The 144,179-nt window shown below is 41.0% G+C and overlaps 1 protein-coding gene across 1 annotated transcript; it reads left to right on the top strand.

The window, feature by feature from the left end:
• Positions 1-42,814: 42,814 nt before the first annotated feature.
• On the top strand, positions 42,815-87,054 carry LOC132823427 (F-box/LRR-repeat protein 3-like). The gene is made up of 6 exons (XM_060837255.1): positions 42,815-42,912; positions 54,219-54,284; positions 69,941-70,310; positions 77,983-78,105; positions 78,212-78,383; positions 85,472-87,054. The coding sequence occupies exons 3-6, from the start codon at positions 69,942-69,944 to the stop codon at positions 86,113-86,115; spliced, it is 1,308 nt and encodes a 435-aa protein (XP_060693238.1). The 5' UTR covers positions 42,815-42,912; positions 54,219-54,284; position 69,941; the 3' UTR covers positions 86,116-87,054.
• The last annotated feature ends 57,125 nt before the right edge of the window (positions 87,055-144,179 follow it).

Genomic DNA, 144,179 nt, shown 5'->3' with positions numbered 1-144,179 from the left:
CCTTATCTGCATTCTTTAAAGACCATTTGCTCCATGACTTTGCTGTCAGGTTCACCCTCGTCTCCCTTCACCTTCCCCTGCCACCTCAAGAATTGCAAAACCTGTGCCGCCCACGGCTCCCCCCTCACCTCCATCCAAGGCCCCAAAAGAGCCTTCCACATCCATCATAGATTTACCTTCACTTCCACATATGCCTTTTACTATATCTGCTGTTCCCGATGCGGTCTCCTGTACGTTGGGGAGACAGGATATCTACAGGCAGAACGCTTCACAGAACATTTCTGGGACAAACACACGAAGCAACCACACCACCTCGTGGCTGAACACTCTAACTTCCCCTCCCACTCTGCCAAAGACATGCAGGTCCTTGGCTTCCTCCATTGCCAAACCCTAACTACCTGACGCCAGGACCCTTCAACCTCCCTGGCGGAAAGGTGGATTTCACCAGTTTCCTCATTTTCCGTCCCCCAGATCCAACCTTCTAACTCAGCACCACCTTCATGACCTGTCCTACCTGTCCATCTTCCTTCCCACCTGTCGCTCCACCCTCCTTTCCAACCTATCACCATTACCCCACCTTCATCTACTTCTTGCACTCTCAGATACCTTCCCCCAGTCCCACCTCCTTCCCTTTATCTCTCTTACCCCTCGGCTCACAAACCTCATTCCTGATGAAGGACTCATGCCCAAAATATCGACTCTTCTGCTCCTCAGATGCTGTGCTTTTTCAGCACCACACTCTTGACCTTGATCTCCAGCATCTGTAGTACTCACTTTCTCAAAGTTATAAATCACACAAAACCAGGTTATAGTCCAACAGGTTTATTTGGAAGTACTAGCTTTCAGAGCACTGCTCCTTCATCAGGTAGCTGTGGAGCAGGATCATACGACACGGAATTTATAGCAAAAGATCACAAAAGAACAAACCTAGATTGCAGTTCAGTCTTTCATCTTTTAGAATGGGTTGCAGGTTTCAGTTCATTAATATGTAAATCCCAGAACTTCTTTCAACTCACATTCTTGAGATAACTTAAGCTTTTATCATCTCAGCTCAGCAATGCATTAAAGATATAAGATTTGAGCCTGTCTGTATCCCAATCTTGAGTCAGACTGGTTTTATTTTCAAAGTAGGAATTTATAAAATATTACATGGATTGAGTGCCTGCATATTGTGTGCTTTTTGAGCTAAATAAAATGTATCTGCATTTACAATTCTGCAAATGCAAATTCACCCCATAAAGGTGTGTGTGTGTGTGTGTGTGTGTGTGTGTGTGTGTGTGTGTGTGTCTGAGGGGGCGGCGGGGAGAGAGAGACACACAGAGAGAGAGAGAGAAAGAGAAAGTGTGTGTGTTTGGGACAGAGAGAGCGTGTTTGCTTGTGTGCACTTCTTGGGGGAGGGGGTATGTGTGTGTGTCTGAGAGAGAGAATGTGTGTATGAGAAAGGGTCTGCATGAGTATGTGAGCATGTAATAGTGTGTGCGTGTGAGTGTGTGTTTGTGTGAATGTGTGCTTGTGTGTGAGAGTGTATAGTGTAGTGGGGTCACCTGTAGTGTGAAACGAACCCAACGTCCTGGTTAAGGCTATCTCCATGAGTTCCAAACTTGGCTATCAGCCTCTCCTCAGCCACTCTGAGTTGCCTTGTATCTCAAAGTCACTTGATGGTCACTCGAAGATCTGAGGCCGAAGGTCTCTGACCAGTATCGTATTCCCTGACTGGGAGGGAACATCCCTGTCTAGCGATTGTTGCGCAATGTCCATTCATCCATTGTCATAGCGTCTGCTTGGTCTCACCAACTTTACCTTGCCTCGGGGCATCCTTCCCCGCAAAGTATATGATAGACAATGTTGACTGAGTCACGAGTACCTGCTGCATACATGGTGGGTGGTGTTTCCATGTGTAATGGTGGTATCCATGTTGACACTCTGACATGCCTTGCAGTGATTGACATGACAGGGTTGCACGGTGCTGTGGTCGATGTTGTCCTGAAGGCTGGGCAGTTTTCTGCGAATGGTCTGTTTAAGGTTTGATGGTTGTTTAAAGGCGAGACAAGGAGGCGTAAGGAAGATCTCATCCTCATTGGTAATATGTTCCAGGTTGTGAAAAACATGGCATAGTTTCTCTGTTCCGAGGATGTACTGGACAACAAAGGATACCCTATTGGTTACATCCCATGTCTATCTTCTGACAAGGTCATCATGGTTTCTTGGTGTGGCATGCTGGAGCTGGTGATCAATGAGTTGAGCATCATACCAGTTCAATTGAATAATCGAGTTATCTTGAGAATGTGATTTACATATTAATGAACCAAAACCTGCAACCCATCCTAAAGGATGGAAGACTTAACAGCTACCCAGGTTTTTTCAATATATCATTTCTGTTGCATTGTGATCTTTTGCTGTAAATTCTGTGTCGTATGGTCCAGTTCCACAGCTACCTGATGAAGAAGCAGCGCTCTGAAAGCTAGAGCTTTCAACTAAACCTGTTGGACTATAACCTGGTGTTGTGTGATTTTTAACTTTGAAAAATAATGTCAAGGCCTCTGCTACATCTCTTCAGGGCGTGGTGACTTGTCCAGTTTTAAGCCCACTAAACTCTCTCCCCATCAACTGTAATTTGTTCAAGTGTATCACAATCCTCCATCCTAATTTTGATACCTACAGCTTGCTTCTCTATATAAATACAGATGTAAAATAATCATTTAAAATCTCACCTGCATTTTCTGGCTGCACCCACAGTTTGCCACTTGCCCCTTACAGCCCCCACTCTTTCCCTGGTTATCCTTTTGCCACAAATTTAAATTCAAAATGCATTTGGATTTTCCTTGTTTTTACCTTCCAATATTTCTTTGTGCTCCTTCTTTGCATTCATTTTGTTTTTCAGGTAACCCCCTGCACTTTCTATACTTTTAGTGTTTCTGGTGTTCTGACCCTTTGGCATCTACCATAAGTTTTGCGTATTTTCAAAATCGAATCCTGTGCATTCCTTTATATCCTTGTGTTGTTTGGAATGTTTGGTTCCACTCCTAACCTGCTAAGAACATGTTGGCCCTGTATTCCTAATCATTCCATTTTGAATTACTCTTACTGCTCTGATATATATTTACCTCCATTATATATTAGGAATAAGGTACTGAGTTGGATGATCAGCCGTGTTCATATTGAGTGTTGAAGCCAGCTTGAGGAGTCAACTGACACCAATTCCCTTCAAAAGGAGGAAGGGAGTGGACAGAACTTTAAACCTTACACTGCAAGACAAAACCAGCAAGTAATTCACAATTTTAAAAAAAAATCACAGTTACACTGACACTTACCTTTCCTACAAATTACATCTTTTTGGTCTGCAGGAAATAATAGATGTTCGTCTTTCATATTTCCAGTCCCATCACGTAGCTTCCATCTAGCTGACAGAACACACAAATGCCAAGAGACAAAGACTAAGAGACAGGCTAACCTGAAAATAATGTTTTCTCCATTAAGGGATAATATTGTGTCTCCTGTTCCTATTCTCCAGAATTCTATATTTATTAAACAAATATTTTTAACCAATACATGGCCAATTCATTTAAGAGCACAACTCTTCCTTTTTTGCAGAGCCTTGCTTATGCAAGACTTAAGAAACTGACAATGTTAAAACTGTGCAAGAACTTTGGTAGAATGAAATAGTTTCATCATGCAAGGATGTCATTAGGCCAGTTGTGTCTGTGCTGGCTCTCTGCTGAAGCAATTCACCATGTCTCACTTGCTTCTTTATTCCCCTACTCCTGCAATTGACTGCATTTTTGGAAAACAATCCAATGGCCTTTTAAAGGCACTGTTTTCAACACTTCAGTTGATGTTGATTTTGTATATTATACATATTCCTTGCTTTAAAGCCCAGAATCCTGTACAATTCTTCAACTTGGTTTACCATCTGAAATTAATTGTGCATTTATAAGCTCAGATCATTCTGCCCTATCACCCCCTTAAGAATTATACAATTTATGTTATGTAGTCTATCCATGTTCCCTCTACCACAATAAATAAATTCATACTTTGTTCTATTAAATTTGATCTGACATTTATCAAGCCATTACAACAACCTGGCCATGTCCTTTTAACATTTATTATTATCTGCACAGTTCACAATACTTCAGGGATTTGTGTCTTCTGAAATTGAGTTTGAAATTGTGCTTTGTACACCAAGATCTATATCTTTTATCACGAAGAGCAGGGGATCCTGGCACTGACCACTATAAACCTTGCCCCAATTTGCAAAACAAACATTCGTCACAACACTGTTTCCTGTTAATCAATGGATTTTCCTTTATGATATTAACTGTTTTATTCCATGAGCTCTAACTTTGCTGACAAATCTTGGTGTGGCACCTTGTCAAATGCCTTTTAAAATCCATTGCAATAACGGCATTAAAAACGCCTACCATCACTATTATCTTATCTAAAAACTCAAGCAGTTTAGGCCAACACTATTTACCCTCATTAGTTTTGTGCAGGCTTTTCTTCATTAAATTGCACTTGCCAAGATAACTATTAATTTTACCCTGAATCATCTTTTTTTAAAAAGAAAATCCATGCCTGAGGTTAAACATTGTGGCCTGTAGTTACTTATCTCATCATTATAGACTTTTATAAACAAAGGTGTAATATTTGCATCTCTTCAATCCTCTAGTATCATCATAGAATCTCTGCAGTGTGGAAACAGGCCATTTGGCCCAACAAGCCCATACTTACCCTCCAAAGAGTAACCCTCCCAGACCCATTACTCTACTTTTATCCCTGACTAATACACCTTCCCTACACAACTGGCTATTTAACATGGCCAATTCACCCAGCCTGCACGTTTGTGGATCGTGGGAGGAAACCAGAGCAGCCAGAGGAAACCCAAGCAGATATGAGGAGAATGCACAAGCTCCACACAGACAGTTACCCAAGGCTGGAATTGAACCTGGGCCCCTGGTACAGTGAGGCAACATTCTAGATTAGAGTGGTGCTAGAAAAGCACAGCAGGTCTGGCAACATCCAAGGAGCAGGAAAATTGAAGTTTTGGGCAAAAGTCCTTCATCAGGAATAGAGCCTGATGAAGGGCTTTTGCCCGAAACTTCGATTTTCCTGCTCCTCGGATGTTGCCTGACCTGCTGTGCTTTTCCAATACCACTCTAATCTAGACTCTGGTTTCCAGCATCTGCAGTCCTTGTTTTTACCACAGTGAGGCAACAGTGCTAACCACAGAGCCAACATGCCACCCTGGTTTAATTGAACGTTATGAAGGGTTTGGTTAGCTTGGATGACTGGTCTGCAATACAGACTGATGCCAACAGCATGGGTTCAGTTCCTGCACTGGCTGAGGTTCCCATGAAGGACTCTTTGTCTCAAGCCCTCCCCTTGCCTGAGGCATGGTGAGCACATATCATTTCTCTTCAATGAGAGAGCAGCCCAGTGGTTCTCTGGGACTATGGAAGCTTTACTCAACTATTGAATGAAAATTGTAAAATTGTTGCATTGCTTCCACAGTTTACATCCTCACTCCCTTCAGCATCCTTCAACTGGTCCTGGTCCAGCCTCCTCCTTATTTATTTTAAACCACTTAAGTATCTAAACCTCTCTCTAAGGCAGAAAGTCTCATAACATTTAAGAAGTATTTAGATATAGACTTTCAATGCTAAGCAATACAAGGCTAGGAGCCAAACACTGGATAATGGAAATAGAACAGTTTTGTTCAGTACAGAGCCAATGGGCGAAAGGGATTTTTTTACGAGATTGTGATCTAATGACTCTACGGCCATGCAATCTAGGAAGTCTAGGTAGGTAGTGTAATACCTAGAGTCTATCTCATTCACAAACTGGCTTTCTATTTTGGACTGAAATAAATAAAATGGAGGCTCTGAATACAGTTCTGTAGAAGGGTTCACTGGACTCAAAACATTAACTCCACTTTCTCTCCACAGATGCTGCCAGATCTGCTGAGTATCTTCAATGATTTCTGTTTTTGTTTCCATTTTGGATACAGGTTAGGATGATGGGGAATATAGTCAAACACAAGCTTGTGCCACCACAATGGGCTCAACTGCACAGCTGGGTGGGGTAGGGCAAGCAAGTGTGGAAGAGTAATAGCAAGTTGATAGTTTGGGGAAGAGATAGGCATTTCTTTTGCCACAGATGTGACTCCAGGATGGCTTTTTACCTCCCTTGTGCCAAAATTAAGAATGTTGCAGAACAATTGTGGGATATTGTTTTGGAGGAGGGTGAAGAGCCAGAAGTCATCCACAATTACTTAAGTAGGAAAGAGGATGGCAGGTTTGGAAGTAGAATTAAGGGATCTAAAAAAGAAAAGAAAAAAAAACATTTCCAGTTCTAATTTAGGATTCTTATTTCAGGCTTGTTTCCAATAACACATACTGGTAAGTATAGAAAAAGGAAAAACCAGACTTTGGGACAGTTCTGAGGCATTTAGGACCTGAACACTGAGAACAGGTTACACCTTAGTCGAAGACCAAAAGACCATAAGACGTAGGAGCAGAAATTAGGCCATTCTGCTCATTGAGTCTGCTCTGTCATTCAGTCATGGCTGATAAGTTTCTCATCTCCATTCTCCCAATTTCTCCCTTGGCACTCAAGAACCTATCTATCTCAGACTTAGATAGACTCAATAACCTTGTCTCCACAGCCTTCCGTGGCAATGAAGTCCATTCATTTACTACTCTCTGGCTGATGAAGTTTCTTCTCATCTCCATTCTGAAAGGTCTTCCATTCAACCTAAGGCTATGCCCTCAAGTCTTTATCTCTCCTACAAGTGGAAACATCTTCCAAACATCTACTCTGTCCAGGCCATTCAATATTGTGTGTTTTAATTAGATTCCACCCACCCCCACCAATCCTTCTAAATTCTATTGTCTATAAACCTAGAGTCCTCTAAGGTTGCTCATATATTAAGTTTTTCATTCCTGGGACCATTCTCTTGAATCGCCTCTGAACACGTTCCAGGACCAGTACATCCTTCCTGAGATATGGAGCCCAGAACTGCACACAGTACTCTAAATATGATCTGACCAGAGTCAAAGAACATTACAGTGCAGAAACAGGCCCTTCGGCCCTCCAAGCCTGCGCTAATCCCATTCCTCTATCTAAATCTGCCGTCTATTTTCTAAGGATCTGTACCCCTTTGCTCCCTGCCCATTCATGTACCCATTCATACATCTTAAATGATGCGATCATGCCCGCCTCTACCACCTCTGCTGGCAAATCATTCCAGGTCCTCACCACCCTCTCCATAAAGAACTTTCTACGCACATCTGGCGGCACGGTGGCACAGTGGTTAGCACTGCTGCCTCACAGCGCCAGAGACCTGGGTTCAATTCCCGACTCAGGCGACTGACTGTGTGGAGTTTGCACATTCTCCCCGTGTCTGCGTGGGTTTCCTCCGGGTGCTCCGGTTTCCTCCCACAGTCCAAAGATGTGCAGGTCAGGTGAATTGGCCATGCTAAATTGCCCGTAGTGTTAGGTAAAGGGGTAAATGTAGGGGAATGGATGGTTTGCGCTTCGGATGGTCGGTGTGGACTTGTTGGGCCGAAGAGCCTGTTTCCACACTGTAAGTAATCTAATCTAATCTCACCTAAACTATTCTCCTCTCACTTTGAACTCATTACCCGAGTAATTGAGTCCTCCACTCTGGGGAAAAGGTTTCTTGCTATCCACCCTGTCTATACCGCTCATGATTTTGTAGGCCTCAATCAGGTCCCCCCTCAGCCACCTTCTTTCTGAATGGAAATAATCCTAATCTACTCAACCTCTCCTCAAACTAGTGCCTTCCATACCAGGCAACATCTTGGTGAACCTCCTCTGCACTCTCTCCAAAGCATCCACATCCTTTTGGTAATGTGACGACCAGAACTGTACGCAGTATTCCAACTGTGGCCAAACCAAAGTCTTATATAATTGTATCATGACCTGCCAACTCTTATACTCAATACTCCATCTGATGAAGGAAAGCATGCCATATGCCTTCTTGACCACATTACTGACCTGCATTGCTACCTTCAGGGAATAATGGATCTGAATACTCAAAACTCTCTGTACATCAATTTTCCCCTGGACATTTCTGTTTACTGTATAATTTGCTCTGGAATTATGTCTTCTAAAATGCATCACCTCGCATTTATCCAGATTGAACTCCATCTGCCATTTCTCTGCCCAACTCTCCAATTTATCTATATTCTGCTGTATTGTCTGACAGTCCCCTTTATTATCTGCAACTCCACCAATCTTAGTGTCATCTGCAAACGTGCTAATAAGGCAACCTTCCTCCAAATTATTTATGTATATCACAAACAACAATGGTCCCAGCACTGATCCCTGTGGATACCATTGGTCATAGGTCTCAATTTTGAGAAGCTCCCTTCCACCACTACTCTCTGTGTCTTGTTGCCCAACCAGTTCTCTATCCATCTAGCTAGAACACCTGGACCCCATGCAACTTCACCTTCTTCATCAGCTTGCCATGGGGAACCTTATCAAACACCTTATTAAAGTCCATCTATATAACATCTACATCCCTTCTGTCATCAATCAACTTCATCACCTATGCAAAGAATTCTATTAGGTTTGTAAGATATGACCTTCCCTGCACAAAACCATATTGCCTGTCACTGATAAGCTTATCACTGATTTTCTTCCAAATGGGTAGATATCTATCCCTTCGTATTTTCTCTAGTATCTTCCCTACCACTGACGTCAGGCTCACAGGTCTGTCATTACTGGGATTATCCCTGCTACCCTTCTTAAACAAGGGGACAACTTTAGCAATTTTCCAGGCCTCAGGAACATCCCCTGTTTTCAAAGATGCTGCAAAGATATATGTTAAAGCCCCAGCTATTTCCTTTCTAGCCTCCCCAGTAACCTGGGTTAGATCCCATCTGGACCTAGGGACTTGTCTACCTTAATGCTTTTTAGAATACACAACATTTCCTCCCTCCTTATGCTGAGTTGACCTAGAGTAATCAAATATCTATCCCTAACCTGAACATTCGCCATGTCCCTCTTCTTGGTGACTACTGATGCAATGTACTCATTAAGAATCGCACCCATTTTCTCTGACTCCACGTATATTTTTCCTCCTTTGTCCTTGAGTGGGCCAACGCTTTCTCTAGTTACCCTCTTACTCCTTATATATGAATAAAAGGTTTTGGGGTTTTCTTTAACCATGCTTGTCAAGGATATCTCATGAACCCTTTTAGACCTCTTAATTCCTCATTTCACATTGGTCCTACATTCCTGATATTCTTCCAAAGCTTTTTCTGACTCCAGTCACTAAGACGTTACATACGCATCCTTTTTACTCTTAGCTAGTCTCACTATTTCAACTGTCATCCATGGTTCCCTAATCTTGCCATTTCTATCCCTCATTTTCACAGGAACACATCTGTCCTGAACTCTAATCAACCTCTCTTTAAAAGCCTCCTACATATCGAATGTTGATTTCTCTTCAAACAGCTGCTCCCAATTTACATTCCCCAGCTCCTGCCAAATTTTGGTATAGTTGGCATTCCCCCAATTTAGCACTCTTCCTTTAGGACCACTTTCATCTTTGTCCTGAAACTTATGGAATTGTAATCACTATTCCCAAAGTAATCCCCTACTGAAACTTCAACCTCCTGGCTGGGCTCATTTCCTAACACCAGGTCCAGCACAGATCCCATTCATGAGTTGGACTACTTACATGCTGCTCTAGAAAATCCTCCTGGATGTTTCTTACAAACTCTGCACCATTGAATCCTCTAACACTAAGTGAATCCCAGTCAATGTTAGGAAAATTAAAATCTCCTATCACCACCACCCTGTTGCTCCTACGTCTTTCTATGATCTCTCTACATATTTGTACCTCTATCATCACCTCTACCTACAGGGAGGCCTGTAGTCTTATAGAACCTCAGAAGTACATCTCTGTTTTTATATTCAAGTCCTCTCAAAGTAAATACCATCATTGCATTTGCCTTTCTAACTACTGACTCAACCCGCATCTATTGTCTTGTTGGTTCTGTAAGAATCCTATGATGCCTGCAGAAAAATAGCCAGCTGCAGAAAACCCCTCACCCTCAACAGGAGTACTGAGGTCTCTGAAGTCTCATCAACAAGGCTGCCTCCTACAGCCCCCACCAGCTCACCCCAGTGGCAACTACAGGCATAGAGATGGTGGATTCACAATCCAGTATCTTCATCAGTAATTCCATAACATATAGGTGCAGAGTTAGGTCATTTGGTCCATTGAGTCTGCTCCACCATTCCATCATGGCTGACATGCTCCTCACCCCTATTTTTCTGCCTTCTCCCCATAACCCATCAATCCATTACCAATTAGAAATCTGTCTGCCTCCTCCCTAAATTTGTTCACTGTCCCAGCATTCACTACACTTTGGGATAAAGAATTCCTTAGATTCATAACCCTTTGGGAGATGTAATTTCTCCTCAACTCTGTTTTAAATTTGCTACTCGTTATCCTAGAACTATGACCTCTGATCCTAAAATGCCCCATCCGAGGAAGCATCCACTCAATGTCTATTTTATCCATACTGTTTATCATCTTGAATGTCTCAATTTGATCTCTCCTCATTCTTCTAAATTCCAGAGAGTACAGGCCTAAACTGTTCAATATCTCTTCATATGAAAAGCCCCTCATCTCTCTGGGTTCAATCTAGTGAACCTTCTCTGAGCTGCCTCCAACGTCATTACATCTTTCCTCAAGTAAGGGAACCAAAGCTGCTCACAATACTCCACATGCAGTCTCACCAATGCCTTGTATCGTTGAAACAGTACGTCCTTAACTTTATGTTCTACTCCCTTAATTATGAAAGCAACATTCCATTCACTGTCTTTATTATCTGTTGTACCTGCATGCTAGTGCAGTGAGTCATGAATGAGAACACCCAGATTCCTCAGCACCAGAGCACTCAAAGTCTCTCCCCATTTAGATAATAGACTGAGTTCTCATTTTTTCAACCAAAATGCATGACCTCACACTTAACCATATTAAACTTCATTTGCCCCATTTGGGCCCACTCTCCTAATCTATCTACATCCGTTTGTAAGGGTCTTGTTTCCTCATTACAATTTACCGTCCCACCTATTTTGTGTTGTCTGCAAATTTGGCTATAGAAACTTCTATCCCTTTATCCAAGTCATTACTGTAGATTGTAAATAGCTGGGGTCCAAGAACCGAACCCTGTGGCACCCCACAAGTTACATCTTACCATCTAGGAAAAAAAACATTGATCCTGTCTATCTACCTTCTGTGCATCAGCCAGTCATCTATCCAAGCTAATAAATTACCCCCAATCCCACATGTTCCAACCTTGTGAATTAACCTTTTATTTGGTACCTTATCAAATGTCTACCAAAAGTCCAGAAATATTACATCTACAGGGTCCCCATTATCCACTTTGCTTCTGAGCAGCTCACAGTGACAGCTCTGTATTTGGCAGTGGATGGATGAAGACATGGCACCTGTTCAAGCCCAGGCAAGAGATGACCCTGTAGTGACAGCAATCAGGGACCAAATTGCACAGGGTAAAGCATTGGCAGAAGGCAGGCATTTGAGATGCAATGGCCCTCACTGTCCAGAAGCTGAGCAATATAGTGAGTCCTGTGCTGATCTGTCTTCCTCCATGGACAGTAAGCAGCTGCCATGGATCGCCAGGTCCAGCACCGTCAGGGAGTAGCTGAATACGCACACATACCTGCATCAAAGGCATGAGGGTAGCAACTGGAAACTTTAGCCTCAGACCTGAAGCCCCCTAACCCACTCTCTTGTGAAGAGACAATGCAGTGCCAAGTGCCACAAAGCCAGAGGCGGAACCACATATAAGCACCTCGTCACTTTCCATTTGAGATACTGCAGAGTTGGCTGAGCCCACTACCTCCACTCAGGCTGCACTATACCCTCACCCCACACCCTGACTCTGCAAATGACTAACCCATTTGGCCCACGAGTACCTCCAGAGTCACCATCAAAACGTTGATCGTTCAGGCCTAGGAGGTTCAATTTTACCTGGCAAGAAGACTCTTGGGATTCAGACACAAGCACTTCCTGGATCATCTCACCAACCCTCCAGGGCTAATTGACGCCACATCAAAACAGGCTCCCTTGAAACAGGCAGTGCACTGAGACACAGCGGGAGGGACAGAATAAGTAAAGATATATTGAGAGCACTTTAGTAGCATGTGTGAAGAAGGTCTTTTTGTGAGTATAACTGTGTATATAAAAGTAGATGATTTTAACATTTGTGCATCCATTTCTGAGTCACTCTGTGTAGATACTCAATGCATTTTCACACCAGCTGGCAGACGTTCATGACCACATATGAATGGTTAAAGGTCTGCACTGACAACTACCTGCCAGTGGAGAAACTATCCATATTCATGGTATCAGCTGCTGCTGACACATTTGCCCCCCACCCACCCACCCCGGTTTAACAGCTGTAACACTTGGGTCATCTGTGCACAAAGGTGTAGCTGTCAAAGAGTTGTTCTGATGTGGAGGTGCTGGTGTTGGACTGGGGTGGACAAAGTTAAAAATCACACGATAGGTTTACTTGGAAGTACAAGCTTTCGGAGCATTGCCCCTGCATCAGGTAGCTAATGGAATAGGATCATGGGACACAAAATTTATAGTAAAAGATCATAGTATCATACACTGATGAGATATATTGAACAATCAACAGTGGCTGTGTGAAGGAGATACCACATATAGAGAGGATCAATGATATAGAATGGCCAGATAGTTGTCAGCCTGAATACCTGTAAGCTAGATCTTTTATAGGCCTGTGACCTATGCTGTTCCCCTTTAAAAATCCTACATACGATTATTGCTGCAGCCTCTTCCCTCACAGGTTGAGTCACTCCAAGTGTGCTTGCGGCCATTTTCTTTTATTGTGCACTTTCAATTCCAGCATGATGGAAGGCGACAGTGTTTGTTCCTCTTCCAGTGATTCCCAGCCTCAGTCTGCTAGTTATAGGATTAAGGCAGGAAATTGAAGTTGAGGGTTAATCATGGAATCATGGAGCCATACAGCATTGAAACAGATGCTTCAATCCAATAGTCCAAACTGACTGTATTCAAAAACTAAAGTAGTCCCACCTGTCCCATGTTCCTTCAAACCTTTCTTATTCATGTACTTGTTCAAATGTGTTTCAAACATTGTAACTGCACCTGCACCCATCACTTCCTCTGGCAATACATTCCACACACGGGAGCCTATACTTCCAAATAAATCTGTGGAAAATGTTGCCCCTCATGTCCTTTATAAATCTTTCTTCTGTCACCTTAAAAATATGCCCCTTAGTTTTGAAGTTCCCCACCTTAGGGAAAATACCTTTGTTATTCATCCTATTTTTGCCCTTCATCATTTTATAAACCTCAATCAGATCACCCAAATAAGACATAATCTCATTGACTGCCAGAATGGACTCTGTGGGTTAAATAACATACTTCTGCTCCTACAGCTTATGGTCGTGCAACTGCTACAGAATTATTTCAGAATAGACTTAGATAAAATAAAGTAAACAGAGCTGACTATTTCCTCACCTCAAATAGGTGGGTGTCACACAGTCAATGCTAACGTTAAGTATATTTTATTTTAAAGCAAGAGAAAGCTTTGTGGTTTCATCTACATCTATTCTTATGTCTATGAATGTTTCTTCCCTGTTTAAGACCCTTCTGATATTGATAACAATTAACCCTCAAACAGGGCTGTGTTTGGTGTAAAAAATATTCACGTTCAAATAAAACATTCACCTTAGCAGTAAATGTATATGCATCTGTTAAGTTAATTACTAACAGTAAAAACAAATTAGTTATTTAGTCTGACGAGCAAAAAAAAGACTTTTGACCTGTTCCGTATATTTTTTAAAAAGAAAAAAAAAGGGTACCTCACTTATCAGATAGTTGCGGTTTATTTTGCAGTTTACTTGCACTATCATGGTTTCTGCTGGCGCTGATGACCCAGCATGATTTTGAGTTTCAGCTAAGTATGCAAAACTCAAATGCTCCTGCAGCCATTAGCTCTAGAAACCAAGAAGCAATCTCATATGTTGAGGGAAAATACATATTTCCTGGCTATATGCTATATCATTTAGAGTTCAATTATCTAATTTCTCCAGAAAATGGACATATTTCAGAACTCTCACATGAAACTGGCAATCTACTCGGTGAATTGACAAAAATCAAGTGCCCTCCTCTCACTAAATTGACAGAAATCAAAGTCAACCTACCCCTCTCTAGAGTGAAAAATCATGGGCTTGCTTGTATTTAATTTCTTGCCTAATTCTGTGAATAATAAGTGATATTGCAGAGCAGAACATTTTGAGGCTTTGCTCTCAGTGGTAATATGAACAATGTCCAATGCAATCATAAAATAGATTAAATATAAACAACATTACTTTAACACAGCTTCATCAAGCATTCTAAGACAATACAAGGCACTGATTGTATATTAATTGTGCTCAAATGGTAAGCAGTAATTGGTGTTTCAATTATTGTATCATAGACTGAAACTGTGATAATGGAGTTCGAAGCTGCATAATGGTAAAATATAACTTTTTAAATGTTACAGAAAGGCACAAAGATTAATTCCAGTTTTAATCTTTATCATCATGCTGCAGAGTAAAACTCCCTCTGTGTTGCTTCAATGGTATATCAAGGAGGAGACATCCATTCTATATATCCAGGATGATCCAAGTGGAAAAGAAGTAAGGTTAAACATCCTGTTACCAGCCCTTTGAATGCCCAACTAAAGTGGTGGAGCTCAATTCTCCTACCATGTTATGTTGAGCAATAAGGTGAAAATTAATTCCTTCCCCTATGACAAGTTTGGCTGTGGGGAGGTATTCATTGAGGTATAATTTGATGGGTCGTGAACCTGCTCACCCCTCACCTCCAGTCTGTTTATACCATAACCTATTATCAGCTAATGCCTGTAGAAGTCCAATTAATTCCTTATTGTCATTCTGTTGCTGCTGACAGGTGAATCCATGCAGGGCTGCTTGTGGACCTCTGAGCTTGGGCTGTAGGGGGATGCTTCATTCATTAAAAGGCACTCAGTCTCTGATTGAACCTGGTATTGGGAAGGGGTTTGCCCTGAGAACCACTCACAGCCCTGCCAGGCAACGCCTCTCCAGTCTCTACAACCCCCATCCCATGATCACTATCCCAACATCACTCAACTGTGGCCTGGTCAAGTAACTATTGTTGGTTTCTTGTAGATGTTGTACCAATAGTAGCCCCCACTGCCATAGCATGCCACCATTCAGTGGAATGGTGAGCCTCTCAAAAGAACCCTGGGATCCTTAATCTTGTAGGGATTGTTGATGCTACCCAGTTAAATTCCTGAATGGCACTTAGAATGGTGGAAATTCCCGAAAAGAGGTGACACAGGCCTGTTGCAATCTCTTCAGCCCATCAGTTAGACCCATATGTTGCCATTAAATAGCTTCCAAAGTGTTGTTTCATATTGCAGTGTTTAACAATAATCTTAAAATGCAGAGCAGGTCTGAAACTATCAGAATCATCAGCATCATTTGATAAGGCAATAGAAATTTAGCAAAGTTCTAATGAATTGAATACCCAGTAAAAAGTCAGGTTAACTGTAACAATCAAAATCCAATGTTATTCATTGTTCACATAATGAAGTATCGATACTTGGATGAGTTACCAGAGAATGTAGTCAAATGTTGTCAAATGTAGTATCATATTTCAGCATGATTCTTTCTCCAGATAGCACACCTAAGGGGAAAGAAAATAGCTCCACTAGCATAACAATTCTATGAACTGCAATAGAAATACACATATACTAACAGAACCCACTCTGATGGTGCTGCATAGGTTCACGAGGTCAATTCCTGGAATGGCAGGACTATTTTATGTTGAAAGATTGGAGCGACTGGGCTTGTATACCCTTGAGTTTAGAAGACTGAGAGGGGATCTAATTGAGAAGCGTAAGATTATTAAAGGATTGGACACTCTGGAGGCAGGAAACATGTTTCCGCTGATGGGTGAGTCCCGAACCAGAGGACACAGCTTACAAATAAGGGGTAGGCCATTTAGGACAGAGATGAGGGGAAACTTCTTCACCCAGAGAGTGGTGGGTCTGTGGAATGCTCTGCCCCAGAAGGCAGTGGAGGCCCAGTCTCTGGATTTGTTGAAGAAAGAGTTGGACAGAGCTCTCAAGGATAGTGGAATCAAGGGTTATGGAGATAAGGCAGGAACAGGATACTGATTGAGGATGATCAGCCATGACCATAATGAATGGTGGTGCAGGCTTGAAGCTCAGAATGGCCTTCTCCTACACCTATTGTCTGTTGCCTATTGTCTATTGTTTGCTGTACAGAGCACACCAATAAAAGATGAACTATTCTACTGCAAAGCGTACAATGTATTGTTCTGTTTCTAAGGGAGACGTGAAAAATTAACCTCCCTTCCTGAAGCACCATGGCAGCGTGGTGGCTCAGTGGTTAGCACTGCTACTTCACAGCAGCAGGGACCCCTATTCAATTCTGCCATCAGGTCTGTGTGCAGTTTGTACTTTCTACAGTGTGGGTTTCCTCTGGGTGCTCTGGTTTCCTCCCACAGTCCAAAGATGTGCAGTTTAGATGGATTGGCCACGCTAAATTGCCCACAGTGTCAGGGATGTATAGAGTAGGTGAATTAGCCATGGGGATTCAGGGTTATAGGGTAGGAGATTGGTTAGTATGAGATGCTCTTTGGAGTGTTGGTATGGATTCAACGGGCTGAATGGCCTGCTTACACACTGTAGGGATCCTATGGCTTAAATTACTGCCATATCCTGAATATAGTTACACAATGAATCGCCCTTAGAATGAATATATTTATCTGTGCAGATTAAATTTTCTATGTTTCTTCCTACTTTCAACTATGACATTCTCTCCTCTGTAAAACAGAGTGAAACATCTGTAAATTGTTGAATTTATATTTAGAGTTAAGTGGAATTTACATGTCAAACTAAAATTGATGCATATTTTACTTATTGAAAGCTTTGTCATCAGCTTCCTATAAGAAACAGATAAAATCAGCTTGGGCTGGAAGAGATACTGATTTTATCAAATTTCCAACAGCAAAGTCTCTTAATTCATGTTTCTCACTGACTTATTTTCCGATACTGACTGAAATTGAAATTTATGATATCTTGAACATTGAAAATTATAAACAAAAATACTCAACCTCGGCTCGGTGAAAACACAGCTCGCAAGAAATTCAAACCATAAAAACTAATCAATTGTTAAATGGTTGAAAGATCTTTGATTGGACATGTTAAAAATAGAGGAATACATCAGTCAACAAATTTAAACAGCTTAGTTATTGCTCCTCTACAAAATCTACTAAAGCTCCCTGAAGATAAATTTATCATTCCTAACCATGAATCAGGATACAAACATAAGCCATTCCCAAGATATGTATTCCCACTTTTCTATACTTTATGGTCAACTAGCCAGTGAGTTGAATGATTTTGTTGGTTAATTTTTCAGTTACTTCAGCGATGTTGAAATTGAGATAAATAATTTACTCACCCTCTGAAATATCTGCATATGATTTTGGACTTTAAACAATTTTAAATATAATTTGACTGCAATCCTAGTATGCAACTCCATATCTACATAATATTGTCATTGTTAGGGCCTTTACAATAATGTTAGATTGATGACCTGATACTTGGGGAAATATTTCACGCAAACTAATGTAACATTTCCTGTCAGGTAACTGTGTTCAAAGGCTACAAAACTGATTGCTCCTCTATAATGCAGATTTGTACATTTTCTCTCAACTATATTTGCAACTGCTACTCACGGAAATAGAATTAACTAGAATGGGCAAAACCCATTGTCAACCCTAACTTCAAACATGACAACTCTGCAGGCAGGCTGTGCGTTCTGACCAATGACGTGGGCTGAAATATCTCCCCTCGTTCTATCTCACTTCGTTAGCTATATTTTTGATTTATTTTAGCACTCAATTTTTGCACACTTCAATTCAAAAATGAAGGTGCCAGTTACAAGAGGTTTTTGAAAGAAAGAGGATTTTATTGTTTATTAACTACATAAAAAAATTAAAATACACACACAACTTAAGTGTAAAGTTTAAAGAGTGTGGTTAGAACAAAAAGAAAGAGTAGAAATATGCAATTTTAAAAGAAATCTTGGAAACATCAAAATGCTCGGTTTAAATTGACATCATGGTTGTTTAATTGATGACTTGTATCCTCAGCGATAGTAATATTTTTCAATATTTTTTCAAGTTTTTGATGAATGGATGTTTCTTCAATTTGGATCTCACCCGATGCTGTTTTCCAAGAATGTAAAGAAAAACACGAAGGGAGAAAATAAGAATTCCATTTCTGTTGTTACAGATCTATCATTATTCTTTCTGCCTACAAAGGGTTGCCTGAAATACAAATTTATTTGCAAATTTCCTGTCTAGCATTATTGTTTCTTTCAAGGTAGGTAAGCTGCCAGCGACTCTTTCATCCCAGTGTGTGAAACTTCTAGTAAGGTGTACATCAAACTGAAGGTATAGATCTAAGTGACCAGTTTCAGTCATTTTGATGACATATTAATTTCAGATTAATTTTATCAATGGTTTCATGAACTAGCTCAATCTCTTGTCAAGGGATCATTGTGACCACCTTTAGACATGTTCCCTTTTTAAACCATGAAAGGTCTCCTGGGATTAAATCAGATGATAGAATTCAAAAAATGATGGCCCATTTTTACTGCTTTCATAATGCAGCCTGAACTGGACCCAGATTGAACCAGTCAAGCTTCTCAAATGACGCATGATGCCAGAGATGCTTACTCTGATTCAAAGATGACTATTGTGAGTGAACTTTCTTCTGAAACGTGCTGTTTTCTTTCCTCACCACTGAAATAACTCTATAGAGGCCACATCCCATCACCAAGTCATCCTTTACTTCATTGTACACAGCTCTGACCAGCTAGTTCAGAGTGAGGAGAATCCCCGAGACTCCTGTTATATTAGTCAGCCAGGACTCCCTGATTAGCCCAGGTTAACAGTCCCAAATAGAAAACTCATATTCTATGCAATCAATCTCGCTAACCTTGTTCCAATCACTACAGTTCCCAGCCTTTTTTCTAGCGTGCTGCCTACTTTCTCCAGGCTTTCCTGCTTCTGTGAATTGGCATTTTCTGTAAAAGAAGTAAACTTTGTGAATTTTCCTGTCAGCTTGCTCTGCAAAAGTAGACTCCACTGATGGACATACCTCTTTAACTACTGTGCTAACCACTTGAAATAGATGAAAAAGGTGTCTCGCTCTTCCTCATCAAACCTAGGGATTAAAAAGCCAAATTTAAATACTTCAGTCCTTCTGAGTAGGTATCGTTCCCTCATCAGAGCTGCTTTTGTAAAGACTTGCCTTTCTCACCTCAGACTGTCTCAACATGAACTCCCTTTCTCTTTACCCTTCCTGCCTCTCTTTCTGCTTTCAACATACCCACAATTCTCTCTCTTCTTTCCTTTTTTTCTTTTTCTCACTCCTGGAATATTCTGCTCTGTTTTTTTCAGCAAACGACAAATGCTGGAGATCACAGTGGGCCAAAAAGCATCCCCGGAGAGACAGCAAGCTAACGTTTTGAGTCTAGACTGGAAACATTAGCTTGCTCTCTCTCCATGGATTCTGTCTGACCTGTTGTAATCTCCAGCATTTGTTATTTTCAGTACAGATTCCAGCATCTGCAATATTTTGTTCCTACTCTCTTTGTTTCTATTGATTGTCCAGTTCTAACCTGCCCCATTATGGGTGGCAAACAAAATAAATCAGGTTCTTATCTCACCAAAGAGCTTTTTGAGAAATTTCTTTAGCTGAGTTACTTTCCCAGAAATGCATCAGTGCTGTATAAAGCCTGCTGGAGCCTGCTTTTCCTTTTAAATCGGGATAAGACACATGACTCCTATATTTCTTTGCTACAGCACTTCATACAGTCACCACCAATGTAAAAGTAATCACAAAAGTTGTAGCAAGATATCCTTAAGGTTGTTATTGCATTTAGCACATTGTTTTCTAATGTTGATTTTACTTTTTTAAAAATTCATTCACAGTATGATGGTAACACTGGCTAGGCCAGCATTAATTGTCCATTCTTAATTGCCTAGAGGGCAGTTAAGAGTCAGCCACATTGCTGTGGGTCTGGAGTCAGATGTAGGCCAGAACAGGTAATTACAGCAGTTTCCTTCTGTAAAGAGCATCAGTGAACCAGATGGGTTTTCCCAATGATTGATAATGGATTCATGGTCATCATTAGACTCTTAATTCCAGATTTTTAGTGAATTAAAATCCACCATCTGCCATGGCAGAATTTGAATCCGGGTTCCCGGAACATTCCCTGGTTGTCAGTATTAACAGTTCAGTGATAATGCCACTAGGCTGTTACCTTCCCCTAAGTATAGTTCTCTTTAATATTTTGGAGGTTCAGTTGTGATTTTTGCTGCCACTTTGACTAAGCTCTAGTCAAAGCTCTAGTTGAAGACTAACATCTATGATGCTGGCGACCTCAGGAGAAAGCTCAATTGGATCATCTTCAAAACACCTTCTAGCTGAAGAAGGAAATAAATATTTCAGTCTGGGTCTTTTGCATTTATTTGTTAGGCACGTGTATCATTTAGGACGGCAACATTTGTGAAAACTTCACCTCCTGTTGGCTCTTTAATTGTCAACCACCATTCATGATTGACTGTGACTGGATTACAGTGTTTGGATCCAATTGATTGGTGTGGGATCCCTTTGCCCTGTCTGTAGCATGCTGATTCTGCATTTTGCCATGAAATAGTCCTGTGTTGTAGCTTCACCAGGCTGCCATCTCAGATCAGGGGATGGTACAATGACAAGGTCACTAGATGATTGATCCAGAACCATAGCCGAGGGACAGAGTTTGAATCCCAACATGCAGGTGGTGAAAGTTAAATTTAATGAAGGCCGAGGATAAAAAGAAAATCACCTATTGGAAACTATGTAACAATGTTGAAAAACTTATCTGGTTCACTAATACCTTCACATGTTGAAAATCTGCCACCTTTATATGGTCTCGCCATTATGACATTCCAGACCCACAGAAATGTGATTAACTCCGAAATCACCTCTGGGCAATTGCAAAGGGAAATAATCCTTTCTGTGCCTTGCCACCCTCATTGCTTCCTCCATGAGATATGTTCAACATGGTGAAGTACTCATTCATCAGCCAAGGCAAGGCAGCAAATAATAATTAGCAGGTTTCCTTGTCCATGTTTTAACTAATGCCATAAGACTTCTGGCCTTCCAATGACATTGGACAGATGCAGGGATGGTGATGGGCTGCATTGTCTGGAAGGTATGATTCTGTGTATATGACTATATCAGGTTTGTTGCACTAGTCCATCAACAGCTCTTACAATTTTAGTAAAAAGCCTCCAAAAATTGCTAAGGAGAACTATACACGGTTGACAGCACTGCATTTGCTATTCTTATTTCCACTGCTTGTTATAGTGCTGCATGAGATATTATAACGTATAAGTCATGAAGTTATAATGAAATAATAAAGCTAATAAACTTCACAACGTCTGTCTCACCAAAAAGCTAACTCTCTGTGGCATAGAGAACCAGAAAAAAACATCAACTATTCTTGGCAAACTCTTTCGCCTATAACCTGCCTCTCATTTGCTACTCCTGTTCCTACCTCTTCTCCAATTAGAAAGGTCTCACTCAAGTTTCCACTCACAGCAGTATTTTATCCTTTCACCAGGACGAAGTCTGAAGAGGCACTGAGGGGTACAGCTGGTCCCTACCACTTTTCTCAGATGTACAAACAGTCCACACAAGTGAAAGTGAGCAATCATAACTTCTTAACATGTCAGCTGTGGCTCTGTTGCTAACTTTTTCACTTTGAATCACAAGGTTTTGTGCTCAATGTCTGCTCCAAGGTTTGTGCATTAAACTCATGGGCGATATTCCAGAGCATTATTGAGGCAGTGCTGGTATGTTGGAGCTGATATCTTTCACTTGAGGGTGTGGAAGTGATTTGGGCTAGCTACCCTCAGATCCAGATCAGATGTAGCCATATGGGCTCCTGGATGCTGAGGCAGGCTGCATAACAGATTCATTTCAGCCCCTGGAACTATTTCCCAGCTGTCAAATTGAGTACTGAGTCCTCTAGTACTCACTCCAAAACCCTATCTCCTCCTCATGAATATACATGCCAGCACATGTCCAAACATACCAACACATCTCTCCATAATGGCCCCTCATATCTTCCAGGCCTTCAAATGACGCATCCATCTAATGGCTTTTTATACCCACCAAGTTGTTGCTTTTAGGGGTTCATGATCACAGTTAAGCAGTTGAAGATTTACTGCAATTTTCTGACAGTTTATTGAGTTTGTTAAAAAGCAGTAGTTTAGGTATGATACACTGGTCAGTTACATAAAGAAATGATACAACAGACAATTAGGGATAATTCACTGATATCCAAGGACAATTATATGTGGGCGTGGAATATTTCAGTTTCATTAATGTTGTGGGAACAGCATTCTGCACTGGGGTGATAGGGAACTCTTCCCTCAGTCTTCCTCCTCTTCTTTTGGTCCATTTTCTATCTGGCTGAAGAAATGGGCAGATAACACTGTTGCCTCATAGCATCAGGTTTGATTCCAGCCTTGGGTGACTGCCTGTGGGGTGTTTGTATATTCTCCCTGTGTCTGCAGGAGTTTCCTTCAGGTGCTCTGATTTCCTCCCACAGTCTAAAGATGTGCAGGTTGGGTGGATTGGCCATGCTAAATTGCCCATAGTGTTCAGGGATTCCAGCTTATATGGATTAGCCATGGGAAATGCAGGGTTACAGGGTTATAGGGTAAGGGAGTGAGTTTGAGTGGGATGCTCTTTGGAGAGTCGGTGTAGACTTGTTGGGCCAAATGGCCTGTTTCCAAACTTTAAGGATTCTATAGATTCTATAAGACTGCTGCATGAAGACTGGTCTCTGGGAGAATCTTGTCTCTGCCCTGAGTCCAGATTACCCTTGGTCCCTGCACGGATCCTCAGTGTAGATTTGTCCTAACCATGCCTGGTTATTTCAATACAGAATCTGGCTCCTTAACTCTCTTGGCCTCTGCACAGCTTTTCCCACACAGATTTGGCTTCTGTACCTTCCTTGATACCTGCACGATTCTTCCAGCTGAGGGTGTGGCCTAGCCCTGTGGGTTTCTGCTATCCTGAGTAATCCACGCTGAGCCTGGTCCTTATTGTAATCTGATATTTCTAGGAGCAGGTAGTTTACGCAGTGTCAATCTATTACTTGAACCCTTCCACCAATGATCATGGGTCAGCCACCCATAACTTTGGATGATCATTATCATTTTGCCCGATATGATCAGAGGGTTACTTTATCATTCTTTCTAAGCTTATTTTTCAAAAATAGGATGCTGACAATAGGGTGTATTTGGCTCCAAATGGATTGCTGATGCTAGTCTTGGGCATTGTGAATTCTGTGTTTTATCATAATTCTTCCCTTTGTTTTTGTTAGATAGAATCTTGAAAAGTTAAGTTCTGCTGTTAAAAGAAATCTTATTCTATACTATAAACACCAGGAAAATTCATTTTTTAAGGAACCCTTCAACAATGTCAGCCCATGCCCATACATTTGCAAAGACTCTTATCCTTCTATGCCAACCCATGACCACTTATCCATTCTTAATGGGCTTTCATACATTCTACATCAAACCATGCCCCTTCATCTATCCTTAAATGTTCTTCATATCCTCTATGTCAACTAATGAACCCCACCCATCTCCAATGGCATCTCATGCACCTGATGCTAACCGAAGCAACTTAGTTTCAGCTCATGACAACCTCACTGAAATCCATCACCTATTTTAGACCCCATTCCACTTAGTGTCAATTGTCGCACCCTACCTTTGACCTTCTATCTCCCAGACTAACTCACCCAGTATCCGCAATGGAGTTCACAAGGGTCCTGTAGTCAGATAATTTCATTGGCTTCTTATTGACCAGTGAAAGGCAGGAGGAGAAAGTACATACATTTGCCACATTGGCAGATTTTCCAGTGATGCAAAGGTGTAATTGATTGGATATGTGGAGCTGTACAGCACTCAGTTCTTAGAGAAAACGTTCAGTATCTGTAAGGGCTAATCAATGTCCACTTGATGTGTGGCTATGACCAGAAGATCCTCTTAATGAATGTCTAATGTTCTGACAGCAGCCACAATGCATTTATCCTGTAGCAATTAGCTGTTCCTGACCCAAACAAACACAGCCAACCAGAGACTAGCAGCTGATGACAAGGGATATCCACTATAAAGCAAATTAATTATTCACCTCTTCCAGGTGACTGTGTGTCATGTTGCCAACAGAAACATTGTGGAGCAAATTGTTGATGTTCTGGAACAATTGATTGACTGGCAAAGTTGCTTTGGAGGATGGAGTCAGAGGGGCAGGCGCACCCTCCAGTACTCACCAGAAAACACGCAAACCTCATGATGGTTTGTTGCCAGTTATTATAAGAGTGTATCCCTTGTCACCAGACAATTTGGAGGCCAGATTAAAAATGAAGAGGAGAAGCAGGAAGAAGACAAGGAACTCATTTCCTCAAAGTCACTGTCTATTAGCAAATGCAGAAATGCCAGTTCTCCCAAGTTGTCACCTCAACAATACTGTCATTTCACAGTTCACCAACTTTCAATTGATTTCCAAGATATCAGCATAGCATCCACCTGGCTAAAATCTTGAAATGCAAACCACCACTTCAAGACAAAAATCTGTAATGTCTTTATCCAACAACAAATATAACTAATCATACAGAACTGAAATATCAACCCTCATTCATACCTGCCTTTCCCAATTTCTGAATTCCTCTCCAATGCTACCTCAATGGCTGCAGCTTTGAAATGCATCCATCCCAGCGTGGGCAACACCAGTCCAGGCTGACTGACTGAAAAGTAATAGTAGTTTCGGAGTAGTTTCATAAATTTAATCCTCCTGAATAAGGATCGCACTACATGGAGTCATTGCATCTTCTTCTCCTGTAAATATATGAGAAATATGTCAGTGTTAAACAAAAACAGGAATTGCTGGAAAATCTCAGCAGGTCTAATAGCATCTGTGAAGAAACATCAGAGTTAACATTTTGGGTCTAGTGACCCTTCCTCAGAATGCATTATTTCCTCAGAAATGTGTCAGTGTGTTGAGTTGTGACATGTTTATACAATATGCCTACCAACACTGATTAGCTGAAGGTAGGTGGAAACAGTGAGAGGGCAGTATGAGTCTGCCAGCATTTCTACATGTATAAGGGTTAGGTGACATATATGAAAGGTAGGCCTGATTCCTGACTGTTAGAGATTGTTAATGAGTGATTGGTGCGTGATGCATTGAGTAGCATTGAGAGGTTAGTAATACTTTCATTGACCTTGACTCTCTGTGAAGTCACTGAGCTTCTTTCAACACTGTTGCCATGAACTGAGTTCTGAAGCAGATTCATATCAGAGTCAAAATATTAAATCTGTTTCTCTATCCACAGATGCTGCCAAACCTGTGGGGTTTCTCCAGAATTTTCTGTTTTTCTCTTATGGTAATGACTAACCTCCAATTCTATCATCTGCACTAATGCCACCAACACCACAGCACAAAAGCAGGGAGCTCTCCATCTTGCTTGTTACATCTCTGCTTTTGATTCTGTCTTAAATCTTCCCAGGATGTTTTTTGCAACCTCTGTAAAATGAATGCAATTTCCCATTTAAGAGTGACATGCATGCTAGCTAAATTATGTTCAGGCCTTGCATTCTGCTTGGCTGCAATATTTTAGCAGATAGCATTGTATTCTTCATTGGATTGCACAATGAAATCATCAGCTTGAGATTTGTGTGTTGCCTGACTCAAAAGGACCAGAGGTGATGACTTGCCACCAGAAGCAGCCCTTGACAAATCTTTCACCCACAATATTTAAACTTGGCAAACTAGCACATAAAACCAGGCAACCATTAGAAGAGGTGATTTTGCCTTAGACGGAAAATAGTCCGAGCTTACTGGACACTTGAAGTTCAAGCTTTCAGTCAAACAACATACAACCTCATTTTTATTTTATTTGACCCTTAGTTCATCATATGATAGAAAAAGAGTGCTCCTATTCACTTCACATAGTGAGTCATAAACCTGCTTTCTTTTTATATGTTCATGATGTTGCTACACATGGCAACCAGATATAATATTCACCTACGTAAGGAGATATGTACAATGGCAATAGATACACAACTAAATCAACAGCACTTGCCACAAACAAATAACCCACCACTACTTTAGTAGCAGGGATCACAAGATTCATTTTTCTCAAACACTTTGGTTTGCTTGTGTACAGAAGGAATTGAATAAGCTCAGACGTTAACTTTGCAAGGTTTTACTGATGACGTATAACATTTACTGAGGTACAACAGAAGGACTGCAAACATAATCCTTTCATTTCCTTCCACAGTGCATCTTAATACCATACTCCACACGATGAAAGGATTAGCCTCATTCATAGTTTGGCCTTCTCTAAAAAAAACTACCCAGATTGTACTTAGTGGACAAAAGCTTGAGTTTTTGTCTGACATTTATTTGTCATCTTGTTCAGTAACTGCATCACTCCATTAAAAAATTGTTCTTTCTAATGTTGAAATATAGCACAAGTGACTATTATCCAGGATTCATCTGTTAATATTATCATTTTTTTTTGTTTAATTCTCTATTAGTACTGCAGAGATGCTTTTTGGAAGAAGATTCAATTTTCCAGAAAAGACCAAGTTATTACATTGTCATGTATGTACAGCAATAATTTCAGATGGGTAACTTATGAACATACCACATAACATTTAATACACTCCTGCCTCTAATAGAATATCAATATCCCAATTATTTCTTTTCTATTAAAAAAATTATATTCTACATGAATACTCTGCTTATTCTTGTGCAAGTCTCCTGTTTCTTTGACAATGAAAATTTGTTTATTTGTTTGTCTTCCTGGCAAGTTTCCTTGTCTGCAGTTGTTGTGGGTATGTTAGTTGAGCTGGGAAGTTGGTTTGCAGATGATTTGTCCCCTGTCTCGGTGACATCCACAGTGCTGTGAGCTCCTGTGAAGTGCTGCTATTCTGTGTCAGTTGGAATTTATTTGATTTCCTTCCTGCTGCTTCTAGTTGCTTGTTGCACTGGTTGGTATATTGAGTCGAGGTCAATCTGTTTACTGATGGAGTCCGTAGATGAGTTTCGACGTTTCGGACATAAGTCCTTCTTCAGGAATGAGGAAAGTGTGTCCAGCAGGCTAAGATAAAAGGTAGGGAGGAGGGACTTGCGGGAGGGGTGTTGGAGATGTGATAGGTGGAAGGAGGTCAAGGTGAGGGTGATAGGCCGGAGTGGGGTGGGGGCGGAGAGGTCAGGAAGAAGATTGCAGGTTAGAAAGGCAGTGCTGAGTTTGAGGGATTTGACTGAGACAAGGTGGGGGGAGGGGAAATGAGGAAACTGGAGAAATCTGAGTTCATCCCTTATGGTTGGAGGGTTCCTAGGTGGAAGATGAGGCGCTCTTCCTCCAACTGTCGTGTTGTTATGGTCTGGCGATGGAGGAGTCCAAGGACCTGCATGTCCTTGGTGGAGTGGGAGGGGGAGTTAAAGTGTTGAGCCACGGGGTGGTTGGGTTGGTTGGTCCGGGTGTCCCAGAGGTGTTCTCTGAAACATTCTGCAAGTAAGCGGCCTGTCTCCCCAATATAGAGGAGGCCACATCCGGTGCAGCAGATGTGTGGAGGTGCAGGTGAATTTGTGGCAGATGCGTGGAGGTGCAGGTGAATTTGTGGCGGATGTGTGGAGGTGCAGGTGAATTTGTGGCGGACCTCCACACACATCATCTATTGCATCCGTTGCACCCGATGTGGCCTCCTCTATATTGGGAGACAGGCCGCCTACTTGCGGAACATTTCAGAGAACACCTCTGGGACACCCGGACCAACCAACGCAATCTCCCCGTGGCTCAACACGTTAACTCCTCCTCTCACTCCACCAAGGACATGCAGGTCCTTGGACTCCTCCATCGCCAGACCATAACAACACGACAGTTGGAGGAAGAGCGCCTCATCTTCCACCTAGGAACCCTCCAACCATAAGGGGTGAACTCAGATTTCTCCAGTTTCCTCATTTCCCCTCCCCCCACCTTGTCTCAGTCAAATCCCTCGAACTCAGCACTGCCTTCCTAACCTGCAATCTTCTTCCTGACCTCTCCGCCCCCACCCCACTCCGGCCTATCACCCTCACCTTGACCTCCTTCCACCTATCGCATCTCCAACACCCCTCCCCCAAGTCCTTCCTCCCTACCTTTTATCTTAGCTTGCTGGACACACTTTCCTCATTCCTGAAGAAGGGCTTATGCCCGAAACATCGAATCTCCTGTTCCTTAGATGCTGCCTGACCTGCTGCGCTTTTCCAGCAACACATTTTCAGCTCTGATCTCCAGCATCTGCAGACCTCACTTTCTCCGTAGATGAGTGTCATGCTTCTAGAAATTCTCTGGCTATTCTCTGTTTGGCTTGTCCTATCATTTCCTTGTCTAATTTGGAGATGTTTGAAAGTATAGTAATTGCGTAAGCTTGCACCAAAGATTTTCTACAAGTAGTGTTTGACTCTCAGCTGTGTCATTGTGTTGAAATTTTGGTGAATCCTGCTGAGAAGGGGATCATATTTAGGAAGTCTCATTCTTTGGACATTCTTCTGGCTCACTGGAGCATTAGCAGCACATAAGCTTTTTTGATCTTGATGGTGGTTGATATATACAATCATGATCAATGAGAAAAAAAATATATAGGCAGACCAGGAAAAAAAAGGAAGTAAGTCACATAATGCACTGGTACAAGAAAATACATGAGCATGAACATTTATATAGGCTCATAAATTATCCCCTTTCTTGATATTTATCCATAGCCAATCTCTTTCTTTCAAGAATATATTCAATTCTCTTCTGAATGTTAAAGTTAATTTCATCTGATCATGTTGTGGCCTGAGTGCTGCCTTATAAGTTGGCTTATTTAAACTATACTACAAAGACTAGACTCTTATTGAAACTGGTGTCTTGAGGTTCATTAACTACATTAACTATTTAGAGTGCTCCCATATCATAGATTAACACATTGGCTGGGTGTGGAGTGTAATTATGTTTCTGTATGTTACATATACAGAGTTGATTGACTGAACATTACACAGAAGGTGTGACCAAAGGTGAGGTAAGTACCTTTGTATTGGAATATCACATGCCATTGTGTTCTCGAAATCTCATAAAGGTACAATGCCAGTGAGATGGAATCCATTCAACAATACAGCACTGCCTTCACTACCCTTTCAGTCAGTCTATTTACAGCAACTAACAGTTAAAAATGGAAGTTTTTTCATGTTGCCTCTGCTTCTTTTAGTCTGTTCCCTCTAGTTTCTTCCACTGAAAGCATTTTCTCCTTGTTTAGGTTGCCATTACATTTTTGAGATACCCTGTTGAATCTCTCAATTTTTTCTACTCTTGATGAAAAAGAAAAATACCTTCTTCAGTCTCTCCATAGAGTCAGAGTCACTCAGGATGGAAACAAACCCTTCAGTCCAACCAGTCCAGACAGGAACTAAATCACAAACTAAACTAGTCCCACTTGCCTGCTCATGGCCCATATCCCTCCAAATCTTCTCTATTCATATACTTATCCAAATGTTTGTTTTAAAAGTTGTAGTTGTACCCACATCCACCACTTCCTTAGGAAGTTCATTCCATAATGAACTATCCACTGTGTAAAATATTTGCCCCTCATGTGATTTTTAAATCTCTCTCCTCTTACCTGAAAAATGTGCCCCCAATCTTGAAATCACCCATCCTAAGAAAAAGACAACTACCATTAACTCTATCTATATCCCACATTATTTTCTAAACTTATAGAAGGTCACCTCTCAACCTCCCATGTTCCAGTGAAAAGCGTCCCAGCTTATCTAGCCTTTCTTTATATCTCAAACCTTCCAAACCTGTCAGCATCTTGGTAAACCTCTTCCATACTCTCTCCAGCTTAAAAATATCTCTCCTATAATTGGACGACTAAAGGCCTCACCAAAGTCCTGCACAACCTCATCATGACTTCCCAACTTCTGTAGTCAAATATAACATTAGTCCCTCATTGCTTGCATCATTCTATCAAACATTCCTCTGCACTACCCATAGAACCATGAGATTCTCTCTAAGGGTTGGTGTCTAAAATTGATCACAATACACAGTCAGTGTTTGCTTTTATACTTTACTTCTCTAAAATACTGTTAAGGTTCCCATGTGCTATTATGTTGAGAGGGGATTTAGAGCAGTAAAGCGGGGAATGGAGGAGGTGCAGTGGAGGACTGTCTGGATGACAGAAGTGGGGAAAAGCACTTCATTTAAAATTGGTGGACATCTGGGATGCTTGGGAGTGGAACTACTCCTCATCAGAGCAGATGTGAAGGAGATGGAGGAACTGGGAAAATGGGATGGAGTTTTTGCAGCATACAGGACGAGTTTATCGTAGATGTCAGTCTGTTAACTGTCACCGGAAATTGAAACGGAAAGGTCAAGAAAAGGGAGGGAGCTGTCTGAGATGGACCAAGTGAATTTGAGGGCAGGGTGGAAGTTGTTGGCAAAGTCAATGAACTGGTCCTGTTCAGCCTGGGTGAAGGATGCTGCATGGATGCAGTCATCAATGTTACGGCAGAAAGGTTGGGGAACAGTACCCGTATGCGTACTGGAGAGGGACTGTTTGACGTAGCTGACAAAGAAGCAGGCATAGCTAGGATCCAAACGAGTGCCCATGGCCACCTCCTTGATTTGGAGGAAATGGGGGGTGTTGAAGAGAAAGTTATTGACGGTGAGGACAATTCAGCGAGGTGGAGGAGGGTCTTAGTGGAGGGGAATTGGATAGGTCTGTTGAAGAGCAAGAAACTGAAAGCTTGCAGGCCATAATTGTGTGGGAAGGATGTATATAACAACTGCACATCCATAATGAAGATGAAGTACTGGGGGCCACAAAGCTGGGAGTTTCTGAAGAATTGGAGGGCATGATTAGGTGGGAAGTGTCTGGACCAAGGTGGAGAGAATGAAGTCAAGGTAGGATGAAATGAGTTTCGTGGGGTAGGAGCATGTGGAGGCGATGGGTTGATCGAGGTAGTTTGACTTGTGGATCTTGGGGAACAGGGGGAACAGGGCAGTGTGGGGCTGGGGGCCTGTGAGGTTGGCGGTGGTGGAGGGGAGATCACTGAAGGCGATGAGGTCATGGACGGTGTGGGAGATGGTGGCCTGATGGGATCATGGTCAAGGAGAAGGTAGGATATGGTATTGGAGAGCTGGTGTTTAGAGCAGGCAGTCAGTGATGGAATACCATGAGTACATCCCACTCGCAAACTGTTTTTCATTCCTGGGAGGCAAGAAAGGAGTGAGTTTAGTAATGCTAAATGAAATACATTTTAATTCAAAGAACCTGAGGAATCAGACAGATGACCTGAAGTCACAGACGGCAAATAGAGGTATGTTATCATAGCTATGACCAAGACTTGGCTGAAAGATGGGTAGCTGAAAATGTGTTGCTGGAAAAGCACAGCAGGTCATGCAGCATCCAAAGAACATGAAATTTGATGTTTCGGACATAAGCCCTTCATCAGGAAGCTCTGATGTCCAGCATCTGCAGACCTCACTTTCTCCTGAAAGATGGGCAGGACTGGCAGCTTAACAGTCCTGGAGAGAATCTATTCAGATGAGAGAGAGAAGGGGAATAAAAGAGATGTGCTTCAATAATTATTAAGGAATCATTATAGCAGCAAGGGGAGGTGGTTTCTTGGAAGGACCATTGAATGCAACCATATGAGTACTGTAACAATGCTGCTCCTTTAACATGTTTAGGTTGGCCTTAGATGTATTTTCAGACGGGTCATAAAGACAGAGGTTCCATTTTGTCCTCATTTATCTACTTGAAGAAGCTTTTTAAGTTTAAAAAAAACTTGTACAATGAAAGGGGTGTGGCCAGTTCTTTCAACTTGACACCTGCTTAAAACACCTTGCAAAGTTAGGATCCGGGCTACTGTCTTGAAATGTTTTGAGGGGGTCTGGCCTGGTCTGTAACAGCTTGGGGGCTCTTTGCAGGATTTGATCTATAGTTCCAATTTGGGATTAGGGTTGCTTGACTTAAAGGCAGCGAGTGGGCGGTGTGAGTGTCTTTTATTCTGGGTGTTGAATTGGGTTGGTTTAAACAGTGCTTGACAATGCAATTGCTCTTTCAGTCAGCAAGAGTTTTCCGAGGGTGGTAGACGTGATTTTGTGGGTTTAACAAAAGCTGATTAAGGCGAAGATACTGAATTTGCAGACAATCTGGAGTTGGAGCTACCTCCTTCTGTGAGGAAAGGAGATATAATTACAGCAGTAGCTCAGCATTTAAATTTGCTGGAATTACCTTCAGAGTCTTTGGAGATGGCTAAACTTCAATTGAAAATGAAGCAGCTTGCATTAGAAGAAAAAGACAAGAAAAGGGAAATAGAAATGAAACTGTTCGAATTACGATTAAAAGCAGAGGAAAGAGAAAAATAAAAAAATGTTTTAACAGAACAAAAAGACAAGGAGAGAGAAGAGAGAGGAGAGAGGGGAATTGAAATAAGACAGTGTGGTTGAACTTAAGAAATTGGCCTTTAAACAGGAAAGGAGAAAGTGAGGACTGCAGATGCTGGATATCAGAGTCAAGAGTGTGTTGCTGGGAAACAGCAGGTCAGGCAGCATCCGAGGAGCAGGGGAAGCAATGTTTTGGGCATAAACCCTTCATCAGGAATGAGGCTTGTGCGCCAGGGACTGGGAGATAAAAGGGAGGGGGTTTGGGGGAAGGTAGCTGAGAAAGCGATAGGTAGATGAAGTTGAGGGAAAAGGTTATAGGTCAGAGGGGAAAGTGATGGACAGGTCAGGAACGACGTGCTGAGTTGGAGATTTGGGAATGGGATAACGTAGGGGGAGCTACCGAAGATTCACAAACCTGACGGACCTGATCGACCCATTGTCTCAGCCTGTTCCCATTCCACTGAACTCAACTCTTCCTACCTCAACACTGTCCTGCACCCTTTAGTCGAGGAACTCCTCACCTACATTTGTAACACCACCAACACTCTTCACTTCCTCCAAGATTTTTGTGTCCCCGGCCTCCCAATGCCTCACCTTCACCATGGACATCCAGTCCCTGTACACTTCGATCTGCCTCTGTTTCTTCCTGTCATTCCGTCCCAAACAGTACTCTTCCACCAACACCCTCATTCGCCTGGCTGAACTGCTCCTCACCCTCAACAACTTCTCCTTCCACCTCTTACTTCCTCCAAACTAAAGGGGTAGACATGGGCACCCACATGGGACCCAGCTATCCCTGCCTCTTTGTCAGGTAGGTGGAACAGTCCATCTTCTGCAGTTACACCAGCACCACTCCCCACCTGATCCTCTTCTATATCGTTAACTGTATCGGCGCCACCTCGTGCTCCCACGTGGAGGTTGAACAGTTCATCAACTTTACGAACACTTTCCACTCTGACCTCAAGTTCACCTGGACCATCTCAGACAGCTCCCTTCCCTCTGTGGGCCTCTCCATCACCATCTCCAGTGACCAACTAACCACAGACATCTATTACAAGCCCACCGACACCCATAGCTACTTAAACTCCTCCCACCCTACCTCCTGTAAAAACATCATCCCTTATTCACAATTCATCCTCTTCAGCCACATTTGTTCCCAGGATGACCATTTCCACCTCAGAAAGTCCCAGATGGCCTCTTTCCAAGATTGCGACTTCCTTTTTCACGTCATGCACCACCACCCTTGAAGCCCACCCTTCCCAATGCAACAAGGACAGAACCCCCCAGTCCTCACCTTCCATCTCTCCAGCCTCTGCACACATTCTCCGCTACTTCCACCACCTCTAAACAGACCCCACCACCAAAGGTATGTTTCCCTCCCCACCTCTATCAGTTTTCCAGAGAGACCATTCCCTCCGCGACTCTCTGGTCAAGTCCACACCCCCCACCAGCCCATACCCCACTCCTGGTACCTTTTCCTGCCACCGCAGGAAGTGCAAAACCTCCGCCCACACCATTCCCCTCACCTCCGTCCAAGGCCCCAAGATCCTTCCACATCCATCAGAAATTTATCTGTACCTCTACCAACATTATCTACTGCATCCGTTGCACCCGATGTGTTCTCCTCTACACCGGGGAGACAGGATGCCTTCTTGCAAATCATTTCAGAGAATATCTCTGGGACACCCACATCTATCAACCCCCCCGTGGCTGAACACTTCAACTCCCCCTCCCACTCCGTCAAGGACATGCAGATCCTCGGCCTCCTCCACTGCCAAACCGTTACCACAAGATACCTGGAGGAAGAATGCCTCATATTCCGCTTTGGGATCCTGCAGCCAAATGGGATAAATGCAACAGCTTCCTCATTTCCTCTCCCCCTGTATTATCCCAGTCCCAAGTCTCCAACATGGCACCGCCCTCCTGGCCTACCCCCTCTGACCTATCACCTTTTCTCTCACCTTCATACACCTATCGCTTTCTCAGCTACCTTCCCCCAACCCCATTTCCCACCCTCTTATCTCTCAGCCCCCAGCCCACAAGTCTCATTCGTGATAAACGGCTTATGCCCGAAATGTTGATTCTCCTGTTCCTCGGATGCTGCCTGATCTGCTGTGCTTTCCCAGGACCACACTTTTGACACTTAAACAAGAAAGTCACCTTAAAAGGATGGAGATGAAGGCTGAAGGTAAGCTTAGTGAGGAACAGAGTGAGGACGAGCAAACCCAGGTAGCAAAAGACCTGGTGAGAATCTGTTTAAGTATATTCAAGCATTGCCTAAATTTGAGGAGAAGGTTGTAGAAGCTTTTTTCACCTCATTTGAGAAGGAGATAAACAAATGCAGTGGCCAGTGACCATATAGATTTTGTGAATTCAAACAAAACTTGTAGGTAGAGCTAGTGAGATATTGCATCACGATCAGAGGCGGTATCTGGGAATTATGAGGAGGTGAAGAAAGCCATTTTAAGTACATATGAGCTTGTGCCAGAAGCCGACAGACAACGTTTCAGGAATCTAAGGAGGGACCCTGGTCAAACCTACATTGAGTTTGAAAAGATCAAATAAACTAATTTTAATAGGTGGACAAAGATATTAAAATAGAGCAAACCTATTACACTCTTAGAGAGATGATTGTTTTAGAAAAGTTCAAAAAGTCACTGTCTGAAGCAGTGAGAACTCACGTGGAAGAGCACAGAGTTAAAACGGCAAGATTAGCAACTGAGATGGCTGATGGTTATGAGTTGGTCCATAAACCAAAGATTGACTTCCAAATTCAATTTCAATCCGTGAGGGATAGAACTGGAGAAAAGAGGAATCCTCACATGGAAAGGGAAAAGTAGATCGCGGTGAAGATCATAAGGATAACTTACCACAGGGTAAAAAGGATACTCTTGAAGGGAAAAGAGAAGTTAAAGGGCTCCAATGTTTTCACTGCAATAATGTAGGCCACATGAAATCACTGTGTTGGTGGGTTAGGAAATGTACCAGGAAGCCAGATGTAGGAAAACAGGATAAGCCAGTGAATTTTGTTGGAGTGGTAATGGTAAGCACGGTGGTAGCTAAAAAGCTGTACCAGAATGTACATATAACTGTGAAGGTAAAGTTTACTCGCTTAGGCCAGGACCAACAAGTAAAGAGGTTACAATATTAGAGACACAGTATCGCTTTGGAGTTGAAGGACTATTGCTAGAAAATGTACTAGTAACGGGAATTCATGGTGAGACAAGAAGTGTTCAAGTATGTAGAGTGAGGTTAGAGTGTCCAATGAAGAATGGAGAAGTCATGGTAGGAGTATTGATAATCTCTCAGCTCCAGGAAACAATTTCTTCTTACTAGTGATGTAGCTGGTTCACAGGTGGGAGTGCTATCTTCTGTGGTTGAAAAGGCAGTGGAAACTAAGGCAACTGAACTATTAAAAGAGACACATCCTGGGATTTCTCTGTGCTGTGTGGTAAGGAGGTCACAAAGTCACCAGTTGAAATAGGAAAGATCAAAGAGTAAAGATAAGAAAGTTGAAGTGAAATTAGCAGAGACACTACTTGATCAAATGCTTGAGACAAACCAGGAACAGGCAGATTACACAGCAGACACCTATAGTTCAGAGAAATTAACTGAATTACAGCAGAAAGATGAGAAACTAAACCAATTGTATCAAAGAGTATATACAGAAGCAGAATCTATACCTATCCCAATGTGCTACTATCTTAAATATGGTGTTTTAATGAGGAAATGGAAACCATCATATATTTAGGCAGATGAGAAATGGGCAGAAGTTCATCAAATCGTATCGCTGGTGGGTTATAGAAAGGAGATGCTGCAGGAGGCATATGAACTACCAGTAGAGGCTCATTTAGGTGTGAGAAAAACTCAAGCTAAAATACAAAAACATTTTTACTGGCCTGGAATGCACAAGGATGTCGTTGAATTTTTTCAGGTAATTGGAAAACCACAAGCAGTAATAAAACCCATCTTTACTACCTAGACCTGCATTTGAGGAATCTTTTACAAGAGTCTTGACTGATTGCCAAGGACCCTTACCAAAAATATTAAGTGTGAATCAGCATTTGGTAACAATAATGGATGCACTGACTAGATTTCCAGAGGCCATTCCATTGTACAATATCATAGCTAAAAGGATTGTTAGAGGAGTTACTCAAATTTTTCACCAGAAATGGACGACCCACAGAGATACAATCAGATCAAGGGTCAAACTTCACATGAAAAGTATTCGAGGAAGTTATGGACAGTTTAGGAATAAAACAAATCAAATCTACTGTGTATCATCCAAAATTGCAGGGAGCAAAGGAAGGTGGTATCAGATATTAAAAACCATGTTGAGGGTTTACAGTCAAAACTATTGAGATGATTGGGGTAAAGGAATTCTGTTTGTACTTATTGCCATCAGAGATGCTCCAAATGAATTGACCAAATTCAGTCCATTTGAATTAGCTTTTGGCATGAAGTGAGAGGACTGTTAAAATTGATTAAGGAGAAATTGTTAAGTCAGAATTCAGGGACCACATATTTGGACTATGTGTCAGATTTTAGGGAACAATTAAATAGAGCAGGGGAGTTGGCTAAACAGCACTTAAAGGTCACAGCACACAATGGAACAAGAAGCAGACAAGAAGTCAAAAACTCACAATTTTGCTATCAGGGATAAGGTGTTGGTGTTACTTCCAATAATATGTGAATCTTTAAAAGCAAAGTTTAGTGGACCTTATCAAGTTGAAAGGAGATTTAGTGAGGTAAACCACTTGATAGGAAGTCCAGACAGAAAGAAATCTCAGTGTGTCATGTGAATATGCTCAAAAGGGAAATTAAGGAAAAGGAAACTGTGTTATTGGTTAGAACACAGAGTGAAGAACCAAGTTCAGAGAATTCAAAATTGGACATTCCTCAAATTAAGTTGGGCAATGAGGAAGTTGTCAAACATTGGGATAAATTATTGCGTTACTTTCCAGAGGAAAATTGAAATGACCTGAAAGAGTTATTACTATCACATCAGGAGATCTGTGGAAATATGCTGGGAAGTACTAACCTATTATGCAGGATGTACATCGAGAAGATGCTGTTCCAATTAAGCAACATCCTTATCAGCATAACGCTCTAAAGTTGGCACAGGTTCAAAAGAACATTGAATGCATGCTTCAGGATGGCATAATCAAAGTGAGCTACAATGACTGGAGCTCACCCACAGTAATGGTGCCAAAACCAAATGGCACCCAACGGTTATGTGTGGACTATTGCAAAGTCAATGCAATTACAAAGACTAATGCATATCTGATTCCATGTTTGGAAGACAGTGTTGAAGAGGCGAGACAAGCAACTTAAGTTGGACTTGCTCAGAATATACTGGCAAATACCTTTGTCCGAAAGAGCGAAGACAATTTCAGCTTTCGTAATGCCAAATGGACTGTATCAGTTTAAGTCATGCCATTTGGTATGAAAAATGTGCCAGGGACATTCCTGAGACTAACCAATCGGGTCATTTCCAGATTAACCAATTGCATCGTATATATTGATGACCTAATGATTTTTAGCCACACATGGAAGGAACATTTGCAACATTTATCAGAATTGTTCGATCAACTTCGGGAGGCAGGATTTATGATAAACCTGGTTAAAAGTGAATTTGCCAAGCCCAAGTCACTTTCCTGGGCCATGTTATTGGACACAGACAAATGGACACAGGATGTGAAAATAAAGATAATTGGAGAATTCCCATTCCATTGGCAAAAAGAGGAGTTCTACGATTCCTGGGATTGAGTAGATCTTATTGGAAATTTGTACCAAATTTGAGAAGAGTGGCTGCTTCACTCATTGAATAGTTAATGAAAGAAAAGACATTTCAATGGACAGCGGACTGTCAGAAGGCATTTCATAGCCTGAAAGCTGTGTTAACCACTGTCCCGGTGTTAGCCACTCCTAATTGCGCTAAGCATTCAATGGTGCATTTGATGTGAATGATATGGGAGTTGGTGCTGTGCTGTTACAGGAAGACAACAAGAAGGTAGAAAGATCTATTGGGTATTTCTCCAAGAAATTGAACATTCATCAGCAGAAATATTCAACAGTTGAGGAGACTTTCAGCTTGGTGTTGGCATTACAGCATTTCAATGTTAATATTAACAGTAATGTATTTGAGACAATCACATACACTAATCATAACCCATTGAAATTTGTGTAGAAATTTAGGGACAGAAATTCCACACTGTTTAGATAGACCTGTTGTTATAGCTATTCAATTTGAAAAGGGTGCACGTGGCAGGACGAGAAAACGTGGTTGCCAACACATTGTTGAGACTTGAATGAGAAACGGAGGTGTTTGGTGGTGGGAGTAAATCGAAGATTTTGTGTGCGTGTTTATAGTCAATGTGATGTATATGGGGGTTGTAGTGTACTGACAATGAGATTAAGGTGTTTTAAACTGAAGCTATTTTTGAATATTGATCGTTCTTTTTTTTAAAATGGGGAAGGTGAGATGATGCTGCTCCTGTAACAAGGTTAGGTTGCCCTTAAGCTTTTTTCTCAGAGGGTTTGGAAAGACACAGGTTCCATTTTGTATGCATTTATCTACTTGAAGAAGCTCTTACATATATATAAAAAAAACACTTGTACAATTAAAGGGGAGTAGCCAGTTCTCCCAGCTCAGCCTTTCTGTGGTCTCGTTTGGTTTGGTTTCAGCAGGCAGGCAATTTTGAAGCTGCTTGACCCAAAGAAGCAGATCCATTCTGATGCCCCGTCGCTCCTGTAAGACTCTAGTGTTTGATTTTACCGTTTTTTTTGCCAAGGGGTGTTTATGGGGATTGTTGCAGGATTTTGGAATAGCATCATTAGGTTGGGATAATCTGTTGGGTTTTCAGATAGGTTGTTATTCTATATATTCTGTTCTTGGTTGTTTGTGTTTCATCCAGTGATTTTGCAAAAAAAAATTCTGTTTTGTTTAAAACCGAGTGGTTGGGCCAGCTGCATCACTCCTGGAATGTCCACTATACACCTTCTTAAAACAACTGGCAAACTTAGGGTCCGGGCTACTTTCTTGAAATGTTTTGAGGGGATCTGGCTTGGTCCTTAACAGTAGAAGTGATTGGCACAAAAGGACATCTGTACTATTGGAGGTGTACTATAAGCCTCTAAACAGTCAGAGAAATACAGGATTAAATACATAATCAAATTTCATAGAAGTGTAAGAATAATAAAGCAGTAAAAGTAGGGGATTTTAAATTGCAAATATTATTAGGATGGGTTTAGTGTGCACTGCAGTGAGGAAACAAATTTTAAATTGGATCCAAGAAAATCTCTTAGCCAGAACATAGAAAACCTAACAAGGGAGGGGCCAATTCTAACTTAATATTTGAGAATGAGCCTGGGCATGCGGAAGGCATATCAGTAGGGGGACATTTTGAAGATCGTGACTATAACTCAGTTGGATCTAAAATAGTTATGGAAAAAGAGAAGGAATAAATGTTCTAAATGGTGAAAGGCTAATTTTATTAAGAAAACATATGCTATGGCCCAAGTAAAGTGAGATTAGCCAATTGCAAATAAAACTGTTGGCGAAGTGGGGGAATATTTTGAGTATAGGGAAAATATATCACAGTAAAGTCAAAGAGTCACATCAGGACTGGGGAACCCTATGTATCAAGGAATTTCAAAGACAGAAATAAAAGAAAAAGAGAAGCTATGGCAGGTACAAAGGGTTCAATATTGCACATTTCCGAGAGAAGCATAAGTGCATGGGTGAACTTATAAAGAAAATGAGGTAAACTTTGAGAGTACATGAGAAGATATTGGCAGGTAGAATATATGGAAACCTAAAGGGCCTTTTTTGAAAATAGACAAAGACCAAAAGAATAACTAAGGAAAGTGTAGGACCCCTTCAAGATCTAAGATGCAATTTATTTGTGGACTGAGAAAAAATAGACACAGTCCTCAATTGTGCCAACTTTCACAATAGAAAAGGTAGAGACAGATATAGTCTTTAGGATGTGGAGCTGTGAAATATTAGAATAAATAAACATTATAGAGAGAGGGATTTCTAATGCATTTAGCAGCCTTAAAGGTTGACATATTGGCAGGCCCAGAGGAAATGTATCCAAGGTTGTCAAGGAAGATATCAGAGCCCTAATAATAATTTTCAAATCTTCTTTGGCCATCAGTGAGGTCCAGAGGACAGTTAACATTTCCAATTATTAAAAAAGGAATGAGGATGCACCAGATTATTATGGGCCAGTTAGTCCATGATAGGGGGAAGTTATTTAAAAGAATTCAGATGGACAGGATATATTTGTACTTGGAGAAACACAGATTAAATCACATATAATCAGCAAGAGATTGTTGAAGGAAGTTGAAGTTTGATAAACTTGACTGACCTTTTCAAAGATGTAACCCAGATGACGTTCATACATTTCATGTGGAATGCAGCACGTAACTCTTGTCACCACATGGTAGGAAGGATGTGATTGCACAAGATTGGTTTCAAAGGAAACTTACCAGATGTTGCATGTGCTGGAAGGTCTGAGCTATGAGGGAAAATGTGATAGGGTGGCATTGTTTTCACTGGAGCAGTGAAAATTGCGAAGGAGCCTTAAAGAGGTGTATCAAATTGTGAAGACCATGGGCTAGAGTGAATAGGAAGACTTTTTTTCTGCTGCTAGAGTGGTCAATAATGAAGAGACACAGATTTAAGGTAAGAAGTTGAAGACTAAGAGGAGAATTGAAGAGAATATTTTTCCGCTCAAAGAGTGGTGGGTGTCTGGCGCTTAGTGTCTGAAAGAAGCCCTGTATGGATTAGGCAGTATTTAGATACTCACTCACATTGCCATAGCCTTGAGAGCAAAGGGTGAAGAGCTGAAAAATATGATTAGTGTAGTCAGATTTTAGTTCACTGACACTGACAATGGGTTGAACTATATCCTTCTGTTCTGTAAACTTAGAGCTATAGAGTCATAGAGATGTAAAGCTTGAAACGACCCTTTGGTCAAACTCATCCATTCTGACCAGATATCCTAAATTAATCCAGGCCACTTTGCTGACATTTGGTCCATACCCCTCTAAATCATTCCTATTCATGCACCCCTCCAGTTGTCTTTTAAATGTTGCAATTGTACCAGCCTCCACCACTTTCCTCTGGCCAGATTCCTTGAAAGAGAGCAGAAAACTGCAACAGGTGAAGGAGCAAGTCGACCATTATCTTCTCAGGGCAACCAGAATTAATGTGGCCTTGTCATCTCTACCCATGTACAACAAACAAATCTAAATAAATGATTTTGAAGAAGGTTTGCATCAAAGCGAACAAATAAAGAGGACATTAATGATTGAAAAATGAGCTTTTAATAATTAGCACTGCACATTATGCTTTGGCGGAAAATGAGTATTAGTCTGCAATATTGGCAATTAAGGCATGGAATGCTTTGAGGAATCTCATGTGGCGTCTCAATCTTCAGGAGACTTGACTACCCCACTATTCATTTACTGGAGTGTCCACAGCATTACAAGGTATATATTAAACAGCAGGCCCTTTTCTTTTCATAAATGCTGTCAGACCTATTTGGTTTCTCCGGCAATTTCTGTCTTTGCTGTATTATATAAATTAAAGGATTAAACCCGGCAAAACTCTCTCGGGTTTGAGGAAAGAAAACTATGCACAACGATGACACTGTGATATGTATATATTTATCGAGTTGATCGTGCCCATCAAATTCAAACTCAACAATTACTATTGACAAACACAGTTAAAAATCACACAACACCACGTTATAGTCCAATAGATTTATTTGGAATATTGACAAACACAAACCTTCAGCAAGGACTCAGTCACACGATTATTCCGGTGTCTGTTGCATTATGGGATTGTAGTTTATTAAGGCATTCTAAGGTGGTGCGTAACAGGAGGCGGACTACAACACCCACAATGCATCGTGCCTCCTCCCACACACACAAACACATCGCTGCTCCGAATCTTATCAACGATGACATGGCATTGTCAAATTAGACATTTGCTATTGGTCTCCGTGCATGCCAATCATAGTCAGACCGTCACCTGCGCCGTAACCATCGCTTCGATTGGTTCAGCCGTTGCTTTTTGTTGTGAGGTCACAACGGAGACGCCCCCCCATATCCCATAGCGATTGGTCTATTCTTCCCGAGTGGAATTATGTATGGCTAATAGACACGTCCATCAGAGTGACGGTTGGAGGAGGCAGAGGTGGTCGTGTTTGGGAAAAAAGATCGGAAGGTGTCGCAGTAAATAGGAAAGTAAGTCGGGAAGCAGTTATAATTGTTATATGCCATGATAATGAGCTAGGTTATTGTTTGGTGATGGGGGTATGAGGGAGTGTTGTGATCTATTTGGAGGTGCGTATGGTGCTGGATCATGGAAGCTGGGCCTTGCGTTCCGGCAGAGCTCCGGCCCCCCTCACCTCCAGCTCGGGCTGTCTGAACCGAGTCACACTCCGGATTGAGAACTTGCGGCTTTCCGAAACATACGTTGCGTAGTATAGATTTGCAGCAAGCAGCTGTGGCGGGCATACATTTGCAGCAGGGACCTTTTTCAACGAATTGATTGTTTTAAAAAAAGACTGACAGCCAGCAATCAACACTGCCGGGGTTGCTATGGCTACGGCGCATGTCAATCATCGGAGCTTTGCCTCTGCAAATCTAATGTTGACTGCTACCCAGGGTCACTAATCCTTGATGCAACCTTCATATAAACGTTTCTGGCGTTTTGCCTTGTGTTATTTGTTTATACATCTCATTGACGATGAAGGTTTTGTTTAGGGAAGACAAGTATCCTTTGCCGTTTGGCCTTTCTGTGAGTGCTTGAATTCTGCATGACTATGAGTTTTTGCAGATTGTCGATCCATTATTTAAATGTCTTGGCTGCCGTAACTTATTGCCTCTGGTCAACTTTGTGTATCTTTTGCAATTTAATTAAATTAAAACCTTAAACACAGAGACATAGAGATGCACAGAATGGAAATAGACCCTTTGGTCCAACTGGTCCAGAATGATCAGATATCCTAAATTAATCTAGTCCTATTTTTCCATTCAGATGCCTTTTAAATGTTATAATTGTCCCAGCATAAACCAGTTGCTCTGACAGCTCATTCCATACATTCACCTACCCACTGTCTGAAAAAGTTGCCCCTTAGGACCCTTTTAAGTCTTTTTTCCCTCTCACCCTAAACCTATCCCGTCTTGTCGTGGACTCCCCCGCCTTTGGGAAAGATCTTATCTAATTACCCTATCCGTGTCCCTCATGTTTTTTTTAAACCTCTAAGGTCAACCCTCAGCCTCTGACGCTCCATGGAAAGCAGCCCCAGCCTATTCAGCCTCTCCCTGCAGCTCTGGTTTCACTCTGAAGCCACTTAATTGGAGGATAGATTTAAACATCCTCTAACTGGGAAAGTTTTCACTTTTGATTCTGAGACTGTGTTCTATATGCTCCCTTAATAATGATTTCATTCAGTATAATCGACGATTCCCTTGGGTCTAGATCAACCAGAATGTTAAGATTTAGAATGTGTAATATCAGTTCCCTTATCCTTTACTCTTGAAACCTAACTTGTTCAAAACTTGCATATTCAGCTGGCACAAAGCTTGGAAATATTGTGAATTGGGAGAAGGGTAGTGACAGATATAGATATAGATAGACTGGTTGAATGGGTGGGCATGGAACAGGTCAAAATCAATGTACAGAAGTTGAAGTGACCTCTTTTGTAAGGGAGAATGAACATATGCAATTATACATAAACAGAATAGTAGGCAGAGCAGGAAGATACTGGATTTATGTATATGAATTGTTGAAAATGGCAGAGCAGATTGAGAAGGCAGTTAAAGGTTTTTATAAATCTAGGCATAGAGAACAAAAACAAGGAAGTTATGGTTGACTTTTATAAAGCAATAGTTCTGCCCCAGATGAAGTATTGTGTGCAATTCTGGGTACCACATTTTTGGGAAGATGTGAAGGCAATGGAGAATGGTTCTAGGAAAGAAAAGACTTCACATGAGGATAGATTGGAGAAGCTGGAGATATTTTCCAAAGGAAAAAGGAAGTTTGATAGAAGGGTTGAAAATCATGAGGGGTCTGGATAGAATATATGCAGAGAAAGACTTAAAAATGAGATATCAACCTGGTCAAGCTACAATGCAGGATTCCTTGTGTGCCAGATAACATTAGCAGAAAGTGACAGGGCTAAGTGATTCCACTACTGATGTCTTAGATTGAATCTCTGTTTTGTTGCCACATTTAGTTTTGACAGATGATGGACAACTGGAGAACTCATTAGATAAAAGAGGCTCCAAAAATACTTTCATGCTCATTTGAGGAACCCAGTGTACCAATGCAACAAATAAGATTGAACCATCTGCAATAATCTTCACCTAGAAGTGTCAAGTGGATGATCTATTTCTGTTTCCCCAGAGTGTTCACCACTATCACAAATACCAGTTTTCCTGTCACCCACTCCTTGTGATATCAAGTAGTGATTCAAGCACTGGATACTGCAGTATTGCACCATGACAACATTCCAGCTCTTGTACTGTAGAATTGCCATTCTCCTAGCCAAGTTGTTCTGCTTCTGCTAAAATACTGATATCTGTCAGTTAATGTGGAAAATTGGTGAGGTACTCCTGTGTACACAAAGAGGAGCCAGTTACCAGTTTACTTTACTTTAAATTAGTAGAGTGATGAAAGTGGTCATCTACAGTGGTATCAAGTAGCTCTTGCTCAGCAATAAACTGCTTACTAAAGCTCACTTTAGTTCTGCTATACCAGGCAATGACCACTCAACTCTTAACCTCATTACAGCCTTTGCTCAAACATAGATGAAAGAGGCTGGATTCCAAGGTGGGGTGGGATGCTGGTGAGATTGACTGACTGTTCTTGATATCATGACTGCATTTCAGCTAAAGTGGCATCAAGGATCTGTAGCTAAGCTACAGTCAATTAGGAAAACACCCAGTACAAAGGAAGATTGTTGTGTTTATTTTAAAGGGTCATCTCCATTCTAGGACATAGGGGAGCCAGGGGATAGTGTCCAAGGTCCAATAATCCTCAGTTGCTTCATCAATGATCTTGCCTCCATCACAAGGGTAGAAGTGGGGATGTTCAATGACGATTAGTATTCGGCATCATTCATAGATCCTTGGGTTTGAATCAATCCATGTCCAAATGCAGCAAAGCTTGGTTAAAATCCATGCTTGGGCTGATAAATGGCAAGTAATATTTATGGCAGGTAATATCCAATAAGAGAGAATCTCACAGTATTGCTCCATGACATTCATTACCATTACTGAATTCCCACCATCAAGATTCTGGGGTTACCATTGACCAGACATTGGATTGGACTGGCCCAATAAATACTTTGGCTATCAGAATGGATCAGAGGCCAGGAGGTTTGATAGAAGAGTTGAATATCCTGAAGAGTCTGGATAGAATACATGCGGATAAATACTGCTGCAAATAATTAACCTCCTGACTCGCCGAAGCATTTGGCACACATTAGGAGGGTGATGGAAGACCAGTGACTTGACTGGATGACTATAACTCCAACAGCATTCAAAAAGTGGGATACTGTTTGTGAGAAGGCAGCAACTTGATTGGACTTGCATCCACAAACATTCTCTCCCTCCACTATTGACATATGGTCGTCGCTGCCTTGTGTACCATCTACTGATGCAATGCAGAAATTCACCATAGCTCCTTAAACACATGACATTGCCATCTAGACAGACAAGACCAGCATTTTTTGTAGGAACTCCACCATCTTCAAGTTGCCCTCCTAGCCACTCTGTATCCTGATTTGGAAATATTGTTGTTTCATTTGTGTTGCTTGCTCAGAGTCCTGATTTCTGTCCCCAGCAGTATTACAGGTATGCCTTCAAACAGACTGCAACAGTTCAATAAGGCAAATGACCTTCAAAGTCGTCTTAGGTACAACTAGGATTGGGTGACTGCTGGCACACACTGTGAAATCTACAAACCATGAATTTTGTTTTTTTTAAAAAGTGAATACGATCTAGAGTACTCTGTCTGAGAGTACAATGGCTTTCAGAGGAATATTACTTAATTATCTGAAGGGAATAGTCTACATGGAAATGGTGAGGGACTTGGAAAAGCTTGATTTGCTCTTGCAGAAAGCTAGTATGGCCATGATGGCCAGAGTTCTTGTAGAGTTGTACAGCATGGAAATACATCCTTCGGACTAACTCAACTGTGCTGACCAGTTATTTGAAATTAATCTAGTCTCATTTGGCCAAGATCCTTGTAAACTCTCTTCCTATTCATAATTCATCCAGCCACCTTTTAAATGTTGTACCAACCTCCACTACTTCCCCTGGCAGCTCCTTCCATTTGTGCACCGCCTCTGTGTGAAAAAGTTGTCCCTTTGGTCTTTTTTAAATCTTTCCTTTCTCATCTTAAACATTCCCATTAGTTTTGGCTTTTTTTTTCACCCCCATCCCCCAGGGAATATACCTTGTCTATTTACCCTATCCATGTCCCTCATGCTTTTATAAACCTCTAAGGTCACCCTTCAGTTTCTGAAGCTTAAAGGAAACAACCCTAGCCTATTCAGCCTATCCCTATAGCTCAAAACTTCCAACCCAGACAACATCCTTCTAAATAATTTCTGCACCCTTTTCAACTTTAACAACATCTTTCCTACAGCAGGAAGTCCTGAATGGAATGTACTATTCTGAAATTGGCCGAAACAATGTTCTGGACCACCTGAACGTGATATTTCAAATCTTATACTCAATGCACTGACCAACAAAAGCAAGTGTGCCAAACATCATCATCACTATCCTGTCTACCTGCGACTCCACCTTCAAGAAACTATGAACCAGCAGTCCAAGGTGTCTCTGTTTGACAACACACCCCAGGAACTTGCCATTAAGTGTATAAGTCCTGCCCTGATTTACTTTCCCAAAATACAATATCTCATATTTGTCTAGACTAAATTCCATCAGCCCATCTGATCAAGGTCCCACTGTATTCTGAGAAAAGCTTCTTTACTGTCCACAAAACTACCAATTATGCTGTCACATGCAAACTTGCTAACCGAGTGTGATGGAGTATGTGCCTCTGAGAGGGTGAGAGTGTAGATGTAGGTGTGTGTGTGTGTGTGTGTGTGTGTGTGTATGAGAAAGGGTCTATGTGAGTGTGGTCATGTATAAGAATGGGTGTATGTGTGAGTGTAAAGTGTAGTGGGGTCACCTGTAGCGTGACATGAATCCAAGATCCCGGAAAGGCCTCCCACTTTCCAATCATCCCTTTACCTGCAAATAACCTTTCCTAATCAACTTCTGAAAGTTGTTGCCAACATTGTCAAAGTTGACCTTACACCAATTTAAAAGTAATTTTTAGATGAGATCTTATCCTTTTTTATATAACTATTTTAAAACAAATGGAACTATGAGCCCCAAAGTGCTCCCCCACTGACACCTCAGTCACTTGCCTTTCTTTATTTCCCAAGAGAAACTCCTGTTTTGCTCCTTTTCTAATAGGTATATCAGGTGGCTCAGTGGTTAGCACTGCTGCCTCACCGCGCCAGGGACCCGGTTTCGATTCCAGCCTTGGGTGACTGTGCAAACTCCATACAGACATTCTCCCCGTGTCTGCATGTGTTTCCTCTGCATGCTCCCATTTCCTCCCACAGTCCAAAGATGTGCAGGTTAGGTGAATTGTTCATGCTAAATTGCCCATAGATTAAGGTGCATTACTTAGGGGGGGTGGGTCTGGGTGGGTTACTCTTCGGCCCAACTAGTCCACACCGACCCTTTGAAGGGCCTGTTTCCATGCTGTACGGAATTTAATCTAAAAAACATTTAATCTAAAATCTTCAATCAGGAATTCCTTAATCCAAGCAATTAATATGATGGAAGTTTAGACACTTTAGCAGACTTCAAGCTGAGAAAATCTGAGCAATCTACAGGATAGCTTTCAAATGATTGAAATCACAGTTCATTACTTGGAAGGTTTTCTTTCTAGCATGACTTTTTAAAAGACAACAGTTTTTCCAAAGGACACCTGAGAACCAGTTCAACCTGATAAGCTGAGTTGTGGCAGGAGGACTTTACTTTGAATAAATACAAGGTATTGCATTCTGGTAAAACAACAAGGGCAGGACTTATTCAATTAATGGTAAAGCCCTTGGTTGTGTTGTGGAACAGAAAGCTAGCAGTTCAGGTACATAATTCTTTGAAATTTGCAGCACAGATAGACAGGGTAGTTAGGACAACATTTAACATGCTTGCCTTCATTACTCAGACCATTGAATGCAAGAGATGGGACGTCATGTTGAAGTTGTACAAGATGTTGGTGAGGTCTCTTGTGGAGTACAGTTCTGGTTGTCCCACGATAGGAATGGAGGGTTTAAATTATTAAAAATAGGCTGGGACTTTTTCATTGGAGTTGAGGAGTGACTTTATAGAGGTTTATAAAATCACGGGCATAGATAAGGTGAATAGCAAATGTATCTTCCCTTGGGGGAATGGGAGGTGGGTGTCAATACTAGGTGCCATATTTTTAAGGTGAGAGGAGAAAGATTGAAAAAGGCCATGAGGGGCAACTTTTTTTACACAGTGCATAGAATGAACTGCCAGAGGAAGTGGTGGATGCAGATACTGCTACAACATTTAAGAGACATTTAGATAATTACATGAAGAGGAAAGATTTGGAGAATATTGGGCCAAATGCAAGCAAGTGGGACTGGTTTAATTTGAAAACGTGGTTGGCGTGGGCTAGTTGACCGAAGGGTCTGTTTCCATGCTCTATTACCCTGTTTCCCTGAATGAGGTGGTCCATGTTGGGAATTGAGTGCTGCATCACATTTGGCTGCTTTCAGCTGGAAAAAGAAATTGCATTTTTATCCTGATTAATTCTGGAAGCAGCAGCTCACTTTTTTTAGTCATGGCAGGAAAAAGGAGTAAGCCAGGACCACAACAAATTTTGTCTTCTACTGTGAAGGGTTCAATTTTTACTAGTTTTAAATTTGCACCTTGACACCTGGTACAAGGTTAGTCAAGTGTAAATTTTTTTTTTGAAGCATCTCAGTACTTCACTGTTCATTTCCTTTAGATTAGCCTTTCTGGTAACTTGTGTGATGCATCTGGACCAATCAATGGTCTAAAAATTAGGCCAACAGCTAAACATTTTTTTTATACTGTAAGTTTACAGTTATCAAGTAACTGAACAATATCTGAGCTTTGCTGTTGACTTATGCTGGTTGTGCTACTTACTCAGTTATTCTTATAACTACTATTTCAAAGAAAATGTATTCCTGATGCAGCAAGTTTTTTATATGTAAAATAGATGGCCTGGGAATAAGCGTTATATTGGAAGTGACTGGGAAAATAGTGTTGCTAAGACCTGTTCAAAAACTTTATTATCAAGTAATGTTTGTGTTTTGGTGGATCTCTTATAATGATCACAGACAAAATTCAGGCATGCCTTTAGTTCTCCAGTTGTTTTTGTCTCCCACTCTTGAGTTTATTTCCTTCTCCTCTTCCCCCCCCCTCCATCTTCTAAAACAAAAGTTCTGGACTCCAACTACCTGCACTCTGACATATTTTTCCCTGTTGCATGGTCTATTTCATTTCTCCCAAGAAAGACCTTGCTGAAGACACTTGTCTATGGTTGAAGTGAAAGGTTTATAAAGATAGAGATTTAAGGTAATGTTAGCTGTAGTGCGAGTATATTTGAAATTTGAAGGGTCTTTTTTTTTCACTATTTCATTGTACTGCTGATGTGGATTGTTGAAAAACTAGTGTAGTGTGTCAGAGAGGATATTTGGAGAACTAGGGCTGGAAGCAACCTTGCTTTGAGTGAAGGGATCAGCAAGATGATTGTTGTGATGAGATGCTCGGAGGAGGATCCAAAACTAGGATAATATCTATGAAGTGAAATTTGGACTTGCTTGTGTTAATTCTCCCTAACATTGTGGTTATCAATTGGTCAGAAATTCTATTGTTTCCCATTGTTTAACTTGGAGAGAGTGTACTAGTCTTGTGATTTCCCTGTTCATTTGTTTAGAATGAATCTGGATAGGGAAGTCCATTTCTCCAGACATCTTTTTTTGTTTGTTATCCCATTTCTGCTCCTTTCTGGTTTTGCACAATCTGTTTCTGTGCTATCACAGAGTTTCTTTGTGCTTTTTTTTATGACTATCTCCTTCTCATTTTTATAAACTTAGGTTTTTAAAAATCATTTTCAAGTTTTCATGATAGTCATTGACCTGAAAGGTTAATTCTGCTTCTCTATCCACAGCCTGACCTGTGTGTTTACCACATTATGTTTATATTGGTAATCAAGGCCACTGATTTAGTTTCAACACACATAAGCAATAATAGAATTTGATGTTTAGGATATTATTCTGCAATAGAAGCACCTAACTTATTCAATGACCTTAAATTACTGGTTCTAATGTAATGTACCTTGTATAACATATTTCAGTAAATATGTGCATAATGTACAGAACACTACCAATGAGTAATGTAATGGAGAATCTATTCAAGTATGTCAAATTTTTTTTGACCAGTACATGCATATATGGTCCTCTGGACCTTTCATTTTCAGTAATACACTAGGTGACTTCATATAGAGAAAAATGTGTTTGCAGCTCACTGACCTTAATGTAATCTACTTTTTTTGGCAAAATGTATATTTGATCCACAGGATTCTGCAGTGTAGTACAATTGCTGGTTGAAATCTACTACGTTAATAAGGTAAAGGGTTGCTCACTCATTAAACTGGTGGTGGGTTAACCTGAGGGACACCATGCTTGTTTATAATGGCATCTAACTCTGCTGAAAACTGCATTCCTGAACTAATTCAAAGAGATTAGCAAATAATGCCCTGTTCATAGTATGAATTAACTAAGTAAGATATGACATTATTAAAATATCCTAAACTGACCTTGGAAACGAGGTGTCCCAGAGATAAGGGCGTGCAAAATAAGTCAGTTCTCAGGAAATATCATTGGCTTAATTTTATGTCTATTTGTCATTTTTATTTCATTTTATTGGAATAATTTTACATTTTAAGGCTGCTCTGTTTGTTAAGAGATCTATAAAAGTTGTCTGTATTTTAAGCTAAAGTGCGCAGTTTGTACAGGGTACACAGAGTGCTTAACCCTCGTGTTGCTAGATAACCTATGCCAGGCATAGTAATAAATTGTGAAATCTTGCTGAACCAGACCAAGCTGCTAGTGTTTATTTCACTGATCGTAGAACTGAGAGGCCCCTCCCAGTTGTCCAGATCATTTACAGGAAGGGGCTTGCGATTGAGAAGGGCAGACTTTCATAGTAACCTCAGGTGGTATGGGAATTGAACTCGCACTGTTGATCTCACTCTGCATCACAAATTAGCCAACCAGTCAACTGAGCTAACTGACCCTGATATCGGTGTAAATACGTCATGTAAACTTTTGAAGATTACACAACTGCTGGAGATTAGGAGAAAGTGAGGCCTGCATGTGCTGGAGAATCGGAGTCAAAAAGGGTGGTGCTGGAAATCCACAGCAGGTCAGGAATGATGAAGGGCTTATGCCTGAAACATGACTCCCTTGGCCCTAGGATGTTGCCTGATCTGCTGTTTTTCCAGCACCACCCTTTTCAACTACTGGAAATTGAATTTGGTCATGACTTTTGTGGAGGGTGTTTTGAATCCAGTAGAGAGTAATAGCTTTTCAAATGAAACACAAATTCCCAGTGATCAATGTGAAGGAGTTGCTCAAGTTTTCATCTTTTAAGCAAAATTAAAAGCAATGTTGACTCAACACTTATGTTGGAACCTTATACTTTAAACTACAGAAAAAGTCCTTTATTTGCATAAATGTGACCAAATCTTCCTCTGCTGTTATTCTTTATTATGTCCTTTTTTAAGAAGACACTTATTCTGCTGGAACTAGCCCGACATTCTCCTCTGCTCCCTCTGGCTTTATTCACTTGTTTTTGTAGCCAGATAAATTCTAATCCTTGAATTCCTTCCTTTGGCCAAAACTGGTCAAACCTGCCATTTAAATACTCATGAACAGTGCCTCTTCAATGTGAACATGAGCACCCTTCCACATTCTTGCATGATAACCATAGAGACTTACAGTCTCCATCTATTGGCTACCTTCAAATTCTAGGAGAATAATAGTCCTTGAGAGAAGAATTGATTTTTTTTTTTGAAGAAAAAACCTTGTAAGTCAATCCTGCAATATCTTTTTATCAACTCTTCACTCTCGATGAATCTCTTCTTGTTCTTCTGTTAAGCCCCACTTCAATTCTCCATTTCATTCTAAATTAAAGACACAATCCAGAGCCATAATAAATCAAACCTTGTTTTAACTGACACCTTTATGAGCCGGCACTCTTAATAAACCGGCAAAAATTATACACCTGAAACACCACAAAAGTTACTGTATTATTCTGCCCCATTAATACCGTTTTTTATTAACATAGCTTAATGTAATTATTCAATCAAATGGCCATGTGAAATATCAACAGTGAATTCAATTTCAAGTTAATTTCTTTCAAGAAATGTTATTTACTGCAACTTCCATGTAATCAGTTGAGGGTGTGAGTGAGCATGCTGTCTGTTGGTTTTTTTTTAGGCAAAATTGCATTATTATTTAAGTGACTTATGCTGTAAGAGTATAACAGTGATGTGTATACCCTTGTATTACACTTGTATTACTTGGTGTATGTTTTTACATTTGTTTATGTGGATCTCTTGAGTATCCAGAATAATTTACCAATTGGCACACCTCTCTCTTGGTCTCATAGATGCTGGATAATAAAAAAAGTTTCCTGTAATAGTCTCCCATTTGTAACTATGCAGTTCTAATTTTACAAATAGATGTGTACATTAAGACATCTTTTGGCCATGAAACATGATAGATTGGGTGCTATGGTGAGAATCAAACAAGACCAATACCTTATTTAAAATTGAAGAAACTGAATTGATTGCACTTTTTTTTTGTCTTGTCTAAGTTGTCACTTACATGATGAAATGCAGTTATTTCATGACACTATAGACAGGAGAAATGTACAAATTTAATGCCATATATAGTAATTTTTTAAAGAACAGCTTTCATTTTAACCTTGGGTTTAGGATTAATTTTCATAATCTGAACTTCTATTCATAATATTTGAACCCTTGTCATCCATGCATCTTGCTTAAGATATAAATAGTTGCCTGTTTCTGTTTGGCGGTGTCTCATTTTCAAAGCTTAGAGAATCTGGACAAAAACCACTCGGTCACTGAACCTCCATTAATTAGTGGACCAAAAGTAGAGTACTTCTATGATTTGGGTTAGTACATATAGAAATTTCTGTTTGACACATTGGCACTCTAACTATGAACATGTGCAAATACAAGGGCTTGAAAAGGAATTGACAAAGGGAGTTTGATCCTGTTGGTTGTAATACAGTATTGCTGGTGGCAGTGATTTGTAATGTTGAGAAGTGGGTTTAGGATAAAACAATTATGCTATCTCTGTGATCAGATGTTAACATATTTGATTTTGGGGCTGTAATTTCCTGTAATTTCTAACTTTAATCCCTGCTAACAGAATTTTCAAGATGGCCGAAAACCTTCTGGAGAAAATTGAAAGCTTCGTCACATAAAGACCTGGGAGGTATTAAGCACTTTAATAATTGTCCACCCTCAAGTAATTTTTTTTTTGCAAATGATTTTGTATCGCACTTATAAAACATAGATTATTGAATGTGAAGTTTAAATGACTTGCTTAAAAATGCAATTTGTACCTATGGAATTTATTATTTCTACCATAAATATTAAACTAATGCTTTGCTGTGATTTTTCATCTATATGACCTTAATTTGTATGCTAATGTTTTTGTCACCTAATGTATGATTGAATGGTATATTTTCTTCATGGTGAAGTATATGGATTGAGATTTGGGCTTATACTTTAATTACAGCCTGAATTTTTACAGAAGGAAGTTTGAATGACATTCTGCATTTGGTGACTTCTGCACACCACATGTTAAATTCTCAGCTGTGGTATCAATTGAAAGCTGAAGGTGAAAACATCTTAACATTTTTAGAAACTTCTTTAAACTTTCAGATTTTTTTGATAATTACGTATTGTATTCTTGTATGGGAAGAAAGTATTGTTAGCAATGGTGGCATTTGGTGCCTTTCCCTAATTTCCCTTGCACTGAATGGCTCTTTCAGCCATTTCAGAGGGCATTTAAGAATCACCCATGTTTGTGGTCTGGAGTCACATACAGGCCAAACCAGGTAAGAATGGCACATTTTCTTACCTCAAGGAAGTTAATGAACTTCTGATAAAGGTTTATATTGTCACCGTTAGATTAGCATTTTAAATTCCAGGTTTGATTGAATTCAGAATTTCATCTTCTCGTATGGGGTGGCACTGTGGCTCAGTGGTTAGCACTGCTGCCTCACAACACCAAGGTCCCAGGTTTGATTCTAGCTTCGGGAAACTGTCTGTGTGGAGTTTGCACATTCTCCCCGTGTCTGCTTGGGTTTCCTCTGGGTGCTCTGGTTTCCTCCCACAGTCCAAAGATGCGCAGGTCAGGTGATTTGGCCATACTAAATTGCCCATAGCGTTAGGTGCGTCAGTCCGAGGGAAATGGGTCTGGGTGGGTTGCTCTTCTGAGGGTCGGTGTGAACTTGTTGGGCTAAAGGGCCTGTTTCCAAACTGTAGGGAATCTAATCTATGCTAGGATACAAATACATTAATTCCCCACAGTAATTGCTTGAGATTCATGATGATTGGTCCAGTGACAATACCGATTATGCCAACAATAATCATTTGCAAGGGCAAGTCAAAACTAGGTTTGTGCTCAGATGTATTCGATACATTTTGTTGTAGTAATCAACTTTATGGGCAGTTCTTGCATTTAGACACAACTTTAGAAGTTATTAATATTAAATCATTAAATCTAGTTTATAATGTATACATTTATCAACTATTTGTATACTTAGAAAAAGTAATTTCTAGTGCAAACCACTTGTTGGCTGAAGGATTGGAAAATGGACAAATTGCTCACATGCTGAATACTTTTGCTCACAGCTGGATTGGTTGTCATCTTAACGTTTTTAAAAAATAAATAACTATTTGAGTTCATCTGATCTAGTTTAATAAACATTTTTAATTTAAAAAGGTAATGGCTCTGTATCTGAAATTGCATAATTTGCAGGTTATCAGTTTATGCTTTAAGTAATTTTGTTGGTAGTCAAAACATTAAGTTGTGACAGTGGAATCCTAAATGTTTTGAAACTAAAATGTAAAATTAATAATTGTCTTAGAATAATGCTTGTTACTAGTCACCCAGACGGAATACAGCTACATTTTCTGTAACTTGATCCTTTTACCAGTCTGTGATGGAATTAATGTATGCAGTGATGTGGTATTATTTTGAAATAATGTGATGCAGTCTTGTAAACATTTCTATTGGTCTAAAAAGGAAAATTTGTCATGTAATGGCATACATTAAAACTAAGTTCGAATTGCATGTGTACAGACATTTAAAAAAAACGTAACCAGACTGTGAAAACAGCAAATTCTGTAGGAATTGTGATGTTGCTACATAATTTTCACAGTTTTGGATTTGATGCAAAATGTAAATTGGAAAGATTAAGATAGGTAAACAATTTTTGATTGGGTTGCCTTTTCTTTTGGGGAGTAAAAGTAAGTTTATTTTGCAATTCATTAAAATGGAAGATTTAAAAAAAGCAGACCAAAGTTTGGATTGGAAGTGGCAAGAAAATGAAAATAGCTTGTGTTTTCAATTTAAACCAGTAAAATTGCAGTGGTAAAGCAAGTTCAGATCTTTCTAGTTTATTCATGCCTGCTTTAGCATCAAAACATGAAGTAAAACCTTCAAAAATCAAACCAAGCAAACTGTTTCCCTGATCAAAGTGAGAGATTTTAACTTTCTAATCTTTTTTTGTTTCTTGAGATTTCTTCGAAATTTAGTTTCTGCTATGTACTTAGTAATGTATATCTATTTAACATAATTGACGTGCATACAGTGATCTACATACCAATTTTTTGGCAATATAATAACTCTGTAAATAGTATAATTGCCATTGTAGTCGTAATTATAAATTTGTATTAGTATCCAGGGTCTAATTTGAAATTTAGTTATACACCTTTATAAATGGTATACGTTTTAGGGAATAGTGTTAGAAGTTCCATGCTATTTGTGCAAGTAATGGGGGGAGAATAAAATGCAATCCAATTTACAAGATTTAGAGTGAAGGTAAAATTGTTTAAATTGAAAATAAATTTGGAATCATGTAACATTTTATGGTGGTAGAGTTGAACATCTAGTGTGGTTTGTTGACTTTTTATTGCGATCTTAACATTTAGGAACATTTATGAGCTGAAGTTTATTGATCCTTTGACAGGCTAGGAAGAAGGAAAGCTGGCAAATAGTTCAGGAAATGAAAATAGTGCAACTGACTTGATTGGCACCATATCTACTCCCTGCACCACCCACACGCCAGAACAGCACTATGCACCATATATAAGATACACTGAAGAAATTCATCAAAGATCCTTAGCACCTTCTAAACCCACAGCAACTACTGTCTAGAAGGTGAAGGGCAAGGAATACAGGGAACCTGCAAATTTCTCTCCAAGCCACTTAACATCCTGATTTGGAAATATATTGCCGTTCCTTTAGTTTTGCTGGGTAAAAATCCTGGAATTCACTTCCTACTGGCATTGTGGATCTACTTACAAGATAGACTGCAGCAATTCAAGAAGGAAGTTGTCAAGGACAATTACGAATGGGCAATAAGTTCTGGCTTTGCCAGCAATGTCCATGTCCCTTGAGTGAATAAGAAAGCAAGGGAGAGCTTATAATTTGTGTTTCAAGCATTTTTCAGTTTTACATAGTGGATAATAAGGTTTAGGTGAAGAAGTAGGCCATTTGGTCCTTCAAACTGCTCCAACAATCAGTAGATTGCTTGTGATCTCAACTGCACTTACTCAGTTGTCCCTTGTTGACTCCCTTGTTGACCTTCTTTAACTCTGCCTTGAATAAATTCTGTGATCCTGCCTCCACTACCTTTTGGAGAAGGGGATTTTAATACTGATGACCCTCAAAGAAAACATTTCTCCATCTTGTAAATGGAGATATCTTGGTGTTATACTGTCTTGCCACTTCAGTTTTTCCCAGAAGTGGAAACATTCTTCTTGTATTCACCCTCCTATGGCCCTCAGATCATTATATTTTTCAATGAAATCATCTTTTATTCTGAACAGCATACGATAAGCTTCTTGTCCCAGGAATGATTTAAGTGAACTTTCTGAAATGTCTCTGAAATTGTATAATTTTAAAATAAAGGAGATTAAATGTGTACACAGTATTCTGAATGTAGTGTGACTGAGGCCCTGTACAGTTACAGTAAAATTTTATTTTTGCATATAATACAGTAAGCTCCAGCATTCCATTTGCATACTTAATCTTTTGCTGAGCCTAATTATTAACATTTAATGAATCTAGTATTATCCAGATCCCTGTCTATCATGTGCTGTGTCTATCTGAATAGTATACTGTTTTTTTAAATTTTTCCTGTTTAAAGTAGACAAGTTCACAAATTCCATGCTGTTTTCCAATTGTCAAACCTTTTAATGTTTCTATATTCCCTTGGAGGTTGGCTATCCTCTTTTGACAACTTGCTTTCTACCTGTCTTGGTGTCATTGGCAAAGCTACCATACAGTCATTCCCCTCAACTCTGACAGGGCTTGTACATAACTGTAGCCTCAGCATGGATGTTATTTTTATGGCAGGGTTCTTGTAGAGTTCCTTAAGAATCTGACTTGCATCAAAAGGAGATGAGTGACTCACAACTGTTGCGATTTTGAGATTCATGTAGATTAACAGAAATGAAATGACTTAACTGAAAACATTTCCTTTTAAAAATTAGTTATTTTCTCTGTATAAAGGTGGTAAATATGTTTGATTAACTTAGGATAAGGCAGTAATCAAAGTGGTTAGTACCAGTGATGTCCTGTACCTTCACGGTTAATTTTCATGTAGGTAACCTGAAGATGGAATTAAGTTTATTGTTCTGAAAACATTGTCATGTGTTTGATTTTGAAACGCAATGGATTTTTTTTTAGATCTAATTTTGATTCCAGTAGACTTAAATGATTATATAGTTAGCTCAGTATGACTGAAAGCTGAAAGTTTAATTGAAGCAATTGCTACATGTTTATCATGCAATCAGTGATTACCAGGAAACAATGTGGGTTCGTGCATGTACGTTTTTTTAGAGCTGAATGTGCAATTGTTTTTAAATTTTGATATTATTAGCACAAAGTCCTGTTTTGAATAACAGTCATATTCTATTCTTTAGAACAATACATCCTTGGTAAATATCTATGCAATGGTCACAGTCTGTTTCAGTCCTATAACAGTTCCTCTCTAATCACAACTGACCTGCAGATATTCTACATCTTTTTCAATCTTCACTTATATCTCTTTAAGTGGTGTCTGCATCTCCTTCCAGAGTGTTCTTCTGGTTTGAAGAGAGTGCATTTGTGTGGGGCTTGCTAAATCTGTGTTGTTAGAATGCTTAAGCATCTTGGAACTTGGCATATACATTCCATACTACTATGGTGCCTTTCAAGGAAAGACAATAGTCAGAGTCATACAGCATAGAAATAGGCCCATCAGCCCATTATGTCTAAGCCAATCAACAAACAGTAAACTTCACTAATCCCATTTATCTGTACTTGGTCCATAGCTAATTATACCACAGCATTTTAAGTGCTCATCTACTTACTACCTACTTAATTCCTTTGTATTAGATACAAAAAGACAAAGGATAGTTTATTTGAATGATCATTTGCCTTGTTGAGCTGGCACAAAACTATACACTTCCTTTTTCAGACTCTGCAGGGCTCCTTATTTAGTTGATGCTCAATTGGCATGCACCTCCTAAATCTCTGCAAGGCAGCATACATTTAAGTTGTTGACCCTTAATTCAGGCTAGGAGAAAGTGAGGACTGCAGATGCTGGAGATCAGAGCTGAAAATGTGTTGCTGGAAAAGCGCAGCAGGTCAGGCAGCATCCAAGGAGCAGGAGAGTCAAGGTTTCAGGCATGAGCCCTTCTTCAGCCTTAATTCAGGCTCTCTTGTACTGGTTATGGTAAGTTTTTTTTTTCTTTTTCGAAAACAACAAACATATCTCAAATCTGCTACTTAAGAATCCTACATTGAGTATCTAAACCTCCTAATTCCCAAAGCCTGATCATCTGTCTTCAAGGCACATGTTAGAAGTGTGATGGCATACTCCTCACTTGCCTGAATGTGGTGCAGCTCCAACAGTAACCAAAAAGCTTGACACTCTCCAGGACAAAGCAACTCACTTGGTTGACACCACATTTATAAACATTCCAAACCCATGAAATCTACCGTCTGGAAAGATAAGGGAAGCAGATACTTGGGAACATCACGTCCACATTTGCCTTCAAGCACCTCACCATCCTGACTCGGAGAAATATAATCGCAGTTCCTTCATTGTCACTGATTCAGAATGCTGGAACTCTCGCTAATAGCGTGATGCATCTACCTGCACCAGATGGACTGCAGTTGAAGAAGACAACCCACCACCTGACCTTCTCAAGGGCTACTGGGGATGTGCAATAAATGCTGTTGATGTCCAAATCCCAATAGTGAATTAAAAATAGAAAGTTAACACTGGGAAATAGTGTTCACTTGTTTATGTTCTTGTGGAGTAGTTGTAGTGTCTCTACTTCTGAGCCAGCCAGTCTGAGTTTAATTTCCACCAAATCAAAGATGTGTCATAACATGTCTAAACAGTGATTAAAAATACTTAGAGGGAAAGTTCTCAAGTGGCTCTATTTACTCATCTGTTAATTCAGGGATTGGATTAGTAATTTGGAGATAACTGGAAACTTATGAATTTGAGTTTACACAAGTAAATAAAAATCTGTAATTGGTAAAAATGATCATTTAAACTGCTTGATTGTCAATAAAAAACTGACCTCAACCTACCTACTCATGTAACCTCATCAACCTTTGTGCTTCTCCATTTGTAGCCTTGGTGTATCCACAAAGTTCATCACTTCACGCTGTTGGCTATCTGTTCAGCTACTTTGGCCATAAGCTCTGGAATTCCTTCCTTCAACATCTCCAATTTTATCAACTGTCCTAATCTTTCCTTGTGTATATGAATGTCAGTTTTTTTTTCTTATTTAGATACCAGTGAAGTGCCTTAAGGTATTAAAAGATTTTAAACTGTCACTGTAGATGAATAATCCCTTCTATGAGCAAACAGAAATCTTGAATTTTGTTTACTAACAAACCAATATGGCATTTCTGATGTGGTAATGAAGAATGAGAGGATTAGACAAGTTGCTCCGCGTTATGTTGTGGTCTTTGTGTTTATCACCTACCAAGTGCGCACACAGTCCGAAAGTCTTCAAGAACATTATAGGCCAGTGAGCCTTACTTCTATTGTAGGAAAAGTTTTGGAAACAATTTTATAAGAAAAGATTTATCATCTAGCAACTAACGATTTGATTTCAGATAGTCAACATGGTTTCGTCAAGGGCAGGTTGCGTCTCTCAAACCTCATAGTTTTTTTGAGAAGGTGACCAAGCATGTAGATGAGGGTAGGGCAGTTGACGTGGTATAGGTGGACTTCAGTAAAACCTTTGATAAAGCTCCACACGGTAGGCTGTTAGAGAAAATGCAGAGGCATGGAATTGAGGGTGATTTAGCAGTTTGGATTAAAAACTGGCTTTCTGAAAAAAGACAGCGAGTGGTGGTTGATGGAAAATATTCAGCCTGGAGTCTGGTTAGTGGTGTGCCACAAGAATGTTTTGGGACCATTGCTGTTTGTCATTTTTATAAATGACTTTGATGCAGACATAGGTGGATGGATTAGTAAGTTTGCAGATGACACTAAAGTCGGTGGAGTCTTGGACAGTTTGGAAGAATGTTAAGGTTGCAGGGGGACTTCGATAAACTGCAGAATTGGGATGAGAGGTGGCAAATGGAATTCAATGCAGCTGAATGTGAGGTGATGCACTTTGGGAAGAATAACAGGAAGGCAGAGTACTGGGTCAATGGAAAGATTTATGTACTGTGGATGTGCAGAGGGGTCTTGGAGTCCATGTCCGTAGATCCCTGAAAGTTGCCACCACGGTGGATAGTACTGTTAAGAAGGCATATGATGTGTTAGGTTTCATTCATAGAGGGATTGAGTTCCGAAGCTGCAATATCATGTTGCAACTATACAAAACACTGGTGCGGCCACACTTGGAATACTGTGTGTAGTTCTGGTCCCCATATTTCGGGAAGGATGTGGAAGCATTGGAAAAGGTGCAGAGGAGATTTACCAGGATGTTGCCTGGTCTGGGGGAAAGGTCTTATGAGGAAAGGCTGAGAGACTTGGGTCTGTTCTCATTGGCAAGAAGAAGGCTAAGAGGGGATTTGATAGAGACATACAAGATGATCAGAGGATTAGATAGGGTAGACAGTGAAAGTCTTTTTCCTAGGATGATGACATAATTTGGGGGGCATAATTACAAATTGAGGGGTGATAGATTAAAGACAGATGTCAGAGGCAGCTTCTTTACGCAGAGAGTGGTAAGGGCGTGGAATGCCCTACCTGCTAATGTAGTCAACTCAGCCACATTAGGGAGATTTAAACAATTCTTAGATAAGCACATGAATGATTTTGGGATAGTGTAGGGGGACGAGCTGAGAATAGTTCACAGGTTGGTGCAACATAGAGGGCCGAAGGGCCTGTTCTGCGCTGTATTGTTCTATGTTCTAACTGCAGCACTTGATTACTCCTCTGTCCCATATTAGTCCTCCACATGCAAATGAAAACAAATTGTATTTTCAAATTGAACACATTTTGATCCCAATGACATAACTGACTCGAGTGCACTGAGTGAAATAACTCCATGGAGGCCGGCATGCCATCACCAAGTCACCTCTTAATTTACATGGGAATAGTCCTCTACTCTCTTACTGCCTCATACAAATTCAGACACCAGAGCAGAGGTATCTCTGACACTCAACCTTTTTTATATGTGAGTCAGGGTTCCCTGATTGGGGCTGTCATGAGGTCCAGCTGGGTGACTTCATTACAGTCACTAAAGTGTTCCTGCTTTGAGTCTGCAGAAATAGGCCAGTTCTTTTCTTGGAAAGCCTTCTGGGGCATTTTGGCACTGAGTCAGATTCTTCCAATTCAGTGTATGACATGGATAGTATGTAACACATGAGAGCTCACCTTTAGCACCAGGAGCACCTTGGTAGAATTTCACTGTTCTCCCTGGTGCCAAAGACATTAAGGCGGCTAATTCTGTCATGTCCTGATTCAGAGGGTTCTACAACATTTGACTGAGACAATGATTCCATGAGTTCTGGAACATTCCTGATGGTTCTGAGTAGCAGATCACATTTTATTCCTGCACTATTTTGAGAATTTGCACTTTACGTATGTTCTACATGCTTATTCTGGACTGTCGCACCTACCCACATTGTATTGTCTCTGCTGCTGACATTGCATTGGCCATGCATCTTACCCCTTTGGGGCCATTTCCGTGATTCTGACATTACACTTCGTCCTCTGAATCAAAGTGTGCTATCCTGTAGTTACATGTAAGGTAGTCCGATAATCAAACAAGAACCATGACAGCTTGATATTTAGCACGGCTGTAGACTGTTTCCTCAATCCAGCTCTCATAGTTTGGCTGACTGTATCTGTCAGGCTATTGGCTTTTGGGTGATATGAAGCTGTCCAAATATGTCAAATGCTATTTAACTTCAAGACATAATCAAATTCTCTGCAGGTAAATGATGGTTATCTGTGGCCAATACTTCGGGGACTCAGTATGTTGCTAACGATGTGTTTGGTTTTTCTATGGTTGTCCCAGTGTTTGCTGAACAGACCCTATGCACATCCAACCACTTTGAATGGGTGTCACAATGGCTAAGAACATTGAACCCATGAAAGGACCTGCATGGTCAACTAACAACCATGTCCAAGGTTTGTCTGGCTGTTCACATAGATGTGGCAGTAATTCTTATTTTTGTTGACCCCCTAAGCACTGTTCCACCCACACAGCTATGTGTGGCCACCAGACATAACGTCTTGCCAACATCTTCATTTCTGAGAGCCATGGATGGCTCTGTAGTATTTGACGGTGACCTTTTGCTCAGGACAGTCAGTCATACACCTCACAACAATATGCTGTCCTCTATGTTAGCTGGTCTGTCTGGTCCAAAACAGGTTTCAATTCTTTGGTTTGTCCCACCAATGCTATTTGTTTCAGTTTGGACTGGGAGCATGTCCAGAAAATGTAATATTATAACAGACTGTACCACTGGGGATACTGCTAGTGGTGTACCTGGAAGGTGGTTCAATGCATCCACATTGACTGCTTGGCCTCCCAGACTGTGTTCTAAATGATAACTATAAGCACTTTGTACTAGTGGAGGCTTGGGGTTGTCATATTCCTTATTTGTGTTAGTCAATTCATGAAACGTTCTCATATCTGATACCTCAGAGAAAGTTAGGCTCCTAATGACGGAAAAAGCTGCAGCTCCACAGGCCCAAGAGACTTATTCCTTTTTCATCTGTCGCAATGTCATTTGCTCGGAAAAGGATAATACTCCCTTTCCACATATTGGGTCCAGTCCTTGAGAGCACAGTCAAATGAATCAAGTTTTCAACAAAGATGACTGTCACTAGTGAATTTCTTCAGGATCATGCTTTACTCTCGTCACCACTGGAATAACTCCACAGAGGCTGGTATCACATCACTAAACCATTCCTTCATTTATACAGGAACAGTCCTTTACTTCCTCAGTCAGTATCTCTGACACTCGCTCTTTTCATCTGTCGGCCCAGGACTTCTTGATTGGACTGGACTAACCGCTCTAATCCAGGAACTCCACTTCTATCAAGTCCAGCTGGCTGACCTTGTTACAATCACGACACTGACTTTATTTAATGATTATTTTTCTGCAGCAGATGATTATATACATATGAATAATCACGTTCCCTATTTTGTGTACTTGTGTTCACTGTATTGGCAAAAAAAGACCATGTTTAGGTCACTCTAATTTACTACAGTAGTCCCCTCATACCTGCAGGGGATATGTTCCAAGACTAACTGCGGAAGCCTGAAACCACAGATAGGAGCTAACCCTTTCATATAAATGGGAATTTACCTTGCTGGCCGCCCCTAGTCCCTGGTTCTGGAATGTTCCCTGTAATATTTTCAGGCCGTGGTTAACTGAAACCATGGAAAATTATTCTGCAGATATGAGGGGCCCTGTATATTGCTTAAAATTGCTTAAGTGTAGTTGCTTTTTCATTCCCAAAATTATAACTGGAAAGTTAGTTTTTGTCTTCTAGGATTGTTATCTATATATTGTGGGTGGCATGGTGGCACAATGGTTAGCACTGCTGCCTCACAGTGCCAGAGATCCGGGTTCAAATCCCGACTCGGGCGACTGACTGTGTTGAGTTTGCACATTCTCTGCGTGGGTTTCCTCCGTGTGCTCCGGTTTCCTCCCACAGTCCAAAGATGTGCAGATCAGGTGAGTTGGCCATGCTAAATTGCCCGTAGTGTTCGGTAAAGAGGTAAATGTAGGGTAATGAGTGGGTTGCTCTTCAGTGGGTCTGTGTGGACTTGTTGGGCTGAAGGGCCTGTTTCCACACTGTAAGTAATCTAATTACAGGATAATTAGAGTTAGGGGAATGACATTCCGAATTCCATAAGCAAATAGGCTAATTGAACAGTATTAGCTGTATACTTGTCATTTTTTTAAAGAATTATTCAAAAGACTTCAGTGATCATTTCTCATAGATTTGCTTCCAGCTAAATGCTTTTACTACTTCAAACTAAGTTGTAAACTATAACAAGCTGGATTTCATGGGCAGTAACAAAGCAGCATGTTCTACTAGCTACAAAAGATCTAGCAATTTCTCTTTGGTGTGAATCTCCCCCCTTCCTGATGTTGGTTAAAATCTGGTACCAAGCCAAGGAGATCTGCAGGTGTCCAATAATAATGGTCATCAAGCAGAGTAATTTTTAAAAGTTTGACTTATTTTTCTAGTCAACCTATTCAGAGCAGATGGGACTTTGAACCCAGGCCCCTCACTGCAGTGGTAGGGACTCTACTTCTGTGTCACAATAGGGCACAACCAAGCAGAGCAATTCATCAACTTCACCAACACATTCCACCCTGACCTTAAATTTACCTGGACCATCTCTGACACCTCCCTCCCCTTCCTGGACCTCTCCATCTCCATTAATGACGACCGACTTGACACTGACATTTTTTACAAACCCACCGACTCCCACAGCTACCTGGATTACACCTCTTCCCACCCTACCTCTTGCAAAAATGCCATCTCGTATTCCCAATTCCTCCGCCTCCGCCATATCTGCTCCCAGAAGGACCAGTTCCACCATAGAACACACCAGATGGCCTCCTTCTTTAGAGACTGCAATTTCCCTTCCCACGTGGTTAAAGATGCTCTCCAATGCATCTCGTGCACATCCCGCACCTCCGCCCTCAGACCCCACCCTCCAACCGTAACAAGGACAGAACGCCCCTGGCGCTCACCTTCCACCCTACAAACCTTCCCATAAACCAATTCCTCCGCCGACATTTCCGCCACCTCCAAAAAGACCCACCACCAGGGATATATTTCCCTCCCCACTCCTTTCCGCCTTCCGCAAAGACTGTTCCCTCTGTGACTACCTGGTCAGGTCCACGCCCCCTAACAAACCACCCTCCCATCCTGGCACTTTCCCCTGCCACCGCAGGAACTGTAAAACCTGTGCCCACACTTCCTCCTTCACCTCTATCCAAGGCCCTAAAGGAGCCTTCCACATCCATCAAAGTTTTACCTGCACATCCACTAATATCATTTATTGTATCCATTGCTCCCAATGCGGTCTCCTCTACATTGGGGAGACTGGGTGCCTCCTAGCAGAGCGCTTTAGGGAACATCTCCGGGACACCCGCACCAATCAACCACACTGCCCCGTGGCCCAACATTACAACTCCCCCTCCCACTTTGCCAAGGACATGGAAGTCCTGGGCCTCCTTCACAGCCGCTCTTTCACCACCAGGCGCCTGGAGGAAGAACGCCTCATCTTCCGCCTCGGAACACTTCAACCCCAGGGCATCAATGTGGACTTCAACAGTTTCCTCATTTCCCCTTCGCCCACCTCACTCTAGTTCCAAACTTCCAGCTCAGCACTGTCCCCATGACTTGTCCTACCTGCCTATCTTCTTTTCCACCTATCCACTCTACCCTCTCCTCCCTGACCTATCACCTTCATCCCCTCCACCACTCACCCATTGTACTCGATGCTACTTTCTCCCCACCCCGCCCTCCTCTAGCTGATCTCTCCACGCTTCAGGCTCACTGCCTTTATTCCTGATGAAGGGCTTTTGCCGAAACGTCGATTTCGCTGCACTTTGGATGCTGCCTGAACTGCTGTGCTCTTCCAGCACCACTAATCCAGAGTAATTAGCCAGTCACATGTTAATGAGCCCCATCCGGTGCACTAATGTCCTTTTTTAAGGAAGAAATTCAGTTGTCCTTACCTGGTCTGGCCTACATGTAACTCCACATACATAACAATGTGGTTGATTCTTAAGTGCTTCCGAATTAATCAAACAGTCACTCAGTTGAAGGGACAATTTGAGATGAGTGACGAATATTGCCCTTGTATTCAAGGACTAAGTAAAAAGATGAAGTATTCACATACAGTAAACCAAAAAAATTAAAAGCACTGATCAAATGTAATCCTAATTTAAATTTATTGATAGTAAAATAAAATAAGTTTGATTGGATTAAGCCAAACTAGAGTAGAATTTTTTTATTTTTAAAATATATATTTGTTTTAAGTTTTATAGTAGAGAAATTTGGCATTTCGCAAATATAAAATTATAATTTTAGGGGCAATGAGTGTGATTAGCAATAATAAACTTCTCAGGCCACTAAGAACCCAGTTACACCAACAAGGTGTGACTTCTTGATTTTTACAAAGTATAAAAGGACATATTTTAAACCCTAGGGAATCATAATAGGTTCTGAGAATGAGAGGACACCAGCTTTTACATTTGTGTTATTTTGTGTATGGCTGAGGTTCTGTCTTGCCTGCTACTCAGAGAAGCAATATGGAATGTGTGGCAGTTCCATTGAGGGAGGGTCCAATACAATGAAGTGGCCGTGAGTCACTTAGCTTTATCGAGTTTTCACTGAAATTGAGGTTCTTGGTAGAAGTTATGCATCCCCTCCCCCACCCATGTAAGTAAACGTAGGGTGGGTAGAGCAAGCAAGGGTGGCTTTCACCAGCCATTCTTGTGCCTGACTTTGGGTCCCTTGGTTGATGTCTGTGTAATAAACTGTCAACAAACATGTCTGCTGGCAGCCTTCTGAGGATGCAGGATACCCATGTGGCTTCCATTTGATCCCTGAAGTCTTCATTGAATTGCAGTGGGCTTGGGGATAATGGGTATCAATTCACTTGTTAATGCGCCTAATTGACATCTTACTGCTGCTGTATGGGAATCATGTGGCACTCCTTTTCACCCTTTGATTCACTTTGATACAGGTGGGGAAAAGAGTTTTCCCATCTCGAGGCAGCTTCTGCGATTATACTGCTGTTATATGTAAAGTTCAGCCTAATGTGTGGACTCTTGAAATGGCTGTTAGTTGCTCTGAAGTAATGATGAATGACAAAACGTACACCAATGATATCTTTAAAGTCTTTGTATAAGATGTGAAACTGTACTTCACATGTTTGAATGGGTTTCTAAAAGAAGAACAAGGAAAAATTTGTTGATAGCCAGGCTGAAATTTCAACCTGAAATTAGACACTAGAAACTGAAGTTTCAAAATTATTTATTTCTGGAATGTGAAAGGTGTGGTAGAAGTAGTATTTATTTCCAATCTCTATTTGCTTGAAGAAGTTAACAGTGGAGCTTCTCCTTGAACTGATGACCATATTTGTTCGTTCATTTTATCATTTCTAGAATCTTGTTGTTCCCATATTAGTAAATTGCCTGCAGCAACAGGATTTCATTTATTAAAATACTGGACTGGCTGTACAATTTTTTTTGGGACATAATAAGGTGTTGTCTCTGTGCAAATCATTTTTACTATGGAGAACATTGCTACACATCTGGAAACTTGCATATCTTGGATATACCTGGAGAAAGTAAAGACTGCAGAACCTGGAGATCAGAGTTGTTGACTCTGATTCCTGATGAAGGGCTTGTGCCCGAAACATCGATTCTCCTGCTCCATGGATGCTGCCTGACCTGTGCTTTTCCAGTACCACATTCTCGACATCTTGGATATACTGTTTGATAAAGTAATAACATAAATATCTCTAGAATAGATGTTAACCTGAGTTGGAGGAAAATCCCGTGTTTAATATATTCCAGGATTTATCATTTGACATTGTTGCCACTTATTTCGATGTTTGGTTTAAACATTTGAACCTTGGAACTGTGAAACCATTTATTAGTTACAAGAATAGAATAATTGGTGTGTTCAGGCAGCACAGTAATTGGTAATTGCATTATTTCCTGGCATTACTGTAGCTGAATAAATGTTATCTGCAGATGTAAAGATAAAGTTTTCATTATCAAAGTGTTTTTTTCTTGTACATGCATGTTTCTGCTTTTGATTTTCTATTCAATACACAGTTTTGGTTGTAGTGTGCTAAACTTGATCTTAGCCTCTTTAATTGCAATATTAATTCAAAATATCAATGTGAGCCAAGTAAGGTTCATGAAAATTTGTACTTTTTCAACTATTTCAAATGTTGTTTTTAATCTTCACATTGTTTGTTGATCCAATATTGTCTGTGAAAGAGCAAACTGTCATTCAAGATAATGCATTTGTTAATCACTGACTTAGTTGTTTATTGTGATTTTAGCTCCTTGTGGTATTGGCAATAATTAAATCCATTTATTAATTTTCCAAGTAAAATCAAATCTATTTTTATTTAATACCTGATAGGAAACAAGACACAAAATATTCTTTGCTACCTTTCGACCAATAGTTTTGCTGATGGGTGAACTTGATGTCACATCCCATCGTTATGAAACTACATAATTCCATAGACTGGTTTGATTTTGTTTAAATACACTGCTAGGTTCAAAGCTAATCATCTGTACCCAATATTTACTAATCAGAGTTGAATAGGAGCAACTTTCATTCATCAAGATAAATAATATTAGCTTTTGTTCACTCTATTTTTCAGAATGAAGCAAAATAGACTAAAAGAAAAAGTTGAGACACAGCTGCCTCCAGATGTCGATAAAGGGAAAAAAAGACGAAAGACCAGCTTGACTCCAGGCAGTGAGACTTTGAGTGCACGTCATGTAGATTGGGGAAATCTGCACTATGATGTGATTCTGCACATCTTTCAGTACCTACCATTGGTGGATCGGGCTTACGCGTCATCAGTCTGTAGAACATGGAATGAAGTCTTTCACATGCCTGAGCTGTGGAGACGATTTGAGTTTGAACTGAGCCAGCCAGCCACATCCTATCTGAAGTCAACTCACCCAGATCTGATCCAACAGATAATAAAAAAACATGCAGATCATTTGCAGTATGTCAGTTTTAAGGTAAAATAAAGTTACTGACTCTACAATACTTAAAAAAAAATTTAGCAAGAAATTTCAAAATTGGGCAACTTTGCAGGTTGCCACAGTAAGAGCTGCAAATTTCCTCCTAAAGTACGAATGAAGAAAAATATAGATACGTAGTTCTTTAAAGGAGGCATTGATTTAAAGAAAAAATCTATTGGGAAAAGAGAATAAAAGATTAAATAATTATTTGTGTGTTAATAAATTAATTAGCTGAGACAAAAGGATGTAAGAGTATAACAGGGTAAAAGCAAGAGTTCTTAATTTTGTTAAGAATTGGGACTGTGGTATGCAATAGAAACTGAAGTTATAAATGGAGTTATCTACAACAAATGTACAGATTTCCAGTCTTGCGCATCTGAACATTTACTGTGTTTACACAATTCAGGAATGAAAGTAATTTTCAATTGATCCTTTGCAGATGAGGAGAAGGTGCCATATTTCCACAACATTTCTATAGAGTCTGTTTTTAATAGTATGCCCTTGTGTAGATTCCCATCATAGATGGTAGCTCAAGAATTTACTTTTCTATACTTTTGTCCACTAACATCTCTTTAATTTTAAAGGCTGTAGATTTTACAGCTTGAGCTGCAATAACGGAACAAAGATTGAGTGTAAGGTGGCCATAGATTAGTAGATTGGAAAGACAAGTATCACATGAAATAAAATGGAGACAAATGAGAGGTGAAGCATTTGAATAAGATTTATTAGGAAAGATATTTATGAAACAGTAACATATTAATAACAGCAGAGGAACATTGAGACTTGGAGTTTAGTTATTTAAACCTCAAAATGGGTAATAATGATCATGTTTTCAATTAGAAATAATATATCTGGTTTCCTACATTTTTTAAAAAAAGGCATGCCAAACAAAAGCAGTCTTATGGAACAGATGTGAATACTGTTGACTTGTTGCAGAATGTTCATTTCAGAAAAGTAATACAGTGCATTACTGGCTTTAGTTATGAATGTGTGGTCATGAGTTGCCTTCTTGAACTGATGCCATCTACCATATATACTCGTGTAAAAATTGAATTTTTTAGATTATTTTTAAAGATTCAATTTAAAGGGTCGACTATTACATGGGCACTAGTTTTTGAGGGGCTGAAATTCATACTACAATTCAAAATAACGTTATTAGCGGAAGTCGATTTAATTGCTCAACTAATCCCAGGTAAAGAAGAAAATCACAATGAATTACAGCAAAGGTAATTACTGGATAAAAGCAAGAGAAACAAGAATGAATTACCGGTGATAAATTTTATTTATACCGGTACGAAAATTTAACATGTCAGAGATTCATTTGAAATCCTGTAAAATCACACTGTTCATCATCATCAAGGCCTGGTATAATGGCACACTTAAAATGAAACATTTATTAAATTCTGAATGTGTAAGCATCTTGAACTTTACTGCCAAATTCCTCCATTTCCCCCTCATTTACTCTCGCATCTAATGAACCTCAGCAACATTAAAACATTTGTCAAAGAATTAAAGATGTAGCTGATATATCTCACTTTTTCACTCAGATATAATGGCACAACTAAAATGACTAACTTTTTAATCCTATTAACTTTTGAATATATAGTGAACAAAGTGTGATAATTGCCGTTAGACTTAGTGACTGAATGAATCAAAACGTGCTGTAGTAAACCAAGTGGGCTATATAGAGTTATGAATGAATAGAGACACAACATAGTAAACAAAGAGCAATGAGTAGAGTTACTGGTATGAATTAATGAGATTTTTGTTAAGTGGGTTAATGGGAACATGCAGTTAATAATGCGATTATAGTCTGGTTGACTTTTACATGAGGTATATGGAAAAAAACAAGATTTTGTTTTGGCCAAAAGTAAGGGGTCAAATTTTAATGAGTCTATGTGGTATCTATAGTTGGTACCTTCAATGCTCTGTTGGGTAGCAGTTCCATGAATTTTGTTCTTTCATAATTACCAAATAATTAGGTGGTTCTAAATCAGTTTTGCATGACTTGGGTGCTTGCAAGTTGTGGGGTTGTTTTGAATCCTGCAATCAGTGTTAATAGCACAAAGCATCTATTTAGTCCATTGCATCAAATTGTAGAGTAATCCAGTCACTCTCATTTTCCCCACTCTAACTGTAGTCTTTTAGATTTATTTCTATCTGAGCCTATCCAGATTCCTCTTGAAATTGATTGTCTGTCTGTGTTTTCACCAGCTGTAAGGGCAGTGAGATCCAGATCATTGCTACTTGCCATATAAAGTTTCTGCATCCTTTCACCCAAAATCTTCTGTCTTTGCCCTGTTAATAAACCATATACAATCAACTAATAAGTACAGCCTTTCTTTGCTCCATCTCTACTGGAACTGAACACCATATTCTTCTTAGTGACGACTGAGGTTGAAGATTCAGAAGGCGTTTCAGAAACCTTGACAAATTACTGGTGCGTACTGCAGTCATGTGATGTTAGCAATTAAGGGAGCCCATGTTTGAGATCCTGGATAGAATACTTACCAACAGAGCTGTTTTGACTTGGATGGTGTCAGCAATCTTGAATGAGATGTCAACCTGGTGAAGTTTCAATGACGATTACTTGTATGCCAAATGGCATAAGCAGGAAGTGATGACCGGGCTAAGCAATTCTATATCCAATGTTGCAGACCTAAGTTCTGCAGTCTGGTACATTCAGTCATGAATGCTAGCAAACAATTAATCAGCTCACAGGATGTGTGAAGGGCTCGGCACTCCAATCTACAGTGACGGACAAGCCCAACACATCTGTGCAAATGAGAAGGTTGAAGTATTTCCAACAATATTCAGCCAGAAGTGCCATTAGGAGGATCATTCTCTGCCTCCTCCAGAGGTCCCTTGCATCGCAATTCCAGCCTTTACGTAGTTGGATTCACACCACGTGATATCAAGAAACAGCTGGAGGTACTGGATATTGGAAAGGCTATCAGGCCTGCCAAATTTTGGAAATGGTACTGAAGATGTTAGTGACGTTACTGTTCACTAACCAAGCTGTTCCATAACAGCTACAATACCAGCATCAAGCTAACAACAATGGAAAATTTCCCAGATTTCAGAGGTGATGGAAAGAGAGGAGGGGGTGTTGCATTTTTGATTAAGGCGAGTATCACAGTAGTAATCTGAGATGAAATAACTGAAGAATCATCCAGCGAAGCTTTGTGGATGGAGCTAAGAAATAAGGGGATGGTAGTGTTATTGGGGTTATACTAAAGGCCCCCAAATAGTCAACTGGAATTAGAGGAGCAAATACACTAGGAGACTTGGGGAGTCTTGGAGGAGCAATTGGATTGTCATAGTCAGGGATTTTAATTTTCCTAACATATACTGGGACTGCCATAGCAGTAAGGGCTTAAATGGGGTGGAATTTAAGTACATTAAAGCAATTTTCTTCAAGCAGTATATAGAGGGTCCTACTTGAATGTGGGCAAAACTCTGTCTACTCTTGGGAAATAGGGCAGGACAGTTGGGGACCAGTGACTATAGTTCTGTTAAAATTATAGAAAGAGACAAAACTGGTCCGCAGGTTCAAGTTCTAAACTGGGTCAAGGAGAATTTTGATGGAATTAGACAGGACCTTGCAGGGTGTAGGTTGGAGTGGTTTGTTTGCAGGCAAGGGGACCTCCGGCAAGTGGGAGTCCTTTTAAAAGTGAGTTAGCTGGAGTTCAAGGTGTATGTGCTCCTGTGGGAGTGAAAGGCAAGGTTGACAGGCACAGGGGATCCTGGATGACGAGATATTATGACTTTTACAGAAAAAGGAGGTATGGCTCAGGTACAGGCAGCTGGGATCACTGGAATCCCTAGAGGTTTATAAAGGATTCAGGAGTTTACTGAATTGTGGACGCTGGTATAATTGCAACATTTGAAAAGCATCTGGATGGGTATATGAATAGGAAAGGTTAAGAGAAACATGTGCTGGCAAATGGAACCAGATTAATTTAGGCTATCTGGTCAGTATGGACGAGTTGGACCGATGGGCCTGTTTCTGCGCTGTACATGCTAATGACTCTGACTTTCTCAGAACTGAAAGGGGTGGAAGATGCTGATTTTTATGCTGTTGACATTGGGGTGATGAAAGAGTGGAACATTTGAGTGAAGTGCCCAAAATAGAAGATCAAGGGAATGTGAATGTTGGCAAAGGAACATTAGAAATTTTAAAATAGGTGTAAATGATAGGAGTGAAAACGAGAAAAAAATGGGTCTAGTGCACTGGAAGCAAAGTGACAAAACATAGGACACGAAAGGGATGGGGTTGGATCAAAATAGTGGACAGAGGTCATGCTGTGAAGTTGAGAAACTCAAATCTGATTACTGAAGGCTGTTAAATGCCTAACCAGTAAATGGGGCTTGGTTCCTTCAGCTTGCATTGAGCTTTATTGCAATACTACATCGAACCTAGGATGGACGTATCAACATGGGTTATGGAAACGGCAAGCAACTGGAAGGATGGGGTGACTCATCACTCAGTCTGTGTTTGGTGTCATCAATGTAATTGAGATTGCATTGTGAGCAGCAAATGAGATAAACTAGTTTGAAAGAGTCAGAAGTCACATGACATCTAGTTATAGTCCCAACATGTTCATTTGAAATCACAAGCTCTGGTGAAGTGAGACCTGGTGAAGGAGCAGTGCTTCGAAGGCTTGTGATTTCAAATAATGCTGTTGGACTATAACCTGGTGTCATGTGATTTCTGACTTTGTCCACTTCAATCTGTTACCAGCACCTCCACATCATACTTCGAAAGAAGCACAAGTAAAACACTGCTTCACCTGAAAGGTGAATTTGAAGCCTTGGGCAGTGAGGTGAAAGGTCAAGTCTCCGACTTTCTATAGTTGCATGAGAAAGTGGTTAGGGGTTCTGGATGTGGTTGCTGAGGGTGGTGAGGAAGTGTTAGGAATAATGAAAGAATAGCCCAAGAAGTTATAGAGGGGAGGAGGAGGTGTGTTGTGTTTAGTCGTGGTACCCTGCTTGAAATGATATTGTATGATCCTTTGAATGTGGGCATTGGTGCCATGGAGAGTAGAGGGAGAGCCCTTTCATTGTTTTGGAAAGAGGAGAAGGGGAGAGGGCGGAAGTATGGGCAACGAGGACAGGATCTTGATAAGGAAAAAAAGGAAGTAAAAGGAGGCATATGATGCACACTGGAATAACAACAGCAGAAATTAGAAAGAGTATCTCAGGTGCAGAAGAGGGACTAAAGCTGAAATAAGGAAGTCTATGGGGAAGTGTGAGGAATGGATACACTAAAACAAATTGCAAAAATTTTATTAATAGTAAAAGATTAGTGAAGAATAGAGTGGGGCCCAGAAGGAACAACTAGGGAAAGCAGCTCACTGAAGCAAAGGATATGACCGAGGCACTATCTGAATATTATGCTTCCATCTTTACCAAATCAGAAGATTGTGACAGTGGCCTATTTGAGAAAATAGGTGTTGAGCAACTGAACAGTGTAGTAATAGATTTTTTTAAAAAAAAGGTGCTTAGAAGGGCTGGCAGCACTCTAAATAGAAAAGTCAAAAGGCCAAAAAGAAATGCATCCTAGATTGGTGAGGGAGCAAATCTGAGTTATTGACAGAAATTTTCCAGGCCTCTCTGAGCATAGGAGTAGTCCTGGGGAGTGGTAGATTGCAAATGTGATGCCATTGTTTAAGAAAGAGACAAAAGTATAACCCAGGAAACTACAGACCTGTCAGCTTGATATCAGTAGTAGGAAAACTGGTGGAGACCGTCATACAGGATAAGGTAAACACCAATTTAAATAAAAATAATTTGTGAGACCATCAACATGGCTTTGTCAAGGGCAGGTCACATCTGACCGATTTTAATAGTTCTTTGACAAATTGGCACAGGCAGTAGATGAGTATAGTGCGGTGGATGTTGTATACTTGGGTTGTCAGAAGCATTTGATTCTGTGCCACGTGGCAGGTTTGTTAGCAAGTTAAAATGTTTGTGACTGATGGGTCTTTTGCAGCATGATTTTAGAAGTTGGCTGAAGGATCAGAAACCGAGGGTAGGTATAAATAAGCAATTCTCAGACTGGAGACAATTTGAAAATAGTGCTCCCCTGAGATTGATGTTGGGACCCTTTTTCTGATTTGTATAAATGATTTGGAGAATGGGTATTGTAAAATCTCTAAATTTGCATATGTGATACTAAGCTAGGGAGAACAGTGAATTGTGAAGATGATGCTGCGTGATTTCAGAGGAATGTTGACAATTTGCCTAGGTAGCTACCTAGCAAATGAAATTCAATACAGAGAATTGTGAAGTAATACATTTCGTTGAAGAAACCATGGAAAGGCAGTGCAGTCTCAATGGTACAATTTTGAGGGGAACACCTGGTTCATTTTCCTCTAAATGCCACTTAAACACCTCTCTTTATATCTGCTTCTACCACCTCCCCTAGAAATGTTGTCAAGGCACCAAACATCCTCTATGTAAATAAAAACTTTCTCCAAAGCCCCCACATCCTTCCAATTGTGTGGCGATTGGGGAAACGAATACAATACTCCACTCTAGTAAAGACAAAGTAGCCCATTTGATTTGGCACCACATCCATAAACATTCACTCCCTCCACTACAGACACTCAGTAGCAATAATGTAAACTATCTACAAGATACACTGCTAAAGTTCACCAAGATCCCTTAGATGACACCTTCCAAACCTATGACTACTACTACCTAGAAAGACAGTGACAGCAGATACACAGGAACAGCACTATCTTCAAGATCCCCTCCAAGCCGCTCACTGTCTTGCCTTGGAAAATGTCACTGTTCATTCAGTCAGGCTAGATCAAATTCCTGAACAGCAACAACACTTGCCAAATGGACTGCCATGGTTCAAGAAATTAGCTCACTGCAACTTTCTCAAGGCTAATTAAGAGATGGGCAATAAATACTGGGCCATCCATTGATGCCCATAAATAAAGAATAACAAAATGTTAATAATTTCATCATTGACAGCTGTATCTTTCAGTTTGTAGGCCATAGTTAATAGAATTGCCTCCCTAAATCTCTCAACCTCTGCCCTCCATTATGATGCCTCTTTAAAACCTATCTCTTTAATCAAACTTTGTATAATCTATGCTAATATTTCTTGTAATGAATTATTAAAATTCTTTGCTAATATGTGTGCCATGGGGCACACTTGCTGCAGTTTGGTGCAATGTAAGTGCAAGTTGTTACAGTTGTCATTGTAGGGCAGGATTGAAATTCAGTGTTTTCTGAACAATTCCGATCAGCTGATGCATGTTTACAGTCAGTGCATCTATGTGGTAGATAACATTGAGCTACATAAAAACAGTTGTGTCTTAAGAGTCTGTTAAGCAATATGTTGTTTCTTCAGACAAACTGTATAAAGTGCGAAAGTAACCACAATCTGCTTGCCTCAATATTTTAATTATGCTTTCATTGTTAATTATGTAAGGTCAAGGCACTACTAAGTCAGTCAGTGCATTCAGTTAATCTAACAGCCAATACTAGCAAAATTTTGAGTACTGTCCAGTTTGGTATTTTTTAATATTTTTGTCACTCTCTTTTAATGATTTTTTTGCAATGTATATCTGGCTGTACCCTAAATTATAGAGTTCATTGCAATGTTCAGTCCAGTTTTTGTATTGTAAATCTGCTTTCTTATTTTTTTCAGGTTGACAGTAGTACTGAGTCTGCAGAAGCAGCTTGTGATATTCTTTCACAATTGGTCAACTGTTCCATAAAGACCTTGGGGCTGATCTCCACAGCAAGACCTAGTTTCATGAATTTGTCAAAGGTAGGTTTTAAATTTATTTTTTCAGATCTAGCTCAGCTGTTGTGGACAAATTTAAAAAAAATGCGTTAACAATTGAAATTAAACCACTTTTGTTTTGTGTTTACAGTCCCGTTTTGTGTCAGCCCTGACTGTGGTGTTTGTGAACTCAAAATCACTGTCATCGATCAAGATTGATGATACTCCAGTGGATGACCCATCTCTTAAGGTGTTGGTGGCAAATAACAGTGACACTTTGAAATTGTTGAAAATGAGTAGTTGTCCTCATGTCTCACCTGCAGGTAAATTCAAGATCCAGTTTATCAATAACTCCTAATAAGAGTACAGAAATTATGAGACTAATATATGTTTACAACAGTCTATTAATATTGGAAGTCAGTATAGATGACTGTATGGATTTTGTGCCAACTCTACTTTTGTGGAACCTTATTATATCAGGTCACTTAATTTTCACTGAATATTCGGAAGGGCCAATACTCTGAACATAGTAAATAATTCTAAACCTTTTGTTACATTTGCAGTTTACTCAAATGATTCTCCAACTCTAGGGTAGCAAGAATATTTCATGTCTTAAATTATTGATTGCACTCTATAGCTGTTTGAGTTGTTCAATCTACAAAAGTATAATTTGAAATATTGTGAATGAACACACAAGTATGATTTATTTTTACCAAGTGATTTTGATTTTTAGACTGCTTTAATAAATTCTGTACAGGTCTTCGAAGAAAAGGGAGATTTTCATTCGCAGTGCATCTTTTGTAGTCCGACAAAGATGATCCTCATGAGTCAAAGAATAATGCAAAGAAGAAGCAGGCCATTCAGCCTATTGTCTGTGCTGACCAACAATATCAAACTATACTAATCTTATTTACCTGCACTTGGCTAATAGCTTACTATGTCCTAGCATTTTAAGTGCTTGTCCAGACACTACTTAAACCTTTCAAGAGTATGAAAAAGTTTTTCCTTGGATTTCCTCTGAACTATTTACTCTTCACCTTAAACTTCTGGTCTTACACATGTCTGCCGTGGGGCAAATACTCTTACAATCTACCTGATTCATGTCTCTCATCATTTTGCACAGCTCAATCAGATCCTCCTTGAGCCTCCTCTGCTTCAGGAAAAGAAACCCAGCCTTTCTGTTCTTCCCTCTTAACTAAGATTTGTTGCCATCCCAGGCAACATCCTGGTGAATCTCCTCTGCAATGTAAACTCATCCTTCCAATAGTGTGGCGACTGGATCTGCACACGGTATTCCATCTGTGGCCTAATCAATGTTTTATAAAATTGCAACAAGACGTCCTTGTTTCTATATTTTATGCTAGTGAAGGCTAGCATCCCATGTGCCAACTTCACCACCCTATCTACCTGTGCTGATACCTTCAGTGATCTGTGAACTTTTACAGCGAGGTCCTATTGTTCCTCAGTACTCCCAAGGAAAGTACCATTCAATGTGTATGTCCTTCCCTTATTAGACCTCCCAAAATGTATCACCTTGCACTCATCCTTCAGCCATTCTCTCCCCAATATCAGATCCATGTCAGACTGTAGTCTGAGACCATCCTCCTTTCTATCAACAATGCCACCAATTTTTGTGTCATCTGCAAACTTAGAAATTATACTTTGTACGTTCACATCCAAGTTGATAATGTTCATAACTAACAAGAAGGATTCCATTGCTTATCTGGTCACAGGCTTCTGATCACAAATAAACTCTTTACAATTATCCTTTGTTTCCAATTTGTAAGGTAGTTTTGGATCCTCTTTGTCAGTTTGTCTTGAGTTCCATGAACTTTTACTTTTTTGGACCAGGCTTCCACAGCTACCTTGTCAAAAACCTTACTGACGTTTGTGTAAACCACATTGACTGTCATCTTTTGGAAAAACTCAATTAGTCAGACAGATCTCCCTGCAACAAATCTGTGCTGACTATCCTGACCCTCAATTTTTTTTTTCCCAATGATTTCTTTACCACTGAAGTCAGACCAACTGGTCTGTAATTACATGACCTGACCCTGCTGCCCTTCTTGAATAAAAGAGCAACATTAGCTATCTGGCACTTTGCCTGTGGTCAGCGAAGTATTAAATATCTCCACCAGAGCCCCAGCAATCTCCTTCTATGACTCCTATGGCAGCATGGGATATGATGCATCTGACCCTGAGTATTTATGTACCCTTTTTATGTTTATTGAAACATCTAATACCTCCTCCTTACTAACTTTAACATGCTTTAGAAACTCACCATCACAGCTGAAATTTCCAGCTACAACATCCTTAATCCCTTGTGAATGCAGATGAAAAATATTCATTTAAGACCTCACCCACATCCTCTTGCTTCACACTCAGAATGCCCCTTTGGTCTCTATTAGACCCCTCTTCCTGGTAATCCACCTGTTCATCATATAGTCAGAAAATGCCTTAGGATTTTCCTCAATCCTATCTGCCAGGGGTATTTTGTGTTCCCTCTTTGCTCTCCGAAATGTATTTCTTAAGCAGGCCCCTACAATCTGTATTCTCATGAAGGGCTTCCCCTGTTTTTAATGTTCTGTACTTAACTTTTGCATCCTTTTTTTTCCTTCATCAAACTCTCAATATTCATGGACATCCAATTTTCCCTGGACTTGCTGCCCTTCACACTTTAGAGGAGCATGCTGGCCCTGAGCTCTCAGGCTCTCACTATACCATTTGTAAAACACTGCCAATTTCTAAATATAGACTTATCTGCAAGTAACTGTTCCTGCTCCATGTTTGCCAGACTCTGTCTGATGATATTGAGATTGACCTTTAGCCAATTTAGACACATAACTTCTGCACTAAGTTTATCCCTTTCCATAATGACTTTGAAACTTGCAGAGTTATGGCCCCTATCCCTAAAATGCAAGCCCATACTCTCGGATTAAGTCTAGCACTAACCCATCCCTAGTAGGACCATCTCTGTACTGCCACAGAGAGCTCTCCTGGATGCGCTTGAAAAATTCAATTCTATCACACTAAGATAAGTCCAGTTAAATTTAAATTCATCCAAAACTAAAACTCTATTCTTCTCTCACTTCTTTGTAATTTTCATGTATATCTGCTCTTCTGACTCCCTTTGACTCTTGGGATGCTTCTAGTATAATCCTAGCAAAGTGATCACCTCTATTTCTTTTCTATGTTCATCTTACCAGTCAGTCTCCTTGCATCAGAATAGATATAATTTAGTTTTTGGAGCCTCCTATGTGCCTTATCTTGCCCATTTCATCTTCCCCAGCTAGACTATCCTTGTAATAGTATTCCTTCCAAATCTGACTAACCTTGCTTCTGACTTAACATCTGTTATCTATCCTGTCCCTCTGTCAGGTTAGTTAAATTTGCATGAGCAAACCTTCCACCAAGGGTGTTGGACCCACTTTGGTTCAGATGCTACCTGTCCAATTTGTGCAGGTTCCACCTACTCCAGAAACTGTCCCAATGATGCAAAAATCAAAGCCCTTCCTCCTACAACATTGCTTTAGCAATGTGTTCAACTGACCTATCTTGCTATTTCTATACTCAATAGCAAGTGGCACTGACAGTAATGCAGAGATTGCAATCTTAGTAGTTCTCCTCTTTAATTTACTACCTAAGTGTCTCAATTTCTGTTGTAGGATTTTTTTTGTGTTCACTTTTACTGATGGTGTCCTTACTGACATGTACCCACAACTGTAGGCTGTTCACTCTTCCACATTGGAATGACCTGCAGCTGCTTTGAGTCATCCCTGACCCTGGCACTAGGGAGTAAACATACCATTCAGTAGTCCTGTTTGCAGCCACATAACTGCCTATCACTTCTTACAATCGTGCCTCTTACTACTAAAGCCCTCCAGTCTTTTGCTTCCCCTGCTCTGCAGCAGAGCCAATCTGGTGCTACATACCGAGCTGCTGTTTCCCCGAGAGGCCATTTCCCCCATATATGTTTGTGTTTAAGGGGATGGTCACAGAGGATTCCTGCACTGTCAGCCCATGCCTATTTGTCTTCCTGGTGGTCACCATGTAGCCGTTTCTTGTGGTATGACCTGCTCACTAAACATGCTATCCATGGTATCCTCAACATCAGGGATGCTCCATGGTGAGTTCATCCACAGCTCCAGCCCTTCCATGCAGTCCATCAGGAGCTGCAGCCAGACTCAGTTTCTCCAGACATGGTCACCTTGGACTCTGAAAATGTCCTTGATTTCCCACATACTGCAGGAGGAGTGTTTCACAGTGTCGTGTTCTTTTGCCATTGCGAACCTTGCCAACTACAGTTAATAAAGTATAAAAAAAATTACTCAACCTTACCAACTCTCACCAAATTAGAGTTTGCCCTCACACTCGCTAACAAATTACATGCCACAAATATAAGGTCTTCACTCTGTCTTCCTCCCAGTACTACACTTTCAATCCTTAAAACTGGTTCCTCAGCAGCCAATCACTTCATTGCTTCACTGTGACATTACTCTGATTCTTCTCCCTGTTCACAATGAAATTTTATTCTTTTATTATCATGGACTGCTCAGTGCAAACTCCACCCTCACAGGCTCAACTCCGAGAATCCAATTCCCAATATGTGTATCCCCAGTGTGGTTTTTCTGTGATATCACTCTTTGCTTTATGCTAGACCTCCAATCCTGGGCTTCAATTTATCTAAAATCATAAGCAATAGAGTAGTTAGGGAGAAAATGTTTCCATTCTTTTAAAAAGAATCGAGGAACAGAGGGTACTGATTTGAAGTGATTTGCAAAAGGATACAAGAAAAAGCTTCTTTTCACATGGTGAGTATTGGGTATGGAATGCAGTGCTTGAAACAGTGAGAGAAGAGCTTCAATTGAAGCATTCAAGCGTGTATTTGAATAATTATTTGGATGGGAATAATGTAAGGGTATTAAGAAAAAGCAAGAAATTGACAGTAGGTAATGATACTCATTTGAAGAGCTGGTGCAGACACAATGAGCTGAATGGTCTCCAATGGCTCACAACTTCTCTGATGAGACACGTTAGCTGTGACTTCCACCAGTGTGTAGAACTTGAGTTTAGGTGATCGCTTTTTGTGTGTAGGTGCGTGTTAGTAGCAAAGAAACTAATTCCTCCTGTGTTCTGGTTTTACTTTTAACAGAGGGTAAATAATTATGGATGTAAGTTTGCTTGCTGAGCTGGAAGGTTCATTTCAGGAACCTTCCAGCTCAGTGAGCAAACCTACATCCAGAACCTCAACCTGAGGTACAAAACTTCTCAAAACTCGTTAAGGTAAATAATTATTGATGTATTCATCTAATCCTGCTTCACAGTGAATCTGTATATATATGTCAAATACATGCGGAATACACTTAGTTGTAAGGTCCTAGGGAGTGTTGCTAAACAGAGACCTTTGGAGTGTAGGTTCACAGCTCCTTGAAAGTAGAGTCGCAGGTAGATAGGATACTGAAGAAGGCATTTGGTATGCTTTCCTTTATTTGTCAAGCGTATTGAGTACAGGAGTTGGGAGGTCATGTTGCGGTTGTACAGGACATTGGTTAGACCATTGTTGGAATTTTGTGTGCAATTCTGGCTCCTTCCTATTGGAAAGATGTTGTGAAACATGAAAAGGTTCAGAAAAGATTTACAAGGATGTTGCCAGGGTTGGAAGACTTGAGCTATAGGGAGAGGCTGAACAGGCTGGGGCTGTTTTTCCTGGAGCATTGGAGGCTGAGGGGTGACTTTATAGAGGTTTACAAAATTGAGGGACATGGATCGGGTAAATAGACAAAGTCTTTTCCCTGGGGTGGGGGAATCAAGAACTAGAGGGCATAGGTTTCAGGTGAGAGGGGAAAGATATAAAGGAGACCTAAGGGGCAAGTTTTCATGCAGAGGGTGGTACGTGTATGGAATGAGCTGCCAGAGGAAGTGGTGGAGGCTAGTACAATTGCAACACTTAAAAGGCGTTTGGATGGGTATTTGCATAGGAAGGGTTTGGAGGGATATGTGCCAGGTGCTGGCAGGTGGGACTAGCTTGGGTTGGGATATCTGATCAGCATGGACGGGTTGGACCGAAGGATCTGTTTCCATGCTGGTCACCTCTATGACTCTAAGTCATGATTCAGTGATGACTAGTTGTTTAGTGAGAATGGAAAAGTAGCCCTGGAAAATTTGAGCAGTAGAGGAAATAGAGCAGTGCCTCAGTGGTTAGCACTGTTGACTCACCGTGCCAGGGACCCGGGTTCGATTCCAGCCTCGGACAACTGTGTGGAGTTTGCACGTTATCCCCATGTTTGCATATTCTCCTCTGGGTGCTCCGGTTTCCTCCTGCAGTCCAAAGATGTGCAGGTTAGATGAATTGGCCATGCTAAATCACCCATAGTGTTAGGTGCTTAGTCAGGGGTAAACATAGGGGAATGGGTCTGGGTGGGTTACTTTTCAGAGGGTCTATGTGGACTTGTTGGGCCAAGTGGCCTGCTTCCATACTGAAGGGAATCTAATTTATTCTCAAGAGGAGCCTTTGGTAGTTTGGATTTGGGAATGCTAGTGGCAGTTGGGATCAGGAAAGGAATTATTTTTATCTTTGCTGTCTGTTTTGGTAATTTTTTAAAAATACATTTTGAACTAAATAGGATGTGATGGTGAGTCTTTGAACTGGTAGTGAAATGCTGCTTTTAAAAAAATGAAGTGTGTTGTTCATTCCTGAATTTGATAGAGGAATTTGCTAGGTTTGTGTATTTTGCTGATGCAGTTAAGACCATCTGCATTAAATGTGATCAGACTTTTTAGAATGTTCAGAATACATTTTAAATGATTTCGGGGAAGAATTTGTACATCATTTTAAATACCTGTTTTTTTTTGTACAGTTATGAACAATGGGAGTTGTAGATAAATATTCCTTTTGTACTTCTGATAACTTTGTTGCTGGTCTTTTATTTATATTTTGGAGATTGCTGTTTTGTTTTAACAAGTGGGCTATTCTCATCATGAACTGAATTCAAATGATCAAAGCTCATTTTACTTAGATTTGGAGATGCTGGTGTTGGACTGGGGTGTACAAAGTTAAAAATCACACCACACCAGGTTATAGTCCAACAGGTTTAATAGGAAGCACTAGCTTTCGAAGCGTCGCTCCACCATAACCACCTGATGAAAGAGCGCTGCTCCGAAAGCTAGTGCTTCCAATTAAACCTGTTGGACTATAACCTGGTGTTGTGATTTTCAACATTTTACTTAAAATTGTCTCACAGAGACCGGAGACGTTCTTCCTAATTCTGCCTGCAGAGTAGAAAAGATGCAGTTATCCCGTCCTGCCCTGCTATTTAGTTCAAATTACTCATGACTATTTATTTTTCCCATTGAGTTGTCTGTCTTTGTTAGTCATATGTTAAATAGATATTCAATTTTATTTCCCACGCAGGTATTCTTTGTGTAGCAGATCAGTGTTACGGCCTCAGAGAGTTGGCACTAAACTATTACCTTCTGAGTGATGAGTTGCTATTGGCTTTATCCAGCGAGAAGCACGTTCATCTGGAACACCTTCGCATTGATGTGGTCAGTGAGAACCCTGGACAGACACAGTTCCACAGTATCAAAAAGAGTAGTTGGGATGCTCTTGTGAAACATTCTCCAAAGGTCAACATTGTCATGTACTTCTTTCTATATGAAGAAGAATTTGATCCATTTTTCCGTGATGAAACCCCAGTCACACACATCTATTTTGGCCGTGCAGTCAGCAAAGAACTGTTGGGTCGTATTGGAATGAACTGTCCAAGATTGATCGAACTAGTGGTTTGTGCAAATGGCCTTCAGCCTCTGGATGATGAATTGATTTGCATTGCAGAACGTTGCAAAAACCTTACAGCGATGGGTCTGGGTGAATGTGAGGTTTCGTGCAGTGCATTTGTGGAGTTTGTAAAAATGTGTGGAGGACGGTTGACCCAGCTGTCCATTATGGAGGAAGTACTAATACCAGATCAGAAATATAATTTGGAGCAAATCCACTGGGAAGTCTCCAAGTACCTGGGAAGAGTATGGTTCCCAGATATGATGCCCACCTGGTAGATGTTTTGCAGATTAATTAAATTTCGAAGAGGAGCACAGCAAGATTGTGGGGGTAGTTCATAACTATTTTAACAGTGAATAAAGCATGCAGATAAATAGATGGTAAACCATAATACAGACTTAAAATTAATACACCTATATATGTCTAACATTTATTTGAATGCACTTTTCAATCCAGTATGTCAGGAATTGATGACACTGATTTTGACTGTAAATCTAATTGCATACAGGTTGCATCTTAAATATTTCATGCTTTGAAAATGTTTTATCTAATCTTGTGTGACTTCTTATGGATTAGACCGGGTAAAGATTGTGACTTTAAAGAATGTACATTTTCATTAATCATGGAAACAAATTGAATAATGTATAGTAATCAAATCTACCTTAAAATCTTTTGCCTCAGAGAGGGAGAAAGAGAGAGAGAGCTTCAGGAAGCTGACAAGTTAACTATTATTCATTTGTAACTGTATCCAACAAATCCACTTTTCAATATGTAGAATTTTCACATTTGAGCTGGATGATCTGACTTGACTGACCTGTCGAAGGAGGGTTAGGTTGCAAAGAATCACAGCAGTTGGGAGGTTGGGGGTCTGGAAGGGAAAGGATGGTGGTTAGAGGCCTCCAGAATGAAATTGGAGAGCATTTAGAAGTATTGTGATGAGGGTGGGTGGGTTGACAAGCATTTTGAATCCAGTACATAGTTGCAAAGGTCTTTATTTCCTGATTCAGCAGTCTCTCCCCAATCTAGTTAATGGGTTAAATTTCAAATGTGGAAAACGAATGAAGCATGCAATTAACACCATCCCCTCTCTCTTAATATCCACCTCCAGTCAAGCCCTTCCATATATAATGCAAACCTTCAAAGTTTGTGCGAAGATTTGTAGCTCGGGTGCTTGTTGTAGTGGTTCTGTTCGCCGAGCTGGAAGTTTTGGTTGCAAATGTATGTACGTTTGCAACCAAAACTTCCAGCTCGGCGAACAGAACCACTACAATAATGCAAACCTTTTAATTTAATCATGCATTATTGAAACCTGTCAGCTTTTAGAAATTTAAGACTCCCTTCAATGAAGTAAATAGGTTTCACACCTGTCTACTTGAGGTAGCTGAAGTGTAATGATTCCTTTTGTACTCCACAGCATTGTTTCAAGTTATGTGTTTGTATATAAGCAGTAGTATACTTTAGTAAAATGTACGAGATGATGCAAAAAGGAAGCAAATCTGAAGAACCGAAACACTAAAGCCTCAATTTTGGAAAATTGCACTGGATGTCTTCGGAGTAACTGGTTGGGTTAATATATTAGATTCGATTCCCTACAGTGTGGAAACAGGCCCTTCAGCCCAACTGACCCTCCAAAGAGTAACCCACGCGGACCCATTTCCCTTCTGACTAATGCACCTAACACTATAGCAATTTAGCCAATTCACCTGGCCTACACATTTTTGGATTGTGGGAGGAAACCCACACAGACGCGGGGAGAATGTGCAAACTCCACACAGACATTTGCCTGAGGCTGGAATCGAACCTAGGACCCTAGTGCTGTGAGGCAGCAGTGCTAACCACTGAGCTACCGTGCCACCCTTAAGCTAATATTTTAAGCTAGAGACAGTAACTTTTCAAAAGAAATTTTAGATGAGCATTGTCCTATTGTGAAAGCTTAGTTAAGTAGTTGCACATTAAAGATGTCAATTAAATCTTGAGGTGATTTTTATCCTGGTTTCAACTTCAAAATAAGCTGCAGCGTTCACAAAGATTACCTTTAGACAAATGTTAATCTATTAACTTTTGGTGCAAACATCCAAAATTGGAAATACAATTCTACTGAGTTGAGCAACCCTACTTAACATGTGTTGCATAGTTATGTGTTAAGTTGTTATTATCATGTATGCCTGTAAACCTGGTAAATATCTGGATTTCAGCTCTATCGTAAGAATGCAATTGGAAACTATATTGAGATAGATAAATAACTTAATGGGTGTAAATAGAAATCAGTCATTTCTGTGGGCAGCACAAAAATTGTAATGCCTGCAATTGCTATATATTGGAGTTTTGATTAGATTACTTACAGTGTGGAAACAGGCCCTTCGGCCCAACAAGTTCACATCGACCCGCCGAAGCGCAACCCACCCATACCCCTACATTTACCCCTTACCTAACACTACGGGCAATTTAGCATGGCCAATTCACCTGATCCGCACATCTTTGGACTGTGGGAGGAAACCGGAGCACCCGGAGGAAACCCACACAGTCACGGGGAGAACGTGCAAACTCCACACAGTCAGTCGCCTGAGTTGGGAATTGAACCCGGGTCTCAGGCGCTGTGAGGCAGCAGTGCTAACCACTGTGCCGCCCACCATTGATTTAAAACAACTACAGTGTAGTTGACAACTAATACTAAATGTTATGGAAACTAATATGAAAAAAGATTGAAATAAGATGATTAAGCTGAACTTTGAAAACGTTACTATAAGAAAACAAAATTTAGGAATTGACGTTCAATTTGATTTTGTTTGGAGCTGGCAAGTTTGTTGTTTCCTCAACATCTGCTATTGATCTATGTTGTACGTCATTGAATACTATATTTGAAAGAATCTTACTCCAAAGCAAATTTAGTTTAATTACTTCCCTTCCATACCTGCTTCCCTCTAGCACAAAATAGATATTTGTAACCTATTTAAAATTCACTGTGCCTAGGATATTGTTTTATTAATGTTGGTCCAGTTCAAATGAATGCGTGATTCATGGTATCGGTAACATTTTAAATTGTGTCTCTGGACAATGATAATCTAAATTTGGTATTGTTCATGTTCATGGACTTGCCAGAATTTGAAAAGTTGGAGCCAGACTGCTATGTAGAACATCAAAGTATTAGTTCTGATTTAAGATCATGATCTGAAATGACTTTCACATTCCACAGATAATGCTGGACTTGTATTACCAAGATGTTCTTTTTTTAAATTAATGTAGCAAGTTTGTGATTTCCAGTTATTGTGAAGTCGATATAATGATTTAGATTCTACAGGTGATTTTGAATTTTGGCCAGGTTCAACTTATTTTTTTTCTCTGTTTCAGAAGCACAACAGTAATCTATAAAGAGTTGTACTTAAAATCATTGTTTATCGATGTTGAGGCACAAATCTTTTGTGTTGCAAGAACGAAGTTGAAAATGTGGCAATACTGCAGATTGTGAAGAATGAATCAGCATTTTAAATTGATGCATGAAATTAATTTCCAAATTAATTAATTTAATATACACTAAAGGAGGACCTGTTTTTCTCATAGTTAGGCTTTCCATTTCTTTTGTAATAGGAATGAAGCTTTGTTTCTGATTGTTACAGTACAGGAACGCCTGATTTTGATTCAAAATTCCATTTCCAAAGGCATTTTTGTAGATTATGGAAAACTAAAATAATTTCAGATGTCTTTACATTCAGATCGACTTTTTGAAAACCAAAATGTGTTCATTACCAAATGGTTCAGTCGGTGATCTGAAGACAGGTTTAAGTTTATTAAATCTGCATTTAGTGTCTAGATTTACAAATCAAGCATTTTCCTGAAAGGTGTAATGTTTATATTTTGGTCATCGAGTTTTACAAAGCATATTTTATGTATTTTCTTACTGTGATATAAAACTCATATATTTAAAGGTGAATGTTTTTACTGTGCAGTTGTTTGCTACGAGTAACCAAACATACATATTAGAAATTTAGAGTACTCAAGATCATTAAAGAAAATTGTTTGTTCCACCTTCTGGTGTATTTATTTATTTAAGAGTACATTAGTGGAATTCTATATGATTTTGGGTTTGACTTCAATTTTAATTGTAATTAACTAAGGTCTCCCAATTATAGGCATTATTTAATTGATCTGCTCAGATGTGTTATGACGCATCTCTGGACCAAGTGGATCTTGAACCTGGGCCTCCTGGCCTACAGGTAGGGACATTATCTTAATGCCTCAAGAGCTATAATTGACCTTCAGAGATTAAGTTTTGAGAGAGTCATTCTCTAAAGGGTTACTGGTCCTGATTGTGTAACCAATCATTTCTGGTTACATATAAATTATTGATCTTGTAAATTTATTAAATTTTCTATAAACAGTAAAAAGAAATAATTCTTAATAAAAGAAGTAAATATTTGGTCAGTCCACTGTGGATTCCAGTTTATATCAGTGGTTGACTGGACGCCAATCTCTCAGTCTCGAGTGAAGTTCTCTTTCTGTCTTCAGTCTTCCTGTTACATAATTTAAATTACAGAATTAAACCATATTAAAGAATTGTTGACCCCTTTAATAAAAGCCTTTAATTCCAAATCATTTTCATATTTGTTTGCCTAAATTTACATTAGCTTCAGTTATAAAAGCAACCATGAAACTGTGAACCCATGACCTGAATGGCTAATTTATTCAGCTGTCAGAGGCACGATGGTTTGAATGGTCTCTTTCTGTGCTTATGCCTTTGGTTACCTTTGGCCATATGGCTTTCTTGCAGAAACTGTTTAGCAACTCTACATACTGAAACCAAATACAATTTATTTCTTCATTTGATCGAGTCAAAATGATAAATTATTGATAAATAATACTATAATTCCACTTCGTGCCATGTAGTAGATGTGCCTTTGTACTACCTGTCAAACTGTAATGCAGATATCCTAAGGTGAGCTTGAAGAGGACAAAAGCCTCTTTGAAACAATTAATATTCAGCAATATACTGGAAATGTCTGAAATGAGCCAACTGCTGGATTGATGGATTAATGCAGTCTTTCCATACCTTTAAAATTATTTCAAATGTAGCCCACAGATTAAATATGTGGGGGAAAGACGAAGAAGGCAGTTCAAGGTTCCTGCTTACAGCATCTGCTGAGATTGTGTTCTTTTGGCTTGTCAGGATCTGCTGCTCCTCGATTTTCCTCCAGACATTTTTCATTTGCTTTTAGTGGTACAGGGTGGCTGATTCACACTTTAAAAAAGTCACTGGCTTGTTGATCTAAGAGCCACGGTTTTCAGCAATTGGAAGGATCAAATAAAGTGGTTATCGTCAGACTTGATATGCTTTTACTGCAGAGCAAAATAGTTCTTTCTCCAGAGGCTAATTGGTTTATGCCAAAATAATCACACTCTCAAGCTGCATGGAAATCAATCACATAGTTGTTAGTAGACAGAAGGTCTATGGTCTGTAGTCTAGACCATCAACTATTTGCTGTCAGTGAAAACTCTCTTCATACACAGGCCTTGCCTCTAAGGCTCTCATTCAGAAGAAAATGACTTGGAGGTAACCCATGTATGAAAGGATACTTTTGTTTGAGAATGCTGGTTGACAAGAGGAAGTACAGAAAAGGAACTGAAGAAAGGAATGCCAACAATCTCAAGGCCAAGGGCCAATTCACCTCCTGCAAATTCCTGCCAAACGTGTAACTGAAGATGCGGCTCTAGGATCAGGCTGATCAGCTGCACAAGGCTCACAGAACCCATGATCAGTGACATGGAATTTCCTAGGCAGACATTCAAAATTAATAGAGCGTGATTGCTAATATCAAAATGTGCAACAGTATGATTTGTTTGCCTGATATAACAGAATTGACACTTCTGGTATATTGAACAAATAGCCTATCAACACCAGGATGACTGGAATGTCTCCAGTAGGAGCCCTATATACAAGATTGAGGAAAAATCCCAATAAATTGCACTTGGCGTAACACATTTGATGTTAATGGAAAGAGTGTTGAGACTGCTATAAAGTCATTACATAGAACACGTACAGGCAAGTAAAATTCCTTTTCATCATTGGATTACATTTGAAGCAAGTTTGTGAGAGGAAAAGGTTGCATTAATCAATTGTTGCAACTAATGTAGCTTGTCAGCCACATCATAATAAGGTAATATTCAATTAAAGTCAAAGCAGCTAAAGAATGATGAGAATATTAGAAATTTGGAAATCGCAGAAAATGAGAAAGATGGGTTATGAGAGATGGAGTTAAGAAGACAGAAGATGGAAATGAGAGAACTAGAATCTGAATTTCAAAGAGAAGAGAAATTAGATATTCATATTGTTCAATCAGAAGGAAAATTCTTGATGAACTGTTGTAACGAGGTGCATTCAGAATGCTAGAAGTTACAAGTGAAATTCAAGGAAGTTGAATTTCTAAGAACGTGTCTAACAAGAAACTCGAAAGGTAAAAGCTATGGATCAGATTGGATCTTTACTTACAACTGAGAGATGAGAAGTAAACTGAGCTGAGTGCAGAAGTACATAGGGTAGCTAAGAGATATGGTGTTTTCTTTCAAAAGCAAAAATAACCCCTTTCTTTTCAAATGAAGAATTCAAACCTATAATGCAATGGCTAAACAAAGTTTTAAACACCAATTGGTTGAATGTTAGCAGATTTTGTAAGTCCATTACCGAAAACCATGCACCAAGTATATGCTTAGAGTTATAGTTACGCTATACCAATTACGAGAAGTTGTTCCTTTTGAGGAAAGTTACATCTAGGGTAGTAGCGGAAAGGTTAACTCAAGTTTTTGCTCATTATCTAGTACTAAATGAGATACAATCTGCTTATTGTTCTAACTTGATACTTAAAAATTTCCAGGCATTTATGAGCAGTTTGGGTATAAAATAATGGAAGTCAACTGTATTAACTGCAAATACAGCGAATTTTGGAGAGATACCATCAGACTGTCAAAGCCATGTTGAAAGCATACAGCTGCAAATAGACACAGGACTGGAACACAAGATTCAATTTCTTTGACAACAATGAAAACAGACATTGCTGGAAAATCTCAGCAGCTCTGGCAGCATCTGTGGAGAGAAGTCAGAGTTCATGTTTCAGATCCAGTAACCCTACTTCAGAACTTGTGAGGAAAAAGTTTTTTTTTGCAGACGATAGGGTGGGGGGATTGAGTAAGGAGTAAATGTTAGGTGGGGATAAAGCTGAAAGAGAGAGAAGAACAGTTAGACAGACAAAGGAGTGGATAATGGTCAGCCTAGGAGAATGAATGGCTGCTAATGGGTTGTGTGTAATAGGAGCACATCTGATAACAAGGGTTGGTGTGTGGGGTTTGGGGTAAGGATATGGGAGAATGTCCTAAAATTGTTGAACTCAATTTTGAGTCCAGAAGGCTGTCGAGTTCCCAAGCAGAAAATGAGATGCTGTTCCTCAAAGATGTGTTGAGCTTTGCTGAAGCGATGCAATGGGCATGAGACAGAGATGGTGAAGAGAGAACAAGATGCTATGTTGAAGTAGCAGGCATCTGGAAGCTTGGGGTCTTTTTTGCGCACAGAACATAAGTGTTCTGCAAAGTAGTCACTCAGTCTATGCTTTATTTCCACAGTGTAGAGGAGACCACATTAGATTTTCTTTCTTTTTATAGAGATTCTTCAAATGAATCTACTAGATTTAGTCTATTTGAATTGGTTCATTGTCGTGAGCATGTAAGTGTATTAAAGCTGTTTAACAAGTTTTTGAACCAAAAAGATGAATCCTCACTTTTGATTACAGATCTATGTATCTGGAGCATGTAAGATAGCATGAGAACATGTGCAAGTTTTAAGGGTGTAAAGATTCAGCAATTGGAATGTTTTCATAGAATCCAGACCATTCAGCCCATTGAGTCACACCAATAATCTGAACAGCTCCAACCCAGAAAGACCTAAAAAGAGAGTTCAGAAGAGCCAGGAGGAGACATGAGAAGTTGTTGGCGGATAAGATCAGGGTTAACCCTAAGGCCTTCCATAGGTATGTCAGGAATAAAAGAATGACGAGCTTTAAATTAGGGCCAATCAAGGATAATAGTTGGAAGAGGAGATAGGGGAAGCACTAAATAAATATTTTTCGACTGTGTTCACTATAGAAAATGAAAATGTTGGCGAGTAAGATACAGAGATACTTGCATCTAGACTAGAAGAGATTGAGGTTCACAAGGAAGAAGTATTAGAAATACTGCAGAGTGTGAATATAGACAAGTCCCCTGGGCTGGATGGGATCTATCTTAGGATCCTCTGGGAAGCAAGGGAAGAGATTGCCGAGCCTTTGGCATTGATCTTCAAATCATCATTGTCTACAGGAATAGTGCCTGAGGACTGGAGGATAGCAAATGTGGTTCCCTTGTTCAAAAAGGGTAGTAGAGACAACCCCGGTAATTATAGACCAGTGAGTTTCGCTTCAGTCGTTGGCAAAGTGTTGGAAAAGGTTATAAGAGATAGGATTTATAGCCATCTAGAAAAGAATAATCTGATCAGGCACAGTCAGCACAGTTTTGTGAAGGGTAGGTTGTGCCTAACTAATCTTTATTGAGTTTTTTGACAAAGTGACCAAATAGGTAGATGAGAGTAAACAGGTTGATGTGGTGTATATGGATTTCAGCAAGGCGTTCGATAAGATTCCCCACAGTAGGCTATTATACAAAATGCGGAGGAATGGGATTGTGGGAGACATAGCAGTTTGGATCAGCAATTGGCATGCTGAAAGAAAACAAAGGGTTGTGGTTGATGAAACATGTTCATCTTGGTGTCTAGTTACTAGCAGCATACCGCAAGGGTCAGTGTTGGGTCCACTGCTGTTTGTCATTTTTATGAATGACCTCGATGAGGGCTTAGAAAGATGGGTTAGTAAATTTGCGGACGACACTAAGGTTGGTGGAGTTGTGGATAGTGACGAAGGATATAGTAGGTTGCAGATAGGATGCAGAGCTGGGCTGAGGTGTCAAAGGGAGTTTAATGTGGACAGGTGCGAGTTGATACACTTTGGACGGAGTAATCAGAATGCAAAGTACTGGGCTAATGGTAAGATTCTTGGGAGTGTAGATGGGCAGAGAGATCTGTGTCCATGAACATAGATCCCTGAAAGTTGCCACCCAGATTGACAGGGTTGTTAAGAAGGCATACATTGTTTTGGCCTTTATTAATAGAGGGATTGAGCTCCGGAACCAGGAGGTTATGCTGCAGCTGTACAAAGCTCTGGTACGGCCACACTTGTAGTATTGTGTACAGTTCTGGTCACCGCTTTATAAGAAGGATGTGGAAGCTTTGGAAAGGGTGCAGAGGAGATTTACTAGGATGTTGCCTGGTATGGAATGAATGTCTTATGAGCAAAGGCTGAGGGCCTTGAGGTGTTCTCATTAAAAGATGGTTGAGAGGTGACTTAATAGAGACATACAAGATAATCAGAGGGTTAGATAGGGTGGACAGGGAGAGCCTTTTTCCAAGCATGGGGATGGCAAACGTCAGGGGACACAACTTTAAAGTGAGGGGAGATCGGTATAAGACAGATGTCAGGAGTAGTTTCAGTACTCAGAGTAGATTAGATTAGACTTACAGTGTGGAAACAGGCCCTTCGGCCCAACAAGTCCACACTGACCCGCCGAAGCGCAACCCACCCATACCCGTACATTTACCCCTTACCTAACACTACGGGCAATTTAGCTTGGCCAATTCACCTGACCCGCACATCTTTGGACTGTGGGAGGAAACCGGAGCACCCGGAGGAAACCCACGCAGACACGGGGAGAACGTGCAAACTCCACACAGTCAGTCGCCTGAGTCGGGAATTGAACCCGGGTCTACAGGTGCTGTGAGGCAGCAGTGCTAACCACTGTGCCACCGTGCCGCCCACTACCACCGTGCCACCCACTACCACCGTGCCGCCCACTTGCCACCGTGCCGCCACTACAGTAGTAAGGGTATGGAATGCTTTGCCTGCAACAGTAGTAGATTCGCCAAGTTTAAGTACATTTTAAGTTGTCATTGGACAGGCATATGGATGTACATGGAATAGTGTAGATGGGATGGGCTTCAGATTAGTGTGGCAGGGCGGCGCAACATCGAGGGCCGAAGGACCTGTACTGCGCTGTAATGTTCTATGTTAACCACACACACACGCACCTCTGTTTATCCATGTAATTTTGCATTTCCCATGGCTACTCCACCCAGCTTGCACATCCTTGCACACTGGGAATTTTGCATGGCCAGTCCAGCTAACGTGCACATCTTTGGACTGTAGGAGTGAACCCACTCAGACACTGGGAGAATGTGCAAACTCCACACAGTCATCCGAGGTTTGAATCAAAATTGGGCCCCGAGATCTGTGAGGCAGCTGTTTTAAGTGGGAGATGAAACCTTGGTATTGATGCCTTTGCAAGGTGAACCTCTGCACGCAAAATTCAATGGCCCAAAAAGTAGTAGTAGTTCGGGCAGTTAGCACAGAGATCTGTCGGATAAATACTCCAGATCATAGGAAGAAGAATTAGTTATGTCACGTATCTGTCAAAAAGGTATAATAGGGAAGAGGATAGGAGGAGAAATGTGTCACGTTTTAAGAGTCATGGAAGATGATGGTGACAATAGAGTGAGGTAGAAAATGTGAACCTCTTACAGCATGACTAGCACAGAAATACTGGGCAGTTAGACACCTATTTAAAGAAAGTTAAAAATCACACAACACCAGGTTATAATCCAACAGGTTTAATTGGAAGCACACTAGCTTTCGGAGCGCTTCTCCTTCATCTGGTGTTGGCTGCAACCACCTGATGAAGGAGCCGCGTTCCAATAGCTAGTGTGCTTCCAATTAAACCTGTTGGATTATAACCTGGTGTTGTGATTTTTAACTCTGTGCACCCCAGTCCAACACCAGCATCTCCAAATCATATTTAAAGAAAGGACAACATGAGGATCTTCTGAAGATTACTGAGAAAATATGAAGTAACCTGATGTATTATGTTAAGTACATATGATGTTGATCTTGGCGAGTCAGCAATGATTAAGTCCAACATCCTCACCTGTCCATCCCAGGAAAACTAGCTCCGATGGAAACAGAAATTCAATACGTGCTGGAAAGCCACTTGATTGAACCTAATCAAAGCAGCTGGAGGTAAGGTGAGTGGCTAAACCCAATGGATTGACTAAACTACAGATTATAGAAAAGTAAATGCTGTCACAATGACAAATTCATAGTTTTAAGGGTACGTTGATAGGGTTGGCAGTGCCTCGTTCATCTCTAAGATTGATGGATTGAAGGGCAACTGGCAAGTACCTTTAACGTCAAGGGCTAATTACAGTAATGTTCAGCAATGTTGAATGATACATTTGAGTTAAGGAATCAAGTTGTAACTAAGGTTCGTATTGTGTAGTTTATTTAGATAATGTCATGGTATATGGTGACACGTGAAGAACATGTGAGACAAGTAGAAGCCCTGTTTTAGCAGTTACACTTAGTATAACATTTGATGACTTAGTAATAAATTCAGTGAAAAGTAAATTTGGAAAAAGCAAGTGAAACATTTTAAGGACATATTGTAGGACAAGAATAACTGTTATCAATGACAGCAAATTGAAAGCCCTAAATGAACTCCCTGTACCTAAAACTAAATAAAAATTACAAGATTTTTAAGAAAAAATGGGTTTTAATGGAAGTCTATGCATAATTTCTGCACAGAAGCTGTGTTTAACCAACTTAATTGAACGAAAACAGGCAAAAGTGGTACGGTCAGTAGAATTCCAAGCAGCCTTTGAGAAGTTGAAATCAATTCTAATAAATGAACCAGTGTTGGAGACTACTGATTTTTTTCCAGAACTTTCAGAATGGCTATTGATGCTACTGATTTGAGGATAGATTCAGTCTTCTTATAGAATGGGGAGTCAGGAGAGGGAAGCAGGTTGGGTTCTTCTCTTTCAAAAAAAAATTAAAGCAGGGTTCTGAGGAAGGGTCATTGGACCGGAAATGTTAACTCTGACTTCTCTCCACAGGTATTGCCAAACATGCTAAGTTTTTCCAGCAATTTCTGTTTTTGATTCTGATTTCTAGCATCCACAGTTTTTCCAGTTTTTATTAGGCTTTAAAGTTATATTTGGCTCTTCAACATTTTCATGTCAATGTTTGAAATGGTAACAAAGTAGTAGTAATTTACATTAATCATTTCAGAGTAGCAATTAAAACATAGAATACATGACTATTCCAATGGAGTTTTTTTGCCACCATTTAATGTACAATTCATCTTTTCCAACAATGTGAATAATGTAATCGCTGATGCAATTGTCAAGAGCATGAAATACTGGATCAAGTTAAAGTTTAAGAAATGTTATGGTTGAACAAGGTTACATAAGTGAGACACAAAATAAATTTGTATCAGTCTTGTGTTTTGTTTGTGTATCACATTTTATATTGAAATGGGTAGAAGCATGTAAATACCATATTTTGTTTTTATTTACTTTAATTTTGATAATGATCTGAAATGAGGAAAAAGAAGCTTTTCAAACACAAACATTTTAGAAGAAGTCAGCTGCCAATACTGTTTGCTGCTGAAACAAACAGCTGTGTAGTGAAAACCTAGATTCCAGATGAGCTGGAGCCAAGGAGTGGAGACAAGAGGAGCTTTGGCTGGCATCAATCCGCTGATTGGTATGTGAACTGATTGTTTAGTTGTCTGCCAACAACTGGATCTCTGGTTAGCTGAACAGCTTGGGGCGTGAATGTTCTGGAAGAAACTGTTAAGGAGAAGGACCCAGTTCTGCTATGCAGTGAAAAGTATCTCAAACTTGAATATAGCCTGTTTGTTTGCCTATTTCAGTTGCTGTAACCTGTGGTTGTTAACCAGTAATTATTAGATTTTACTATTATGAACTAGCCATCCTATGTCTTCTACAAGCAAGTGAAAGTAGCTGGAGATGAGGAATTGAGGAACAGTACATCCTGAAAAGGCAAAATGACCATATCAGTGAATCCTGTAAAGAGGGACCAATGATTTTCCTTTTTCGTATTTCCAGACCTCCTCATATCATTCATGTTTCTTCCTCTCTGCCCTGTCTGTAAGTGTGTGAGAAGGGGAGTATTAAGTGGGATAAAGTTGTAACCAATAGAGCTAATGCTAATGGATCATAATAATTAATTCTAACTAGAGATAAATAATTTCTATTAAATAACAATTTTTGTACAGCAGTAACTTGGTCCATGCTTTCTGTCAACTTGGGTCTAAAAGGCAAATTGGGGAAATCTGTATTCTTTTCAAAACCTTTAACTTTTGTACTGACTTCCAGAATAATGGGGTTTGATGTTTTTCAGTGTGCTATGCTACTAAGTGTGACAGTGGAAATACGTTACTTCTAGCAAACACAGATGAACCATGTTGCAAGCCCATCTGATAACACTGACAATTTTATCGGCAGGTGCACACCAAGCATCACGTTATCGCCAAGAGTCATATACTGCATTATTTATTGTTGTGGTTGGCAGGAACTCTTCTTGTCTTGACAGCAGCATCCTGTTACAGGCAAAACCACTTGTTTTGCTATTGCATAGCAGCAAGAAATTGCTTTAACTCATTGCTTAAATTTAAGAGATGTCTTACGTTTGTATGCTAATTTGAGGTACAATGAGCATTTTGTAGGTCTGGGAATGGTCATCTTAAATCAATCCATGTATACAGCAAATAGTGATCTGTGGCCAGGTGCTGGCAGGTGGGACTAGATTGGGTTGGGATATCTGGTCGGCATGGATGGGTTGGACCGAAGGGTCTGTTTCCATGCTGTACATCTCTGACTGGAGTTGTAACTATCTTGCAGAATAGGGTTGTGTACTGTTGTAGCATCAAACTTGCATATTGAGCCAATTACTCAAGCCGTATTTACCATGTTACTGATGAGAGCTAACCATCAGTACATGGAAGTGTATGAGTCCCCTCATGTATATTTTTGATGATGATAGACACCGTTTGAAAAGTAATTCATATATTTCTAAACTGAGACATCATGGAAGGGTCGTTAGACTGTTCCTTTTCATGGGTGAGTTTGAGTACAGGGTGAAGCCCATTAATGTGGAAAAGGAAAACCTTAATGCAGCTATCCATTCAAATATAGGAAATGTATTATGCACACATTGGAAATAAGCAGGGGGTTGAGGTGTCATGCTTTTGAAACTAATTTCATGTGGGACTAGGGAAAAATGTTCAACAGAGTTGGGCCCAGAGGCAACACCATTTATTCGGTCATATTCAAAGCCAATAAAGCTGAAGCCAGCTGTGTGCTCTGCTAAATTCTTAAGTTCAATGAATACCAGCTCAGACATTGTGTCACATCGAGATTGCCATGATATAGTGACACAAGTGTCCATAGCATCCTTGAGTTAGTCCTTTAGATTTTGATCAGTATCTGACTTGAGGTTTGTGGTATACATCAAAGGGGTCAAAGAATCATACAGCACTGAAAACATTCTATGGCCCATCAAGTCTATGCTGACCCATTTAAACTAAACTTGAATCTTACGGCACTTTAAGTGCTCACCCATGTGAGGTGTCCTGCCTCTACCAACACCCCAGCACCACCCCCCCCCCCCCCCCACCACACCCTGTGCGCAGGCAGTGCAGTCCAGATTCCTAGCACCCTCTAGGTGAAAAAAAGTTTTCCTTGAATTCCCTCTAAATTTCCTGCCTTTCACCTTTAAAATTTTACCCCTCATTATCAAAACTTCATATTTTTCAGGTGAGAGGAGAAAGATTTTAAAAAGACGTGTGAGAGAATTTTTACGCAGAGAGTGATTTCTGTGATGAATGAACTTCCAGAGGAAGTTGTGAATGTAGGTACTGTTACAACATTTAAAAGAAATTTGGATAAGTTCCTCAATTTAAAAAAAAGTCTGGAAGGATGTGGACCAAGCACAGGCAAGTGGGACTAGTTTCTGATTATGGATGGCATGGACTCGACTGAAGGGTCTGTTTCCATGCTGTATGATTCTATAACTGATTGTGTCACTTAGAATGAAATTTGATGTAGGCATTTAGTTTAGAAAATGACTAACTGTGTTCAGTGTACTTTAATATCTTGAACCTAATTGACTATTAAGATAGAGTGTAGTTGTGAATATTCATACTTTTTTTGTTTAATAAAATTGTTTTAATTCAAACCACAGTTTCCTTCTATTAGTAAATACCTGGGATTTTTGGATTCTTAACAAAATAAATAAACGTGCTAGATGTCAACTCAATCATAACGAAGGAGATCAGGACTTAAATAGAAGAAGCAATGTTAAGGTTTTTTGTAATTGACTTTGTCTGCAATTGCCTCCTCCTAGTTACCATTGTACAGCCAATTTAGTTCCCAGTTTGTGAAATGCTAAGCAAGGCATGGTAGCTCTGCTGCCTCATGGTGCCAGGGATCCAAGTTTGCATGTTCTTCCTGTGTGTCTGTGTGGGTTTCCTTTGGGTGCTTCAGTTTCCTCCCACTGTCCAAAGATGTACAGGTTAGGTAGATTGGTCATGGTAAATGTGGGGGCCTGGGTGGGATGTTGTTTGGAGGGTCTGTGGAAACTTGATGGGTCGAATGGCTTCTTACTGCTCTGTCGGAATTTTATGGTTCAAGGTTATTTGTCCTGACAACATGTTTTACATAGGAGCAGAAATCTGGAATTAGACAGACAGCATCTTTAAAGAGGGAAAGATTTAATATGTCAAATCTGTGTCTTTTAATCAGAACTGTGTAAATTGTAGAGATGTAATAAGTTTTGAACAAAGTATGGGTGAAATAAAGATAAAAGGACTATACATGATAGACTGAAAGGACAGAAGGATCAGTCTTAGAGGGCCAAGGGCATGTGATGAAGCAAGAAGAGAAAAAGAGATCTGAAATGTGTTTAACTACCAGTTTTAAGTCTAGGTGTGAGTGATCCATGAGCTGTGACATAATTTTAAAAGAAAAATTCAGTAGATGTGAACATCACTGGTAAGGCCTGAATTTATTGACTATTACTTGTAGGGATCATTCAGATCCCTAACTCTTACTTGCCATATCATCTAGGATCAGCCCAAAGGCATCAGATGTGCTGATCATGCATAATAAAACGTTATTGCTGCAACACAAGATGTTGTTGAAATTAGGCAGACCAACATGGTAAGTATAAGTAAACAGAATTATCCAAGAATTGAGTAATAAATCATTAATAGGCACTCAAACACTAATGGCTGAAGTTCTACATTCAATTCAGTGTATGCTATTATTAAATGTTGATCTACCCCACGGTGTCCTAGATCAGAGAAAGATGATAGGAAGCCAACTTAAATACAATCACAAGACTAAGTTTTAGATAGCTAATTTTATGTGCAGATTATCATCTTGATATTTGTGGTTAGCTATTCTTCAGATCTTAAACTACCCTATGTTTACAACTCACTTGATTAAGTCAATCTCTTCACTGAGATGCAACTGTTAGCTTCAACCAGTCGATTACCATCTTTCAACAGTGTGGTTATCTGTTTTCATTGCTTCTTCCATCTTGCCTGAATATACTTTGCACAGTAACAGATCTCTGAGCTGGTTCTACTGTCATCTTTCTCTGATCATGATTACATACCATTGGATCTGAACTTGGGTGATAGTGAAAAGTGAGTAATAGCAAGTCAGCGCCACGGTTCACACTCCCAATTTGTTATTTTCGTTGACTGAACAACTTCTCAAGCAGAGGGTATGAAAAAATAGCTTGGTGCTGTCTCTCAACCAATGACATTTTCCAAATGTGAAGCAATAATAACGAACACTACCTCAGCAGAAATGTACAATGACAGTAGCATAAAATAATTTGTTCTTGCATTGATGCATGATCTTAAAACTGCTATAGGGCTGAGTGAAGGAAATGACACAGAACTCAAGAACTTTTCGTTTGTAAGGATTTGGTACACAATGAGCTTGCTTGTCACTTGTTTACACAGATCTATTTAGACTTAAATTTTCTTTGCATTTTCAATCCATTGCAGTATTTATACTTCTCCACATGTCCATTGACTAACAGTGTATGTGGGGAAATAAAAGATAAGTTTTGGCTTCTTTCAGTGTGATGTAATCATCACTACAACTATTTTAAACTCAGAAATATGATTGTCATTATGGGAACCATGTTATTACCCAACAAATTAGTAAGCAGAACTACTACAATGGACTAGGAAGCTATTATTATCTTAGGAGTTTCAGGCAGATTGCAAAAGGCCTCAGTTCTGTCTGTAACTTATCATTGATATAATTTTTTTAAAAATCTTTAAATTTGGCTACATGCTCAGCTGGTCGTTCATTAGTGCAGCTGTCTAGATGATTGGTTAGCGGCAACAGCAGGTCTTAATTCCCACAACAGGCTGAGGTTACAATGAAGAATTCTCCTTCTCAACCACTCCCCTCACATGAGGCATGGTGACCCTCAGTTTAAAGCACCAGCCGTCATCTCTCTAATAAGAGAGCAATCCTGTAGTCTGGGAAGATGTGGTTACTTTACCAAATTGCGTGGTTTATTACATGTAAAAAGTGTGTTTTGTAACCTCTTCATAAATCAAATACAGGACTAACGTGATTTTACTTGCAGAATTAGAAATATTTTACAAAAATAATTTTCATTGAAACATCATTTTGAAAATAAATAGAATTATCAACGTAAAACTTTCTCCTCTGTAAACAGGTTATTAAAATACTTATCTCACAATTTCCTTGCAAAACTATTCTGTAGTATGAAAGTAATGAAGTCTTGCATCAAATATAATGGAGCTTGGTTAGACTGCAACTGGAATACTGTAAATAGATTTGGTCTCCTCATTTCACGAAAGGTATTATTTTTACAGAAGGAGTGCAGCAAAGATTCACCTTGCCCACTTGTTCCCATACTCAAGGGACTGGCTTTTGTAGAGAGATTGAGCAAACTGTCCTTGTATTCTGTAGAATTTTGAAGAATGAGCACTGATCTCATTGAAACTTACTAAATACGTAAAGAGAATGCAGGTAAGATATTTCCCCTGGTTGGGGCGTCTAGAATCGGGGGGAACAATTTAAAAATAAGGAGGATGCCACTTAGGTCTGAGATGAGGAGATATTCTTTCCTGAGTTGTGAACCTTTGGAATACTCCACCAGACGTGGCTACAAATGTTTTATCTTTGAGTATGTTTAAGGTAGACATTGATAGATTTCTGATCACCAGTTGCAGCAGATTTATGATGTTGGGGTGAGTAAAAGGCTTTGAAGTGTTCGATTAGCCATGGTAGTACTTAATAGCAGGGCAGATCTGACTGGCTGAATGGACTGCTCCTTTTCTGATATTCCTCTCTTCATGTGTGTGAATGCTTCCCTCTAATGGCTGGTATGTTTTTCTTGTGTGAGACATTTTGATGCATACATCCATCATTGGTACTTCAAGTTCAGTGTTTGATTTGGTGTAAAATGATACACTCTATAGAAAAAAAATACATGTAAAAATCAATTATGTAACTCACTATTAACTTACTCACCTGTAATAACCAATTTACCATCCTTTGAAGAACTCTTAAACAAAGCCAGATTTCCTAAAAGTAAAGTTAGCCATTGCTAAAGGTACCATTAATGATATGATAAATATTAAGATGAGATTGCGCTGGTTTTGTTAAGTTTCAGAGTGAAATCTGTATTCAGACTGATATTTTGCCTCTGCCTTAATGTTGATGTCTGTCCAGTGAAGTCACTGGGATGGTAATGGTCTCCTTGAAGTAGGTGGGAACCTCAGGTCAGAGTAAGGAGAGGCTAAAGATCTCTGGAAATATTCCCACCAGCTGGTACGCACAGTCCATGGCTGGGGTTCCATCCAGGTCCATCACTTCTCACTCCAGAAGGCCAATCTAATGTCTGCAGCAGTGACTGTGGGTACAGGTTTATCCACTCGTGTCATGATTTTATTAATTAGAAGGGAATACCCGATATATCAATCTTTTTAATCTGGACATGACTATCAAGATATTTTAATGATGAAGGAATTTATTGCAACTAATAGTGGAAAATAAATGGACTATTTTGAACTGATTTGTCAGTGTGGGATAAATAAAATTGTTTGAAGGGAAATTGGCTATCAGAAGACATTGAAACAAGTCAGAGGGTCAAAGGGATCAACAGCACAGAATTAGGCCCTTTGGGCCATCACATTCATGCTGGTCGAAATCAGCTTCCTAACTATTTAATTCTCATTTTCCAGCACTTGGCCCATAGCTTTGCATGCCTTGGAATTAATTACAAGTGCACATCTAAATATGTCTTAAATATTATGAGGATTTTTGCCTCTACCACCTTTTACGGGCAGTGAGTTCCAAATTCTCACCACCCTCTGTCCCTTACTTGAGAGTTTGTCGCCTGGTCATTGATTCCTGCAATAAGGGGGAAAGTTTCTTCCTGGCGACCCTAACTATGCCCCAAATAAATGTATACACCTCAATCATGTCTCCTCGCAATCTCCCCTGCTTTAAAGAGAACAACCCCCAGACATCCAATTGCTCTTCTTAACCACAATTGTCCAGCCCAGGCAACATCCTGTTAGGTATAATGAAATTAGTTCTGATTAGTGGTGCTGGAAGAGCACAGCAGTTCAGGCAGCATCCAAAGTGCAGCGAAATCGACGTTTCGGGCAAAAGTCCTTATTCCTGATGAAGGGCTTTTGCCCGAAACGTCGATTTCGCTGCACTTTGGATGCTGCCTGAACTGCTGTGGTCTTCCAGCACCACTAATCCAGAATCTGATTTCCAGCATCTGCAGTCATTGTTTTTACCACCATAATGAAATTTGCATCTCCTATTTTAATTTACACCAAATAATATGTTTGACATTTTGGAGATCAATGACTCACTTGCAATTATCCAGCTTGGAAACAATGATCCCAGGCACTGGATTATACAAATGAATACAAGTTATCAAGCAACTACTCTGGCAGAGCATTAGTGATGTATTTATCATAAAATAACTGGAAGTTTTGTTTTTATTTACTTGTGGGATGTGAGCATCTCTGGGGTTGTCCCTAGTTATCATTGTGAAAGTGGTTGTACTACAGTTGACCATGTGTGTCAACTTACAGCACATTGCCACCAGGGAGTGAATTCCAGGATTTTGACCAAAGGAATGGCAATATATTTCCAAATTAGGATGGTGACTGGCTAAGTGGAGATCTTGAAGGTGGCAATATTCCCAAGTTTCTGCAGCCCTGTGTTTCTAGGTAGAAATGATTATAGGTTTGGAAGGTGCTGTCTAAGGATCTTTTGGCAAGTTTCTGCAGTGCATCTTGTACTTGGTACATGCAGCTACTGAGTGTCACGGTGAAGGGATGCTTGTGGATGTGTTGCCAATCAAGTGGGCTGCTTTGTTCAGAATGGTGTCAAGCTTCTTGAGTGTTCGAGCTGTGGGAAGTGTTCCATCTCACTGTGTCTTGTGGATGATGGAGAGGCTTCGGGAAGTCAGGAGGTGACTTACTCACCGTAGTGTTCCTGACTTCTAACCTGCTCTAACCTAGCCACTGTGTTTGTATGATGAGTCCAGTTGAGTTGTTGGTCAATGATAATCCCCCAGATGGCGATAGTGTGCAATTTAGTAACACCATTGAATGTCTAGAGGCAGTGACTAGATTGAAGACGGTCATTGCCTGCCATTTGTATTGCTCTGGATTGAGCTCACTTGAAGCAGCAGTAACAGCTGAAACAAGGCAGAGTGAACCTGAGGGTGAATCTCAGAATTAATCTAAGAGTAAATCTCAGGAACTTCTAGATAAATACCTACCTAAAGAGTGAGCTAATTCCAGCTGAATCCAATGGAGGAACTCGAGAGATGATATTATGATTCAAAAAGTGATGCAGGGTAATTAGATTCACTGCTTAGGAACCAGCTTTAGAGCCTGAGCAATAATACCAGGACCGTGACAGAGCGAAGTCCTTATTTGTAGTTTGTTTGGAATAGAGAGAGATAGAGAGTAAGAAATCTAATTTGGTGAGTAGTGGGTAAGGTTGAGTAACTTGTTTTTGTTTATTGTCTGTAGTTGACGAGGTTCACGGTGGTAGAAGAACTCAGTCCCATGAAATACTCCTCCTGCAGTATGAGGGTAATCATGGACACTTCCAGTGTCAAGGTGACTACGTATGCACAAAGTGTTCAGCTGCAGCTCCTGTTGACCAATTGTAGAGGCTGGAGCTATGAATGGACTCACTATTGAGCATCCCAATGCTGCAGATGTCATTGATAGCATGTTTAATGAGCAGGGCACACCATAAGTAAGGACTATATGAGCAGAAAAGCATGGGTGATCAGCAGGAAGACTAATATGCATGGGCAGATAGTGCAGAAATCCTCTGCAGCCGTCCCCCTCACCCCCACTCAAAGATAAATATTGTGTTGGATACTGTTGGGAGATGGTCTTTTGGGAAAACTGCAGCCAAGTATGTGGCATCAGATTGGCTGTGCTGCAGACCAGGAGAGGGAAAATACTGTAGAGCCTGAGTGATAGGGGACTTGATTGTAAAAAGAAGTGACAGGCAATTCTATGGCTCCTAGCAAGACTATTGCATAGTATGTTGTCTCTGGTGCCAGGGTCAGGGAGGTCTCCGAGCAGCTGCAGGGCATTCCGAAGAGGGAGGGTGAACAGCCAGCAGTTGTGGTACATATCGGTATCAATGCCATGTGTAACAATGAAACAAAATTGAATTTGAATGAATTGAATTTATTGTCACGTATACCGAGGCACAGTGAAAAGCTTTGTCTTGCAAGCAGTACAGGCAGATCACCGTTAAGTAGCATAGATAGTAAATAATAGGTAAGCAACGGCAAAAACAAAAACATACGTACAGGCGAATGTTAAAAGTTTGTGAGTCCATGCAGTATTCTAACAACAGTACGGGGGCATGAGTAACATCCTGATGAAAGCCAATAATGAATTCCTTGATTTTGCCAGCATTGAGAGCTAGGCTGTTCTCAATGCACCATTTTTCCAGGTCTTCCACCTCCTGTCTGTAGTCAGTTTTATCGCCATCTGAGATTCGCCCCAGTATGGTGGTGTCATCTGCGAGCTTGTAAATGGCATTAGTCTGGTATTTGATGACACAGTCATGGGTGTACAGTGACTACAGTAGGGGTCTGAGTACATGCCTCTGGGGGGGGGGGGGGGGGGGGGGGGTGGCTCCAGTGTTGAGTGTTCGTGACAATAAAATATTGTCCCCAGTATTCACTGCTTGTGGCCTATGGGTCAGGAAATTGAAGATCCAGTTGCAGAGATTGGGGCTTAGTCGGAAATCACTAAGTTTGATATTCAGATTTGAGGGGATAATAGTGTTGAATACAGTTCAGTCTTCAATGAGTAGGATTCTTACGTAGCTGTTCTTGGTGTCAAGATGCTCAAGGGAGGAGTGAAGGGCAAGTGATATGACATCTGACCTGGCAATAGGCAAATTGGAGTGGGTCAAGAGTAGTGGGGAGGCTGGAGTTGATTAGTGCCATGACCAGCCTTTCAAAGCACTTCATGACCACCGATGTTAGGGCCACTAGTTGGTAGTCATTTAGACATGCTGCATGAGCCTTCTTAGGCACAGGGATGATGTTGGCTTTCTTTAAACAGACAGGGACAGTGGTATGCTGCAGGGAAGAGGTTGAAGATGTCTGAGAAGACTTCTGCCAGTTGATCGGCGCTTGCTCTGAGTGCATGGCCTGGTACTCCGTCTGGTCCTATTGCTTTTCTTGGATTCACATGAAGGAAAACTGATCAGACCTGTGATACAGTGACTGTTGGGATAGGTTCATCAGGACTTGTCAGAATACGTGTTACCTCTCCACCGAAATTCTGGTCAAAGTGAGCATAGAAGGCATTGAGATGATCTGGGAGGAATATGTCACCATCTGCTATCTTGCACTGTCACCTTTTAGAACCTGTGATGTCATTCCGTCCTTGCCATAGTCGCCGGATCTGTCTGGGCCTCTAGTTTGGATCAGTATTAGTTCTTGGATATCTTAATGACTCTGCGAAGGTCATATTTGATTTCCTTATATTTGGTCCAAAAAGGTCCTATAACACAAATTGCGAGACTTAGGTAGTTGGTTAAAGAGGATGACGACTAAGGATGTAATCTCCATTTTAATTCCAGTGCCATGTGCTAATGAACATAGGAATAGCAAGATAGGTCAGATGAACACATTGCTAAAGTGACGTTGTTGGAGGGATGGTTTGGTTTTTTGGATCATTGAGACTGCTACTGGAGAAGGTGAAATCTATATAAACTGGATGGATTGCAGCTGAACCAGAATGGGTCCAGTACCCTTGCTGGGAGATTTATTCGCTACTGGGGAGGTGTTAAACTAACCGGCTGGAGGAATAGGACAGACAATAGATGTTAAATCAGGAGCAAGGTTCAGTTAGATATAGAAGGAATGCCAAGTTACCCAGCAGGCAGAGAAGATCTGGGAGGATCCCCAAAAGCTAAATTGCATCTATTTTAATACAAGGAGCTTACTGGTAAAGTGAATGAATGGTAAAATGTTGCAGCATGCTGCTATGCAGAGGTTCACCTGCCTCTCCTCCAACCTAGTTTACTGTATCCAGTGCCCCCCCATGTGATCTTCTCTACATCGGCGAGACAAGACGTAAACAAAGGGAACATTTCGCCAAGCATCTTAGCTGGGCCCACAGGGGCTGACCAGATCTCCCAGTGACTGCCCATTTGACTTCCCCTTTCCACTCCCTTTCTGACATGACCATCCTTGGCCTCCTCCGTTGCCACAGCAAATCAAACCGCAACTTGAATAACAACACCCCATCTTCTGCCTGGACAGCCTACAGCCCGGAGCACTCAACATTGTGTTCTCCAATTTCAAATAACCTCCCTCCCCATCACTCGACTCCCTTCCCAACCGCTCCCCCTCCTTTCCATTTCTCTGACCAGCCCTTCCTTCCAACTACCAACCGGATTCATTCCTCCCATCGACTCACAAGTTGTTCACCTACCTCCACCTCATCACCCTGCCCCCACCTCCTTTATCTGCAGCTCCCCTTTTACCCACCCCCAGTCCTGAAGAAGGATTACACCCAAAACATTGACATCTCCACCTCCTGATGCTGCCTGCCTGCTGTGTCCTTCCAGCCTCCTGCTTGTCTACCTTGGATTCCAGCATCTGCAGCTTTTTTGTCTTTAGTTATCCAGAGGGACCTGGGCATGAATCGCAGAAGGTTGGTCTGCATGTACAACAGCTAATTAGGAAGGCAATGGAATTTTGTCCTTCATTGCTAAAGGGATTGAGTTTAAGAGCAGGGAGGTTATGTTGAGGCCGAATAGGATGCTGGTGAGGCCACACTTGGAGTAGTACATGCAGGTTTGGTCTCCTTACTTGAAAGTATGTACTGGCACTAGAGGGGGTGCAGAGGAGGTTCATAGAGTATAGAGATGTACAGCATGGAAACAGACCCTTCGGTCCAACCCGTCCAGGCCGACCACACATCCCAACCCAAGCTAGTCCCACCTGCCAGCACCCGGCCCATATCCCTCTATTCATATACCCATCCAAATGCCTCTTAAATGTTGCAATTGTACCAGCCTCCACCACTTCGTCTGGAAGGTCATTCCATAAATGTACCACCCTCTGCGTGAAAAAGTTGCCCCTTAGGTCTCTTTTATATTTTTCCCCTCTCACCCTAAACCTATGACCTCTAGTTCTGGACTCCCCGACCTCAGGGAAAAGACTTTGTCTACTTATCCTATCCATGCCCCTCATAATTTTGTAAACCTCTATAAGGTCACCCCTCAGCCTCTGACGCTTCAGGGAAAACAGCCCCAGCCTGTTCAGCCTCTCCCTGTAGCTCAGATCCTCCAACCCTGGCAACATCCTTGTAAATCTTTTCTGAACCTTTTCAAGTTTCACAACATCTTTCCGATAGGAAGGAGACCAGAATTGCACGCAATATTCCAACAGTGGCCTAACCAATGTCCTGTACAGCCGCAACATGACCTCCCAACTCCTGTATTCAGTACTCTGACCAATAAAGGAAAGCATACCAAACGCCTTCTTCACTATCCTATCTACCTGCGACTCCACTTTCAAGGAGCTATGAACCTGCACTCCAAGGTCTCTTTGTTCAGCAACACTCCCTAGGACCTTACCATTAAGTATATAAGTCCTGCTTAGATTTGCTTTCCCAAAATGCAGCACCTCGCATTTATCTGAATTAAACTCCATCTGCCACTTCTCAGCCCATTGGCCCATCTGGTCCAGATCCTGTTGTAATCTGAGGTATCCCTCTTCGCTGTCCACTACACCTCCAATTTTGGTGTCATCTGCAAACTTTTTAACTGTACCTCTTATGCTCACATCCAAGTCATTTATGTAAATGACAAAAAGTAGAGGACCCAGCACCGATCCTTGTGGCACTCCACTGGTCACAGGCCTCCAGTCTGAAAAACAACCCTCTACCACCACCCTCTGATTCTGGAGTTCAGGGGGTTGGCTTATGAGGAGAGACTTGGATTATATTCATTGAAATTAAGAAGAATGAGGGGGGATTTACAGAAACATGTAAAATTATGAAGGGAATAGATAAGATAGACAAGAGTAGATTAGGGCGTGCAGATTTAGGACTGAATTGAGAAGGAACTTCTTCACCAAGAGGGTTGTGAATCTATGGAATTCCCTTCCCAGTGAAGTGATTGACGCTACTTCAGTAAATGGTTTTTAAAGCTAAGTTAGGTTTTTATTGAGCAATGAAGAAATTAAGGGTTACGGTGAGAGGGCGGGGAAGTGGAGCTGAGGCCTCAAAGATCAGCCATGGTTTATTGAATAGCAGAGCAGGCTTGAAGGGCCAGATGGCCTACTCCTGCTCCCAGTTCTTATGTTCTAATGCAATATGATATTATTGCAATTATTGAAATATGGTTGGAGGAAGGATTGAGCTGCCAGGTCTATGTTCCAAGGTGTAGAAGTTTCAGACAGGAAAGGGGTAAGTAAGAGAGGTGGGGAATTGTATTATTGGTAAAGGAAACCATCACTGCAGTAATGAGGGAGATGCCACACAAAGCACTACAATGCAGGCCATCTGGGTAGAGCTTAGAAATAAAAAAGAAGCGTCAGTTCAGTAAGATGACAGTGGAGTAGGGCTTCGTAGCCTGGGGCTTGTCCGCTCTGTCTGCTTTTCTTTTCTTTTTACCTTAGTTTTCTCCCTTTTCTCACTTTTTTTTTATTTTTCTCGTTTGCTCTTTTATTTCACTTACCTCACAACAGCATCAGTGGCGCTTGTTTTAAGCTCAAAGATGGCGGTGGAGTATCTGCACTGTGTGAGGTCCTGGAGCTCATCTGAGAAAGATTTTTTTCACCCAAAGGATGGCAGAAATATGGAACATCTGCCTGAGACAGCAAGGGAAGCATCTGGATGAGTCCTTTAAAATGTTAGGGCGTTGTGGACTATGGAGATAGTGAGGACTGCAGATGCTAGAAAGTTAGAGGCAATGAAGTGTAAGGCTGGAAAAAACACAGCAGGTCAAATAGCATCAGAGGAGCATGGGAGTTGATGCTTCAGTTCAGAACCTTTATTCAGGGCTTGAGAGAGGAAAGGGGTCTGGGAAATAAATGGAGAGGAGTGGGGCTATAGGAAAGGGGTGGCAATAGCTGGATACAGGTAGGTGGTAATCGGGATCGGTCAGTGAGAAGGGTGGAATGGATAGGTGAGAAGGAAGATGGACAGGTTGGGTCAGGTCAGTGGGGTAGGGTGGGGTGGAGAGTGAGTGCTGGGCCTAGTATGAGGTAGGGGTTAGGGAGATTTTGAAGGTGGTGAATTTTAAGTTAAAGCCATGTAGTTGTAAGCCCCTGAGGTGGAAGATGAGATATTCTTCCTTCAGTTTGCATGTGGCCTTATTTTGACAGTGGAGGAGGCCCAAGATGGACATGTTGTCAGGGGAGAAGGGAGGGGGGAAGTTGAAATGGCTAGTAACAATAAGGTGGTGTTGATTGGAATGTACAGAGCATAGATGGTCCCTGAATCGGTCCCTGAATTTGCACTCATTCTCTCCAATGCAAAGGAGACCACATCAGGAGCAACAGATGAAATAAATCCAGTTATAAGAAGTGCAGGTGAATCTCTGCCAGACTGTGAATGATTCTTTGGGGCCTTGAGCGGAGGTGAAGGGGAAATGTGAGAGCAGGTGTTGCACTTCCCAAGGCCGCAGTGAAAGGAGCCAGGTGTGGTGGAGGGATTGCTGGGGAGTGCGGACCTAACAAGGGAGTTGCGGAAGGAACGGTCCCTGTGGAAAACAGATAAGGATGGGGAGGGAAATATTATTTTGGTGGTGGGGTCAGACTGTAGGTGACAGAAATGGCAGAGAATAATGCAATGGATTTGGAGATTAATGTGGTGGAATGTGAGGACCGGGGGCATCTATCCTTGTTGTGGGTTTGAGGGCAGAGGTCTGGGAAATGGAGGAGATGCAATTGAGGGCATTATTGATCACAAGGGGAAGGGAAATTGTGATCATGGAAGTAGGATGACATATGGGATGTCCTGGAGTGGAATCGCTCATCCTGGGAACAATACAGCAGAGACAGAGCAATGGGGAGCATGGGATCACATTTTTGGAGAAGGGGCCTGAGAGGTGGTGTAATCCAGGTATCTGTGGGAGTCAGTGGGTTTGAAATAGATGTCAGTGCTGAGTCTGTTGCCAGAGATAGAGACGGAGAAGTCCAGGAAGGGGAAGGAAGTGTCAGAGATGGTCCAGATGAATTTGAAGTCAGGGTGGAAGGTGTAGGTGAAATCAATGGACTGTTTGAGCTTCTCATGGGAACATGAGGCAGCGCTGACAGTCATTAATGTCATGGAGGAAAAAATGGGGGATGGTGCCAGTGTATCTGTGGAAAAGGAACTGTTCCACATATCCTACAAAGAAGCAGGCACATCTCAGGCCCATTTGGGTAGCCATGACTACCCCTCTGGTTTATAGGAAGTGGGAGGATTGAAAGGAAAAATTCGTAAGGGTGAGGACCAGTTCTGCCAAATAGATGAGAGTGTCATTGAGGGGTATTGGTTGGTTCTATGGGAGAGAAAGATATAGAGGGCTTTTAAGTTCTTCCCATGAGGGATATAGGTGTAGAGACACTGGATGTCCAAGGTGAAGATAAAGTGTTGGGAGCTGCGGAATTGAAAGTCATGACGAAAGAGGAGGGCATGAGTTGTCCCGCACCTAGGTGGGGTTTTTCTGGACCAAATGGGACAGGACAGAGTTGAGATAAGGGGAGATGAGTTCAGTGAGACTGCAGCAGACAGGTTTAGGAATTTTGGGTAGAAGATAGAAATGGGTGGAGTGGGGTTTGAAGAACTATAAGGTTGAAAGCGATAGATGGGAGATCTGAGTTGATGAGGTTGTCGATGGTCCTGGAGATAATGGTTGTGATCGAGGGGGTGGTAGGAGTATCAAGTGCAGGTAAATAGGATTAGTGTCGTTTGGTGTTTGTTAGTCAGCTTACACATGGTGGACCGAAAGGCCTGTTTCTTTGCTGCATGAGTTTATGACTCTATAGATGTTACTTGCTACTTGTCAGCCTGAGCCTGGATATTGTCCAGACCTTGTTACTTTTGAACATTGACTGCTTCAATATCTGAGGTGTCGTGATTGGTGTTGAATATTGTCCAATCATCACTGAACATTCTGTTTTAATGTTATTAGGGAAGGTCATTGATGATACCGCTGAAGATGTTTGGGCTTAGGACACCACTATGAAAAACTCCTGCAGAGATGTCCAGGAGCTGAGATGACTGACTTCCAACAGCCATGACCATCTTCATAAATGCCAGGTTTAACTCCAATCAAGATGTGATCACTCTAACTCTCTCTCTGTTCTTGCTCATGAAGAATGCAGCAACCACTAAAAACACAAATCAGAAAAATACCTAAAGACTGAGAACTCCGAGATATCTGCAATACTCATAGCTGCTCATCCAAGGCACTGCTAGCAAAAAAAACAATGTTCTCAGAATAAAGACTAAAATTTGGGAGTAAGGGGGGAGAATAAATAAATGAAGACTAACTTTTCAAAGACACCCAAAGGCCTTTAAAACGAATAGTATTTTATCTTCCATTTCCCACTGGACACTACTCTCCTTTTATAACTTAATACATGATTATGGATTAGCTGTCATCTCAATATTCATTGTCATGGGGTTAACAGGTAATAAAATTGGTCTTCCTTCACTCAGGAAGACTATCTCCCTTTACATGAATCAGAACTGATGATAGCCATGGGCACACGTAGGGGCCCCAGCTATGCCTGTCTCTTTGTTGGCTACGTAGAACTGTTGATCTTCCGTAACTACACCGGCACCACCCCCACCTCTTCCTCCGCTACATTGATGACTGCATTGGCGCCACCTTGTGCTCCCACGAGGAGGTTGAGTAATTCATCAACTTCACCAACACATTCCACCCTGACCATAAATTTACCTGGACCATCTCTGACATCTCCCTCCCCTTCCCAGACCTCTCCATCTCCATTAATGATGACCGACTTGACACTGACATTTTTTTTACAAACCCACCGACTCCCACAGCTACCTGGTTTGCACCTCTTCCCACCCTATCTCTTGCAAAAATGCCATCTTGTATTCCCAATTCTTTCGCCTCCGCCGTATCTGCTCCCAGGAGGACCAGTTCCACCATAGCACACACCAGTTGGCCTCCTTCTTTAGAGACCGCAATTTCCCTTCCCATGTGGTTAAAGATGCCCTCCAACACATCTCGTCCACATCCCGCACCTCCACCCTCAGATCCCACCCCTCCAACCGTAACAAGGACAGACTGCCCCTGGTGCTCACCTTCCACCCTACAAACCTTCGCATAAACCAAATCATCCGCCGACATTTCTGCCACCTCCAAAAAGACCCCACCACCAGGGATATGCTTCCCTCCCCACCCCTTTCCACCTTCCGCAAAGACCGTTCCCTCCGTGACTACCTGGTCAGGTCCACGCTCCCCTACGACCCACCCTCCCATCCTGGCACTTTCCCCTGCCACTGCAGGAACTGTAAAACCTGTGTCCACACGTCCTCCCTCACCTGTATCCAAGGCCCTAAAGGAGCCTTCCACATCCATCAAAGTTTTACCTGCACATCCACTAATATCATTTATTGTATCTGTTGCTCCCGATGCGGTCTCCTCTACATTGAGGAGACTGGGCGCCACCTAGCAGAGTGCTTTAGGGAACATCTCCGAGACACCCGCACCAATCAACCATACCGCCCCATGGCCCAACATTTCAACTCTCCCTCCCACTCTGCCGAGGACATGGAGGTCCTGGGCCTCCTTCACCGCCGCTCCCTCACCACCAGACGCCTGGAGGAAGAACGCTTCATCTTCTGCCTCAGAACACTTTAACCCCAGGGCATCAATGTGGACTTCAACAGCTTCCTCATTTCCCCTTCCCCCACCTCATCCTAGTTTCAAACTTCCAGCTCAGCACTGTCCCCGTGACTTGTCCGGACTTGTCCGACCTGCCTAGCTCCTTTTCCACCTATCCACTCCACCCTCTCCTCCCTGACCTATCACCTTCATCTCCTCCCCCACTCACCTATTGTACTCTATGCTAATTTCTCCCCACTCCCACCCTCCCCTAGCTTATCTCTCCACGCTTCAGGCTCACTGCCTTTATTCCTGATGAAGGGTTTTTGCCCGAAACGTCGATTTCGTTGCTCGTTGGCTGCTGCCTGAACTGCTGTGCTCTTCAAGCACCACTGATCCAGAATGAGAACTGATGATGACCATGGCCAGTGTCTGTGCTAATGGTAAAGCAGTAGGATAGTAGTGGATCCTGCTCTCTCTGGCTGATGGCAAGGCACAAAAAGGCACAGCAACACAAGGCTGGGATGCCACGAGCATCCAGGTAGGTTCAGAGTGACTGAGCATATAACATCAATTCAACAAGCTTGAGAAGAGACCTGAGTTGAAGAGTATGGTGCTGGAAAAGTACAGTCAGTCAGGCAGCATCCGAGGAAGAGGGATATCGACATTTTGAGCATAAGCTCTTCATCAGGAATGAGGCTTGTGACCCAAAGGTACTGAGAGACAAATGAGAGGGGGTTGGAGCTGGGGGCAAGGTAGCTGGGAATGCGATAGGTAGATGAAAGTTGGGGTGAAAGTGATAAGTCAGAGAGGAGGGTGGAGAAGGTAGGTCAGTTCAAGAGAGCGGTGCCGAGTTGGAAGGTTGGATCTGGATTAAGATGGGGGAGGGGAAATGAGGAAATTGATGAAATCCACATTGGGACTCTTCAACCACATGGGATCAAAGAGGGAAGATGAGGCATTCTTCCTTTAGGCATTGAGTGGGTAGGATTTGGAGGTGGAGGAGGCCCAGGACCTGCATGCCCTTGGCGGAGTGGGAGTGGGAGTTGTATAGTTCTCGTAAATGTTTGAAAATTGGTGTCCTGTCTCCCCAATGTAGAGGAGATCACATTAGGAGCAACAAATATAGTAGATGATGTCTGTGGAAGTACAGGTAAATCTCTGCCGGATGTGGAAGGATCCTTTGGGGCCTCTGTCCAAGGACCAAGAGGCCATCTGGTACCTGGTCTGACTTCCATTTGAGAATTCCTGACAACTGGTTTGTTTGCAGCTGGTGGTAAAATTGAAAACAATAAAATTATTTCTCTTCATTGCACTTTCTAATGCAATGCAGGAAATCAATGCAGGTCATGGAATAACAAAAGAGTTGAAAGGCACCCTGAAATTCTTCGCTAGTTTAGTGTTACCAACACCCAAAGTTGAGGTAATTCATATGAAAATACATATTAGTAGCTCCTCAGTCCACTTCACTCTGCAATAAGAGTGTGGCTGATGTAATAGAGTCCTTTATGTTCCTGTTTATCTCCTAAATCCTTTGGCTCCCAGTCAAGAATCCATTCAACTCAGCTTTAAAAATATTCAGTAGCCTTATGCCCAGTGCTCTGTGGGGAAAATAATTCCACAGACTAATAACCCTCAGAGAGAAAAAAAACTCCTCTTTTCCACCTTAATGTTTATTTTGAGTTCTAGGATCTTCACAAGAAAAAAATGTCCTTTCAATATCTACACTGAATACTGAGGCTGAGCTATAAAGTCTCCATCAGCAACACATTCACCAAGATATATAAGAGATGAGGGCTCAGGCTAAACTTCCAGAAAACAAAGGTTCTGTATTGGCCTGCTCCTGCCAAATAACTGAATCCCTAACCATCAAAATCCATTGTGAGCCCCTGGATAATGTAGGTCATTTCAAATACCTTGTTATCCATGTCTCAGTGCAACCAGACATTTGAGGATGAAATCCAACACTGAACACTCTGTTCCTCAGGCATCAGAAGGCTGCACTGGTTTATCAGAGTCAAAGTCCAAGAATTCAAATCCAGCATCAAGTTCACGGTCTGCAGAGAAACCGTGGTCCCCACCTTCCTGTATACATCAGAAACGTGGACCATATGCAACAGGCACCTCAAATCTCTGGGAGAGTTGTCTCCAAAACTCTCTTCACAAAATCCTGCAAATCCAGCGGTAGAATAGACATATCAATGTGAGTCAAGATTAGAGTGGTGCTGGCAAAGCACAGCAGGTAAGGCAGTATCCGAGGAGCAGGAAAATCAATGTTTCAGGCAAAAGCCCTTCATCAATGTGAATGTTTTCTCCCAAGCCTCAGTATCGAGGCACTGGTCATACATGACTGGCTATAATGGGTTGATCATGTTGCTGTATGTCAGACACAAGATTCTGTAAAGAAATGCACTACCCTGAGCTCAGCAATAGTAAGTGATCACCAAGGGAGGAAAGGAAATACTACAAAGACACTCTAAAGGCCTCACTAAACAAATGCAACATTCCCATTGGCACGAACTGGAGAAGAAGCATTGGCATAGATGCCAACCACGTCAATCATCACCAAATAGAGAATGTGAAGGCCAATGGAAAGAATGCATAGAATCTGGCACATCCCGTGCACCAGTCTCAAGCATAACTTACCCCTCCTGTGGTAGAGGCTGTGGCTCCAGGATTGGATATTCCACCACCACCACATAACACCACATGCACCTTTCCCCTTCATCCCACAGGGAAAGCAAATCATTCTCCACTCTGAGGGACTGCCGAAGAAGGAAGAAAATGAATAATGGATTCACCTTCTTGAATCTTTCTTTCTCACAGGCACGTACTTTTGCAGAGTATTATGAAATATCTCCTTAATTCTGTATTACTAAATGTCGACTAAACTATCCCTTAATTTCAAGTTCAATTTGGTCAACTCTATCTTCATAACCTTATGTCTTTATTTAAGTTTGAAACATCAGCCTGAGGCCCATTCCTCTTTCCCACAGATTGCAAAATTTAATGATGTTATGATCACTACTATCTCAGGAATATTTCGTTTTTTTTCCCTTTTGGAAAAGGTGGGGGAGAAAGAAAAAGAAAACTCTCCTCCTCCATAACAGAGTATCAGTAGGAGCATACTGACTGGAGCACCAGCCAGCACAGAGTCAGTGCTCTAAACTGAGGAGTATCTAAATCTTCTGTTTTATATATACATATTTCTTTTATTATTTTTACCCCCACACTGATGCCTAACTGCAGTAGTGCTTATATTTTTCCCAGCACCCATGTTGTGTGCTCGCAAATGTGAGACAGTGAAAGACAACATGTGTGCAAATGTTTATTCAATTTCCACCTTGGGTGCACTTAGTATGAGGTTGTTAACTAATCATGTCTCACTGCAAATTAGCAGATCTAATAAAGCTTACTGTCTGGTTGGCTGAAAAATGTGCTGCTCTAACAAACTGCATCTGAAGCCTTTATGAATGAATCTTCTAGCCTACCATTAATCAAATTGTTAAAGCCTGACTCTTTCCCATTCCTACTCAGGAACACAGACCAAGAGAATATTCTTCTCCGGATTGCTGAAAAAGGTGTATTTTGACTAAACTTTTCATAGTGCATGAATCAGGACAATTAACAAGAACTGTGTGAATAAAGGGAAAATAATATTTATGCTGTATATCAGGATTGGTCGGCAAGTGGACCTTGATTGATAAAGATGTTGCTGTGGGAATGCACCAGATAATGATGACTTACCTGCCAAGCTTTGTTTTAAATATTAAACTGGAAAGGTTGATTCTGGATTGGTCAAGACATTGCCTGAGAGATGAAGTAAAAGTAGCTGTCACCTATTTTGCTGAATCCCCTGCTGTAGGTACCCTGCCAGGATATTGTGGAATTAAAGTAGATATAACGTGGATGCACATGTTCTTTTTGTTGGTAAACTGCCCTGTATATGTAGCTTCTAGGACATATAAATGCACCACATGAAGAACCTAACAATACTAAATTGCTTGTCAGCATAAGTCTTTGCACACCTACATCATTTAGCAAGTGTTGTCCAATCATGAATGGACCTAAGGCCACCATCTTTGGCTTGAAAAAGTATCTCGAAGGTTTAAGCAATAGGTCAAGTCGAATTTTCACATGCAGTAACAACAAGATGCTGCCCTCAAACCAAAAAAGTGTGCTTTTGATCATATGAAAGAATAATTTGGCACATGGATTTCATTGGCAGGGTTATGCTAGGTATGTAGGCTGTACATCCAAAAGGCAGAGAGATTGTATGAAGCAGCATGCTCCTTCAGATGTTCACAAGTAAGGTACCAACTGTATTCAAACAATCTGTACTTGCAAACCTCAGCACAATGCCCAGCACAGTGCCCAGCAGTGACGATTATTCTGTTTTGAACAAAATTTACTAAAAAACTCTGCAAAAAATTACACTGGCAGCTAATTCAAGATTACCAGCTGGTTGTGTGGTGTGTGTCCTGGAAAAAGACACATATTGATATGCAGAGCCCTGTTCTTTGCAGACAAAAGAATATGTACAAACATCGCACCTGTTTCAACTCAACAAAATAGGTCACAGCCATTCTCTGATTCATTTCTTAGGACAATATCTTGACTGATCAGGGTCAACTTGCCCAGTTGAAAGTTTAAACAAAACTAGCAGTTAACTGTTAGTCATCACTAATGATGTTTTCTCCCTGGCAATGCCTGTACCAATCCGTCAACTTGCCAATTAATCAGCACTTTTTCTCTCATTCAGTATAAATATGGTTTTCCCTTTATTTTGATGTTTCTTGTGAATTGTCCTGATGAGTGCAAAACATAAGCTTTTACAACATGCATCTTGCTTTTACCTTTTGATAAAGATCCATCTTTTTGGAGTACCAAGTTTGTACACTCTTTCTACCAAACATCCTCTGCCCACGGTGATGTTTTGGCCTAAGTCTTTTGGAGAAGCTCTGATCCACAAATTTCCATGACTGACTGATCTCAGCCAGGACAATCAGTGAAACAGAAAATTAAACACTATACTTTCGGGTCTGCATTATTATAATATCATATCATGCATTTAAGTATTGAATGTTGATGTCCTTGGACATGACCGCATTCTGGTACTGACAGGAAGAAATACTTCAAAATGTATTTACAGTTTTTATCACATATTAAGAGCTAAATAAATCTCAGTGTCAATAAGGGAAAAAAAGATGCGCTGATATTGTGTTTAACCTTATCAGTTTATATTTTTTAGTGTTGTTGCAGCCATGTTTTCACAAATGAACTGTTGCTATGGCAATGATCTAGTTGAGGCTGGAGAATTGTTGGGAACAATAAGCAGAACATTGGATAACTCTTCCATCAAAGATTTATTTTCAAATGAGGATTTATTTTGGTCACTTTTATTCATATAAGAATATGAACCAAGGCACTACAGCACTCAAACCATCAGTTTGGAAATAGAAGCCTGCTAACCATGAGGCACCCTGGAACAGGTTCAGTCTCCCAGGGTGGTACACTTATTTTCTAGCTTTGACTGATAGTCTTGTTTAACAGATTCCAGACTAGGCTCCTGATATTGTCCTTTCAACTTTTATACAATCATACAGTATTTTATTGGCATGACTAAACTTAAGAATAGATCTACTTAGATCTAAACTAAGAATAGATCTACTCATTTGGAAGTGAATGTTTAAGAAGAGCAGGATGTTGATGCTGAATCTTGGCCAAAATTCTTTCACTGCCAACAAAATGGTTGATGTTATCGCCTTTATAATATCAATCATGTTGCTTACGTCTAAAAGATGACTTTTGAATGTTCAAAATTGTAGTCATGGTGAGTAATTAGTAAATGCAAGATATTTTCTTCAATTACCTCCTATATTTCTTAAGTTAATCTGCCCTCTCCATTGCTTCCTGTTTATGTGACATATTCCTTTCCCTCCAAGCTTTAATAATCAGGGCATAGAATGCAAGAGCAAGGGATTTGTGCTAAATTTGTGTCAGATAGTAGTTCCCTCAATAAAAGTATTGTGCAGTTTTGCGAGCAACACTTTAGGAAGAGATGACAGAAGAGATCTATGATAATGGTCCCTTGGAAGAGAAACTTCAGTTATGATGATAGATTCTGGAAGTTGGAAATTTTTCCCTGGAGAGTAGAAGGCTAAAATGAAGTTGGATAGAAGTTTTCCAATCATGAGAAAGATGGACAGAGTAAACAGGGAGAAACTTTGCCCAGCTGTAAGCAAGTTGAGAGTGAGAGGACCACAGACATAAGGTAATTTGCAAACGTGATATGAGAAAAAGAACTTCTGCATTGCAAGTAATTGGGGTCTGGAACACAATGCTTGGAAGCATGATGGAAGCAGATTTAATGGCGGCATACAATAGGACATTAAATAGTTATCGAAATAGAAAAAATAATTCAAGGTTATGGTGAAAGTAGAGAATAGCAAATAGAGAATGTAATTAAGTCATAATGTTCATTAGGCCAGCCCATGCAGACACGAAAGGCCAAACAGCCTCATTCTATCATTCTGTGATTACCTATATCATAGGCAAAGAAAACAACTTTCCACTTTTTTCAACAATTGGCAGCACTAATTATGGAAACACACTGTATGTTTGATGCAGAGGACAAAACATTTTGTACTGCAATTTCTGTTTTTGCTTCATGTTTTATACGGTTCTGATCAAGTTTCTGGTCATCTGATTTTGTTTTTGCCCCAAAATTGCCTTATCCTGAGTGTCAGAAGAGCATAACTCAGTGAAATATGCTATTTCCATTTTATTTGCCAACTACCCTGCAAAATTTCTTAGTGTGTTAGCCGATTCCTAATGCAGGGCTTTTGCCCGAAATGTCGACTCTCTGGCTCCTTGAATGCTGTCTGACCTGTTGTGCTTTACCAGCATCACACTCTTTGACTCTGATCTCCAGCATCTGCAGTCCTCACTTTTTCCTAGCCTACTTAATGTCATTTTTTTGTTGAAATATAGAAAGGTGACTGGACTTTCACAAGGAAAGCACAATCAAAACGGATAATATAATATCAGGTTTTACAGTAAGTACATATTGTAAAAGCATCATGGGCTTGGCCTACATTTGGAATCTGGCCTTTGAGAAATGAACTATGATTGGAGGTGGAGTTGAGAGTATGTTGCTGGAAAAGGCAGGTCAGGCAGCATCCAAGGAGCAGGAAAATTGATGTTTCGGGCCAGACCCCTTCATCAGGAATGCAGCTGGGCACCTCATGGGTGAAGAGATAAATGAGAAGTGGGTGGGGCTTGGGAGAAGGTAGCTGAGAATGCAATAGGTGGATGGAGGTGGGGGGGGGTAAAGGTGATAGGTCGGAGAGGGGGGTGGAGCGGATAGGTGGGAAGGAAGATTGACAGGTGGGACAAGTCATGGGGATGGTGCTGAGCTGGAAGGTTGGAACTGGAGTAAGGCAGGGTAAGAAAAATGAGGAAACAGGAGGAGTCCACATTGATGCCCTGGGGTTGAAGGGTCCCAAGGCAAAAGATAAGGCATTGTTCCTCCAAGGGTGATAAGGGAATGGTGATAGAGGAGGCCCAGGACCTGCATGTCCTTGGCAGAGTGGTAGGGGGAGTTGAGATGTTCGCCCACGGAGTGGTAAGGTTGATTGCGGGTGCTCAGGAGATGTTTTCTAAAGCACTCTGCGAGAAGGTGTCCAGTCTCCTCAATGTAGAGGAGATCACATTGGGAGCAACTGATACAATGAATAACGTGTGGAAGTGCAGGTGAAACTTTGATGTATGTGATTGGAGATGTACTGCAGGGAGTGTCATTCAAGAAGATCAAGCTATGAAGACTGAAAATACAGTTCAATTGTTCAACTGTCTCTGTTGAAATCTCAGTTTGTTATGCCCAGTATCTGAAATCCAGAATGCATAGAACAGAGCAGATCACAGTAGGTCTGTTTCAGTGAATGTATATGGGGTAGCCAGGGTATGCCTTTGGAAAGCTGAGGTATCTCTGTGGATTTGACGCCAGGATATTTCAGTGGCTTCAATTACCCTTAGGAGGGTTATGTGCCTTCTTATGAGAGTAAGTGAGTGTGTGTGTGTGTGTGTGTGTGTGTGTGTATACACTACTTGCTGAACCTGCAATCACTACCACTGAGAAAGACAAGAGTGGCAAATGGAAGGCAGCACCACCAGCAACAGGTTTCCCTCCAAGCCACTCACCATCCTGACCTGGAACTACATCGCCATTCTTTCACTGTTAGTGGATCAAAATCTTCGAACTACAGTGCTTCACAGTTTAGGCTCACCACCAGCTTTTTCAAAGGAATTCACAATAGTTGCTAGCCTGGACAGCAACCTGCATCCTGTGGATTAATGATGTAAATGGTTGTCAAACTGTCAACAGATTTTTGTTAAACCTAAGGTTTTAGTCACTAGATTGAAGCTGCATATCCGATTTCACAAAGCCGATAATCACAGTGGGCTACCTTCCACTTTAGTTTGATTGACAGCTCCAAATAGTTTGGACTTTTAGATGTGGTACTGTGAATTCCAAAGTACCTTGAACTTGAATTAAATCTGTAGCTTTATTGACAGGAAGGAATGTCAATGTATCAACATGTTTCATGAATGAGTGCTTTTGTTACAAGATTTAGTTGTGTGTACAAGAGGTATAGTTAGTAAGTTTGCAAATGACACTAAAATTGGAGGTGTAGTGAACAGCGAAGAGGGTTACCTCAGATTACAATGGGATCTTGATCAGATGGGCCAATGGGCCGAGAAGTGGCAGATGGAGTTTAATTTAGATAAATGCAAAATGCTACATTTTGGAAAGGCAAATCAGGGAAGGACTTATACACTGAATGGTAAGGTCCTTGGGAGTATTGCTGAACAAAGAGTCCTTGGAGTGCAGGTTCATAGCTCTTTGAAAGTAGAGTCGCAGGTAGATAAGATAATGAAGAATGTGTTTGGTATGCTTCCCTTTATTGATCAGAGTATTGAGTACAGGAATTAGGAGGTCATGTTGCGACTGTACAGGACATTGGTTAGGCCACTTTTGGAATACTGCGTGCAACATTGGAAGGATGTTGTGAAACTTGAAAGGGTTCAGAAAAGATTTACAAGGATTTTGCCAAGGTTTGTGGACTTGAGCTATAGGGAGAGGCTTGGGCTGTTTTCCCTAGAGCATCAGAGGCTGAGGGGGTGACCTTATAGAGATTTAGAAAATCATGAGGGACATAGATAGGATAAATATACGAGGTCTTTTCCCTGAGCTGGGAGAATCCAGAACTAGAGGACATAGTTTTAGGGTGAGAGGTGAAAAATATAAAAGAGATTCAAGGGACAACTTTTTCACACAGAGGGTGGTGTCTGTGTGGAATTGGCTGCCAGAGGAAGTGATGGGGGCTAATGCAATTGCAACATTTTAAAAGGCATCTGAATGGGTATATGAATAGATATATTAATAGAAAGTGTTTGGAGGGATATGGGTCGGGTGCTGATAGGTGAGACTAGATTGGGTGGAATATCTGGTCGGCATGGCCAGGTTGGACCAAAGGGTCTGTTTCTGTGCTGTACTTCTCTATGGCTTTATGACCCTATGAGGGAAGTCTACTACACACACTTAAAACTTCATTTTTTCTTCTCTGTGCTTTGGTCCTGAAGTCACCCCATGGTGTCTGCCAGGTGAGTTGGCATGGTGGGTAAACTGGAAAAGACTGGTGGTTAGGGTATATAGGTTGGATTGAGTTGATACAGTGTCCATGTTAGGGTTCTTGGGGCTACGAGGCTGTGTACAGTGCCATTGGGTGCAAAAAAACTATGAGGTAATTAGGGAATGGTGCAAATAAGGCAGTTTGAAAGATAGGAGATGATATGAATTAACAGGGATAAGACGTGAGGCACGTGTAAAGATGGGACTGTGAGGACTAAGTGCTGCAGGGATAGTTTTGGTTTCATTTTTGTTTTATAAAGGTGCAGTGTGTAGAGGCAGCCATTACAGCTAGTTTGCATCCACAGCCAGCAGTCTCCATTCTCTTTATTAAGTCACCCAGCCTGCCTCCCATGGGAACCTGCAATGAAAGTCTGACTTTCTGTAACAGTTTTGTCCAAGGTTGAATTTGCGGAGCCACTCTTAACCCAGGATCAAAAATCACCTTTGCTGCTTTAACCATGATGGTGTTTCCATAAATACCCTCCTTATTGTCACACAGCTGAGCATGTGTTCAGCCACTGAAAAGACTGTCTCTTTCATCAGTGCAGTGAGTAATCTATCTCCACATGCTGCCACACAAAATACCACTGAATAGACCATGATAGTGCTGAAGAAGTGCTTCCACAACCCAGAATGCTCCAGAATAGCCCTGTGCTACTCTTGAGAGTATGTGAAATTATCTATTGTACTCTGCAAAAACTTATCATCTTGATCGCTTCCACTGCAACAGTCAGATAGTGCATGGTTTCTGAAGGCTGAGTCATTGACCACCAGACACTGCATTGTGATTAACTTCACACGCATTCTCATGGAGATGGCCACCATTTCCCTGCTGTGGAGGCTATTTTATGCTGTGAAAAGTTTTGCATGGTGTCAAACCCCTTTGAGCTCCTTGAGTAGACTTTCTGTAAAGCCTGCCAGCACATCTACTTGTGCACTTCTGAACCTCAGTGCTTGATTGTCGAGGATGCTGTCCTGGAAGAGGACCACTCTGCTGGTCTAGGATATATGATGTTGCCATACTCCCCGGAAGTCCAAGACCACTTGCAGGATGACACAGAGAAATCAAACTTCGAGGCTTCACAAGAAGTATGCATATCCATCAGTCTATTTTGGTGACCCACCACATTGATGTCCTCATCAGAGTCCTCTGCAGCATTACTCATATGCATCTCAGCCCTCCAGCAAGTTGGTAGCTATACTATCCTGTCTTATCTGCAGGGCATTCAAGCCTGGCGTCCCAACACATGCAGGTTCCATCATTACTCTACACTCTAAAGTATGAACAGTATTCATATCTGAATTGGTGCCTGTGTTTCATCATCATCAATCTCTTCTACCTCTGAGACTTTGCAGACAAGTTGCAGTTCTGGTGTGCCACAAAGTGAAAAGGATGGGGTTGCAATGAGAGAAAGGAGGGTGCAGAGGATAGGGAGAATGTAAGATGCACATGCTTATACCAGTTGTGATGGGTAAATTAGAGGAGATTGCAGGATGAACAGGAAGTAGGATGTCAGAAGGAGGATTAGCTTTCAGCTTTAGCATAACTATGATCATTTCGGTCCCATTACTGCCAACCCACCACACATCAATATTTGTATGTCCCGTTGGCAAGGTCAATATTTGTTGCCTTTCACATTTGTCTTTTAACTAAATGGCTTGCTCAGCACTTTTAGAAGGTAATTAAGAGTTAAGCACTTTGCTGTAAGTCACATATTAGTTATATTGGGTACATACTCTTGTCACCAAAGGAAATTTATTTCCTTTACCAACGACTTTGGGGATAGTTCACTGATGGCAAGCTCCATCTGGGTTAGGATATACGAACGGGCAGATTTCCAGATGCTTAGGTTTTGCCATCTCTGGTTGAGCACCACCTTCTCCTACAGAATGAGAAGTGTGTCAGCAAGTGTGTGTCCAATGTGTTTTATGTCTGTAATGGTTGAATACCTGGCATTGTGTGCAAACTACGAGATGTGAGTGGAAGACTTGAACACGGCCAAATGTGTCAAAGCGAGATGAACATGTGAACTTTAGGTTTGAGTTATTACCAACAATCTTTACCAGTCATAAGTGATGGGTCAATAGAGTCATAGAGCCACAGAGATGTACAGCATGGAAACAGACCCTTTGGTCCAACTCATCCATGCTGACCAGATGTCCCAACCTAATCTAATCCCACCTGCCAGAACCTGTCCCATATCCCAATAAACCCTTCCTATTCATATACCCATGCAGATGCCTTTTAAATGTTGTAATTGTACTAATCTCCATAACTTCTTCTGGCAGCTCATTCCATACACATACCATCCTCTGAGTGAAAAAGTTGTCCCTTAGGTCTCTTATATCTTTTCCCTCTCACCCTAAACCTATGCCCTCTAGTTCTGGACTCCACCACCCCGGCAAAGAGACTTAGTCTATTTATCCTATCCATCCCCCTCATGATTTTATAAACCTGTATAAGGTAACCCCCTCAGCCTCCGACACTCCAGGAAAAACAGCACTAGCCTATTCAACCTCTCCCTATAGCTCAAAACCTCTAACTTTGGCAACATCCTTGTAAATCTTTTCTGAGCCATTTCAAGTTTCACAATATCCTTCCGATAAGAAGGAAACCAGAATTGCGCGCAATATTTCCAAAAGTGGTCAAACCAATGTCCTGTACAGCCGCAACATGACTTCCTAACCCCTGTACACAATACTCTGACCAATAAAAGAAAGCATACCAAATACCTTCTTCAATATCCTCTACTTTCGAGGAGCTATGAACCTGCATCTCTCTATGTTCAGTAAAACTCCACAGCACCTTACCATTAAGTGTTTAGGTCCTGCTAAGATTTGCTTTCCTAAAATGCAGCACCTCACATTTATCTAAATTAAACTCCACCTACCACTTCTCAGCCCATTGGCCCACCTGATCAAGATGCCATTGTAATCTAAGGTAACCTTCTTCGCTGTCCACTACACCTCCAATTTTGGTGTCATCTGCAAACTTACTATTACCTCTTATGCTCCCATCCAAATAATTTATATAAATGATGAAAAGTAGTGGAACCAACACTTTACTTGTGGCACTCCATTGGTCACAGGCCTCCAGTCTGAAAAACAACCCACCACCACCACCCTGTCTTCAACCTTTGAGCTAGTTCTGTATCCAAGTAGCTAGTTCTCCCTGTATTCCATGAGATCCAACCTTGCTAAACAGTCTCCCATGGCGAACTTTGTTGAATGTCTTATGGAAGTCCATCTAGATCACGTCCACAGCTCTGGCCTCATCGATCCTCATTGTTACTTCTTCAAAAACTCAATTAAGTTTGTGAAACATGATTTCCCATGCACAAACCCATGTTGACTATCCCTCATTAGTCCTTGCCTTTCCAAATACTTGTACATCGTGTCCCTCAGGATTCTCTCCAATAACTTGTCCACCACCAATGTCAGACTCACTGGTCTATAGTTCCCTGGCTTGTCCTTACCACCCTTCTTAAACAGTGCCATCACGTTAGCCAACCTCCAGTCACCCGGCACCTTACCTGTTACTATCGATGATACAAATATTTCAGTTAGATGCCCAGCAATCATTTCCCTAGCTTTCCACAGAGTTCTAGGGTATGTCTGATCAGGTCCTGGAGATTTATCCACCTTTATGCATTTCAAGACATCCAGCACTTCCTCCTCTGTAATATGGACATTTTTCAAGATGTCACCATCTACTTCTCCACATTCTATATCTTCCATGTCCTTTTCCACAGTAAATACTGATGCAAAATACTCGTTTAGTGTCTCCCCCATTTTATGCAGCTCCACACAAAGGCCGCTTTCCTGATCTTTGAGGGGAAAAAGTGAGGTCTGCAGATGCTGGAGATCAGAGCTGAAAATGTGTTGCTGGAAAAGCACAGCAGGTCAGGCAGCATCCAAGGAACAAGAGATTCGACATTTCTGGCATAAGCCCTTCTTCAGGAATGAGGAAAGTGTGTCCAGCAGGCTAAGATAAAAGGTAGGGAGGAGGGACTTGTGGGAGGGGCGATGGAGATGCGATAGGTGGAAGGAGGTCAAGGTAAGGGTGATAGGCCGGAGTGGGGTGGGGGCGAAGAGGTCAGGAAGAAGATTGCAGGTTAGGAAGGCGGTGCTGAGTTCGAGGGATTTGACTGAGACAAGGTGGGGGGAGGGGAAATGAGGAAACTGGAGAAATCTGAGTTCATCCCTTGTGGTTGGAGGGTTCCTAGGCGGAAGATGAGGCGCTTTTCCTCCAACCGTCATGTTGTTATGGTCTGGCGATGGAGGAGTCCAAGTACCTGCATGTCCTTGGTGGAGTGGGAGGGGGAGTTAAAGTGTTGAGTCACGGGGTGGTTGGGTTGGTTGGTCCGGGTGTCCCAGAGGTGTTCTCTGAAACGTTCTGCAAGTAGGCGGCCTGTCTCCCCAATATAGAGGAGGGCACATCGGGTGCAGCGGATGCAATAGATGATATGTGTGGAGGTGATCGAGAATGCCCTCCACCGCATCTCCTCCACTTCCCGCTCCTCTGCCCTTGAGCCCAGCCCCTCCAACCACCACCAGGACAGAATCCCACTGGTTCTCACCTTCCATCCCACCAACCTCCATATACAGCGTATCATCCGCCGTCATTTTCGCCACCTCCAAACGGACCCCACCACCAGGGATATATTTCCCTCCCCTCCCCTATCAGCGTTCCGAAAAGACCACTCCCTCCATGACTCCCTCGTCAGGTCCACACCCCCCACTAACCCAACCTCCACTCCCGGCACCTTCCCCTGCAACCGCAGGAAATGCAAAACTTGCACCCACACCTCCTCCCTTACTTCTCTCCAAGGCCCCAAAGGATCCTTCCATATCCGCCACAAATTCACCTGCACCTCCACACACATCATCTATTGCATCCGCTGTACCCGATGTGGCCTCCTCTATATTGGGAAGAAAGGCCGCCTACTTGCAGAACGTTTCAGAGAACACCTCTGGGACGCCCGGACCAACCAACCCAACCACCCCGTGGCTCAACGCTTTAACTCTCCCTTCCATTCCACCGAGGACGTGCAGGTACTTGGACTCCTCCATTGCCAGACCATAACATCACGACGGTTGGAGGAAGAGCGCCTCATCTTCCGCCTAGGAACCCTCCAACCACTAGGGATGAACTCAGATTTCTACAGTTTCCTCATTTCCCCTCCCCCCACCTTGTCTCAGTCAAATCCCTCGAACTCAGCACCGCCCTCCTAACCTGCAATCTTCTTCCTGACCTCTCCGCCCCCACCCCACTCTGGCCTATCACCCTCACCTTGACCTCCTTCCACCTATCACATCTCCATCGCCCCTCCCCCAAGTCCCTCCTCCCTACCTTTTATCTTAGCCTGCTGGACACACTTTCCTCATTCCTGAAGAAGGGCTTATGCCCGAAACGTCGAATTTCCTGTTCCTTGGATGCTGCCTGACCTGCTGATCTTTGAGGGGCCCTATTATCTCCCTTGTTACCCTTTTGTCCTTTATGCATTTGTAAAAACCCTTTGGATTCTCCTTAACTGTATTTACCAAAGCTATCCCATGTCCCCTTTTGCCCTCCTGATTTCCCTCTTAAATATACTCCTACTCCCTTTATACTCTTCCAAGGATTCACTCGATCTATCCCTGTCTATACCTGACATATGCTTCCTTCTTTTTCTGAACCAAAACCTCGATTTCTTTAGTTATCCAGCATTCCCTATACCTACCAGCCTTTCCTTTCACCCTAACAGTGCCTGGACTCTTGTTATTTCATTTCTGAAGGCTTCCATTTTCCAGCTGTCCCTTTACCTGCGAACATCTGTCCCCAATCAGCTTTTGAAAGTTCTTGCCTAATACCCCGTCAAAATTAGCCTTCCTCCAATTTAGAAATTCAACTTTTAGACCTGGTCAACCATTTTCCATCACTATTTTAAAGCTAATAGAATTATGTCTGCAGGCCCCAAAGTGCTCCTCCACTGACACCTCAGTCACCTGCCCTGCCTTATTTTCAAAGTAGCTGAAAATGTGTTGCTGGAAAAGCGCAGCAGGTCAGGCAGCATCCAAGGAACAGGAGAATCGACGTTTCGGGCATGAGCCCTTCTTCAGGAATTGCGCTTTTCCAGCAACACATTTTCAGCTCTAATTTGCAGCATCTGCAGTCCTCACTTTCTCCTTATTTCCAAAGTAGGTTAAGTTTTGCACCTTCTCTAGTAGGTACATCCACATACTGAATCAGAAAATTTTCTTGTACACACTTAACAAATTCTTCTCTATGTAAACCCATAACACTATGGCAGTCCCAGTTGATATTTGGAAAGTTAAGATCTCCTACCATAACCACCCTATTATTCTTACAGATAACCGAGATCTCCTTACAAACCTGTTCTCAATTTTCCTCTGACTATTAGGGGGTCTATAACACAATCCCAATAAGGTGATCATCCCTTTCTTAGTTCTCAGATCAACCCAAATAACTTCTCTGGATGTATTTCCGGGAATATCCTCCCTCAGCACAGCTGAAATGCTATCCCTTATCAAAAACGCTCCCCCCTCCCGCCCCACCTTACTTTCTGTCCTTCCTATAGCATTTGTATCCTGGAACATCACGCTGCCAGTCCTGGGTTAAAAACAATGACTGCAGATGCTGGAAACCAGCTTCTGGATTAGAGTGGTGCTGGAAAAGCACAGCAATTCAGGCAGTATCCAAGGAGCAGGAAAATTGATGTTTCGGGCAAATGCTCTTCATCAGGATGCTGCCTGAACTGCTGTGCACTTGCAGCACCACTCTAATCCAGAAGCTGCCAATCCTGTCCATCCCTGAGCCATGTTTCTGTAATTGCCATGATATCCCAGTCACATGTTCCTAACCATGCCCTGAGTTCATTTGCCTTCCCTGTTAGGCCTCTTGCACTGAAATAAATGAGTTTAATTTATCAGTCCTACCTTGTTCTCTGCTTGGTCCCTACCTGCCCTGACTGTTTGACTCGCTTCTTTTCTCAACTGTACCAATCTCAGATTGATCTTTTTCCTCACCACCTCCCTGGCAATGCCCCCCTCCCCCTCCTCCACCTTACGAGATACATCCTCGTGAGCAGCTCTAGCAAATCTCCCTGCCAGTATATTAGTCCCTTTCCTATTCAGGTGCAATCCGTCCTGCTTGTACAGGTCACTTCTACCCAAGCAGAGATTCCAAAGATCCAAAATGTGAATCCTTCTCCCATACACCAAGTCCTCAGCCATGCATTCATCTGCTCTATCCTCCTATTCCTCCCCTCACTAGCTTGCGACACGGGAGTAATCCTGATATTACCACTCTCAAGGATCTCCTTTTCAAATTCCTGCCCAACTCTCTATATTCTCCTTTCAGAATCTCATCCTTTTGTCTTCCTATGTTGTTGGTTCCAATGTATACAATGACCTCCTGCTGCTCCCTCTCTGCCTTGAGAACATTCTGCACCCTCTCTGAGATATCCTTGATCCTGTCACCAGGGAGGCAACATACTATTCTGATTTTTCGCTGCTGGCGACTGAAATGTCTATTTGTGCCTTGGACTAGAGACTCCCTAAAACAATCGATCTTTTGGAATCCAAAGTACCCCTCATTGCATCAGAGCCAGTCTTGATATCAGAAACTTGGCTGTTCTTGCTACATTCCCCTGAGAATCCATCACCACCACCCCCAACATTTTCCAAAACAGCATATTTGTTTGAAATCGGGTAGCCACCAAAGACTCCTGCACTACCTGCCTATCTCTCTTAGCTTTCCTGGAGTTAATCCATCTATGTGACTGTATTTGAGACTTTTCTCCCTTCCTATAATTACCATCCATCACATCCCCTTGCTCTTGTAAATTCATCATTGCCTTTAACTGTCTCTCCAACCGATCCATTCGATCTGATAGGATTCGCAACCAATGGCATTTATTGCAGATATAATCCACAGTAGCATGTAAACTCTCACTAAACTCCCACATCTGACAAGAAGAGTATATCACTCTACTAAGGGCCAGTTTTGCTTCTTCAAATCTACAGACCCAGGAAATAGCACTGTCTTATTCCTCTAAAAAACACTGCTCCAGGCTAACTTAATACTTATGGCTTATACTTTTAAGTTTAATCAAGAGACATATCTCAATAAAACATATAGTCAAGAAAGAACCCACTCTACTCACTGCTGCAGACTTACAGCAAGGCCACACTTAAAACTATTCACCTATCTGTTTCTGTGCTGTGACCTCTCCCAAACAGGTTCCTCCAAGATTAGTTTGAATTTCACTATTTGTTAATTTTCCCAGATGCACTCCGATATCCAGTGATACATGAATTCAAACAGCAAAGGCAGTAACTGTGCAGGTTCACTGCTGTGTCAGTTAGCAGTGTGGGTTTCTTGTTCGCGCTCTCTCTCTCCCTCTCTCCTGCATTGACCTCATTATGTGCTGCCTTTATCTGTTCCTCTCCCTTTAAAAAATGCAGTTGTTTTGACTTTTTTTTTCTGCAAATTTCCAAAACAATGCAACAGCATATAAAACAATAATTGTTGCTTCTGAAATTCGAAGAAATCACCTCCAAAACCTAAAATACCTCAAAAAAGGAGGAGCCTGTTCCAGCCAGAAATTTTTCCCATCCTCCATCTTGGATAACTCAGAATTTGAACAATGTCTGAAGCTTGTAGATTATTCATGAGGATGTGGTATTGACCACGACCATATGTGTCAGATCATTTAAGTTGTTTTAGTGTGGCAGCAGTGTCCTTGGGTTTCACTTCTGACTTTGACCTCAACAGTATTTGCTCCCACTGCCTTCCAGTATCTATCCAGAGAGCCTCCTGAGCCAGTGTACACCGATCATTCCTCTTGTCCTTTCCAACCCTGGCTCAAAGACTACCAGAGCTGCTCTGAAAAACCTTGGAGCACACTCTATGCATTGTTGTGCCACTTTTCAATGTTCTTTCATCCTGGCCACTCTCTCCCAATCACTTCCAACAGCTACTCCAGTCAAAACCTCCTCCCTTCTTAAAAAGTGTAGACCAGCATTAAGTCGGACAAAGTTTTGGGACAATTTTGCATCCTGTCATTGGGCACGCAAACAGTAAACACAATGTTGATTACACTCTGCAGTCTTGTAATGAGCTGCAGCATAACATTTCTATGCTGTCTGCATGGGAGGGAAGGAAGGCAGGTTTTTTTTGCATATAGCAATCCCTTAATTTGGTCCTAATATAATGTTGTGTCAAATGCGTTTAATGAGTGGTTTGATTGAATTATTTAAAGAATGAAAAACAATTATAGGTTTGACAAGGACCAGCTCTTCCTTTTATTATGGAAACCCAAAACAGGAAGCCATAATATTATGCACAGTTGGTCAAAATGAAAGGAAGTGTTTAAGTTAATACAAGACAGGAGTTGTTACTTTTGTAGTTTACACCTAAGTCAATGAACTATAAAAACGTTTATTGAGTATAACACTATTTGCAAGATAGTCTAAGACAGAATATCATTTGGGAACCCAACTTGAGTCCCAGTTCTGTTTCTCCTGCCATCACTAATGATGTAGTCTATTAATCACCACAGTAAGTTTTATCCCAGGACAGTCCAAATTCTTGTTGTGATTCCAAATCAATTAAACTGTTTAAAATGAATACACTTGGGGAGTAAGGACATCGATGGTGATGGCAAAACAAAGCAGAGAACCAGGGTTAAAAAGATAGATTGATTGTAGCTAGCGCAGCAGGTTCAGTGGAATGTATGGTCCACTGGTGTTCCTATCATTAGTTGGACTCACTCCTTGCAAAGCTTGTGAATTATCAATAGTCGAAAACCTGTTTCTAGGCTCTGTGTTTCAGAAAGTATGAAACTCATTCATCAGGAAATGTCCTGAGATTTTCCACATCCACTTATTCAGAAATGTTACAGCTGTTCTAAAGAAAGTAAAATGCTCGCCAATTTTGAACTTTCACTGTCACTGAGGTTATATAGCCTGCTTATATGTCTATGATCTCTTCTCAGTCTGCTAAACATGTCGATCTTGTTCTCCTCCAAACTGATTTTGGCAATTAAACCAATGTCAGTTAGTTTGTTCCTATTTTAAGGCACTGAGTGCTGCAATTTTTTGACTGATCTCCAAAACATCAATCTTTACTCTATTATTGCACACAATGACCCAGAATTTGCTGGATCAGGACATCTTACATTAAGGACCATTTATTAGATTTTTCCTTCACCCTTCAGCTTGAAAGATATTCATATGGTGAACTGCTAGAAGTGTTACTCATAAACTTGTGAGATCACTGGGGCATCTGGAACCTCGGTGAGTGATGGGAACAACAGTTTATCTTTGACTCTCCTGCTCCTTGAATGCTGCCTGACCTGCTGTGCTTTTCCAGCATCACGCTTTTTGACTCTGACTGTCCAGCATCTGCAGTCCTCACTTTCTCCCAAGATCTAAGTCAGACTGTGAACAGATAAACCACTCAGAAGAAAGTAAGGGCTGAATCAGATAGGTGGGGATGGTGTTACAGATTAGAATCACAGAATCATAGAACTTTACAGTCCAGAAAGAGGTCATTTAACCCATTGTATCTATACCAGCTCCTGAAAGAGCTGTCCAGCGAGTAGCATTCTCCAACTCTTATCTTCTTAACCCCATAAATAAATCACATTCAAATATGCATCCAGTTTCTTTTGAAACCTCCAATGAAATTCACCTGCACCACTCTCTCAGGCAGTGCATTCCAAATCCAAACAACTCTCTGACTCAAGAAGTTTCTCCTCATCTCACTTCTAGCTCTGTTGCTGACAAGCTTGAAATGGTAACCCCTAGTTACTGACATACCAACTGATGCTCAAAGAATATTGTTCTTTACCCTGTCAAAATTGTTCATAATTTGGAACACCTCAATAAAGTTATGTCCTAGACTTGTCTGCCCCAAGGAGAACAAGCCCAATCTCTCTAATCTTTCCCTGTATCTAAAAACCTTCATTCCTGGTATCATTATGCTAAATCTCCTTTGAACTCTCTGCAGCATGTTAACATCCCTCCTTAAGTGAGGTTCCCAGAACTGAACACAATGCTCCAAATGTGATCTGACCAAATGTGATGTGCAGAGGTGTAGCATCATTTGGAGACAGAGTTATACAGCACGGAAACAGACCCTACAGTGCAACACATCTGTCCCAACCAGATATCCTGAACTGGTCTAGTCCCATTTCCCTGCATTTGGTCCATACCCCTCTAAATCCTTCCCATTGACATATCCATCCAGATGCCTTTTATAAATTTTATAATTATACCCACTTCCACCACCTCCTCTGGCAGCTCATTCCATACACATACAATGCTCTACACGAAAAAGTTACACATAAAGTCCCTTTTAAATCATTCCCCTCTCACCTTAAACATTAAACTTCCTTGCTTTTACACTCCATAACCCTACCTATAACCCAAGAATCCTTCAAGCCTTTTTAACAGCTATTTTAACCTACCCGACCACCTTCAGAAAACCATGCTCCTGAACCCTGAGGACACTCTGCTCCTCTACTCCCCTCGACCCTGTACAGTTGAGCTTGTATTCTCTCTTTGTGTTGCTTCTACCAAAATGCATCACCTCACATTTTTCTGCAATGAATTTCATCTGCCAGCTGTTTGTCCATTTGGCCAACTTGTCTATATCCCTCTGAGGTCTGTAAAAAATCTGGAACATCAATGAAGCCTGCCTGAAAAACACTAAATTTCAATCTTAATGGAGGAAGAACAATAGGCAGGCAAACTATCCACTTTTGGGAAACAAGCTGCTCAGTCAAGAATGACAATGATAGTGCATGTCTTAATATTAACAGTCATTCTATTTACAACCACAGGCAGCTGGGATACTTGAACCCTCGAAACAGACAGCTAAAAAGAATTGAGAGAGACTGAATCCATGAGGCAAATGTTTTGGTAATACTGCAGACCAGACGGAGCATGCCCTTTGTTGAGACTAAATATTTACCCAATAAACTGCTCCAAACCTTCACATATAATAAACTATTCATTTGTCCATCAATGGACGACACTAATCTCTATCTGGTTTTGTTGCAAAATTAATAAAACTCTAATTTAGGAGCAAGTCAATCAAATTTAGAAGCTATCAATCAAATTTATTGGAACAAAAGCTTTTGGGAGGGGCAGTGTGACACTGACTCTAACTGCGGCAATTGACTACGCTGTCTATCCCCGAACAACAGGTACAGCAGTTTTTATAGTCTAGATGATGTGTCCAACAATAAGCCCACTAAAGACGGTTTCTTGTGTTCTGTGCGTGAACGCAGAGATCACTGTTTCTGGGAATGACGTACCATGCCGTTGTGTTCTGTGCGTGAACGCAGAGATCACTGTTTCTGGGAATGACGTACCATGCCATTGTGTTCTGTGCGTGAACGCAGAGATCACTGTTTCTGGGAATGACGTACCATGCCGTTGTGTTCTGTGCGTGAACACAGAGATCACTGTTTCTGGGAATGACGTACCACGCCATTGTGTTCTGCGCATGCCCACGCAGGGATCACTGTTTCCAAGAGTAGCATATCATGCTGTTTTGTTCTCCAAATTAGTTAGTTTCTGTTTTCACTTTCTCTGAACTGCCATGAGGTTCCCCAGAGCCAGGATCCTTGGGTCACTGTGTGACCTGCTAACAGAAATCCCAAGATAACTAATAGACACCACCCACAAACAAAAACTCTAGTGTACTCCATGCATCCTTGCTTGGTGCCCCCCACCCCCACCCCCCACCTTATTAGTACCTTTCCCCAACATAATCCCTGCTCCTAAAGTCTCCTTCAATCCGAGATATACTTACCTACTCTCTTATGCTTTGGTTTTATGAAACAGATTCTAAACCTAAAGGTCACCAACCTGTCAATCAGTCTGCCTTTAGACAGGAGGCCCACAGAGAGAAAAAGAAAGTGATAGTGGCTCTGTAGTTTATGCTGCAGAACAATTGGGAAACATGTTTACGAGATCTCTGCCTCCGAATTACTGTCAACAGTCATGCACCACCATCATATAACATTTGCCTTAGACCTAAAATGCACTCTCCAGCGTTAAATTAAGTCTAGAAGGAAAATACACAAAGGTAAAGTAAAATTGGAGAGTAAGGGCAAAAGAGAAGGTAGGAAAGAAAACATAGAAAAGTTAAAACCTTAAGCGTTGTTTAGTACATATAGGAATAAGAACTAATACTTTCAATTTCTGAGCCAACCAGTTTGAGTGACATAACAGGAAAATAAATCTTATTTTAAAATTTCTTACATAAGGAACTACAAGCAGCCAGTTCCTGCACCACTTTATTTCATCTTAATTAGAAATGTAACAGAATCTAGAAATGTCCATGTGGTAGGGCAGGCGGCCCGTTCTGTTTGAGAAGCCTACGTTTGGATGAGGAGTGAAGAAGGCATCATCTGCCTTCTCAGATGGATGGAAAAAATCTCTTGCCGCTACTTCAAAGTATAGCAGGCAAGTTCTCCAAGGCTCATGGGCAATATTTACTTTTCAAACAATATGGTTAAAACAAATTAGCAGGTTGTTGTAACTTGTGGGTCCTTGCTGAGTGCACATTATTTGCAAAATTGTCGACATTGCAACATTGGCTACATTGTGGGCGGCACGGTGGCACAGTGGTTAGCACTGCTGCTTCACAGCGCCTGAGACTCGGGTTCAATTCCCGACTCAGGCGACTGACTGTGTGGAGTTTGCACGTTCTCCATGTGTCTGCGTGGGTTTCCTCCGGGTGCTCCGGTTTCCTCCCACAGTCCAAAGATGTGCGGGTCAGGTGAATTGGCCATGCTAAATTGCCCGTAGTGTTAGGTAAGGTGTAAATGTAGGGGTAGGGGTATGGGTGGGTTGCGCTTCGGCGGGTCGGTGTGGACTTGTTGGCCTGTTTCCACACTGTAAGTAATCTAATCTAAACTTGCAGTTTCATTGGTTGTAAAGTTGTTTGTGGAACAAAACAATGTTGTGAATGTGCTATATAAATGCAGACGTTTCTATGATCACATTACTGTGTCCCATCACCTATATTTACCTTGGGTGATCTTTGAACTTCAATTTGCAAGGTACAATTTGAAACTGGACCATTTACACTGAGAGTATGGATGGCACCATCTTAAAAAATTAGGTTTGTCTTGCTTATGTGTTCCTTGCTGGAGGTGCACCTGATGCTAGTTTGATCTATATTGTTTCACCTCCTTAATAAAAGTAAGTTTCACCTCCTTAAACTGATGCCACATAATTTCTTGTCCTATCATTGAATGTGATGTTTTTGTGCACGTAGATTTAGAACACCAGCCTACAGTGCAACCAGTATCACAGGAAAATTGAAAGGTTAACACCTGGTGTGGCAAAACTTTGGCACTAGATGGCAGACAAGCATTTGGAAAATTTTATCAACAGATGCCTTCATTCTGTTCTTGTTGCTTTTACTGCAATAAACAATACTTCAGATCTGATTGTGCTTTTTGTTTAAATGCATATCTTAATCTGATTTGTTTTAATTCTTATTAAAAAATGCTGTAAGTTAGAATGAACATTACACTCATTCAGTAATTCATTCAACAATCTTTAAATGAAGTTGTTCAGACAACACAGCAGTTCAGCAAATGAATACAGCACATTTGATTTTGATGCTGGATGATGAGCTGACACAAGTGTCAGGAGCAACATTTCAATCCTCATCCTTTGAAAGAAGAATGATGAGGACTAGTGATAGATAATACTTAGTGAGCAGTAATCCTTTAGTAATGTAATTGACAAGATGAAAATCTCTCGTCTACCAGGGTAACATCCACACAGAGTGAATGAAAGTGTCCAACCTACTCCACAAGTTGAAGTAACACACTTACATTCTTTAATCAGAAGATTGAGATTAAGATTTGCTTGAACAAAAGAGAGATGAGCTGCATGGGACTTCACTGAAGTCAGACCAGTGTTCACAAATCCTGGATATGGTAAAATTGAAGAAATTGCCTGGTTTAAAAAATCCAAACACATTAAGGATGAAAGTATTTGTTTTAAAAGAGAACTTATTTTGCATGAGAGACATTCATGAGATTACAGGTCAAATTATTATAGAAATAATTACTTGTGTCAGTAGTCAAGTGTTCCTCTGTGTATGGAATTCATGAGTGTTCTCCAGGTATGGTGATTGACTAACCTTTGGGTTTAGCAGGAACAACATCCTCCATGAAAGCTATCAAAATAATAAAAGATGTTTTGGTGGAAAAGTGATTTGCAAATTATCAGAATCAGGCTCAATAATCCTCATGCCAAATGCCTACTGATTTTCCAAGTTTAAAAATAATGTATTCTGGAAGGACTGTGACACCTCCAAATTGCCTAGATTTGTGAAGTTAGAGATTTGAGCAGATGGAGGTAATGATAAATGTAAAACTGTCTACATACATGAATGTTAACTAGAGTAAAGATAAAAACTTGAGGAAGATGTTGCAGAAGATATTGAAGTTGAAAAGTCTTCTACAGCACTTACTGGATCATCAGTTCTATGCATTGGGATAACCACATAGCAATGCCAACATACCAGTTCACACTCGTTTCCCAACATCTTCTGTCTGGTAGATACCAATCAATAATCCAGCACTGGCAAGATTGCCAGTATATATACAGATCTTTGTGTAATTATGTGGTGGAGCAGACAAGATAACAAGCAATTGAATTATTAGAACTTTATCCAACACTTGCACCTCCACATCATGCCTGCCAGAACTGACAGTGATGTAATTGTGTCCTATTTGCTCATTTATTTTGCATATTTTGGTGCTGCATTGTTTTTCGCTGGCCATGCATTTCACAAAGTGTGCATGTGCAGGAATTTCCACACGCACCACGTGAACCTTTCAGCACACAGAAAAGAATACATGGGCTGTTCCAACATCACACCCAGAGCTTGTTGCATCTCAGATGATAGTAATCTGCCTTCCTGTTTTTGCCACCGAAGTAGATAACTTCACATGGATCCACATTATATTGCATTTGCCAAGTATTTGCCCACTCAGCCAGTCTGTCTAAGTCACCCTGCAGCTTCTTAGCATCCTCCTCACAGCACACACTGCCACCCAGCTTTGTTATCATCTGCAAATTTGAAGATATTGCATTCACTTCCTTAGTTCAAATCATTAATGTATATTGTGAACAGTTGGGGTCACAGCACTACCATGTATATCTGCTTGAGATAATGCTTTATATTTGGGAAAAAAAAGGATGGTTGTTATATCTCATAATTAGACTGTCTGTGTAACTTTAAGAGACATGTTCATTATAGCATCACTGTATATGACCTGAGGGCTAAACTGTCTCATGGCCACTTGAAGCATGGCACACCGATGAAAGCATATTATCATTTGCAACCAAATAGCCCAATACTAGCCCAGACAGCTCAGTGCCTGTTAATCTTGTTTCAAATGTAACAGTGAACCGAAATAAATGTTCTATTGGATTCTTCTATATCATGACACCCATATCTATTTCTTATGTTATGAAGTATAACATAAACATTACGGCATCAGACACAGATATCCTGCTGGAGGCAAACGACATATCCGGAGTAACCGACAGTAATTTTGTGGAAGCACTGCCACTCCTTCTGATTTTGCATTAACGTAAATTAAAAAATGGGTCTGGCACTTTCAGATCAATTAGTTACATCACTTCAGAAGTTGAAAACTTGTGAAAAAGATATTTCAGCAATCTAAATGAATTGAATAAATGGGTCCTGGAATTGAGAGAGGGCTATCATTTTAATACTGAAGCATTTCGGTGAAGTATTCACTCTGCTTAAAAGGTGGTCCACACAAGTTTAACCCCAGCCTGAATGCATGAGGAAACTAGGCCCTGGGCAAAGTTTTGTTAAAGTTTAACATTTTTTTTCTATTTAATGGCTTTAATAAGTTGAATTTATACTTTAGTGTCTTTGAACAGTTGAAATAAATTATTTTATTGCTCCATATGAAAGACAAGGAATATATTAAGACTTATTGTGCAGTTGTTTGATTTGTGAGAGAGGTGAACTCACCAGCACTCAGCTTATGCTTTCTGATAAAAGTGTGTGTGTGTGTGTGTGTGTGTGTGTGTGTGTGTGTGTGTGTGTGTGTGTGTGTGTGTGTGTTCAGCATTTCTAATGGAGATGGCAAGGTGGGGTGGGGGGGATGCTTAATGAGTTTGTTTGCGTACAGATGTTCTACCTGCTGTGGGATTACAGATCCGGCATAAACAGAGCTTTCTGGATTCATACTTGACCAAACTCAATGTTCTTCCAGGATAACCTGGAGAGCAGTCGGACTATTTTGAACAAGAAGGAAAAAAGACCTTCTCCTCTAAATACCACATTGACATAATCATGTAGAGCATTATTGCAAGCCTCAGTAAATGTAGATATAATTTACTTTAGTAATCCTTTAATTTCTTCTCATCCATTAAGAGTACTTTTGTTACTTCCTGAAGCTTATCCTGCTGCAGTTAATATTCAAGTGAGCTGGAGCTGATGTGAGAAAGATTTAGTAATGTGATGTGGACTCAGGCACATTAAAGATTTAGTGTGCATTCTATAGTTACCAATAATTTGTCTCATACATAATGATTGTAAAATGAAAATATGATTACATGATGGAGGGGAGTCAGCACAATCAGATCTGCAAGTATGTTATAGCTTTCCAAATGGACATGCCATCATATTTTATTGAAACTAAAAACATATGCAGGTTTAGAATCAATCATGTATTGCAGTTCTGCATAACAAAAACAGACCAAGTAGTGAAATCTACAGCTGCCACATTTTAGTTGAATAATTTCTTAAAATCAATCTGTTAGCTGTTGTATGCATTTCTGTAGCCCTCACACCCTGAATTGAAATTGGAAGCCAAACCTTCTTGCCCAGAGTTACGAACAGTACCACTTTGGCTTGAGGTCTCATAAGGGTGTTGAGTAATGTAGTTAGTAGGTTTTCAAACTATATTGAGGAACCGAATGGATTTCAAATCTATTGCAGCAACGTTCTGCTTGTTGTAAAGTTACTTTCACTCATGAATGGATCTCACATGACACCAGGTTATAGTCCAACAGGTTTATTTGAAATCACAAGCTCCTGGATTGCTGCTCCTTCATCAGCTGAAGGCTTCACTTGATTATAATCTGTTGTCACTTGACCTCTGACTTGTTCCAACCCAATCCAACACCAGCACCTCTACATCGTGAATGGACGTGAGTGATAAATTCTTGTTTTACACAGATCACATAAGCAAAGTAGT

The sequence above is a fragment of the Hemiscyllium ocellatum genome, chromosome 16 (genome assembly GCF_020745735.1).
Source record: "Hemiscyllium ocellatum isolate sHemOce1 chromosome 16, sHemOce1.pat.X.cur, whole genome shotgun sequence".
Lineage (NCBI taxonomy): Eukaryota > Metazoa > Chordata > Chondrichthyes > Orectolobiformes > Hemiscylliidae > Hemiscyllium > Hemiscyllium ocellatum.
The sequence above is the reverse complement of the archived record's forward strand: the minus strand, read 5'-3'. Positions and strand labels throughout refer to the sequence as shown.

Excerpts from the sequence above, each read along its gene's own strand:
- LOC132823427 (XM_060837255.1), top strand. The coding sequence starts at position 69,942 with ATGAAGCAAAATAGACTAAAAGAAAAAGTTGAGACACAGCTGCCTCCA. Across the intron at positions 70,311-77,982 it reads TGCAGTATGTCAGTTTTAAG|GTTGACAGTAGTACTGAGTC; the intron begins GTAAAATAAAGT and ends TATTTTTTTCAG. Across the intron at positions 78,106-78,211 it reads GTTTCATGAATTTGTCAAAG|TCCCGTTTTGTGTCAGCCCT; the intron begins GTAGGTTTTAAA and ends TTGTGTTTACAG.